The following is a 121,896-nucleotide window of genomic DNA, read 5'->3' as shown; positions in this document are numbered from 1 at the left end:
TGTTGAAGAGCCAATTGGAATTGAATCCAAATGGGAAAAGGAGTTTGACAACAAACTTAATTGGAAAAACCTTTTCTCAAATTTACACGCCTGTACAAATGACACTAAGCTAAAAAATGTTCAATTTAAATTTATTCATCGTATAATTTATACAAATACAATGCTCTTTAAGATGTCAAAGGTCGATTCACCAATGTGTAGTTTTTGCAAGGAAAAGCAGGAAACACTGCTACATATGTTCTTTGAATGTGATCTGGTAAAGAACATTTGGGAAAATGTAAAACAATATATGTATCGAAATATCAACAATAACTTAATTATCACCAAAGAAAGTATATGTTTTGGTTTTGGAAAAACACACAGTGATGCAAACATTTTAATTTTAATTACAAAGTGGTACATATTTAGTTGCAAAATCAAAAAACAATTACTTAATTATAATCATTTATTTCACATTTACCAAAAATACAAGGCAACCATATTATTAGCAAAATGATTATTATTAAGTGTATTTTTGCGATACATTATTTTTTTTTTTCTTTAATTTCATTACTCTCTTATTTTTGAGAGAGTATTATATCGTTTTAATAGTTACGTTGCCTTTATATATTAATTTTGTATTATGTATGTGATGAAATGAAATAAAAAAAAAAAAAAAAAAAAAAAAAAAAAAAGTATTTAATTAGCCTAGGTCACATTGTAGAACTCGTACTTATTCACCACCTACCACTACTACTTCTGTTATTAATTGCTACTACTCTATGAGCCTAGGCCTAGGCATACTTACATTTTTTGTACTGTTTGGATGTATTGTACGTGCGTTGCCTTGAAATTCAATCGTTGCCTACACTTTTCCCTGATATCCATATATTCCAGGGCTTTTATCATGAAAACAACGTAATTCCTTGACTTTTACTGAGCAGACGCAGGGGATAGACGTTGTTTTCCACACACCATACTTTCTGAAGAGTTTATAACTATCCCGCCACCATTCAATGCCAGTGACGTCAACAAAAGTCGACATGTGATTGGCCAGTAGTAAAAGAAATAAGCGATGTCGATTATTAGGCACGCGTTTAAATTCCTATTGTAAATACAAAAGGAATGTATTTATACTCTGGTATTCCACTTTAATTTGTTACAATAAAAATTCATCTACATTCTTGTGTTTTAACAGTAATATAATAATTATTTTATTTTTATTTGTCATACAATGTATGTCAGTTGCAGTCTAATATTATAGTTTATAATGCTCCACTACTTGCTTTTAATGTAGTTCTTCACCACCGATATACAGTTATATCAAGCAATTGAAACATCTGAGTATTGGATATTTAATATCAATATTATTCTACGAATATGCAATCAAATATGTAGAGCTAGATATTTATAAGATTACACTGTATCTAACCAATACAGTAGGTATACTCTCATGTACGTACATTTCTTATATGGTCATACATGATACAATTGTTGCATGCAAGCACACTTAAACCGTGCAAATACCAATTATAGTATAACCTCCTTAAAATGTCCCCTAAACAGGGGTGTCCCAAAGGAGGGGTTTTACAGTATATACTTTCATATGAACAATTTGTCACATTATGTAATATAAAAACAACTTCGAATCCCCAGATAATTTTTATACAACATAATTGAAATGTAATTGAAAGCTATGCTCAATACAATGATGTCATATCTATTAATAATTCCAACAAAAATATCGTTCAAAACAGGAAGTATCTTTGAGCTAATGCCAACCGATTGGCCGGAGGGCAAGTCAAATGCTCTGGTTCTTTTTCTTCCTCATCCCTGGCAACTCGATCTCGAACGTGTACTTTGTACGTGGATGGATTCACTGAAAAATAAAAAATAGAGATGGTATAAAAACTCAGTAATTTTTGTTACGGATGCGGAAACACGGTCTTAAGTTATACTTCTTCAATAAAATGTATATTATATCGTATCATAGTGCACTGATGAAGGGCTAGTGTTGCCCGAAAGCTATGCTAACTTTTCTGGCTGTTTTACTTTATCGTTTTGATTTAGTTTTTCGCTTTTTTTTGTATCTCCATTGAGATCCAGCCACTGATACTCACAGCATTGTCATTTTTCAGTATTTTGCTTTTGGATTTATATCGTATCATATTTACATACCAGTAATTTCTGGAAGATAGTTATTCAGTACCATGTCAAGTTTTGTCAAATGCCGACATCTGTAAAATATAACGTCAATATAATATTAATAGAATTATTGTAAAAACTGAACAGTAAAACTTTCAAATTCTGTACCCCAAACACATATTATATTCCAGCCCTAGGAAGTCCATGCATATCTCCTGATTATTCCACCCCGACCGCTTATCAGCAGTAGCATTACGTATTATTGTATGATCATTGTCTTCTTAAGCTCTGTCTACACTATCAAAATAGTTTGACAAAAAAGTGTGATGTGCTCAAATATGTTAGTGATATTCCCAAATATGGTAGTGCTATGACAATCATCATCATGTCCATATATGGGCACATCACATATTTTTGTCACATAAAGTTTGATAGTGTAGACAGAGATTTAATTGTATTTAATTTCTACTACTGTATAATACTATTGTTATGTTAATTATGCGTTATTATTAAAAATTAATTATTAAAAATGTAAAACAAATCAGTAAAATATACATTTTTTATTGGGGCTGTTTATATTTTAATTTGTTTTTTTACCCTCGAACTGGTTCGGCACGTTTGTTGATTCCATATTTTTCCTTGATTGCACTACCTGCGGCTTGGGATACGAATATCACTGAAGATTCACCGACTGATTTGCCGTAAGCGCCAAACATCTTTCGCATTTTTACTGGTTCTGGAGTCGGAATCGAGGCGTTTGGCATACCTAGGATACAAATAACAATATGTGTACAATATAATTATTAAATGTTCCAATTATAATTGTTTTTTGATCGTATAATTTGTGCTGGATATCAGAAAACGGCTATAGAAGTTTGTGTAGGCCTTCCATATTATGTCCGCGTTCAATGTGCACATCTACTACAGATATGAAGAGGGGCATTCATAATGCATATGCAAATGATAGGAAATTAGGTTCAGTAGCAATTTGAGAACCTAGATCCACTACTGGTGCACACCCCATGTCTGTGGAAGATTCATAAATTCCATAAACTATATCTTACCCATCTGAGCCCAGGCTATCTGTCCACCTTTGATAATCATATCTGGCTTAGCACCAAAAAACGCTGGCTTCCACAGAACCAAATCGGCTAGTTTTTTACACTGAAAAATGTAAAGTAAACAATATTAAATCGCTCTCAGAGCATTAGGATACTGTGGCTGTATTCACACTAGGCTAAGGGAAACACTTAACATTTAAACAGCTAGCTATTAGTGAAAAAAACTGGTAATGACATAAAGACATATCTTACGTAAAGTGTTTATTAAAGATGTATTGTCCTCCTGAAAATTAATTGTTTACTTTTTTTTGTTGAATATGAATTTTAATGTCACTTAATAGTTATCCACTTTGACGAAAAATTGGATCTTTATCCAAATTTATTTATCTAAAAAAAACTGCCCTACGGAAGTGATTCACTTTACTAAAACTACAAAATAACCTATTCAAAGTCTGATTTAATTTTCAGTTTTTCATGTTTTTGGGGGACAATGCATCTTTAAAGGAATATATCACTTTAGTATGTTTGGTGATCACAGGTACAAAATCTTCACATAAAAGACAACATAAAAAGTAAGTATTTATTTAGGCCTACCTCAACTGAACCAATCAGATGGCTCATACCATGTCCAATAGCTGGGTTAATGGTATATTTGGCAATATATCGCTTTACTCTGTAGTTGTCATTATCACCCTACAAAGACAATTGAATAAAGAAATACTTAATTGTATTTTCATATAGACTATTAAAACAAAAGTACATTATTATAACATTTACAGTTAACCCCTAAGGGTACACAACAAAGTTTATCTATAATATGCGGTGTACAGAAAGGAGAGATTCTACTGAACTTACAGTTTCCTCGTTGAGTCTTTTTCGAAATATTTTCATCTTATCTGCAGTTTGCCAAGTTCGCCCGATCACTTCACCAATCCTACCCATTGCCTATATACGATCACCATAAACAACAAAAACAAATCATATTAACACAGATTATATTGCCAAGGAGTGGTTTAAGTTTTCTAACTTTCACAAAGTAGTACGGTTCAGTTTTAAGATCTGTCTACACTTATCAAACTAATTTGACAACAAAAGTGTGATGTGCCCAAATACGGTAGTGATATGCTTAAAATGGTAGTGATATGACATCATCGTGTTCATATTATGGGCACATCACATTTCTTTGTCACACATAAAATTTGATAGTAGACAGAGCTTTAGCACTTAAACTACTGTAGATGACACATAAGAACTCCGTTTGTTTCTTTGTAAAACTTTACCTGCGAATCAGACGAAATCATGCTAATTGCACCCATGTCATGTAGAATGTCTTCAGCTGCGATTGTTTCTGCTCTGATTCTGGACTCAGCAAATGCTACATCCTCCTTTAAATTCCTAATGCGAATTAAACAAAAGTAGCTTGAATGTAATTTCGAAACAATACAATAATACATATTCTACTTACTTATCTAAATGGTATATAATATTATTATTGGTAAAGGGTCGCATCGGCCCCACCTACCTTCTACTTACTTGTCTAGATGATGACATACATTAGCATATCAAGGTGTTCATCTATGTGAAAGGTCAAGTTGGGCCTACTTACTTATCTAAATGATGACACACCATTAGCATATCCAGGTGTTCATCTATAGAATTATTGGTAAAAGGTCGAGATGGACCTACTTACTTATCTAAATGATGAAACATCATTAGCATATCCAGGTGTTTATCTATAGTATTCTTGGTAAAATGTCGAGTTGGCCCTACTTACTTATCTAAATGTTGACACATCATTAGCATATCCAGGTGTTTATCTATAGTATTCTTGGTAAAATGTCGAGTTGGGCCTACTTACTTATCTAAATGATGACACACCATTAGCATATCCAGGTGTTCATCTATAGTATTCTTGGTAAAAGGTCATGTTGGGCCTACTTACTTATCTAAATGATGACACACCATTAGCATATCCAGGTGTTCATCTATAGTATTCTTGGTAAAAGGTCGTGTTGGGCCTACTTACTTATCTAAATGATGACACACCATTAGCATATCCAGGTGTTCATCTATAGTATTCTTGGTAAAAGGTCATGTTGGGCCTACTTACTTATCTAAATGATGACACACCATTAGCATATCCAGATGTTCATCTATAGTATTCTTGGTAAAGGGTCGGGTTGGGTTGGTAGATGATGGCAACACATTCTTTTCACCACACACCTTGATGATATCTGGTGCATGGCCACCACCAGCTCCTTCTGAATGGTATGTGTGAATAGTACGTCCCTGAAGATAGTACATACGTATATTAAATGTTACACTTATGCAAGATAAAAACTCACTCACAAAATCACATGCTTTAATTGTCTGCTCCTAGGCTCGCACTGGCCGATCGCCAAGTCGCCATGGGCGAAAACGTTTCTAGATTGGCGAAAAATAAAACGGCTACTTTAGCCATTTTGGCGATGACATATCATAAAATAGATAATTAAATAATCATTTTGGCGAAAGCATAAAGTCCAACTAAAAGGTCCATTTGTCGATCTCCAAGCATTTATTTTGTTCGTTATCATGTTGTTTACTTCAAGCTCCATTTTTCGTCAACTTGTTTCGTTGTACCAGGCGTCTCTTTGTTATTTCAAAAAGATGGAGATAGCAGAGAGAGAGGTAGACTGCACAGACGTTACACGACACATGGATGATGAAGTCTACCCAAACTATCACGTGTTGTGCGCTGCACAAACGATCGACTACGTAGCCGACGGTCGGCTAATTACCGGGATTGTCTATTTTTCGATAGGGGTGTACTTTTCAGATTAAAAAGAAACATTATAGTATCTTCGATGAATGACGTCTTAATCTTATCGAAATCAAAAATGTATGCGTTATGCATTTTAGAGTCTTCCAATTTAATGTAGTTTCATATTTTACCCTTAATAAACTTCCCTCGTGCGTCAGTGTAAACAAAACAACATGCGGGAAATGGTAGAGTCTAACGGGGATTTAGCTAAACACACACGTGCATCTGAGCGGGGCCGGCCGCCGGCTTCTGTGTTGTTGTGTAAATAAATAATAATCGGATAAATTTCTCGCCCTGACAAAAATGCTTCGGCGCAGCCTTGAGGGATGGAAAGACGTGTACTCTGTGCTTTGGCCTATATTATCTTACGTTTAACAACAATACGAGTGTTCGTTTGCTAGGAATTTTCCTCAATATTTTTAGCATACGATATACCGTTGCGTTGTTGTACATAATTTTGTAGGCCTAGGCCGGCGGTTCTGCACTTTCGCACCTCTTGAGCATACCCAATTTAAGCCGTCACAAGCAAACATGACCAGCCAAGCGTAAAAAACAAAAGTAACATAGCGTTCAGGGGATTTTAGAAAACTGTAAAATGTTTCTTATTAAATTGATAACTGTATAAATGCTGTATGATTAAAAACAGTTTGAACAATTGTTTTGATCATGTAAAAAAAATACAAAAAAAATATTTTTTTTTAATCATACAGTGACAGTGATTTAGGCATGTGGCCGTATTCACCAATCTCACTTAGGCTAAGGGAAATACTTACCCTTAAAATTTAAGAATTCCCTTAACAAAGGGAAACACTTAAGGGGTATTCACAAATGAGTTAAGGGATTCACTTACCTAAGGGAAACACTTAATGTAAGGGTAAAACTTCAGGGTAAAAATAATCATAAATATTCATGAGTTGTCCCATTGTCCAATCACAGAGGATTTAAATTCCCCTATGGTCCAATCACTTTCCTCTCTAAAACTAATTTGCATATTTAAAAAAAGAGTAAGGGGTTGGGGGGACGGGGAGGATGAAGAGAAAAATGTATAGACGATGGCAGTCAAAACAAAAACAAATGAATATTAAACCTAGACTAATTTGTATGAGGATCAAGAAAAATAGGTCTAGCCTAGATGCTACTAACAAACCAACATTCTGTGTAGGCCTAAACCTGTCTGTATTGAGGCATATGCATCCTAGGCTGGTTACTGGGCAGACTAACAGGGGGCCTAGCATCTCTACCTAGCCTACACTAGAATGGGGCTAATTTCTGTTACAACAAAATGGGAAGCCATCTTCCACAAAAATAATGGCAGTCAAAACAAAAAAAATAAATCAATATATAGGCATAGACTAATTTGTATGGGTGGGGATCAGCAAAAAAAGGTCTAGATGCTACTCAAACCAAACATGAATCCTAGGCTGGTTAGTGGGCAGACCAACATGGGGCCTAGCATCTCTACCTAGCCTGGACTGGGGCCATCTACAAGTAGGCATAGTACTCGCACATACAGAATCGTCAGCACAACCAAGGTACTGAATAGTTAAGGGAACTTTTAAGGGACCTCTGAGGTCCCTTAAAAGTTAAGGGTAAAATAGACCAAGTTAAGGGTTTCCCTTAACCTTAAACCCTTTGTGAATACCACTTAAGTGAAACCCTTAATATTTTCTTGATTTAAGGGAAATCCTTAGGATTTAAGGGAAATATCTCACTTAAGTGTGATTGGTGAATACGGCCAATGGTTCTTTATCTCAATGCCTTACGAAAATGTTCAGGGAACAGTGTATAGACCTGTTGACATAGATAAATTGACTAAAATGTTTTTACCACTATATTTCAAAAATTTTAAATTTTGGCTAATGACCGATTCATTTGGCTAAATAAAAAAATTTGACTTTAGCCATTTTGGCTATAGATAAACTGATTTGACTAAAAAAAATATTTCGACTTTCGCCAAATGGCTAAACAAAATGAAATGTTAGTGCTACCCCAGTGCTCTATAAAGCTTGGTTTCCATTGGCGACGCAACGTAAGAAAATGACCTTCCAATAATTGTGTTTGCTCCCGCCTGCATGAAATCAAACCTACGATGTTTGCAGCATTGTTGTGTCGTCGGTTCCCACTTGTAATTACGCAATACTGCGTCAATACATAGTTGCGTTACCTTGCGTCCTAGTGGGAACCACGCTTAAATGAAGAAGTGTATGTAACCACACTACAGATGGTAGTCTCTCCATTCTAAACCCTGTAGATAGTGTTTTTATATTACCTTAAATGCTTCAATAGTATGCTCTACACAGGAGGATTCATTAAGCGTGTCAGTGTGAATCATCACTTGAACGTCCATTTTCTCCGCTACGCGTAGGCACGTATCAATCGCAGCAGGAGTGGATCCCCAGTCTTCATGTAGTTTAAGACTAGAACCAAGAAAGTCCATTTATTTTAATTAATATAAAAAGTTCACAAATGACAGGACGTATGTACACTACTACACCCTTTTAATGACTACGCAGCTATTGAGTCTAATAGCTAGCTTGTCTTGACGTAAGTTAGTGAAACAGTGTGGTGATGTGAGATTCCGTTTTCGGACTTTTTTGTTGTTGTCTTGGTCAATTTATTCGGTTTATTAGGGATTTTCCTGGTTTATTTCACATCAACTTTTTTATTTTTACACTTGTGCTAAACAGCGCATAAATAATATTTGTATTTTGCGCTTTATAAATTTAAAACCATTAAACCATTAGTCATTCTGCGCATGCTCATTATGTATATGAGAATGCACTTTTTGACTCAACAGCTTGTATTCACATGGCAAAAAATGAAAGGTCGTTATGTTCGCGTACAGCACTCCAGTAGACTAACAATAATACTGTATTTACGTGTATCTACTTTATTCTTACCCAATTGCTCCGGCTTCAATTTGTTCCTCCAGTTCAGGGACGGGTCCAGTTGTTCTGCTCGTATTACCTTTACCTATAATGAGTAAGCAATAACATTATAATATTATTAAATGGAAATACATACTGTAATCAATCTGGTTAGTAAAAAACAATCACATAATTATTCTTCATATATGCATCATATTAAAGCGTGGTTCCCACTAGAACGCAACGCAACGATGTACTGACGCAAGATGCTGTATTGCGTAATCACAAGTGAGAACAGACGATGCAATAGTGCTGCAAACATTTGAGGTTTGATTTCACGCAGACGGGGGCAAACACAATTATTAGTAGGGCATTTGCTTAAGCTTGGTTCCCACTAGAACGTAACGCAAGGACGTAAACGCAAGGCAAGCGTTTTAACCAATGACAAGCGAAGTTATAGACAGTTAGCAATCACAAGCGAATAAGCCATCGCTTGTGATTGGTCAATTTACTTGCATTGCGTTACGTCCTAGCGTTGCGTCGCTAGTGGGAACCACGCTTCATGTTGCGTAGATTGCGTTACGTTGCGTATCTAGTGGGCACCACGCTTTACTGCACAGAGGGGTACAGTAAGTATAAGCAATACTTTTAAAGTATAAAGCATAAAACAATAGCATCTTTATTTTAAAGAATCTCACCTGTGAATCCAAAGTTTAATGGTAGAACATCCGTACTTTGAATCATATTTCTGATATGATTCGGTCCTGGTGTGCATGTCGTTGCGCATGTTCCTGTAGCCGGACCTTAAAGAAAATGATATGATGATTTACATAGATTTCAATTCAAAGACCATTGATTCAATGCCATATTTATCATAACACAGCATAACATAACAAAATTTCAAAGGGCAATTTTGTGTGAAGACAGTTATAAATACAAAATAATCAATAATAAGACCAAGAGTATTATTGGTTCCCACTACCAACGAAACGTATTGACGCAACATTGCTGCAAACATCGAATGTTTTATTTTACGCAGACCACGCAGGCGGGGGAAACACAATCATTGGAAGGGCAGTTTGTTACGTTGTGTAGGTTGCGTCTCTAGTGGGAACTACGTTTACCTGTTCCTCCACCAAACATAGTTGTGATGCCAGAAGCTATCGCCTCTCTAGCAAGCTGTGGACAGATGAAATGCACATGGCAATCAATAGCTCCGGCCGTCAGTATCAATCCCTCACCAGCGATGACCTCTGTCCCAACACCTACCACCAAATCAGGGCTTACACCATCCATTGTGTCGGGGTTGCCGGCTTTTCCAATTCCATGAATGAATCCATTCTAAACAAATAATAAAGTCATTATATTTAATACAAGTAACAGAATGTAACAAAACAATCATAATATACAGTAAATCCCATAGGGGACACCGCAGACGGACATTTAATAAATGTCCATTAAATAGAGGTGTCCCTTGAATAGAATCTATTTTCCATTGTTGAGGAAAAGCATCCCCTTAATAGGGATTTCCCCTTAAGGTTGGCTATAGTGCTAAAAACATATTTCCCCTCGTTCGTTTCAATGGAAAGTGTTCCCTGAATGGGGGTACCCTGAATAGGAAATTATTATTATACTAGAAAAATGGACCTAGTATTTGGTATTGATTTAATTTTGACTTCAATATTATTCTTAAAGTGCACACAAATATATTAAACCGGAGTTCCTCTTTAAGATATCTTTACCTTGATACCAACATCAGCTTTTACAATACCAGTGACAGCGTCCACTATCAAAGCATTTGTGATGACCGTATCCAAAGCAACGTCACTAGTCACGTGTGCTGCTTGGCCCATGCCTTCCCGAAAAACCTTAAATGAAAGTGCATCTTAAAATTAGATAAAATTAAGTTGGAAATTGAAAACATTAAAGATCTTTCCATTTTATACGATAATTTAGATTTTAATTAATCTATGGTTTAATAAGTAGTCACCTTGCCACCACCAAATTTGCACTCGTCCCCATACACTGCAAAGTTTTTCTCAACTTCGATGATCAAACTTGTGTCTCCAAGTCGAACCTGATAATATAAAGCAAATAATTACAAATGATATGACAAAATAACACAAATAGGAGATAAAATAATGGCTTTGAATTTATAAAGAGCAACACACAAGTAACGTGCGCAGATTAGGCGGGGCTAAACAGGCTTTAGGCCAACCAGACTAGTGAGACTATGAATTTCATGTGCGCGAGTACCATTTTCGACCATGTAGGGGTGCCATTTACTTAAATTCGATTTGCCACATGTCCCACCTTGGAGGGGGTTGGGCTGTGGCTTAAATACTTTGTGTCTTTCCCCACCCTCTTCATAAAAAAAATGTTGAAAAAGCCTAGAACTCCCCAAGTACTTCAGTGTTGGAGGGCCACTTAAGGGCTTCAGGCCTCTGCATTACGCCACTGAGTCTAATCAAACACATACCTTATCTCCTATAGTCGGACCATACGTCTGCGCATAGATCATCGGGGAAATAAAATTAAACTTTGTTTGAAAGATTTCTTCCTGAATAAAAATTAATAATTCTAATTTAAAATTATTGACAATAATCACCACTTAATTGTGCTGCTTCTAAAATACTACAAAAGTGGTTGTGTTTGATGTTGTGGCTAAAATGTTTCACATTTCTAACATCACCAATTTGTTTAAAGCTTTGTTTCCAATAATATGCATTTAAGATTGTTTTTAATTATTGGTCCATTTAAAATAATAAAAAATAATTAAGACAATAAAACTAAAAAAAATAAAAATACATCAAATTTAAAAAACACTATGTTAAAATACTGTTAAAAACGCAGAATGCAAAAAATGAATGCTTATACATGCATGATAGAAAATAGTCTTACCTGTTTTTTGTGTCCAAACTGTTCTAGTGTCTCCTTTATCGAACTTAGTCTTTCTGGAGTTACAACTCCATCGGCGATTCCGTTTCCTCCACGAATTACTCTGCAGTTAGCAAAATCATATACTACATAAACAGTTTGAAAAAACTTAGCGCTTTTAATGCGTTCCATATTGTTAACTTTTTTTTTTTTTTTTTTTAAATGTTTTTTTTGTGATTGATTGTAAAATTGTTTTTATGTTTACATACGCTATGTAATTATTATGTGTCATGATGAGAAGCAACAGTGACTTATTTGAGTCTTTATGTCGTCTATCGACCAAATCATACTTTGTTGTTTTTTGTTTGTATACATATATGTTGACTCAAGAGACAATAACAATAGACAATCACCAGATTGAGAAAGTTGACAAATACAAATACCTGGGTCAGACTCTGAAAATGGTCAACACCACAGAGGAGGAGATATTAATACGTGTAAAAGCAGGTTGGAGAAGCTTCGGGATGCACAAGCATATCCTGACCAACCAAGACATTCCCATGTCACTAAGAAGCAGGGTGTACAATCAATGTGTTCTAACAACTATAGTTTATGGGGCAGAGACATGGGCAACAACGAAAGAGATGGAACAAAAATTGATAACAACACAAAAAGCGATGGAAAGAAAAATGGTAAATCTATCAATACGAGACAGAGTAAAGCATAGTGAGATACGGAAAAGAACAAAAGTCAAAGACATCATGGTAAAGATCAAAGAACTGAAATGGAGATGGGCAGGACACATAGCCAGAAGAGACGACAACAGATGGACGAAGAGATTGAATGAATGGCAGCCGAGGACAGGGAGAAGAAGAAGAGGACAGCAAAAAAGAAGACGGCATGACGACATAACAACGTACATGGAAACGGCAACATGGGAAAGATCGGCAAGGAACAGAACTAAATGGAAACAGCTGGAGGAGGCCTTCACACAGCAGTGGGTGAAATAGGCTATGAGATGAGAGATGAGATGAGAGATGAGATGTTGATTTTGGTCGAAATAAATGTTGAATTGAATATCTACCATCTTCTTTATCTTTTACAATTTCACATAGGTAACTACTACTTACTTTTAATTATTTTTACATGTAAAGAAGAATGTTGTAAGGTACAAAGGTTTCTATTTACCTATTTCCACCAATCTCAACAAGATAAACATTCTTCGATTCTCCTGGTTCAAATCTTACAGCAGTTCCTGCAGCTATGTTCTGTATAAAAAGGAGTTACCCATAACTTCAGTTAAAATTTAAGAACATTATGAAGTACAATTCACAGGAAGACTCTTTATCTAATCAATTATGCATGCATTACAGTATATATGGAAGAATATTATACAACAATATAGTAGAATTATGGGTTTCATGAAAATTATTTCAAATTTAAAATGCATAAAATATGTACTTACAAGGGACATTCCGTACGCTCTAACCCGATCAAATATAAGATACCTATTGGCTTCCACAAAATGGTAGTGACTGCCGATTTGAATGGGACGATCGCAGGTGTTGACGACTGTTAGCACATCTGAACGACGTCCAAAATTCAATTCTATTAGTTCATTTGAACCTTTGTGTAATAGTTCACCTGGGTGAACGTCTAATAAAGCATCAGCTTGTCCATTTGTCTCCTAAATAATTAAATTATTATCATCAACATATATACAGTACATGTCATGTCCCACGGAATCAACCTCAAGCTGTCATACCACACAATTAAAATCTCAAGCCTTTTCACCAATCTCAATTTTGTATATTGAGTATGTTAATGAATTAGGGATATTTTAGGCCTAGAACGTTTTGGGCAGGGATGTCTCGACCCAGTCGGCTGAGACGTTCTGAAGTTATACCAAAAAAAAACATTTTAAGGGTTGGGGACGAGTCATAATTGGGAAATCTGAAGCCAACAGCAGTTGGTTGAATTTAAAAAGAGCTTACTATTAAACAGGCTTACTTTAATCCCAGGATCTGGGATTTATTCTACATGTTGACCAACCAAACAAGCACCAATGCTTGTAATAAAGCATGACTAATTGGTGACAGTGGCTTAGGCTGCTTTTGTGCTTTCCTGGCAGCTAGTGACTATGATTTTATATTTTCTTCTTACATCGTGTTTGTTTAATTTGTTGATTTGTATTATATTTTGTAAAATGTATCTTTTGCCTGAATAAATAATAATAATAATGACTAGTTTAGTACATTTATCTAAAAAATTAATGTAGAATGTAGTTTTTTGCCGTTGTTTTAATGAATATTCAATGATAAATAAGCATACCGTTTCTTTTGGTAAAAACAGATCTTGCTCAGGGATTGGCAAGAAGCTACCGTATAACGCATTCTGAATGTTACCGAATTCTGTTGCAATAGGATCATGAACAGTAACCAATTTGGTGCCATCTGGAAAGGTAGCTTCAACTTGAACATCCTGGATCATATCAGGCACACCAGGTAACACGTGTCTAAACCCTGATGATAGTTACAAATTACTCAATAATAAGATCATTCAAGTTTCTGTTCAAAAGTTACATACTGACTAAATAGAGATTTTTCATTCTTTGTATTTGTTACATGTCATTTGGAATTAGCCCTATCTCACGAAATGAGTGATATCTAATGGTGATAATGAACGGCTCTAATGCACGTTCAGTTTTTTGTAAACATTTTGAGAATTGTCGCCAGCCGACGTTGTTGACGGATTGCGTTAGAAAATTAAAAAAATCACTGGGGAAAAATCTACTATTCCGGTACAAATAATGAATGTTTTATATTCGTGGAATGGTACAAATAATGTCATTCAGTGAATGATGAAAAGTTATATTTCATCATTCACCTCATGCCATTATTTGTACCATTCCACGAATATAAAACATTCATTATTTGTACCGGTATACAGTATTAGATTTTGCCCCAGTGGTTTTTTAATTGTTAGCATTTATGTGATTTAACACATTTGATTGTCAACTAAAAATAATATATATAGAGTATCACGGTGTGACGTCACAATGATAGAGGGCACTGCATGGTTGCTAGCCAACCCAAAATGCGTTCAACTCTACTATGTTGATAAACTGTAAAGATCTGTATTTCTATCAAATTATGTATCTTAGCTTGATTTTTTTTAACTTAAACTGTAGTTGAAAAATAAATAGATTATTAAAAACATATATTTTGTGATCTTTTGAAATTTTAGTTTGTTTTTATTGAAAATTATTATGTTTTAAAATAACTACTTCAATAAGCCTATTCTAAACTATTGGTGACCTTGGAGTCACTCAGGCAGGTTGAACGCATTTTTGGGAGTGTTGACAAAGTGCGAGGCAGCGAGGCACGCGAGGCATTTGTGGCATGCCAAATATTTGTGCGAGGCATCATTTTATCATTTCCAAAAGTGCGAGGCATGCGAGGCATATAGTTTACAATTTCAAAAAGGTGCGAGGCATATCTTAACGTGCTATTATGCTATATTATAGGCCTAATAATCAATCGATACAAGCGTATCTAAATAGATTCGTGTATACACTCATCATGTTGTTTATTTTTATGTAACGATTGTTTTTTCATTCAAGTCATATCGTGTCAAATTTTACTTTTACAAAAGTGCCCTAGCTACGGTTCAAAAATCTGAACGACAGTCTTCAACTTTCGATAAACAATAATTGTTATAGCGACACACTCATCAAATGACTGCAATGTTTGTTGGCATTTCGAGCGTGTTCACTCACATGTCTCTCGAACATAGCAGAGTGAAAATAATATTTTGTCACACCCCTGCGCCTAGATCCGGTAGACCCGCGAGATGGAAAATCCCTCTTTACTATTTAGCAGGTAGCGGAATGATTCAGCCCTCCGCTCAGAGGATTGTGGTGCATTCCCCCCCCCCCCCCCTATAGCACGTGGTTTCAGCAGCAACGCACAGACTTCTCTCTGAGCGGCGTGCCAAAGACATTTTTGACATTCCAGTCTCTAGGAACAACACGTGTACCTCTCTCGCAAATAAGGTGAACAGCGATTGCCAGGACAAGTTCAATAACTGGCGGTGAATAAAAGGTAACTGATATGCCGATCCAATAACATGCCGCAAAGAAAAAAATTGCGACAGAATTCTGGAGCGCGTGTGAAAAAAGACTTACGTCCGGCAATTGTAATACTAGTCCTAAAATTAAACTTTAGCTAATATGCTTAGCCCTAACCTAGATAAGAGGCCTATGTAGAAAATACTTTAATCAATTTTGATATAATAATAATTGGTGTAATATTTAATAATGATACACTATTCCTGTTTTAGTAAGCTAGGTATATTACGAACGATTTTTATTTATTGTTGTCCATGTACGTACTAATAAACCTGGCGCTAGTTTCCTTCGCTTGTATTTTTACTCCAAATTTGATAACTAACTTTATCGTGTGAATACCACACCTTAGAAGTATACCTCATGAGTACTTTAATGAAAGAATCACATAAAAAGTAACAAATAAATCCTTAAATTAATGATTTTACAGGCGTGTTTCTCGCACACTGTTCGCGAATTTCACTTATTCAATGTTCAATATTTGTTTTTCTGTGGAGCGCCAAAAGAGCAACGATAATAGAGGACTAAAACTCAGTGGAATGCGTCAATTTCTCATGCATTTATTGGTGAAAAACACGTTTTATTTCAATATATTTGTTAATTTGTCAATAAAAATGTTGTAATATGTTACTGCTGATACTGTTCTGTTTTCAAAGAATAATAATCGATCCTAAATCAACATCACTACCTAGTCTAGACCTAGGGCATCCTACTAAGGATATTATGATGAATTTTTCTATTTTATTCTTTAAAAGGTTAACGAAACCGTGTACATCATCAACAGTAACATTTTTCCTTACTGACAGTGACAAAATCTATTGAAATTGTACTTGATTTTCACCAAATAATGCGTTAAATATAAATGGATTCCACAGAGTTTTTAGCCCTCTAATTAATTTTGCTCTTTTGGCGTTCCATAGAAACCAAAATATTGAACATTGAGTGTGCGAAATGCGAGAAAAACAACGTCTGTAAAATCACCAATTTAATGGATTTATTGTTACTTTTATGTGATTTTTCTTCATTAAAGTAGGCCTACTAATTCTAAGCTGTGGTATTCAGGATAAAGTTGGTTAAAATACAAGGCAGGTGCAAAAGGAAACTAGCCTAGCGGGCCTAGGCCTAGGCTACTTCAATTTCGGTGATTTCCTGCTTTGCAATTTTGAGAAATGATAAAATCATGCCTCGCATTTTTTGATGATGGTATAACGATGCCTCGCATAAATTTCTGACTTGCCTCGCATGCCTTCCCTGCCTCGCTGCCTCGCACTTTGTTACTACCCCATTTTTGGTTGCGCTAGCAACCATGCAGCACCACCTACCGTCGTGATGTCAGCACCGTGATACTCTATAGACCCATTCCCTACAATTTTTAACGTTTTGTAAAAAAAAATGCATATATATTACTTTAAAAACATTAAACCAGATCATTCCTTGTCTTTATGGTAAATTATGATAAAAAGAGAGAAACAATGCACTACCTAAATAGCTTAAGTCGAATGTCCTCTCCTGTATGGTCTTTAGGCCTAGCTAGGCTTAGTTTTGTAGGCCTACAGTAGCTGGTAAACATGGTAATGTACAAACATTGTACGCTAGCTATAGGCCTAGTCTGGCATTGTCTAGTGGCTGTATTAATTGTCTTTCTTTTTTTAGCAGATTCGTTAATACAAATTGAGGAAGACCCGGTATTTCCGTTGAAAAGTTACAGTTCTTCCATTTGTTTTGCTTTCGCGATCGATCGAAAGTAGGTGAATCACAGAAGAAAAACAAAAATATCAATCCACATGCAATGCATGTTGGAATTTATAGCAGATTGCTTAAATTGTTAGAATCGACTTATTTTTCACATTTTTAACCGTTTAAATACGAAAAAAGTTAACGCAATAGAACCATATAGTATATTATTTTTACATTAAATGTAGGGAATGGGACTTTAAACATCTGACCCAACATTATGCCCAACATCAATGTATAGGGGAAGGACAACATGAAAAATAATCCCAATGAATCATAAAACAAAATTTGTTGACATGATAGTGAAATCTTTGTGCACAAAGGGCATATTTTTAATTTTATAGTTTGTAAAAAAATCATAAATTTTTACTCAAAATAAATCAGTTTTTCAAAACTGGGACCACTATTGCATAACAGTTCAAATTTGCTCCACAGAAACCATTTATTAAAAAAAGTTTTGGTGATCAAAATCAGCTGTTGTTTCTACAGGAAAGTATGGTTTAAAACTTTAAATGAATACCGTAGTAAAACTACCCCTACCAAGCATTTTACGTCCAAGATCCATGATTTCAGCAACAGAGTGACGTCCATCACGAACAAATTCTTGTATCTAAAATATATATAATGAATTTGTAAATAAAATATACAATTTCAAATTGCGCAAGGATTTCCTTGCGCAATTTATAATTGCTATTTCATCTTTCAATTCAATCCATTAAAGACCCCTTCCCTGCAATTTTGGACGTTTTTTGGAAAATTATACATATATATCACTTTAAAAACATTAAACCATGTCATTTCTTGTCTTAAATGTACGTTTTATGGTAAATTATGATAAAAAGTGAGAAACAATGCACTACCTAAGTAGCTCGCGGCGATCGACCTCTCGTGGACGGTCTTAGGCCTAGCCTAGCTAGGCTTAGTTTTGTAGGCCTAGCTGGTAAACATCGGTAACGTACGAACATCGTACGCGAGCTATATACCTAGCCTGACGTTGTATAGTTGCTGCATTAATTGTCTTTCTATTTTTGCCAGACTCCGTTGATACAAATTGGGGAAAACCCGGTATTTTCGCTGAAAAGTTAGGAGTCTTCCATTTGTTTTGGCCTCACGATCGATCGAAAAGTGGGCGAATTACAGGTGAAAAACAAAAATATCAATCCGCGCGCAATGCATTTTGGGATTTATAGCAGGCCGCTATATAATTATTAAAATCGACTTATTTTTCACATTTTTAACCGTTTAAAGACGAAAAAAGTTATCGCAATAGGACCATATAGTATTATTTTTACATTAAATATAGTTTGTGATCTTAAATTAGATCTAAAAAACGTAGGGAATGGGGCTTTAACAATGGAAGTGTGAGCTGGTACACCAGGGTTATACTCCTCTATCTATCTGTACTGTAGTACTACTGGGCGCTAGTTCCGTTTCGCACCTGTTTTTATTTCGACTTCCTTTTGACTCCAAATTGTTAAGCAACTTATTGTGAATACCACATCTTGAAATTGGGCCTCATAAGTACTTTTATGAAGAAGAATCACATAAAAAGTAACAAATAAATCCTTAAATTGATGATTTTACAAACATGTTTCTCGCATACGCCGTTCGCCGCGAATTTAGCATACTCGAAGTTCAATATTTTTGTTTCTATGGAGCGCCAAAAGAGCAACAACAATAGATGGTTAAAACCTCAGTGGAATGCGTCTTCTTTTAATGCATTTATTATTGAAATACACGTTTAATTTTAATATATTTTGTCAATAAAAATGCTGTAACATTTTACTGCTAATAATTTGCTGTTGTCAAATAGCAACCAACCCTAGGCCTAAGAGTAAGACTATTATTTAGATTAAGGTATACCCCTACAGTACATGTAATATGATGATAAATTTGTCGATTTTCATTCCTAAAAGCTCCTGCAAAAACCATGTACAGTATCAACAGTAATATTTTTGTTGCATTGACATTGACAAAATATGATAAAATTAAACGTAATTTTCACCAATAAATGCATTAAATATACGAAATTTACTGAGTTTTTAGCCCTCTATTAATATTATGATTGCTCTTTTGGCGCTCCATAGAAACAACAACATTGAACATGGAGTATGCGAAATTCACGAACCGATGTGCGAGAAACACGTCTGTAAATTCATCAATTTAAAGGATTTATTTTTTACTTTTTGTGTGATCTCCTTCGTAAAAGTATTTTTGAGGCCTAATTCTAAGGTGTGGTACTCACGATAAAGTTACTTAACCAATTTTGAGTCGAAATAAACGACAGGTGCGAAACGGAACTAGCGCCTACTACTGAACTATGGTTCTACTTTAAAGTGCAAATGTTATGCGCGATTTGAACGATTTGCGCAATTTAAAATTGCGCAAAGAAGCATTTTGTGTATGTGGACCTATTAATATTATGGTTCGATAGTCCTTATCCGCAAAAAGACTCTTCTACAACCAGAAAGAAGTGAGAGTGAGCCTCAAACCCTTGCCAATATTATTGCTATGGAATGGGTTACGGTTCTTGTCTTAATTTAATTGATAACACCTACTTATATACTAGCCTAGTACAGTAGTACAGTAGTAGGCCTAAGGCCTACATATTTCAATATTTAATCAATGTGTTAATTAATATTAAATGTAATAATTGGATTGTGTAATTTTGAATTAGTGAATTGCGACAGGACAGTCAATGCATGATGAGGATCATAATTTACAAGGAAATAATTGCTTAAGATCAATTATTATTACCTGACAAGACAACAAAGCAACTGCCTCTGTGTTATGCGCGATTTGAACGATTTGCGCAATTTGAAATTGCGCAAACAAATCCTTGCGCAATTTGAAATTGCGCAAAGAATTCTTGCGCAATTTTAAATTGCGCAAGGATTTTTTTGCGCAATTTCAAATTGCGCAATCAACTTGCGCAATTTCAAATTGCGCAAGAAAATCTTTGCGCAATTTTAAATTGCGCTGCACAATTTGTAAATTGCGCAAGATAGTTCTTGCGCAATATGACACCTTTGCGCAATTTGAAAACGAACTGTAAATTTTCCCATACATGGCTAGGCTAGGCCTAGGCAGAGGAGTTTAAAATTTAGTTTTTTATTATATAAATAAGACCATTTCAATGAAGATAATGTTTAATACTCACTTTTTAAGTTTTTAATATTAGTTTAAGCTAGGCCATGTAACCTAGTCAGTATCAGTAGTCCAGACCCTAGCTAGGCTAGAGTAGTATAGCCGGCCGCCCGCGCCGCGCCCGCCTGGTGGAACACCACCGCTTCGTTTTCCTTCGTCGGTTCTTCGACGGTATGCTAACTTATAACAATATTTGCACTACTAAAATAAGGAAATGCGATATTTATCTTTAATTTTGAATCATTCTTAGAAATTACTATAAAAATATGGATGTGCATGATTTCACAATCTGTCGAAAAACCTTGCGCAATTTGCAGATTATTGCGCAATTTAATACGTTGCTTGCGCAATTTGAAACATATGTTTCAATTCAAATTGCGCAAGGATTTTTTTTGCGCAATTTCAAATTGCGCAAATCGTTCAAATCGCGCATAACAGCCTCTGGATGGTTGAGTTTTGTTCCACGTGCCAATCGTTTCTGGGCTAAAGCACCAGTCTGATGCACCAGAAGGCTTTCCTGCTCTCTTGGACTCAATTTCATTTCAAAGAACTTGGGCCTAGCCTAGGCCTAGGTCTAGCTAAGGCCTTTTTGTAAGTGTAGAAAGAGCCGAGGTAACCTAGCTATAGTGACGTACGTTAGGCCTAATTTACTGCAATTATAGAGCCAAATAAAAGCAGGCACAGTATTGGTAACTGAAATTAATAATAAGCATAAAACATATACGTGATTAAACCTAACATGATTTTTGTCCAATCCGATTGCCCAATGAAATATCTAGGGACGCGAGGAGCTGAACCCCTGGATGATGCCGCGCCATTGTGCAGTCTATAGCAGCATCAGCGCATGTGAAAGGCACGATCTTTCATCAAATAGGCTTATAAAAACTAGGAACAAAGATGTCGAAAAACAATGTAGAATTTATTAGAGGTAAGTTTATTTACATGGTGGTTTATACTAGCTAGGCTAGCGTCTTTACTTACTTATATTACACTGTTAATTTATGTATTTTAGTAGCTTACTACAGTACCCCCTACCCTATAGTAGAATAGAGGGCTATTCCTACCCCATGCTTAGGCCTATAAAAACTATATAGCCTAGTAGTAGTAGGCCTAGCCTAGTAGAAGTACACTGAATAAGTAGAAGTATCTGTGTGTGTACTAAATGTAGCCTAATCTAAGGCACCTATATACATAATACTACAGTAGTCTATAGTAACCTGTGGTACTATTAGGCATTGTTTGTAGGCCGGATGCATTATTTTTTTTCCTATGAGGTTAAGGCAGAAATCATGAATAATTCATTACCCTAATTATTTTCTATTATAAAGAATTGCAAGATAGCCGATCTACTTCCTAAATATACTAAACCTAGCCATCTCAATAATAATAATAAAATAAAGACCTCGACCGAGGGCTCGTGTGATTGGTTAAATCCTTAACGCTAGACCAAACATTTCGGTTGCCAAACGTTGTTTACACAAATTATTATTATTATATAATCTTTCTGCATCAGAGCCGTATATATAAAGAGTTACGTCATTGAAAATAGTTCTTCACCATCTGTCATAACAACAGAACTTGTGGTCTCAGTCTGAAGCTTTATCATCCTAAACTCAGAGCAAATCTCTTGTGCAGAAATAAATTTTTTTCAATCAGAATAATTAAACATTAGAATGCCCTGCCTGAGTCAGCTATTCAATCCCCCTCAGTCAACACATTTAAGTTGAGACTAAAAACTAGACATCAAAGCAAATAGGCACTAGCCTGAACTAATTCTATCAATCATTAAGTGTAAGTGTACTTATATCCTAGTAATATTTTACTTCAGTTCCCAGCAAATCTGCTCTATAAACAAAAATGACACAAAATTATTAAACAACATTTATTTCTTGATTTCAGCTGGATTGACAAATATCAGTAATGATGATGCACATACCCATAGTCATGAGCATGGTCACACACACGGTCATACTCATGAACATATGGAAAACCCAGGAAGCTTTCTTTCTCGAGATATGCCGTTAAAACGAACAAATTTTCGAGAGGTAAATCATGTCTGTGCTTTGTAAAACATTTTTATTTATATATTTACTGCACTCGAAATAAAATACTTGAATAAAAAGAAAATAATTTTTCAGTGAATGAATTTTAACCACTGAAAAATCATTTTTAATGAACTAAAACATCGTACAAGGTGAACACAGCTATCAAAAATGTAAATTTACAGACACATATACAAATTACCACCACTTGTAATACAAATAATCTGTATGATAATGCTGAGCTGCTCATGCAAGGATTTACCAGTAATATATCTTTTAAAATTGTGGCCAACCATTAGTCAGGGGGAGACCTCTATTACGGTAGGTTATTATTGTTTGGTCTCCTTCATGAAAAACAAAAATTTGATTTCAAAAATATTTTGGGAAGGAGATGAATTTTTTTTTTTGGTCTCAAAGTTGTCCCCTTAGCAGATTTTCTGCTGTATTCTACATTTTTTATACAAATTTTTTATCCAGGCTTGCAGTTAAAGATCTTTTGGTATTTATTTATATTTTTGTAGAGGTCGTTCACTGTTGGTATAGGAGGTCCTGTTGGTTCAGGGAAAACAGCATTGGTTCTTGGTCTGTGTACACATCTACGAGAAAAGAATAGCCTTTGCGTAGTTACCAACGACATCTTTACCAAAGAAGATTGGGAATTCCTGGTACGAAATAAGGCATTACCAGAGGAACGACTGAGGGCGGTCGAGACAGGCGGGTGTCCTCATGCAGCTATACGTGAGGTAGGAGCTAAAGCCTGTTTTCCACTAGAATGAATGAATGTTTTCGCAGAGAAAAAAACAATTCTGCTACCATTTCCACTTACAAGAGCGATATCTGCGATTTCCATTTTTTGTCTGCTGGGTTTTTTGCATGAGTGCTCATGAATGTGTCGCAGAAAGGGATTTGGAAGATGCAAACATGAAGATATGCGTATAAGCTAATGTATTACATTTTGAAATAAATTTGCCGTACACCATGTATGTATTATTAGTTCTGAGAATGTGGAAAATCCAGGAAACTAGGAATACAGTATACCAGGGAAGAGGTAATTTAACTCTTCCCTGAGTATACTAAGTGAAACTTGGTGGGACTTGTGTGAAAGCTACTGAAAAACAATTACAAGGTTCTACAGAAGAGCATTGTTTCTAATAAACAATAACTAATGGAAACTATTAATAGAGAAGATCATTGTTCCCAAAAGGTGTGAACAGCTAAGCTAAAAACAATAGCATTGTCTCAAAGCTGGGTGTAGACTGGCCAAACATTATTTAACCATTTTAAAGCTTTTTTATTTCATTACTTCCAGGATTATTCTGTGAATATGGAAGTGATTAAAGATCTTAGTAAGATTTATTCACCTGAAATTGTTATCGTTGAGTCTGGTGGGGACAACTTAGCTGCAAATTTTAGCCGAGAACTTGCAGATTATATTATATATGTCATTGATGTTGCTGGTTAGTTCTAAAGCCTCATCTACACTATCAAACTAGTTTGACAAAAAAATGTGGTGTGCCAATGGTAATGTCATATCACTACCATATTTAAACATATTCTGGCACATCACACTTTTGGTAATGTCATATCACTACCATATTTAAACATATTCTGGCACATCACACTTTTGGTAATGTCATATCACTACCATATTTAAAGGGTGCAGGTCAACTCGGCCCTAAACCGTCTCGGCCAAAGTCAAGTCGGCCCCACGTCAAGTCGGCCCCAAGTCAAGTCGGCCTCAAGTCAACTCGGCCTCAAGTCAACTCGGCCTCAAGTCAACTCGGCCTAAAGTCAACTCGGCCAAAAACTAATCCGTCAACTCGGCCTTTAAAAAGTATGGAATGCAAAAAGTGCTAATATAGTAGTTCATTTATTACAATTGCAGGATATGTACGGTTAGGCCTATATAATAGACGAAATAAAACGGAAATTTCAATGTAAATTATAACACACTGGCTGATCGTTTTTCGTTTAATTGATAGGTAATTTTTATTTATATTGTTGGTTGGTTTGTCTCAGTAAGAACCCTCAGTAATGTGTTTGTTAGATCTATTTTGAGGATGTTCCCAGAAATAATCGCAAATATTCTTAGAAGGCCTATATATTATATAGATATTATTAGATTAATACAGTAAAATAAAAATGGGTTTTTTTTGTATATATTCTCTCTCAAATTATTAGCAATATGTCACGGTCAAAGTGAATAACTATATGTGACATTAAAATGGTATATTACAGTAACAAAATCTTTTCACACATTTATTGACGATGTCAATCAAACTACCGAAGAGATTATGGAAACAAATTCGGAATGTTCTGTCATGTTAAATTTCTATTGCAATTGTGCGCTATTCAAATTGTTTTTATTACTTTTGTTATTTGATTATAATGGAGAATCCAATGAATACATTTATGGGAAATTAATCTAAAACACACTGAAGAAATCATCATGAATAAATGGTGTATTTTTATTTTGTCAAGCATAAAAACTAATCTAAAACACACTGAAGAAATCATCATGAAAAAATGGCGTATTTTTTTTTTGTCAAGCAAAAACTAAAACATATTGTTTGATTCCAAAACAACGGAATTCCTAAACAACATAATATTGCCTTTGCATTCTCATCTGTTTTTTAACACCCACCGCGCCCTGTATTGTTCAATAAAATTGATCACCTAAAGGGCCATTCCCACCGTCCGTACCTGTTCCGTTTCGCGGACGGCGCCGTTTTTTCAATGTGACGCGCGCCCGTTCAACGTTCCGTTTTAAACATTCACACCTGTTCCGTTTTGTGACGTGACGTTAAAATAGCAGTCGTTTCTGGATGATCATCGGATGATAGTGAGGAAGAAATTATTCTTTTTAGTTTAATTAAAGATGATATTACAAAACGGGACACAAGATTCCCGATGATAGTATAACAACACACACCATGACAAATTCATGAATCCATAATTAAATACAATAAAATCACAATCACTTCCCTATGGACTGTTATGGAAGCAAATTTCTCTCTTCCCATGGTGTACTGTATTAATTATGAATAATTATGAAGTACTAAACGAAATGAAAATAAAAATGTCATACAAAAAAAACCGTAAGGCCTATTTGAAAATAATGCACATTCATGTCTGGGGTGTGTGCATGTAACCTATACCCATAATGCTTATGCAATTTGTTTTCTTGCCTTTTGATTTGTTTTGATTTTAATGTCATTTTATTCTTTTTATATTGATGTATATACAGTTGTAGACCAAAGTATATTGTTTAAATATTATTTTTTTTAATGTCTTCTTCGACAGATTCCTGTATACAAAATGTGAAGAAATATTTGTTTGTTTCAAACAATATAAATAAATACTACCTATCAATTAATATTATATAATCATTTATATTGAATTTTCCGTTGTATTTCGTCTATTATGTAGGCATAACCGTACTATATCCTGCCATTATAATATTAACTACTATATTAGCACTTTTTGCGTTTCATAGTTTTTAGAGGCCGAGTTGACGGATTAGTTTTTGGCCGAGTTGACGTGAGGCCGAGTTGACTTGAGGCCGAGTTGATGTGGGGCCGAGTTAATGTGAGGCCGAGGTGACGTGGGGCCGAGTTGACTTGGAGCCGACTTGACGTGGGGCCGACTTGACTTTGGCCGAGACGGTTTAGGGCCGAGTTGGATCGAAACCATATTTAAACATATTCTGGCACATCACACTTTTTTTGTCAAACTAGTTTGATAGTGTAGACAGAGTTTATACACAGTTTTCATAGCAGACCTAGTTTCAAAACTTTCCTGCAGACTATATTAAGCATGATTTTGCCAGTATACACGCAAACAGTTTTTAAGCAATCACAATTGTGTCAGATATTATCGAACTAGTCAAATACTTGTGTTTTGCACGTACATCCCGTTGCATTCTAGCTGGAAGCTCTGAATATGGGCTATAAATCTATGAAATTAAGATATATTTTATGTTGTGCTTCAATTAATATAAATTTTCCATGTTCGTTTTCAGGGGGAGACAAAGTTCCCAGGAAAGGTGGACCAGGCATAACACAAAGTGACCTTCTGGTGATCAATAAAACTGATTTGGCCGAGGCTGTGGGTGCTGACCTAAAGGTAACATACTGTCTTGTGGGTATAAATATTAAAATTGCACACTATTACAGGTAGCCTGTAGGCCTACTACTGTAAAAACAGAAACATATGTTCATAGTATTTTTGTAAATTGTAACAATCAAATTTGTAACAATTAATTTTGTTTTATTAATATAGCTCAAAATGCAGGGAGCCTGTAAAAGCACTGAACAATCAATCATTTTTTTAAAGAGCAAATGATTAAACCAAATCATTACTGATAAATATAACAAAAATTAAATGCATGACAGATAGCAACAAATTATTGAAAGTATATATTTTGTTACTGTTTTAAGGTGATGGAGAGGGATTCTTGTTTGATGCGGGAGGATGGGCCAACGATATTTGCACAAGCTAAACACATGGTTGGTATACCAGAAATCGCCGATCTTATTGTCAAAGCTTTAAAAAAGACACAGGAATGTGCATGAAAGTTGACCTTTTGTAATTATGAAGTTTATGTTAGTGAAAGGTCAAAAGTCAATTTCCTGTGACCTTATATGTCAAACATATTGGATGTCAGAAATCTATTTTCCCCAAAATTGATATTTTAGAAAATAATTTTTATTTATCTCATACATATTCAACAATCTTGGATAAACAATGATACAAGGGTATGGGATAATATTTGGAGGATTTCCTAAAGTTGTAGTATACCATCAGTCAACGTTTCCAATACCGGACAGATACAGTATTCTGTATGTGTTTTAATGGTAATGACTCTTTGAACATCAAGAAAACTCTGGTTTTGGGAGACAGTTTTTATGAAAAGCACAAATATGTTCTAAGCAAACACATTAAAATATATCTTATTTGCTATATTGCTATACAAAAAAAAGGGGAAAAATATTAAATACTTTAATTTGATCTGATTTCCTTTTAACAAAATAATTACAATACATAGGCTTTAAGCTACAGTCACTCTGTGTCTGGATTTGGTATGCTGGCGGAATGGGTCATGACATGAATCAAACATGGTTAAACACTACACCGGAGTCCAGGCTTAGTGTGAAACAAACTTTACCCTTTTTGAATACGGTCAATCAAATAAAAAACCCATTTCAATATTTGTAATTGATTCTGTTCATACTTTAAAAAAATATTGTGCAAAAGGTAACATTTTGTTTCATTATATACATACTTTTCATAAAGATCTATCCACACTATCAAACTTCATGTGACAAACAATGTGATGTCATATCACTACCATTATTATATTTTTATAATTTTTTTGTCAAATTAGTTTTATAGTGTAGACAGAGCTTAAGGCTTAATGTTATTTTGCAACCTGGTTATAATGCACTTGTCATTTGTATGACCCATTATACAACCTGTTTGACGCACTGTGACCATGTTGTTTATGATATTTTGAGTGGTAAAGTGACGGACATTGACACACCATCGTTCATTGATGTGACGCACCCCTGCGTCAGGAATTATTTGTAAATGACGCAACCATGATGCATCTTTCCCGGGGGTCATACAATTGACAAGTGCATACACCACATTAAAATGAATACATGAGACAACAATAATAATCTAACCATGGATCAAAATATGGTTACAGTTTAGTATTTACTACAGCCTGTATATTCATGAACCAAGGCCTAGCCAGGGTTCTTTGTAAACTTTAAATAAAGGGATATGTGACTTATTTATACACTACATTTCATTAAGAAGTATTCAGCGTTTTGTTGAACCACGCTTCTTTTCGGGCATAGATTGCTTCTGTTTCATTTCTTTCGCGCCCGATAAGTCGTACTGGAACCCTTTCCTAGCGGCTGCCGCCTCCTTCTTCAAAACTCCTTTCATGATCCGTTGTTTTAACTCCATCTGTGTCAAAGGTCGGCTTTCATCTTCACTTAGCTCAGAGCCTTGGTCACTGTCGTAATCTTCACCAGTAGTCGGTGCCATGATAAGTAACTGCTGTGGTGCTGGTACCGGTCCTTTACCAAGTAAACCACCTTTTGGTTGAGGTTCATGATCCAAGTTCTAAGAAAAATAACATTGTTAGAATTGATATCAAGACATGAAATGATAATAACAGTTCGATAAAAATATTGTATATGTTCACATTTAGGCATTCAGGATTTCACATGGTTCTCCTGTAATTTCCGCAAAATATCCAAGATTTCGCCTACACTCTCCTTGATTCCCCCTGGACCCTCTAGATTGCCCTAAAGTTTCCAGGATACTCAGGATTACTATGGACACTGTAGGATTTCGAAAATAATTTTTGGGATTTCCCTTAGACTCTATAGATTACCCTAAAGTCTCCGGGATACTCAGGATTGATACTATAGACACTGTGGGATTTCCCAAAGAATTTCTGGGATTTCCCTTGGACTCTGTAGGTTACCCTAAAGTACTCCAGGATACTCAGGATTGATACTATAGACACTGTGGGATTTGCCAAGGAATTTCCCTTGGACTCTGTAGGTTACCCTAAAGTCTCCAGGATACTCAGGATTACTATGGACACTGTGGGATTTCCCAAGGAATTTCCCTTGGACCCTCTAGCCCTGTTGTATCATATGTTGCTGTATGATCTCCACTTACTCTATTATCCACATAGATGTTAACCGCAAGAAGCTCATTGGTTCTCTGTTCAACCAATCCCAAGTACTGCACTATGGTTTCATCTGAAACACCAGCAGTGTTTCCAAGCATATCATCAATCGAAGAACGATCACAGTTAATTTTAGTGAACAGAGATTCAACACCTACAAAAATAATATTTAATTTTTTGAAATAATACAATACTCTATCATAACATGGATACAAATTTATAAACAGTAAAAAAACACATAAATATATGTATTAAGTGAACTTGTGGATTGGTGGTTAATTTGTCGGCCTACAAATCGAAGGGTCTTAGGTTCAAATCTTGTCAGATGTCAAGATTTTTTTCTCATGACAAGACTCGACTCCCAAAGATTTGTAATAAGACTTTTTACTGTTTATGCAGAGTATCTTGTGTACATATTTGAACAGGGTTGTCATCTTTGAAAAGAATAGAGATTGAAATCACTTGGTTGGCAAAAAAAAAAAAATTGAGAATAACAAATTAAAAAAATAATTTAATAACAAACCTGCTTTGAGTTGATCCAAAATCTTATTTACACCCTTGGTCTTGGAATCAAAATCATCAGCGTCCTTTGCAGAATTTGTTTGTTTTTCTTCCAAACTCTTTAAGATAGTTTTGCGTTGTGTCTCCATCTCTGCACCTTGGCTCTCAAACATTTTAATTTCATCTTTAATCTGTTAGATAATTTGAATTTGAAATAATTACATTACAATAAAAAAACTATGAATAAAATTACTACGTACACAGAAACCACATGAAATTGTTTTCACATAAAATACATTAGCTTTCTGTTTTTGCAGTCAAGAACAGTTTAAAGCTCTGTCTACACTATCAAACATTATGTGATGTGTCCAAATATGGACATGATGATGTGATGTCATATCAATACCATATTTAAGCATATCACTACCATATTTGGGCACATCACACTTTTTTTGTCAAACTAGTTTGATAGTGTAGACAGAGCTTTAAGAACAAACTCCTCTCATAAAGTAACCTTAGGGCAAAGGTTTTAAGACAGGAGCTGGCCGTGAAAGAGGAACATCAAATAAAGAAATCATTAACAATAGATAATAATACTAATTAAATGTACGAACCTCCGCAATTTGATCTTGTAGTTTCTCAACTTCATTATTCTGTTCGTTCAGATAATTGAAAAGAGCAAAGTTTCGATCTTCAACTTCGATAAACTTGTTAACCAACTTGTTTAGATCATCCTCTCCTGTGATTTCTGAAATCTTCTTAAAAGCATCTTCATAGGCTTCGATAGAATCTTCTTGGCGTTCTCGTCGACGCCTTTCGTCTTCCTCAGCCTCTGAAATTATCAAATATGACAGGTCATCAAAATGGTTCCTCTGCTTTTCTTTCTTTTTTGGTTATATTAGGATATTTTAAGGATCATTTTTGTGTGTAAAGTGCTTAGAAACATTGTATTAGGCGCTAAAGACTACCATTATTTGATTTTTTTTTTACTCTTGTCTACCGTACCAAAGTCATTTATTGATGCTAATTCAATATCAACTGTACAATACAATTTACAAAATCAGTAACCATTACTGCAGTACGACATCAAAGAGTATGACTCAATCATTAAAATCAGTAACCATTACTGCAGTACGACATCAAAGAGTATGACTCAATCATTTATTTTTTTAAACATTAAATAGAAATCGCATATTATTTGTTTGTATTTTTTTGTCACATAAAGGTTGATAGTGTAGACAGAGCTTAAGGATTTTTAAGTGGTAAGGTTAACTTTAAAGATCTATAAGTAACATTGGTATCGCTAATAATATATTTTTGAAGCTCTGTTTACACTATCAAACTTTATAAGACAAAAAAATGTGATGTGTCCATATATGGACATGATGATGTCATATCACTACCATATTTGTGGATATCACTACCATTTGGGCACATCACACTTTTGTTGTCAGACTGTACCTCGTTTCTGTCTCAATGCAATCAGCTGTTCATCTTCCTCACCCCTCTCTCTACTCTTTATCATCATAAATTCTTTCAGTTGGCGGTCATGATCGATGATGCGTTGCAGTTCTTTCATCTCCGCCTTGTGTTGCGCACAATCCTTATCGGCTTTTTCTTTCAACAGAATGATCTTTGCCTGGGCTTCGTCTCGCGAGTCGTATGCTTGAGTGGATTGGTCAATGACCTCTCCAATTTGCTGACGGAGGTCAGCACTTTCCTTTATAAGAAGAATAAATGAAATTCAATTAAACAATTGCTACAGAAACTTTTAAAGACAACTTAGAGCAGGTTTAGAAAATACCTTTACAAATAGAGTATCTCATTTATGAAAAATATTGTATTTCACCTTGCAGGACATCTTTTATTTATTATAGACCTTATTTATGGAACTTTTATTTTAAATATAAACAATTATTAATTCATAAATATAAACAATTATTAATTCATAGTTTTATGCATTATAGTTTATATATATATATATAGTAGAACTTATTTATTTGGTTTTTTTTCTGTTCATTTCATATTTATTAGCTCATCATATTTATTGCTTGTTTTATCTGGAGGTTCAGACTTAAAGCCATTATGGCTTATTGAAATGAAATCTCCACACACAATAAAATGTATTATTATTTATCATTACAAATGTATATATAATATGTTATGTGAAATAAACTAAGATGAAGTAAATGTTCCAACTACCAAGTTCATGGTAAAATTGTAGGATAACGTACAGTACTGTATATTATACATATATAAAAGTATTCATAATTACTGTATGTTCTCCACTTGTGATGATCTTACACTATGTCGATATTTTTCATTAACATTATATTGATAAATTTCTGCTCTTACTAATATATTGCCGACACGTATACGTTGATTCACTTACCTTTTCAAGTTTCTTGCGTATGTTCTCAAAACGTGTTCTTTCAACGCGAAGACTGTCAATCTTGTCTCGGAATTCAGCGTTTTCCGTAAGCATACTATTGAACTTTTCATTGGCCTGCAAAGCAGTAATAAATATGAATAACAATAATGGATTCATCCAAAACATTGTGGCAGGGCGTTTATTCAAGGAAATAAACTCCCCACTTTGAATAAACACACTGGGGTCTTTATTTAAATAAATACAGTACTTACTTGGTGCAGTCGGTTCTCCTTCACCCTAATGGCCTTCTGTGTCTTAGTAGTGTGCTGTTGACTCGCATGTACCCCACCCATTCTCTTGTGTTGATTATGTATCTCTCGTTCCTTTTCTCTCGTCATCCCTTCAAGTTCCTTTTGTCGTTTTTTCTCTTCATTTATCATTCTGCGATATTCATCTGCAAAAAAAAAATATATAAAATATAAAACATACTCCGAGCATTGAAATGCATATAAAACCATCATGATTATACTGTAATTCAAAATATTGATAAATCATTCATCCTTAAGCTCTGTCTACACTATCAAACTTTATGTGACAAAAATTGTTACCAATGTTTGTTACTATAGATCCTTTAAAGTTCACCATACCACTTCAAAACTCTTTAGCTCTGTCTACAGTACACTATCGAACCACATTAGCTGTATTGCCAGGGTTCCTATAATCTGAGGATTTTAAGACTCTCTGGGTTCGACAGAGCTCTGTCTACTCTATCAAACTAGTTTGACAAAAAAAAGTTATATGCCCATATATGGACATGATGATGTCATATCACTAACATATTTGGGCATCACTACCATATTTGGTATATATAACACTTTTTTTGACAAACTAGTTCGATAGTGTAGACCGAGCTTTGAATACATGTGTGAAACAGCCTGTGGGATGAGTATACTACGGTCCCAGTTAGTGAACGTGTTAAGCTTGTATTTACCTCTTTCCTCTAGCAGTACCTGCAACCTGCCAATGTTGCTGTCATCACGTGATATATTTGTGTTACTTTCAGAGAGGTGTAAATCTTTCATCAACTCTCCCTTTTCTGCTTCCAGTGTCTTGATCTCCGATCTGAAAAATGTAATTTAAAAAAATTTCATATGCATCCAACAGCGAGCAAAAACTCGCCAATTATTTTATTATTTTTACGTGATAGTATAAACTAAGTCTCATTTAAGTCTTAGGGAGTGGAGTTATAATAATATATGAACAATACACTTACAGTTGTTTGCGTATGAGGTCTTGTGACTCAATGCTGTAGGCATTTCTGTCCCCTTCCATTATCCTATACTGTCTTTGCAGTTTCCCCAATTCATTTTCAGCTGTGGACAAAATTACAACACTTTTCAGACTGTTTGATAAAAAACATGTGATCACTGATATAAGTTGATGGTCGATCTCTTCAGTTAAAAGTCAAAAAGTATAATGTCAATGACAAGACCTATGTTATCTCAGGAAAGGGAGAAAAAAAAATCAATAATGATCTCACAAGTGTAACCTTTTTATAATAATTTTTTTTTAAATATAAATACATTATTATTATTACCAAGTTGTTGATCAGCATCAATGTCACTCGCATCTGATCGACGGCTTGCTGACCTTGGTGCTCCACGAGGCATCTAAAATATAAGTAAAATAAGCAATCAAAAGAACAGTTGAGTAGGCACCAAATAGAGGCTTATTTATTATTAACATACCATTACCAATAAACAAACTTTTTTAATAAGCAACTAACTAGGTCTAGGCTTAGCTATTAGGTATTTACTCTGTGCCTAATTTAAATTAATAGAGTAAAACTAGGCCTAGCTTGTCTAGGGCCTACTCACTAGACTGCAGCAGAGGGCCATTCGTGCATTTCATGGCATTCATGATGACCATGCAATGTCCCGATCATGGCCAGCAGGCGCGGGTCAGTCTAATTACCGAAAACAACCGAAAATAACCGAAAACAACCACAAACAACTGAAAACAAACCGAAAACAAACCGAAAACAAAATAAAAAAATCTAAATACCGAAAACAAATTTGTATAATATTTTTGTTAATGTCGCCCTCTATTGATGGGTGTTTCTAAAGCTAAGACCATACAGAGAGAAAACCGTGCGCGCAAAAGCCAAGGAAGACCCTACGAAATGGTAGTGTGCACAATTAAAATACAACTCAAAATCGTACTTCAATAAAATAAAATACACGCCGAGACTACATTTTACCTAACTTTGCGTTTTCGTCCCCGGTTTTCATCACAAGTTAATACTGAAGTGATTAAGGATAAAAACGTTATTTAATCGACTACGGTAATTTTACTGAATAGATTTTATTGTGAATCCTTTATCGTGAGCTGGTTTTAAGTATACTTATAGTCGCTAATATTATCAATATTCTTAAAAATATCATTTTTGTATTATTATCTTTGAAAATCTATATATCTATAATTAAATTGATCATGATTAACCATAGTCAATTTACTTTCTATACTATGGATTAACGTGATTCACAATTATATTATTGTGAGGAGTAAATGTGTTCGTTTCTGGATCAAAAATCGAAAGACTAAAATTAATATATTTGTATAGATTCTGTAAGTAAATGCGATGTTATCATTGATTGATTGTACGATTTTTAGTTGTATTTTGTGCACACTACCGTTTCGTAGGGTCTTCCTTGGCTTTTCCGCATGCGGTTTTCTCTCTGTTATGGTCTATAGAAACACCCATCAATAGAAGGCGACATTAAAAAAAATGTTATACTAAATTTGTTTTCGGTATTTAGATTATTTTATTTTGTTTTCGGTTGTTGTTTGTTGTTTATGGTTGTTTTCGGTTGTTTTCGGTTATTTTCGGTTGTTTTTGGTAATTAGACTGACCGGCAGGCGCATTTTTGTTTTTCAATTTTATGAACTTTATTTTTTTTTTAACAAACTTCTTCAATCAATCAATTGGATTGGACACTATTAGCGTAGGACTAGGGCCTCTAGGCCTAGGCCTAGGTAGACCATTTAGGAGTATTAATCAATCATTAATTGCCATATTGGATTGGTTTGTTTAGCCTAGCACCTAAAAGCCTACCGTACCTAGGCCTCGTTCAATCACTTAACTGCTACCAGCAGTCCAGTGAGCGGATGCGCTGTTGGCCTGTTAAATAGCCTAGGCCTAGGGCCTAGGTAGGCTAGGCCTAGCTAGGCTTAGCTAGGCCTAGGCCTATATCTATTCTGGCCTAGCTAGCCCTACTAATGGCATATTCCTATCCTAGCCTTACAAAAACGATGGTCTAAACATGGTGTAACAATTTATAAAGATTTAAAATAACGTTTAATACCTTGTAATTGTTTTATTTATTCTACTTCAAACTATAAATTTCCTTTCTGAAGTCGTTTCCACCACTAAAATTGTTGCTAAAAAAAAATACGATGTGATGTTATTTATATTTGCCTGGTTGGTTGCTAAGATACTAAATAACAACCGGCCGGGCGCGCGCGTGTCATTTTTTAACCAGAGAGGGCGCTATTCTATTTCAATCTCACTACTGTACTTCAATTCATTCAGTGTACAGAGTGACTGCAGTATCTCCAGACCAAAGAACCATAATGGCCGAGGTTCAATTCCCTGTTATGTTAGATACTGCATATTTATGGGCTAAACTTCATAGAACGCAACAATCATCGAAATGCCATGCTTGAGGTCAGTGGTGGCGCCAGCGGGGGGCCGGGGGGGCCAGGGCCCCCCGTCGGGGAAAGCTGGCCCCCCCGTCGGGGAGTATTGGTCATATTTGTCGGGGAGAAAAATATGATCATTTCTTTTCTGGTAAAAAATAAAACCATATTAAGTGTACTACTATATATTTTAAGTAACTGCGGCATTCCATTTTTGACGTACGTACGATATACTCTGACAGCGAAGTAAACGGTATGATGTGGTACGCATTTGTCTGGCGGTGTCTCTTTGTACGAATCTTTCATGGCTCACTGCGGTATACGCGTCGACATACATCCAGGGACCAAAATGTGTATTTTTCAGATTCCAGGCGAAAATCGAAAATTCATTTGCAACTACGCATCGACGTACGTTCATACAGGGATAAAGGTACGAGTTATGTTCTCACGGTTCAGTTTACGAATTGTTTCAATTTACCAATAACCCTTGGTGTACCGCGTATATGTCCGCTGTCGGTTGGTTGGCCCGAACCATAAAACAGGGTCTGGTCACGTTTCTTTTCGCGCATAAATCTCGATCTAGGGTAGGTGGGTGAATAGGGTGGCTAGCCACCTCCCTTAATTCTAAAGGGAAAAAAAAGATGCACCAAACCCATGACCGTCGCTAGACGCGGATTCGACGCACTTGACTCTTTTTAAGAAGAGTAGGCTAGAGCTATAGTTGTGTAAATAGGCCTACATAGTGAAATAACTATTTATGAATTCAAGAGTCTAAAAAGAAAACGCAATTTAAAATCTTCGGAAAATACCCACAACTGAGTTATTTTCAAAACACATGCACTGATCCCACTACCAGCATCACGTTTTCTTAGCTCGCTCCTCGTGTGAATGCTGACGTCATCACTCTCCAAAAAATACACCATTTTCCGCCCTGGTCCGTGTGCAAGCGTTAGCGTGGACCTGTATATTTACACCCCTGTACAGAGTAGAGTGTAATATCGTGAACTTTTTTCTCGCGTATGAAGGTTTTTTATATAATGGTATACAGTATAAACGATAAAAAAAAACGATAAACATGATGTTCTTTTATTATTATTTCATAGGTATAACATAAACATGAAATGTCTTGTTCTATGTACACGGCCGAAAAAACGGCATTTTATTGATTTGTGTTATAGACACGGCGATTACGGCAATCATCATTGTATACGGTACTAAATTACATTGAGTTATTCACCCGGCTATAGGGTATATATCTGAGGTTAACAGACCACCAAAGCACAGTCGTACACTAAACACATGCACTATCGAGGCATTTTCGGATCAAAGTTTATTATTAGTTCGTCGAAAAAGATCCGTATTAGAGTATTTAGGAAAGATTTATTTAAATTTACATTATTATGTGACATTGTTATTAAATGTAATGGAAACAGTTGCTCTAGCCTATTAAACAGTGTGTAAGCATCTATTTTTTCAAAATTTTTTGAGGCTCGGGAGGGGGAATACCCCCTCCCAAACCCACCCCCGCTTTCGCGCGTACGGCCCCCGTGGGGGGATTCGGCCCCCCCGGGAAATCCTGGCGCCACCACTGCTTGAGGTATTAAACAAATCAGTAGTGCAACCAAGCTTCTGTCTACACTATCAATGTGACAAATGATGTGCAACATCGTATCATTATCACTACCATATTTGGGCATATGATTACCATATTTGGGCACATCACATATTTTGTTGTCAAACTAGTTTGATAGTGTAGAAAGAGCTTTAGGGGTACATTTTAATATAGGCCTTCACGTTCAAGAACGAACGCAAAGTCAGTGTAAAGAATTGATAAACAAACAACTCATCCTCGATGGTATTAATACTTTTTTTACACATATCATCAATTCTCAGATCAATCACATGACCATGACGTTGTGAATATTCCAATAGATGTTACCCAATCCTATAGTAACGGAGCTATTCTATGGAGACAATGCGAAGGACAATACAAGGATAATGCTATTCTTATTCAAAGCAGAACAGTTCAAACATTGCCAAAATGAGGCTATTACTATTATCGATTCACGCCGACTTGCATGCCTTTACCCCAACTGCGACTGAGGAAAAAAGGTAGACCTCCAATGTGCAGTAATTTTTATGTGGGATTGAATATCCTGGGATGAAAGAGAGTAAGATTTAAAGAGGATTTCTGTACTGGTTAAAACTTTGTTACCAAGTCCCTGAACAATTAAAGTTCTGTTAGAAGACAGAAGGCAGGGTATCCTAACAACTTTTACTACGGTAAGCGATATTATCAATATAATTGCATTCATTATTGAGGAAAATCATTATTTCTATAAAGCCAATACACATTTCTGGCTGTTTTCACTGAAGATGTTCCTGTTATATTTCTATACGTTTCACCTTATAGCTAATTTTAAAAGATTTTCTCGTGCTTTTAGTAAATTTTCACTGGCCGCGGACCTCAACAAAGTTACGATTAAAACTATCTTATAATGATAGACGAGTGCAAGGGAGCTTCTTTTGTTTTACGGTATTCAATTGGATAGATATCATTTTTTTTTAATGAAGATGATAATTATTGATTCGGTCTAACAACATTATCTTTGTAGAAATGAACTTCAAATTGTGTTTGGTCGTCCTACTGATCGCCTGCTTCGATGACGTCATCACAATCCAAATTGATAAAATCACAGTTACAAACATCGAAGTACACAGCGCTCTCATTTCATGGGAAGCTTCCGAAGAAAGTGATACCAATTATGCTACCCTGACATTAACCAGTGCTTCAACTGCAGAAGAAGTGATTTCAGGCCTGGAAGTGTTTCGATACATGCCGACAAAACTTAGGGCTAGCGAAAAGTATACCGTCTGCGTTTCATACAACAGTACGGTACCAACTTGTCAACATTTCACTACAAAGTATTCCCAGTCAAAACTGGCCGCCATTATTGTTGGAGCATTTATCTTGTTCGTGTTTTTATTTCTTGTTTTAATTGACCAACTTTGCCGATGTGATTCAAGTCGACAGCAGAAGCAAATGAACCTGCAGCTTGCTGGTGGCACAGCAAACTTCAGGGCGTCACAGACGAAAGAGAAACTGCTATTTACAGAGATCAACATGGAAGATCCCGGACCATCCAACATAACTTTATATAACAACAATAAATAAAATACTTCGTGTCCTCACGGAAGAATGAAATTAACTCTTCCCCTGGTGTGCTTAGAAAAATGTTTCTTAAGTCGCGGATCCTTTTGTATTTTTAGGACATAATTTTGAGAAAGTATTATACTATTGCATGTCTTCTTTAAGCATTTCTTTTCCGTATTTTGCTATTGTAACGTTTCATAGCTTTGGCTGTGAGATGCTTCATTATACCATGTTTAATATATTGACCTAAATGACTAGAAATTGATTAATATGTTGAATTTAATTTTGAACTTGTTGTATACACACACGAGTTAAAGCTTGGTTCCCACTAGAACGTAACGCAAGGACGTAAACGCAACGCAAGCGTTTTAACCAATGGCAACCGAAGTTAGCAATCACAAGCGAATAAGCCATCGCTTGTGATTGGTCAATTCACTTGCGTTGCGTTACGTCCTTGTGTTGCGTCGCTAGTGGGAACCACGCTTAAGGCCCATTTACACTAGGGCGATAACGATCTACGATAAAAAGATAAATATGCATTTTTCATACCTAGAATTTTAAAAAGTTTTTATCCTAGAAACTATAGGTGAAAATAATATTTCCACGCGTACAATCAAATGACGTCATGATTAGTAACAACAATAATATCGTTACAATACAACGATTTTATTGTTTTTATTGATCATGACGTCATTTGATTGGATTTGAAACAATATTATTTTCATCAAATACAGCATACATGATTATCCTATAGTTGTAGAACGAAAACTGTTCTAATTTATTTCGTTTTATCCAAGAAATTAAAAATGTATGTTTATCTATTTATCGTCGATCGTTATCGCCCTGTGTAAATGGGCCTCAATGCGCAGTGAGTTGGCGCACGCGTACACTAAAGTAGGTACCGTATCAAGGTTAGAACGCGCGCAGCATAGAGAACGGTTATTTGTATGTATATATGTGGAATCTCTATAGTGTGAAACAGTCCTTATCCGTAAGCCTCTGTGTTTCGTACAAACGTACTATCGTTCTGGTTAATTACACACAACCTGAACGGTTCAATGGGTTATTTGAATCACCAACACTGAAGAACTGACTGCCAGCACAAGTGGATTCATTGTCTTGTTGTTGCTTCATAATTCATGCATAGCAAATAAATAATAAAATAGCCTAGAATATTATAAATTCTATATGAACGAGTAATGGACAGACGTCATATTTTGATGTAAACGTTGAAATAAAACAGCATTGCAGTAATCAATTTGGCCCTAAAAAGGTATGATATCCACGCTTTGTTTTTATTTCATGAATATGAAGAACAGTAGCATTTATCTATAATAGGTAGGCCCTACCAAATTTAAGCACAAGCTCTAGTACGAATAGTCCATCGCTTGTGATTATTGGACACAAATATTGCGCTGCGTCGTTAGCATTACGTCATAATGGGACGCCAAGCTTAATGTTTAGTGTACATGTTAGACTACTCCATCATACATTGCTGTAGGCCGTCAACATTCTTATTTTAGAAGCATCTTTCTTTCGTGCCACCAGTAAAGTTGTATGACTAGTGACTCACGACACTCAAATAAGGGGGACTGCTGGCCTGACGAATGCATTTTAAAAAGCAGGAATCGCATAATTTAATATTCATCGCTCTCCGCATAAATGTTCTATGATTGGTCAACAAAATAAATCCAATAACGATATTGTATTGTTTCAGAGACTGAAGATGTTGAGATTTGGACTAGGCTTATTCTTGTTGATGGTGACATCTCAACTGGGACATGGTAACAACGTTATCCAAAATCTACAAATCGGTAACGTGAGAGCAAAAAGAGCCCTCGTTACATGGAATACAACGCAAGAGGTAGTAGTGACAAACGTTTCGCATCCGTTGTTTTGGCTGACGTTGTACACCGATACGGGAGATGAAGTTTTTAACAGACAATTAGACGAGATGAGATATGAGCTAAATGATTTAGACTCTAGCACACGCTATGACGTATGCGTAGCGTTCAGCCTTGATTCCACTACGCGTGATGCCAACACGACTACGTGTCAATCTTTTGAAACAAATGACAGGTTCGTGGCAATATTCGTCGGAGCTTTCATTCTGGTGACGTTTCTCCTTGTTGTGATCTTAGACCTCGTTTGCAAGAAAGACAAAGATAAGGTCATAAAACAGTCACAGGAACAGATATTAGCAGATGGAGAGTTGAACTACAAAAAGGCGAAGACGATTCCTAGAGCCAGCGCTACTCCCGAAGGGTCAGCGGGGATTGACAATCCAGGGTTTCCTAGAGATAATGACACCCCAGAAGGGTCGGAGGGGATGGACAATCTAGGGTTTAGGTCTTTGAGCATGGATGACCCAGGCCCTATGATAATAGAGCATAATCAGCAAATAGGGTAAATGTTGTCTATTACCGACAAATTTTATGAAAACAAAAATTGAATTAAAAAAACATATTTTTATAATTATTTATGAAATTGTAGGCTTTTTAAAAATAATAAATATAATATGTAAGAAACTATAGGTGGCTGGGGTCTCTTTCTAATAGAAAAATAAACGAGCTATACCATCAGAAAATTACCACATTCTCTTCTTCTGGACCAAGTTTTACAGATTAGGAGAGTTGATAACAGACGTCAGTGTACGCCAACTAACTAATTACTTAATCCACACTCATTCTTCTTCTTTCCGAGAAAGCGATATCGACAATTCGACTCAATTACTGTATACCCAAAATTAAAATGTAATTATGAGGTCATAGTAAAGCTGGCCCTGTGTTTAATTTGTAAGATAATACGTTTTTAATAAATCATCTTTAATTATATAGCGTAAATGGTACGACTCTTTGTTTTGACAAATCAATGTTCATCAACCAGCAAATAGGCCTATGAGGAGTCCACACATATATGTCTATACTCTAGCTACCTGTCTGTATAGTTGTTATTAATGTTAGGTGAGACTTATTAAAGTCTATCGTAATCGAATAAAGATAAGTTACGATTAATAAATAAAATTAAATATTGAATTGAAGTCTCTCAAACAACGATAAACAGTCTCAATGTACGGTACCGTATATACTAGACTAGGCCTAGACCAACGCCGCTCCTCCTGTACTCCCTGTTGTGTGTATTCATGACATGGTGCAGGCAGGCCACACCCAACAAGGCTGTGACAAGTAGGTAAGCGCGCCTGGCTAGGCCTAGTATAGGCTAGGGCCTAGAGAAAACTGTACTCACCATTCATTCCATTTTTTGCGGCCTATTTCCTGTCAGATATTTTTTCATTAGCCTATAGTAATTATACAAATTCAGATTAAATTTGTCATATACAAACCAGAAAACTAGTCTACCAGTACGTAGCCGACCAGTCGGGCCTAGCTAGCTAGGTACAGTACGTAGATGATGATATAGCCAGCGCGCTGCATGCATGTGGCCGGCTGTTATCACATGACGTTTTAAAAAATAGCGCAATTTATCTCTCTTTTGTGATTGGCTGGAACTGAATCAGGATATTAAAACAACAAATCGCTTCTAAATAAAGCGCAATTTTTTTTTCGTTATCGCGTTGTTGGTAAAACAAATCATTTATTTTAAAACTAATTTACAGAAGTTACCGTACTAGGCCACTTTTACCGTCAGTTTTAGTTATATCTTGTATCTTACGTTTTTATTGAACTAAAAAAACAGACAAGAAATAATATAGTTCACTTTTTCGTTTATATACATAAAATAAAAATAACAAAGACAAATACAAATAGATAAGAGATTACCTAACCCAAATATTTATGTCACTCACACACACAAAATGAAACCAAACAAAATCAAAATAATATAAGAAAAATGAACATAACAAAATTATTAATGAAAAAAAAGATCAAAAAAAAAACATTGATATCATTGAAAATATCAAATATATAGCTTATCAAAACGATAAAGAAATATGTATTTACGTATAACCGACAAATGATGAATATTTACATTATAACATAAAGCTCTGTCTACATTATCAAACTAGTTTGAAAAAAAAGTGTGATGTGCCCAAATATGGTCACTAGTGATAATGATATCATCATGTCCATATATGGGCACATCACATGTTTTGTCACATAAAGTTTGATAGTGTAGACAGAGCTTTAATGAGGCAACTTTGTATTAAATATCTTATTAAAATTAATTCCCTACTTTTATGTTACACTTTGTTTAAATAAATATTTAGGCCTAGTTAGTCGATGGGCTGGAGGGGATTACCGTGCACCCCCAACACAGTTAAACTTCTTTGGTGTAATTTTCTTCCCACAGGCATATAGAGTGAAAAAAATCAATGTTAACAAGAAAAATATAGGGATGCCTTGTATGTACTTGCTTTATTTGTAATGATCATCAGTGTTTTATCTTCAAAATATTGTTCGAGGTATGGGGTAACATTTATCCTAATAACCCAAGAATCAAACATCTAATTAGTATTAAATTGGTAACATTGTGTAGCATACATTTTTTTAAATCTAAATAAAATTAATCAGACGATTATTAAGGGTCACTGACCTTTTGCAAAAATGCATTTTTTGTCAAAATATAGATCAATTTCTATTTTATTTCATCAAAACCAACAGCAACTAAAGGTATGAAACAGAAAACAATAAATACTCTATATATGAAGCAAACTTAAATAAATAAGTAAATAGTAAAAATTAGTCTATTGAGCACAATTATTTTTAAAAAGAATACAATTTACATTATAGACTCACTTTAATATACAAAGAAGGCAAATTTCAACATCGTATCTACGTACAACTTTCAATATTTTTTTTTTCGTAATTGTGTTTTACTTGTGCTTACTGACATATTGAATAAGAAAATGTAATGTCAACAAGTTAAAAATTGCAGTTTAATATACAAATTGTCATTTTTTATTCTTAATCGATTTGTTCACGATCGTGGGAAGAAAATTATACCAAAGAAGTTTAACTGTGTCGGGGGTGCACGGTAACCCCCTCCAGTCCATGGACTAAATGTAGTTTAAAAAAATACTATATTAATATTTTATTTGTTTATATTATCTTATAATAGTGTTGACTATAAATATTTTATTTATTATTACTTTGTTGAAATTTTAGTTAACTAGTGTTTGTTTGTTGTTTTGTTATTAATTAGGCTAAATTGGAAGGTTGGAGTTATCGTCCAAATCCTCTTCCGTCGTGTCGTTTGAAACAGCAGGTTTTCTTCTTCTTTTTTCTTCTTTCTTTCTTTGTTTCACTACTAGAACTTCTTTTTTCCATTTTTCTTGACTTTTATCTGGATTCCAACATGTGGCGATTACTTTAGCTCCAAGTAAGGATAACACGATAAAACCGGCAATAGCCATAGCGATGATAGCCTTCGTGTTCCAGGTATCATAAACGGTTGAAACTCTTAACGTATCCGAGCCAATTTCCGCATTATCTGAATCGTACGTAGTTAACGTAAACGTATATGCTTTTGCTTGTTCTAAACTCGTGAACATAAAATTATTTAACGTCAGGTCTGTAATGTTCACTGTTTGTACGCGCGCGTTGGATGAGTCATCCACTGTTATTATGTAATAATCTGCTGTTGTGTTGTCGGATGCTACGGTCCACGAGATCGCTAGTGACGTAGTTGTTTTGCTCAACAACGTAAGGTCTGATGCGTAAGTTGCCCCAAATGCGCTTCTTGGCGTCAGAAGTAATATAAACACTACTGCGCATGAGCATGTTGAAACGTACGTCTTCATCATCTGTTCAATAGACCTATTTGAAAGAAGTAAACGAAAATGTGTATTTATTTTTTGTTTCAATCTTACAGATTTATATTTCTTATCTTTTAAGAATACAGATTGATAACTGGGCCTACTCATCGGCGCCACGAAGACAGCGTTTTATACGCGCGCGTCCAAATACTGATGAAACTCGTACGCGCGCGTCAGCTTAGTGGTGCTCACCGACAATTACGTGGCTGAAATTACTTACAATATACTAAAATACGGTAATAATTGTGGGGCCTATTATAACCATCGACGGCACTGAAAAAAAGACATCATTTTACGGGCGCGTTCAAATGCTGATGAAAATTGTAAGAGCACCGCGCGTCAGAATTTGCTTACGACGCTCAATTACGCAATAATAGTATAAATAAACATTGATGTTGTAATACTTTATTAATTGATGAACTGACAAATCAGCATTTGATGATTTTTTTATGTATATTCACTAAATACAGTCGATCATTTTTTTAGTCTAGCCTATAAATGTAAACCTACATAAATATTGGAAATGAATTAAATAGACAAATGAATGACAAATTTAATCACGCAATAATGCATGATGTACCCGGTTATATGTGTGATTTGATGTAGGCCTAGGCTATTATCATTATATTGACAAAAGGCCAAAATTACTCTCAGCTAGTATATACTTCGTATTTGCATACCTTTACAGTACATCATGTCATACTAAATAATAGCATTACACTGAAATATTTCCGATATAAAAATACACCGTATTTCTTTATTATTATTAAGTGTTCTTTAAAACAAAATAACCTTTTTCAGAACTTTATTTATCCTCAATTATAATCCCTGCTTTAATTCTCCACATAGAATTAGGCTAGTATTAGCTAAGGCTTCGTTCGTACTGTATCATATAACGAATCTGAAATCCATGTCCACACTACTATGAAGGAATTTATAAATGTCATGCCGCTGTATATTTTAACAGCTGCATGGGGTAATAATGTACCGTAAATCATACACCCTTACCTGTTTCTATAAGAAATTGAGTCCGACTGTACAAACTGTTTTTCTTTCTCAAATTATAAAAATTACTCTTTTAACTTCCTCAATGTAGGCCCAATGGTTGATTAGACGGCATTGAATTGATTTCAGAAGTCGAGGCCAATAATACCTGTGCACAAAAGAAAAAAAGATTGAGCTAACGTAACGATCTGAGCGGTTAATCCTAACAATGGTGATCATTTGCGTATTACAATATTATATATTACCCTTGGCAACCGTGTATGCTCTCACACGAAGTCTCTTTTTGTCGTATAGGTTTAGTGAGTGACTTGTTTATATAGCCTAGTAAGGGATATACCAGGCCTTAGACTAGGCCTAGGCCTATCTGTTACTAGACCTAGGCCTAGCCTAGGCCCTATGTGTTATAAATATTGTTACACAGATAGGCCTATGCATGTGACTGTTCAGCTACCTTTATGAAATTGATAAAATAAAAAAAAGCATTTTTAATTATTAAAACAAGCCAGCTAGCTAGGCGGCCTATGCTAGAGTTTAGAGGTAATTAGTAATAGCCCTAGCCTACCAAGGCCTAGCCTAGGCCCTAGACTACTGACACTGTAGTGGTCTTTAAGTAGGCCTAGCCTAGCCTAGGCCTAGGGGCCTCTAGGCTAGGCCTAGGCCTAATTAAATGATTACTACTACTAGGCTAGGCCTAGCTAGGCCTACCTAGACCTAGCCTAGCTAGCTAGGAGGAAGCCTAGGCTAGACCTATTACCTAATTGCGTTCTAAACATCATCAACATTTTATTTTTCTTATAATTATTATTTTGTTTTAATTATCATCCAAAACTTACATATATTTTCAATGCACCGCTAGGACATCCGGCCCACCCCCCTCCCCGTTCAACCACTGGAACTGTAATGCAGTTTTTAAAAATCGACGAAAACGTATCACGTTCTTAATTACGCGCTCTGTGTGGTATAAGAAGAACGTTCGCAAGTTACGCGCACGCACAAGTATATGAGTCGAATTTGGGTCTCTCTCTCGGTGGTGGATGGATCGGCCGGGCGAACGGCATTTAAATTGTTGTTGTGACACGTGGCTGCAAAAAAATCAAGCGTAAACAAACAAACCTACTTTTGAAACGTATATAAGTGCTTTGTAAGTTAACCATTGAGATTTTAAACTAACTTTCTTCGGAGATATAACAGTAAACGAAAACACAATATAAAATTTAAAAAAATGTGCAATTTATTTATAACGCATACTAATATAATATTTATACATCACAATACTGATAAGTATTTACCCCCTTATAATAATATAATATGTATACATCACAATACTGATAAGTATTTACCCCCTTATAATAATATAATATTTATACATCACAATACTGATAAGTATTTACTCCCTTATAATAATATAATATTTATACATCAAAATACTGATAAGTATTTACCCCCTTACGTAGGCCTAAAAATACTGTACTGCTTTCTGTTGACCTTGTTCTTGTGGGAATATTAGCACCAAAATGACTGAACCAAAACACTCTTTGATTATAATGAAGAAGATTCCGGGTTTAAAAATCTTTTTCAAATATAGTTCAAATGTTAATAACCATACAATAGGTCATTATTGGACATAATGTGTCATTGGACTCTATAGAAACATGTATGTTCTGAATAATTTGACACTAAAAATAATGTCATATGTACTATATTTTCAAAGTTATGCGATTTTATGTAGTGCAAAGTTCAAAGGTCAATAATGTTAGAATCGGCCATTTTTTGCAAAAACATGCCATTAGACTAAATATAAATATGTAGTTTCTGAACAGTTTGAGCCATATTGTGTGTCTCTCAGATTAGTGGTTGCTAAGATATGAAAAATCAAGGTCAAAGGTCAATAATGTTAGAATCCGCCATTTTTTGCAAAAACATGCCATTAGACTGGATATAAATGTGTAGTTTCTGAACAATTTAAGCTCTAATTTGTATATCTCCGATTAGTGGTTGCTGAGATATGATAAATCAAGGTCAAAGGTCAATAATGTTAGAAATAGCACTTCCATTCATTTTTGGACAAACTTTTTCATTAAAGTGAATATAAAAACATATATTCTAACGATTTTGACACCATAATTAAGTATCTGTGACTAGCGGTTCCCAAGATACAGAGTACGTTATTAAAAATGGCGGCCATTTTTAATTATGCAAATTAGGCTACTTCCTGTTGTCGAAAAATGTCCTAACGTTGATAAATGTGTTCAGTACTGTCTAAAGAACACATTTCATCAAAAAAAACTTTTCTTGCAATTTGTGTGAGAAAAGGGTCATTTTTTTAGCTAAATCCCATGGACTATAATGTGAATTTGAAAGTTTAGTTTTTGATTTGTATGTCTTCTTTCTTGAGAGAGCTGAATAAAAAGTGATTTAGTTAGTTTATAATTTTATACGAGGATGGCATCACTAATGGGTCTTTCACCAAAGATTGTATAGCGCCGCTACGCGGCGCAAGATAGGTAACTGTTGCCAAGCTCCCATCTTATAACACTACGCGTCCAGTAAATTCATGGACGCCATTCGGGCGGACAGGTTATTATTGTGATTTAAATGTAAATGGTTTAAATTTTGCGGTCCGCCTCGAAGTATCTGTGGTTAACCATCTTGATGATTGATTCATGGAAAAGGGAAGAAATTATGTAAACAAAGTAAAATAAAAGTTTCTTTGGAATCTGGACACTTTCCGATTAATTCTGTGTGTTTACGTACATTGATATGTTTGGTTAGACAACTTCATTCTTTAACCGAAACATCGTGGATATTGCCTTGACAACGACTTTATTCCGGTTCAAATTTGTCCGCCGGAATGGCGTCCATGGATTACAAAGGTCTCACCCAGTTACCTATCTTGCGCCGCGTAGCGGCGCTATATAATCTTTGCTTTCACACCTGTTCCGGCACGGTTCCGGTCCGGCGCCGGCAATTCCAATCGAACGTCAATGTTTTGTTTTTACGCGGCTACGCGCATATCGATTGGCGCATAGCCGCGTAGAGCATCGTGAAAACGAAACATTGGCGTTCGATTCGCCGGACCGGAACCGTGCCGGAACAGGTGTGTTTCACCCCTGCTGCACTTGCCGTTACTGTGAATGCAGGGAAGAAATCAGAATTGGTGGTTGGTGGGGTTAATGACAAACAATGGAGATTTTAGTTACACAACTTTGAGTCTAATAGAAATGATTACGATTTACACTAACAATAAGAATTACGCAAGAAAGAAATACCAAAAAAATATTGTTTTTTACTTCTTTTTTTTTAAAGACATCTACAGTATATTATATATCATATCTATATTAAAATAGCGCTAAATTTTGGTTACTAACCCAAAATGTGTTACTATATCTGCTCCTAAACCTCACGACCAAAACCGCATATTTTTCAAAATGGTCTTAGCTCCTGTAGACCTATAATTTTGTTTCATATTTCAATGTAAACTGCATTTTGCAGGGACCTAGAAGCTCTACTTTTCACAATTTTCTTAGCTCCACCCAACCATCTATGGCGGGCTGGTCCTGCAGACTTGTAATTTCGAATCATTTATCAATAGGGGCCTATTTTCCAGGGAGCTAGCAGCTTTATTTTTCACAATTTTCTTCGTTCAGCCGCAACATGGTAGCGTTGGCCCTGGAGACTTGTTTTCCTTTCATACATCAATGTATAATTTAAATTTCCGGGGACCTAGCAGCTCTACTTTTCACAAATTTCCTACAAATCAGCCCAGGGGTGTTGTTTTGCGCATTTTACAGTTCCGCATCTCCAGACAGCAATTAGCCTATACCTCTGCGATTAACAATATACCTCTTGGCCCGTGGGTACGTTTACGTTCGCGTATAGTTTCTATCAACACAGGAAGTATATATGGTGTACCCCTCATAGAGGTGTCAGATGAAGGGGAGTCTGCTGTAATTTTTTGTCTTTTCAATTTCAATTTTTTCTATCTTTTTTGTCGCATTTATATGGTGTTGGTTTTTTTGTAATATCACGAACTTGTCTAAAAACAATCAATATTGATTGAACGAGTTGTACTGCACATCAGTCCTGTGTCTAAATAAGGTTTATATATAATTATATCAATCAATCAATCGTTCGATTTATATACTGTAGCGCAATTCTATGCTACAATTTACCCGATAAAATTGAAAATAGGAACATTGAACTTTAAAGGTCACTTCATTTTTAAAATTGAAAGAATGGATTTTTGCACCATCGCATCGGACCTAGTGCAATGTGTTTTGCACACAGTATTTTATTTATACCATGAAAAATGGAAACAGTCGGCTACCCTAAATCTGGATAAAACGGCATCAAATTACGCTAGAATGCATGCTTCCGGGGGCTTCGCCTTCTTCTGGACCCGGGGTCCTTCGCCTTCTGGCCCTTGACCGCTTCCCTGACCCCAATCTAGTGATGCTCGCATAGCCTCCACGTCGGGGAATTCAGCACCCGCGTCGGGAATAGCCCGGCGCAATCTCTGTCTCTCTGGCCCCCAATCTAGTGATGCTCGCATAGCCCCCTCGTCGGGGAATTCAGCCCCCGCGTCTGGAAGAGCCTGGCGCAATCGCTGTTTCTGTGGCCCCAAATCTAGTGATGTTCGCATAGCCCCCTCGTCGGGGAATTCAGCTTCCTCGTCAGAGAATTCAGCCCCCTCGTCGGGAAGGTGCCACCGCTGCCTCCTTTTCTCCCAATCTAGTGATTCTCGCATAGCCCCCTCGTCGGGGAATTCAGCTCCCTCGTCGGAGTATTCAGACACCTCGTCGGAAAGATCTTGGCGCCACCGCTGGCTCCCTGACCCCCAATCTAGTGATGCTCGCATAGCCCCCTCGTCGGGGAATTCAGCTCCCTTGTCGGAGTATTCAGACACCTCGTCGGAAAGATCTTGGCGCCACCGCTGCCTCCCTTTCCCCCAATCTAGTGATGCTCGCATAGCCCCCTCGTCGGGGAATTCATCCCCCTCGTCGGGGAATTCATCCCCCTCGTCGGGAAGATTCTGGCGCCACTGCAGCCTCTCTGGCCCCCAATCTAGTGATGCTCGCATAGTCCCCTTGTCGGGGAATTCAGCCTCCACGTCGGAGAATTCAGCCCCCTTGTCGGAGAATTCAGCCCCCTCGTTGGGGAATTCAGCCTCCGCGTCGGGAGGATCCTGCCGCCGCCGCTGTGATCTAGATGAAATGGTTGATGCTCTAGATAATGTTTTATTATGCGATGAAATGGTATATGTAATCAGATATTCTGGATAAAACTGGTTGTTATTAAACACTACAAAAATACTTGGATTAGCTACATCATCAACACAAGAGTCATACATCCCCTTTGACTTATCTGCCGGGTCTTTAAACGGTGGCCGGGGCATCTCTTTTGTGCCAACTGTGTAGCTACCAACAAGAACTCTTGCAACAAACATCCTCTTCCTACCAACACTGTCTGTTCCAGCATAATCATTGGAATACTTTGCTGACTTTGCGAAGTAAGCTCCTTGTCCATAAATATTACCAACTCGTGAACCGCTCAAGCGAAAATCCAAATTATCACGACAGATATCTTCAACTCTATCCTGCATTGTTCCATGAAACAGTTGGAGCTCTTCAATCTCTTTGTTAGAGTTTCCTATCATCGTGCATTTTTGCCTTGTGAGATAAAAAAAAATCATGAATTTATTCGAAAAACTAAGGAAAACATCACATTTCGACCCGAAACTCAACTGAAACAAATTAGCTGCATTAGTGCATGCCTCAGAAAAGTTAAAATGAGTCGAAGAGATGACCTGAGAAAATATTTAAAAAATGTAAAGTAAATGAAGGAGGAATCAGTGTCGACATCAAATATACACCAGTATATTAAACTGTTCATATAATAATTATTATAAATATTTACCATGCAAATGCTTTCCGGCATTTCTCATTTTCAACTCGTTCAATTCGAATTATTGCTCCATCTGGAAGAGTTCTTTTAAATAGTGCAGATATTTCTTTGTATTCTTTTCTATCAGTCACTCTTACAAGTTCATGTGTTTTCGTTGTTTTGATGGTTGTATCCCAAGTCCTTGGGAGAGTATAAGTGTGTAACCTATAAAGTATATAACATAACACTGTAAGGTAACAGCAGGAAAGAGTAAAATTACACGCTTCTCCCTGATATGAGCTTCCATGGCAAGAGTAAAATACTGAGCGACAGGTTGAAGTAAATTCATTGTTATTGCACGCATCCATACGGATGGTTATGGGTTGAGAATATTGGATAACATAACCACAATTTGTACTGGGAAGGTTTTAAACTACTAGAGTGCTTTGAGTTAAGGTACCCGTCATGGGTGGGTTGTTATAAATAATAACTGCGTATGATCTACACACGTTAATTATTATGAATACAATATAAAAAAATAATTAAGACAATTAGTTTTTTACCCAGGTTGTTCTTTTTCGTTACTAGGTTGTGACTGAACTTCCTTTGAATCTATTTCTTCAATCTTCTCCTCGTCGGGGAATTCACCCCCCTCGTCGAAGGGGATGACTTCCACCTCGTCGGGGAATTCACCCCCCTCGTCGAGGGAGATGTATCGTTGTGTCCGATTACTTGCACCATATCGTGTTGATTGTTTAGCTGCAGTCATTACTGAAGACTTCATTAGTATATATTGGACATTCTCTTGTTTCTGGTATGGTGCAGGTTGTGTAATCCTTTCTTCTTTGGTACTAGGTAGTGGTTGAACTTGGTATGATTTCCGTTGTATCCGACTACTTGCAGCATATTGTGTTGATGGTTTAGCTGCAGTCATTAGTGAATAAGGCATATCTTGGACTGTAGAAACAAAGAAAATATAAAATACCATTGTTATAAAATACTAAAACTCAGACTGTATTGTAATTTATCAATTTCTAATGTTTTATCTTACTTGGTTTCAAACAAAATAGCATTACCAGCACATGCCAAGTAGACAAACACATGCGTTACTATAGGTTGTTTTGTATGTATATTATTTTGTCTACATGCGTTGATGTGTATCATAAATTTGTGGTAAACAACTTATGACAAGAGGTTGAATATGTGCACAACGCAACATCAAGATGATTTTCTAATATATTTGGAATCTATACTATTTGTAAATGTTATTGCTGTTAGGCTAATGCGATATTCGACTGAACCTTTATAGCCTACACATGTGTTGAAAAATAACTCGTAAAATTCTTTATTATAACATGCCTGTAAAATATATTTGTTCATTCGATTGAAGCATTGCAAATTTGTCTCACCTTCTTCTTCAAGCATACAAAGTGCTTGTTTGTATTTGTTTTTGTCAATTTCTGTTGTCCATTCCACTTGAAATGTCTCCTGATGCTCCTTTGACGCTATAAGTATCTCTGATAGCTTTGTAAGAAGCTCTCCCGTTTGATACATATTCCATAGATTAGCCAGAGCAATGGGGTCCAGTACAGAAAAAGTAAAAACTATACATTTGCGTTCCAGCTTGCTTAATTCACATCCATATCCTTGGCAGAAAGAAATCAGGAGTTGAACTATCCTAAATAATATCTGTTCATCATCTTGAGTCATAGTGTTTAGTTCCCCTATGTATTTACAAAATGTTGGTGTGAAATTTGACAAACATTGTTTCCTTTTTTTAAGAAAATTTCGTAATGATTGCAGTTTTTTATAAATACGTCTTTCCACGGGCCTGTTTTCAATATTAGGAGTCCTTTGTAATGATTGTAGATTTTCATTAATAGTGTTTTGTAAAGACTTCAGATTTTGAACGATAGTTCCAAGTACAGATGGTGTATTATCAGAAAGACTAGGTGGTAAGGATTGTAGATTTTCATAAATATCGTTTAGTAACGATGGCCTAATTTCAGATAGAGTATATTGTAAAGATCGCAGAATTTCATCAATAATGCTTTGAAAACATTCCAGTTTTCCATTAAGATTTCTTTGTGTAGATACAGCGGGAACACGGGTTCTTTTTGGAGCTTGATGATCTTCATGGTCAGACTTACGTTTCATAGTAACGGATATTTGAACACCTGTAATGATATTTAAAATATTTTGATGATTAATAAGAACCATTTTCATACATGATTTACAATTGTTTGAAATTATATATAGACGGTTTTAAATTATTTAAGTAATATTTTAAAAACTATGTAAACAGCAAAAATATTGCATTCAAATAACTGTCTATAATGTAAGCATGTTCCAATAAATTCATCACATTGTACCTTTAGTAAGAGCTGCTACAGCGCGAGATAATCCAAGATCACCTAAGGTCTTAATAAATCCATCCATTTTTTCCTCTTCTTCTTCACAAATAATTTGTTTATGCTGTAAATCCAAAAGGAGATTCCATCCATCTTGGTGATTCTTTGGAGGATTATTGAACATATTGTCAATTTTTGTCACTTCTTCCTGTATTAGTTCATTTCCTAAATTCATAATGTTTTGTTGATGATGACTGAACTTGGAAATAATGATTTCTTCTCTTACATTAGGAAAAGATGGAATGTGAACTCGAAGTTTTTGAATAATACCAAACTGTTTAGTGGCCTTTATTGTGTCACAAAGAATAGTGTAATCTGTTGAACTGAGATCTCCAGAATCAGTTAACTGATTCAGCAAGTCCATCGTCGTTGAGGCATTGTGTAAGTCCGTTTCTGCAATTTTACCTTGATACAATACTTTTAGTTTCGTTATAAGCGAACGTTCGTCATACCAAGTTGAAAAGGTTATTAAAACTCGTTTAAAAGATGGGTTAAGTCCTTCTATATAGCGAAAACAGATTAAATGTTATAAACGGTTTGATAATTAAGACAAATAATATATTTTTATAAATGATTTTAAAATAGAAGTACTAAATAGAAAAGAACATTTTACAATGGCAAAATAAATATTTGTTTAAATATTTTAATAAGTTCACTAATATGTTATTTCTTTGAATGGATGTATGCTGAAATTCAAGATTTGTGAAATTTGAGATCTTAAATTGGAGAACTATCGTACCTGATGCAGCCATGTTGTAAAATAATAAAGTACTTATTTCATAATTTTCTTCTGAAATTTCTGAAAATTGGAATGTATACAAATATTTGTTAGCATACTAATCTACGCCAGGTAGGGTTTATAATGTAGAATATAAAATGTTAAAAGTACATGCTAAAATCATGTTTAATGTTATATTTTTTTTAATTGTTTGGTTTATACAATTTGTAAGGAAACAAATTGGCGAATAGTGATTTGAATACATAAATATAAAAGTTTGCGTCACGTATACCGAGCGAACGTTGAACGTTCTATGACAAAAAAGTATAAAAATAGTTAAGTCTTTGGTAGAAAAAAGTTAATATAAATTAAAGATAACATTAATGCAGCTGATAACATTTTAAAACTATACTAGATGGTATTGGTCGTACCGAACAATGGCAATGAAGGAGACAAGGCCGGCAGGCAGGCAGGCAATTACATATTATTTATATTATCGGTAATAGGATACTAAAATATTTATATTTGTATTATTCAGTGATTTCGGGTCTATATATTTACATTACCATTTGTAATGGCCGCGTGTGGCTTCCCTGGACAATTTGAGAAAGAGCTGTTTCAAAAACCTACCTCAGTAGAATTTACCCCTCAGAGAACACCTAAACCATCGCCGATTAACCACAAGATAAGTAAAATAAGTAATAAAGGATCAAGTCGACATAATATGTTGAAAAAGATGCATGAAATATGACCTTGCTGGGTAAATTTTGTTTGAGTTAATGTGTAGGCCTACATTTTGTATCAGAACGGTTGCTGGTAGTGACCAAAGGTCTAATTTAGGTCACGAGTTTAAAGTCCGAAATGATACTGGAGAAGAATTTCACTATTTATTTGTTTGCGCCCTACACTAACCAAAAATATATTCAGAACTATTTACACCCGACATGATAAAATAAGATCAATTGTCGAATCTTCAATGCTTATGAAATGGATGTTATTTGTTAAGTGGGTACAGCTATATCAATGCGTTTGGGTTTTATTGTGAAATGTGACTCATGTTGTTCACCGATCATACAGTATTTATGTTTTTAACTTTCAAAAAGCTTTTACACCCCAAAAAGAATCGGGAAAAAAAAAACAAATTGTCATAAAGAGCAATCCAAATGTTTCTTTATTATAGAATAATAATTGTATTCGTATTTGTAACTTTATTGTTATGACGTTATATTTATATTTAAGTGCATTTTTTTTTAGCTTATGGGTAATAAGTAATTTCTTCTTGTAAGATCCTCTATTAATGGTAATATTACAATTTTTTATTATTGTACTATTAAAAGAAATTAACAAATGTTGAATTAACTTAACTACTATAAAGTAAATTGATATATATTCTTAGTCATTCACACAAAACCATAAATATTACAATCATACACTTAAATAATATTAATCGATTGTTAATTTTAAGTTTAGCTTTGTATTTATTCTTCCTTAAAAGAGATAAATTTAAAAAAAATTAGTTAGTGTATTTAACTGACTAAAAAAATGCTTTAGTTTTGAAAATTTATAAAAATAGCTGTGATGACGATGGTACTAACCCTTGTCTGCACCTGCCGTTGCTGTGGATGCAGGGAAGAAATCAGGATTGGTGGTTGGTGGGGTTGGTGATAATAATGGAGATTTTAGATACACAACTTTGAATCTATTAATAATTATTTACATATTACAATAAACAAAAAATTTCACAAGAAATGAATACAAACATATCATTGAGAAGACATTTATAATATATATTATATTTATATTATAATAGCACTAACCAGAAATTTGTTACTCTGTCTATTCTCGCGCAGTTTGAGATCGGGCACCTTTAGCCTTTGGGCTATCTTGGGATTTTACAATCGGGTTTCACTATTTACTGTAGATGGTTCCCATTCATTAGACGGAAAATTACATGCAAATGCATTTATTATTATCTGCTTTGCTGTCCCTCCTTGGCGAACTACTTGGACTATTGTAAGATGGTTGGTTTGAACTTGAAGAACGACTGGTAGGTGGGTTATACCAGTTTGCTGAATTCATTGCTACAGTTCTTGCTGACTGGTAGGAGGTCGCACTACCAGATGGTTGAATGTTTGATGCCCTAGATAATGTTGTACTATGCGATGAAATGGTTTATGTAATCAGATATTCTGGATAAACCTGATGGTTATCAAACACCACAAAAATACTTGGATTAGCGACATCATCAACACAAGAGTCATACATCCCCTTTGACTTATCTGCCGGGTCTTTAAACGGTGGCCGGTGCATCTCTTTTGTGCCAACTGTGTAGCTACCAACAAGAATTCTTGCAACAAACATCCTCTTCCTACCAACACTGTCTTTTTCAGCGTAATCATTGGAATACTTTGCTGACTTTGCGAAGTAAGCTCCTTGTCCATAAACATGCCCAACTCGTGTCCCGCTCAAGCGAAAGTCAAAATTATCACGACAGATATCATCAACTTTATCCTGCATTGTTCCATGAAACAGTTGGAGCTCTTCAACTTTTCTACGAGAGTTTTTCTTCATCATGGTTTCTCTTTGCCTTGTGAGACAAAAATAAATTGATGAAAAAGAGTTTAGGGTCAATAGACACAATATTTAAAGTAGTCATATAATATATATAATATACAATTTCAATATTTACCGTGCAAATGCTTCCCAGCAGATCTCATTCTGGACTCGTTCAAGTCGAGTTATTGCTCCATCTGGAAGAGTTCTTTTAAATAATTTGGAGATTTCTCTGTATTCTTCGTTATTTGCTTCCTTAGTCACTTTTACAAGTCGATGTGTTTTTGTTTTGATGGTTGTATCCCAAGTCCTTGGGAAAGTATGAGTGTGTAACCTAAGTATATAATATAACAAAAAAGGTAACAGCAGGAAAGAGTGAAATGAACTTTCCTGGCAAGAGTAAACTACTTGGCTACAGGTTGAGTACTTGGAAAGTAAATGTTTGTTATTGTGTACAATAACAAGTTTATGGGTTGGGTGGGAGTACTGGATCAAAATAACCAGAATTTGTACTGGGAAGATTTTAAACTACTGCAGTGGGGTGTGATGAGGGAGAGTACTCGCTATGGAGTGGAAAATAGCAGTATGTGGTAGTAAATATATGATCTAGGAGAAATAATGAATTCTGACTTCAGAAATATGAATAAAAATAATTCATTTTAGTCTTTTTACCAAGGTTTTTCTTTTCTGTACTTCTCAACATCCTTTGGTTTTATCTGTCTGACTGGCCTTCGACAGACGGGTTTTCTGGTATGGTATCTATCATTGGTTTGGCTCATGGCAGAGAAGTCCAAAGTGTAGTTTTGATTACCAGCCTTGAATTTAACGCTGAAACTTCCATTTTCATTTTTATATGCTTTAAACAAACTTTCAAAATCTGAACTTTCTTTGTCTGATCGTGCACTCTGCTTGGTATTCTAATTAAAAATGGAAATTAATCTTGTTTTAATCATGTTCTAATATATAAAATACTGTACTGCATGCTGGAGCATGAATAGCAATCCTTCTCTGCTCCTGCTCTATTCTTCCCTGTACTACACTGTAGCTACTTGCCTATTGCTCTCTTTTTGTTGGTTGAGGAGTGTTGAGAAGATGGAATATTTAAACAAGCCTACCTGTTCACTATATTCAATCCACTTTCCACATTCATCCTGCCAATACCAAGACCACGGAGATACCAGATAGGCATCTGAAACATCTTCATCACCTTTGACTTCCAGTCGCTCAACTAAAATAAGGTCCAACCCATCAGATGCAAGCATGCTATCAAAACACACATCCCTTGTTTAAAAAGAAGAGTAAGAGCCATTAATTCATTTCAAAATTCAGATTCAAATACAAAAAATACAACTGCATATAATTCTTATAACTAAAGTAGATCAAACAGGATGAACTTAGTGATTGTAGTCAGCAAGCAATAAATTTGTTATGGAATGTATTTTGCAGATATAAAAACAAAACTTGAACTACACTTTTCTTTGCAATACCAGCTGCTTCGATTGTACAATCTCATAATTTAAACTTCCAAAACTCTGTCTACACTATCAAACTTTATGTGACAAAAAAATGTTTGGGCATATCACTACCATATTTGGGTACATCACACTTTTTTTGTCAACTAGTTTGATAAAGTGTAAGGCTTAAGCAATAAAGAGTCCAAAACTTGGTAGTGGTGGTATTGACAGGAAACTGAGGACAATCAGTGATTTCTCCACAAAATCCTTCTTCCACTTTCAGATTTGATCTATCATCAAAGTCAACCCACCTATCATTAATGGACATTTGCCATTGATAAGGAAGATCACAATGCATTTTATGACACATACTGCCACTACTGCAGTTTCCTTTCAGGTAGTCCTTGCAAATTTCTCTCATTTTCACTTGTATTGGACTTTTTGTGAATCTGGCAATACCCATTTCTTTTTTTTTTTACTAGGTAGTGACTGAACTTGCTTTGCAGAATCTACCTTCATTTCTAAAACATTAGTTGCAATATGTGATATTGATGGTTTAGCTGCAGCCATAACTGACAAATTTGTTGGCATTTCTTGGAAATTAAGGTTTGATGAAGGACTTTTTGGACTTAGATTGTATGTGTATGTGTATGTGTTTCTTTCTTCGTTGCTTCTACTACTAGATAGTGGTTGAACTTGACTTGTAGAAACGAATGCAGACTGGATATCTGAATTTTCTTCTAACAGATTAGTTTCAATGTCATATTGCAATGGTTTAACTGCAGTCATTACCGAAGACATCTTTGGTATATCTTGGAAATTGTCCTGTTTTTGGTATGGTGCATGTTGTGTAATTCTTTCTCCTTTGGTACTAGGTAGTGGTTGAACTTGGTATGACTTCTGTTGTATCTCATTATTTGCAACATATTGTGTTGATTGCTTAGCTGCAATCATTACCGAAGAACTCTTAGGCATATCTTGGACGTTTGATTTAAATGGAGCAAAATTATGTTTTGAACTTGTTTGTCTAACCATTTGTTCCGATTTATGAATAAAAGTATCTCTTCTTGAGTATTCTTGAGAAACGAAATCCCTATGAGTAATTAATATAGGAGAGATAGGTGGACTGATTTCTGGACTTTCTTCATCGATGCACTCTTCCTGACTACATTGATTATCTTCTCCGTCACTCTGCAAGACCTCAACATCAGGTCGATAGATTCCCTGATGGCGCTCTCTTTGATCAAGCGGATGGTATCATCCGAGCTATAGCTAATTTGAAACTTATTCAGTAATTCCACATTAGACTCTATTTGATAGATGTCATGGGCAAACTTGCATCTTTTTCCATAGCTGCAAGTTTCCATCACAACACTTCTGGAAACAGAATTTGTTATTATGCAGTTTTATGATTCTTATTCTCATAACTAGCACTTGAAGATTGACCATGATGCTTGAAAGTTCAATGCAAATGAAATATTTGTTTTGTTATAATTACTTTATTACCTCATTTACCTCATTTGTGTGTGTGTGATAATGTCAAAAACTAAAAGACGGATCTTTACCAAATTTAGAGGCAACTGGAGGCAATCCGGCCCAGGAACCTGAACCACTTTTTATTATTTTACTAATTTTATCATAAAATAAATAATTTTTACTTTACAGAGGTTGCAACTATTATACATGTGAAATATTCTTACCTGCATATATGTAGAAACCTACAGTGTTCCTTGCCACAGCCCATGTTTCTTCTGTATTGTCCACATAATTCTGGTACTGTAAACTGTGGACACTTCCATCGAAGTAGAGTTTTCAACTGATTATGTCTCAGAAAGGCAATGCCAAAGTTTTTTAAAACCTGGTTGTTGTAATCCGATCGAAAATCATGACTTTTTCTACAGCTTTGCCGTCCAAACCAGCAGTAAGAACCTTATAATAACAATACATTTACAAAAATAACAAACAATTTACAACAAAGTTAAATAATAAATAATTATTAATTATCATTCATAATTATCATGTTTCACATGTATTGCCTTATATTATAGACCATATAACCTAACCATTAACCTAACCTTACATGATACAGGCATATGATACATATGAGACACTGTATTACCGAATATTCATATGATACTGGGAAAAAAATTGCTCTGAAAATTGAGTGGTCTCTCCTTGAGTATTACTGTATTATATTGAAATAGCAAAGGATTAAAATATTTCAGTAATACTTTCTGTGTAAAGTTTCCAAAGATACACAAACTTCAGATTGCAGATGAGAAGAACAAGGGTTTTGGAGTCTTTCTCCAGAAAAATTCTATTGAAGCTATAGATGGGGTTTTACCCCTCTACATAGAGGGTACTTCTGATACTGCATTTAATAGGTGGGTTAAAGCAGACTACCAATCAAACAAACAATGAAGGAAACTAACAGGATCGAAAGTAAAACGACCCATAGGAAGACCAAGAAATAACTGGATGAATCAAATAAAGAAAGACTTACAAGGACTAGTAGACACTAACACAATAACAAACCATCCTGCCATAAACAGAAAAAAATGGAAACAAATTGTGGAAAGCGTAATGTCGGAAGACGGAAAACGTTAGCAACAACAGCAACTTAAAGCAGACTACCGTACCTGTAGCAAAGTAACCACACAGGTGTAAATCTGTGCAGTCATCTGTGCATTCATTCTTTTGATATGTTTGACAGATATTAACTTGGGTGTACACTGTAACATCAACATTATCATCTTCATAGTCTATGAACTTAAAATGGTAATTCTCATGATCGAGGTCTGATATGATGTTTTCCAAACTTCCTAGATCGGGTGAAACCTTTCCAACTTTCTCTTTAAGGTCTTGCGCTGAAATACTACCACCATTTTGACAGACTACTTGCAGTGATCTCTCAGCCACAGAAGATTTACTTGTCAGACTTTCTTCTTTTTTTCTTCGATTATAATCACGTCGACGACCGCGATGGCGATGTCTGTGCCTTTGTCTAGTGTTGGAAGCTAATTAGAAATAAAATTAAAATTTAATGATTTATCTATTCAAAAAACAGGATTTTTATATTACCATAGAGGACGCAATATTTTAAAGAAAAATACAACTACCAATAGATGGTGCTATTTTAAATTTCTAGCATCAGCATCTACAGTAAGCCAGGCACTCCAAGCATGACATATGATGACGTACATTGTGATGGCAACGCATTTTTTTTATTTGTAGAGCCTAAATGATAAATTTATGAATTTCAGGATGTTCTTTTTGTACTAAAACAATCAGGAGAATTTGGTGGGAAATGACAAGAAATCTCTCGAAATTTTGGGAATCATTTGTAATTAACAAGGGAGATATCTTTGTATGATTATTTGATTATCTGCACTTCATTAATCATTTTTTTCTCTCAAATTAGCTGTTTTGTTTGTAAATTTAGAGTATACTTAACTTACCTGCTCTCTGATATAACTCATAAGTAGAACTAGATACAATGCTTTCTCTATCGTCATCGCTGCCCTCTTCTGGACTGTATTGGCTTTCTTCCTCACCGCTGCGTTCCCCAAAACTATATTCGCTCTCAGTTTTTGCATATTCACCCTGAAGCACCTTAACATCAGGACAATAGAATCCTTCATGGCGCTCTTTAATCAGGCGGATTATATCATCAGAACTGTTACCCAGTCTAATTCCAAAATGCTTCAATAATTGGGTGTTAGATCCATCATGGTAAATTTCATGGTCAAACTTACATCGTGCTCCAAATTTGCAAGTTTCCATAACATGATTTCTGAAATGCAAAGAGGGCATGAGAAAAGTTGCTGTACAACTTAATTGTTGTAAATTGGTCAATATCTGTTTCGGTAAAAGAACGTAGTGTTAAGGTTCTAACACTATGTAGCTGGCCCCACAGACAGACAAGAAGCACAATCCAAGCAATCGCTGGGTGGTTTAAAGTTTCTTTATTTCAGCTTTTAAAGAATTTATAAAAATCAGTTATTCTTACTTGCAAAGATGTAGAAATCTGCAATTATGCTTGCCACAACCTGTATTACTGCGGTATTTTCCACAGAAATCTGGAACAGTAAAATGTGGCCAGGCCCATCGAAATAGCACACTTGCCTGTTCTTGGGGCAAGAAGGCAATTTTAAAGTTTCTTAACACCTGCTTGTTGTGATCTGATCGGTAATGATGAGTTTTGCTACAAGTTCTTCCAAACCAGCAGAAAGAACCTTTAATAAAATAACTTATTTAGTTGCTCTTTCCTTACCAAGAACGTGGTTCTGGCCCATTGCCACAGAATACCAGAAATGTTCAGTTTAGACATGTTGTTTTGCATTTTTTAAAGTCTCAAACTTCAAAGTTTTGATTACAGATCATATTAATAGGCCTTTAATTAGTTAATAGTTTTGAATACACAATTACTGGGGAAGTTTCTTTGAATGTCCACATTTTTGCTTTGTTAACACATTTTTAAAAACTGTTATCATACTTATTTTTAAATAACAAATTAAAAAAAATAATAACAAAACAATAGACTGCCAATTATAAACCGTACCTGTAGCAAAGTAACCACACAGGTGTAAATCTGTGCAAGTATCACTTTTCCTGCATTCACCATTTTTTTTGGTAGGATGGGCAGATCTTAACTTGAGTAAACACTTGAACATCAGTACTACCATCTTCATGGTCTATCAAGGTAAAATGGTAATACTCATGATCAAGATGTGATATCATGTATTCAAAACTTTCTAGATCAGGTGAAATCTTTCCAACTTTTACTTCAAGATCTTCAAAAGAAATACTACCACCATTTTCACAGACTGTCTTCAAAGCTTTCTCTATCACATGCGATTTGCTTGTTAAACAATTTTGTTTATTTGTTTGACCACTCCGCCCACGGCCACCACGATAACGTTGTCTTTTTCTGTTGTCTGTCATTGCTATAGAGTAACAAAGAAAAAATAAAATCATAATATACTCGGACCAATTTATTTTATAATTGCTCAAATTGCAATATCCCAAAAAAATGTGTATAAAGCATAATTCTTGTTAAGTCTGTGTACCACTCAACATCAAGATGATTTTCTAATATATTTGGAATCTATACTATTTGTAAATGTTATTGCTGTTAGGTTAATGCGATATTCGACTGAACCTTTATAGCCTACACATGTGTTCATTGAAAAATCACTTGGTTCAAAATAATCCTTATTATAACATGCCTGTAAAAAATTGTTCATTCGATTGAAGCATTGAACAGTTTTCTCTTCCTTCTCGTTCAAGCATACAAAGTGCTTCCTTATATTTGTTTTTGTCAATTTCTGTTGTCCATTCCACTTGAAATGTCTTCTGATGCTCCTTTGACACTTTTATAAGAAGCTCTCCCGTTTGACACATATTCCACAGATTAACCAGAGCAATGGGGTCCAGTACAGAAAAAGTAAAAACTATACATTTGCGTTCCAGCTTGCTTAATTCACATCCATATCTTTGGCAGAAAGAAATCAGGAGTTGTACTGTCCTAAATAATCTCTGCTCATCATCTTGTGTCATAGTGTTTAGTTCCCCTATGTATTTACAAAATGTTGGTGTGAAATTTGACAAACATTGTTTCCTTTTTTTAAGAAAGGTTTTTAATGATTGCAGTTTTTTATAAATACGTCTTTCCACAGGCCTATTTTCAATATTAAGAGTACATTGTAATGTTTGTAGATTATCATTAATAGTTTTTTTGTAAAGACTTCAGATTTTGAAGGATAGTTGCGAGTACAGATGGTGTATTATCAGAAAGATTAGGTGGTAAAGATTGTAGATTGTCATCAATATCTTTTAGTGATGATGGCCTAATTTTAGATAGAGTATGTAAAGATCGCAGAATTTCATCAATAATGCTTTGAAAACATTCTAGTTTTCCATTAAGATTTCTTTGTGTAGATACAGCGGGAAGACAGGTTCTCTTTAGAGCTTGATTGTCTTCATGGTCAGACTTACGTTTCATAGTAACGGATATTGGAACATCTGTAATGATATTTAAAATATTTTGATGATTTCTGATTAATAAGAACCAATTTCATACATGATTTACAATTGTTTGATTATATATAGAAAGTTTTAAATTATTTAAGTAATATTTTTAAAACTATGTAGAAAGCAAAAAAATTGCTTTCAAATAACTTTCTCTTAAGCTCTGTTTACACTATCAAACTAGTTTGACAAAAAAAGTGTGATATGCCTAAATATGGTAGTGATATGCCTAAATATGGTAGTGATATGCCTAAATATGGTAGTGATATGCCTAAATATGGTAGGGATATGCTTAACTATGGTAGTGATATGCCTAAATATGGTAGTGATATGCCTAAATATGGTAGTGATATGCCTAAATATGGTAGTGATATGCCTAAATATGGTAGTGATATGCCTAAATATGGTAGTGATATGCCTAAATATGGTAGTGATATGCCTAAATATGGTAGTGATATGCCTAAATATGGTAGTGATATGCCTAAATATGGTAGTGATATGCCTAAATATGGTAGTGATATGCCTAAATATGGTAGTGATATGCCAAAATATGGTAGTGATATGCCTAAATATGGCAGTGATATGCCTAAATATGGTAGTGATATGCCTAAATATGGTAGTGATATGCCTAAATATGGTAGTAATATGCCTAAATATGGTAGTGATATGCCTAAATATGGTAGTGATATGCCAAAATATGGTAGTTATATGCCTAAATATGGTAGTGATATGCCTAAATATGGTAGTGATATGCCAAAATATGGTAGTGATATGCCAAAATATGGTAGTGATATGCCAAAATATGGTAGTGATATGCCTAAATATGGTAGTGATATGCCAAAATATGGTAGTGATATGCCTAAATATGGTAGTGATATGCCTAAATATGGTAGTGATATGCCAAAATATGGTAGTGATATGCCAAAATATGGTAGTGATATGCCAAAATATGGTAGTGATATGCCAAATTTTGGTAGTGATATGCCAAAATATGGTAGTGATATGCCAAAATATGGTAGTGATATGCCAAAATATGGTAGTGATATGCCAAAATATGGTAGTGATATGCCAAAATATGGTAGTGATATGCTTAAATATGGTAGTGATATGACGTCATCATATTTATACTGTATGGGCACATCACATTTTTTGATATAAGTTTGATAGTGTAGACAGAGCTTAATGTAAGCATGTTCCAATAAACTCATCACATTGTACCTTGAGTAAGAGCTGCTACAGCGCGAGATAATCCAAGATTATCTAAGGTCTTAATAAATGTATCCATTTTTTTCTCTTCTTCACAAATAATTTGTTTGTGCTGTAAATCCAAAAGGAGATTCCATCCATCTTTATGATTCTTTGGAGGTTTATTGAACATAATGTCAATTTTTTTCACTTCTTCCTGTATTAGTTCATTTCCTAAATTCATAATGTTTTGTTGATAATGACTGAACTTGGAAATAATGATTTCTTCTCTTACATTCGGGAAAGATGGAATGTGAACTCGAAGTTCTTCAATAATACCAAACTGTTTAGTGGCCTTTATTGTATCACAAAGAATAGTGTAATCTGTTGAACTGTGATCCCCAGAATCAGATAAATGATTCAGCAAGTCCATCGTCGTTGAGGCATTGTATAAATCCGTTTCTGCAATTTTACCTTGGTACAACACTTTTAGTTTTGTTATGTACGAACGTTCGTCATACCAAGTTGAAAAAGTTATTAAACCTTGTTTAAAAGATGAGTCAAGTCTTTCTATATAGCGAAAACAGATTAAATGTTATAAACGGTTTGATATAATTAAGACAAATAATATATTTTTATAAATAATTTTAAAATAGAAGTACTAAATAGAAAAGAACATTTTACAATGGCAAAATAAATATTTGTTTAAATATTTTAATAAGTTCACTAATATGTTATTTCTTTGAATGGATGTATGCTGAAATTCAGGATTTGTGAAATTTGAGATCTTAAATTGGAGAACTATCGTACCTGATGCAGCCATGTGTAAAATAATACTTAGTACTTATTTCATAATTTTCTTCTGAAAATTGGAATGTATACAGATAGTTATTAGCATACAAATCTACGCCAGGTAGGGTTTATAATGTAGAATGTAAAATGTTAAAATTACATGCTAAAATCATGTTTAATGTGTTTTGGTTATTTAATTGTTTGTTTTATGCAATTTGTAAGGAAACAAACTGCCAAATAGTGATTTGAATACATAAATATACAAGTTTGCGTCACGTATACCGAGCGCTGGATTGAGCCTGTTGTTGAAGGTTCTATGACAAAAAAACAATAGTTCAGGTTTTGGTAGAAAATAGTTAATATAAATTAAATTTAACATTAAGGTAGATGATAAGATTTTATATATGGTAAAACCCTACTAGATGGCATTGGTCGTACCGGGCAATGACATTTTTATTACTCGACGGAGAAGAAATGACCGACAGGCAGGCAGGTAATTACATATTATTTATATTATCGGTATATTAGGATAGGAAAATATTTATCTTTGTATTATTCAGTGATTTCGGGTCTATATATTTACATTACCATTTGTAATGGCCGCGTGCGGCTTCCCTGGACAATTTGAGAAAGCTGTTTCCAAAACCTACCTCAGTAGAATTTACCATCGCCGATTAACCACAAGATGGTATAAAAGTTATAATAATAATGAGAACATGCATTGAAGTTTAGTTTTAGTTTAAGTTTTAGTTTAAGTTTAGTTTAAGTTGTTTGTTTAAATGTGCCGTAGGGCCCCTCGGAAGAGCAGTTATTTTATTACTGAGAGGGCTACCCTACTGAAAGAAAACGAAATAAATAAATAAATAAATAAATAAGTAAAATAAGTAACAAAGGATCAAGTCGACCAATGTTGAAAAAGATGCATAAAATATGACCTTTCTGGGTAGATTTTGTTGGGTTAATGTGTAGGCCCACATTTTTGGATCCGAACGGTTTGTCTGGTAGTTCCAAAGGTCTAATTTAAGTCGCGTGTAATTGAGTTTAAAGTCCAAACACTGTGGAATAGAAATGATACTGAAGAGGAATTTCACTATTTATTTGTTTGATCTACACTAACCAACAATATATTCAAAACCCGACATGACAAAATAAGATCAATTGTCGAATCTTCAATTTTCATTGAATGAATGTTATTTGTTTAGTGGGTACAGCTGTATCATTGCGTTTGGTTTTTATTGTGACTCATGTTGTTCACCGATCATACAGTATATCTTTGTTACTTTCAAAAAGCTTTTACACCACAAAAAGAATCAAATTGTCATAAAGAACAATCCAAATGTAATATTCATGTTAATTTATTATAGAATAAAAATTGTTTAATACATTCGTATAATCATACAACACTACTGTACTACCACATTTCTACAGATCATAAATAAATAATAAAATAATGTATGTACTGTTTGTTGAAACATTCTGAAAGAAAATAAATTAAGCTCTGTCTACACTCTCAAACTTTATGTGACAAAAAGTGTGATGTGCCCATATATGGTAATGATATGCACAAATATGGAAGTGATATAACATCATCATGTCCCTATATAGGCCTATCACATTTTTTGTCACATAATATACAGTATTATATGCTGTAGTTTAAAATTTAATTTGTTTCATTCTGAAAGAAAATAAATTAAGCTCTGTCTACACTCTCAAACTTTATGTGACAAAAAGTGTGATGTGCCCATATATGGTAATGATATGCACAAATATGGAAGTGATATGACATCATCATGTCCCTATATAGGCCTATCACATTTTTTGTCACATAAAATTTGATAGTGTAGACAGAGCTTTACATCTGAAGCCAAATTTCGAAATAATGATGTGGATACTAAACAGTGGCTAATAATCTTATTTGAGATGCAAAATAAAATTAAGCAAAAGCAAATTAAATTGATCTTTTAAACGTACTTATATATTTTGTAGGCAGAATCGATTAATACAATGTAAGTCAAGCCAAAACTATCCATACATCTGAAGAAGATATTTATAATCATTTCATTAATTTAATATTTTTTTTTCAAAAATTGGCACTTCACTTTAAAATTCTATGCCAGACTTCAATTAATCCTAAATCATATCTTCCTGATTCCCTTCTCCTTTCATTTTTTTAAAACATGAAGTGATGATAATTATAAATGGTCTTGATCCAAATAGGTAGTGGCATAATAGAATTACATCATACGTCATTAAGTTGGTTTCTCTACTCATTATTAATCACCTTACGTTCTGTATTAATTCACCTTTTTCTTCTTGTGCTGCTGACTATTTTCTCATATTGATAAATCAGATAAGTTGATTAATAAGCGTGATATTAGAAATACATATTACTTTTTCGAGTCTCTTATTTTATGAATTACCAATCTCCCATGATGAATTTATCCATATCAGAGAAGTACCGTCATAAGTTTCAGTAAACTATTCCGTTTGTTTGTAAGGAGACAGATTTGAATTTCTTCTATGAGTAAAGTGTTTTTACTTTTCTGCTTGTTTTTGTATTTTTATGAATGTTTTTTTTTTATATTTGGTAAGAGGATTCACAGGCTCTTGTCTTGTTTGTGTTTCCTGCCTCTTACTTTGTAGTTGTTTGTTTTATTTGTTGTTGATTGGCAATAAAGAATAAGAATAATTTATTTCCATTTATTTTAATATGGAATCAATAAAATAACTCTTCTTCTCTTTAAACATTTCGTAACACACTTAAAATCACCTGTCATCATTGTATTCAAATTAGACCTTTAAATTTTTATTGTTATGACCTTATTATATTTATATTGAAGTGAATATTTTTCGTTTATGGGTCTTGAGTGACAAGTTATTTCTTCTTGTAAGATTATCTATTAATGGTAATATTACGATTTTGTTTATTGTACTATTGATAGAAATGACCAAATGTTGAATTAACTTAACTACTGTAAAGTAAATTGATATAATATATATATATATATTCTTTATAGTAAAGCACACAAATAATATTAAAGTTTACAATCATACACTTAAACAATATTAATCGATTGTTAATTTTAAGTTTGTATTTATACTCCCTTGAAAGAGATGAATAAAAAAAACCTGATTTAGTTAGTGTATTTAACTGACACTATAAAAAATGCTTTTGTTTTGACAATTTATAACAATAGCTGTGATGGCGATGGTACTAACCCTTGTCTGCACCTGCCGTTGCTATGGATGCAGGGAAGAAATCAGGATTGGTGGTGGATGGGTTGATGACAATAATGGAGATTTTAGTTACACAACTTTGAATCTATTAACCACAATAAACAAAGAAATACACAACAAAGGAATACAAACCAAACGTTTTTGGAAGACATCTAAATTATATATTATATTATATCTATATTATAATAGCACTAACCCCATATTTGTTACTATATCTCCTCCTAAACCTTTTAATTCCCCTGTAGCCTTTGGGCTATCTTAGGATTTTACAATCAGGTCGTACAGAGGTTATCATAATTTCACTTATTTACTGTAGATGGTGCCCAATCATAAAACGAGAAACTGCTAGCAGCAACTTTCATTACATACAAATACATTTATTATTATCTGCTTTGCTGTCCCTCCTTGGCAAACTACTTGGACTACTGTAAGATGGTTGGTTTGAACTTGAAGATCGAATGGTAGGTGGGCTATACCTGCTTGCTGAGTATGGGTTGTTAGTGTAAGATGGTTGGTTTGAACTTGAAGATCGGACAGTAGGTGGGCTATACCTGCTTGCTGAGTATGGGTTGTTAGTGTAAGATGGTTGGTTTGAACTTGAAGATCGGACAGTAGGTGGGCTATACCTGCTTGATGAATATGGGTTACTGTACCCTGAATGGCTGGCACTTGCTGCAGTTCTTGATGATGGGTAGGAGGTCGCAATAGATGGTTGAATGTTTGATGCTCTAGATAATGTTGTATTAGGCGATGAAATGGTATATGTAATCAGATATTCTGGATAAACCTGATGGTTATCAAACACCACAAAAATACTTGGATTAGCTGCATCATCAACACAAGAGTCATACATCCCCTTTGACTTATCTGCCGGGTCTTTAAACGGTGGCCGGCGCATCTCTTTTGTGCCAACTGTGTAGCTACCAACAAGAATTCTTGCAACAAACATCCTCTTCCTACCAGCACTGTCTTTTTCAGCGTAATCATTGGAATACTTTGCTGACTTTGCGAAGTAAGCTCCTTGTCCATAAACATGACCAACTCGTGTACCACTCAAGCGAAAGTCAAAATTATCACGACAGATATCATCAACTTTATCCTGCATTGTTCCATGAAACAGTTGGAGCTCTTCAATTTTTCTACGAGAGTTTTTCTTCATCATGGTTTCCCTTTGCCTTGTGAGACAAAAATAAATTGTTAAAAAATCAATGAAAAAAGAGTTCAGGGTCAATAGACACAATATTTAAAGTAGTCAGGCAAATGAAGCTATCAACATTTGGCTGCAGTGGGGAACCAATGGTCTGGTTCGAGGCTAAAGGCCTTCTTTAGGCTTTATTTAAAAATTCCATAACCTTCATGTCATAAGCTCTTATAATATGGCCCAAAACTTTTTAATAAAAATTAAGAAAAGTAGTAAGTGCATTAACTATAGCATTGCTATTATAAATTAGTATGTATCTTTCATACCATAACATCACTACTGTCAAACAGTGTAAACAATTTATCATATAATTTTAAAATTTACCGTGCAAAGGCTTCCCAGCAGATCTCATTCTGGACTCGTTCAAGTCGAGTTATTGCTCCATCTGGAAGAGTTCTTTTAAATAGTTTGGATATTTCTTTGTATTCTTCGTTATTTGCTTCCTTAGTCACTCTTACAAGACGATGTGTTTTTGTTTTGATGGTTGTATCCCAAGTCCTTGGGAAAGTATGAGTGTGTAACCTAAGTATATAATATAACAAAAAAGGTAACAGCAGGAAAGAGTGAAATGAACTTCCCTGGTAAAAGTAAACTAGGGCTACAGGTTGAGTACTTGTTTGTTATTGCAAACTTCCATACACAAGGTTAGGGGTTGAGAGTACTAGATTAACATAACCAGAATTTGTACTGGGAATATTTTAAACTACTGGGGTGGTGTGTGATGAGGGAGAGTACCCGCTATAGAATGGAACATAGTAGTATGTGGTAGTAAATACCTTCGTATGATCTAGGAGAAATAATTAATTCTGACTTCAGAAATACGAATAAGAATAATTTAACAATTATTATTTTTTACCAAGGTTTTTCTTTTCTGTACTTCTCAACATCCTTTGGTTTTATCTGTCTGACTGGTCTTCGACAAACAGGTCTTCTGGTATGGTATCTATCATTGGTTTGGCTCATGGCAGAGAAGTCCAAAGTGTAGTTTTGATTGCCAGCCTTGAATTTAACGCTGGAACTTCCATTTTCATTTTTATAAGCTTTAAACAAACTTTCAAAATCTGAACTTTCTTTGTCTGATCGTGCACTCTGCTTGGTATTCTAATTAAAAATGGAAATTAATCTTGTTTTAATCATGTTCTAATAATACAAAATACTGTACTGTATGCTGGAGCATGAATAGCAATATTTCTCTGCTCCTGCACTATTCTTCCCTGCACTATTTACTGTAGTTACTTGCTTACTGCTCTCTTTTTGTTGGTTGAGGAGTGTTGAGAAGATAAAATATTTAAACAAGCCTACCTGTTCGCTGTATTCAATCCACTTTCCACATTCATCCTGCCAATACCAAGACCACGGAGATACCAGATAGGCATCAGAAACATCTTCATCACCTTTGACTTCCAGTCGCTCAACTGAAAAGAGGTCTAACCCATCAGATGCAAGCATGCTATCAAAACACACATCCCTTTTTTAAAAAGAAGAAGAGTAATAGCCATTAATTCATTTCAAAATTCAGATTTTTTAATACAAAAAATACAACTGCATATAATTCTTATAACTAAAGTAGAATAAACAGGATGAACTTAGTGATTGTAGTCAGCAAGCAATAAATTGGTTATGGAATGTATTTTGCAGATATAAAAACAAAACTTGAACTACAATTTTCTTTGCAATACCAGCTGCTTATTTTGTGCTTCAATTTCATCAACACTATCATAAAGTACAATCTTTACTTAAACTTCCAAAACTCTGTCTACACAGAGACATGATGATGTCATATCACTAAAATATTTGGGCATATCACAACCATAGTTGGGTACATCACACTTTTATTGTCAACTACAGTAGTTTGATAAAATGTAGACAGGGCTTAAGCAATAAAGAGTCCAAAACTTACATGGTAGTATTTACAGGAAACTGAGGACAATCAGTGATTTCTCCACAAAATCCTTCTTCCACTTTCAGATTTGATCTATCATCAAAATCAACCCACCTACCATTAATGGACATTTGCCATTGATAAGGAAGATCACAATGCATTCTCTGACACATACTGCCACTACTGCAGTTTCCTTTCAGGTAGTCCTTGCAAATTTCTCTCATTTTCACTTGTATTGGACTTTTTGTGAATCTGGCAATACCCATTTCTTTTTTTTTACTAGGTAGTGACTGAACTTGCTTTGCAGAATCTACCTTCATTTCTAAAACATTAGTTGCAATATGTGATATTGATGGTTTAGCTGCAGCCATAACTGACAAATTTGTTGGAATTTCTTGGAAATTAAGGTTTGATGAAGGACTTTTTGGACTTAGATTGTATGTGTATGTGTATGTGTTCCTTTCTTCGTTGCTTCTACAACTAGATAGTGGTTGAACTTGACTTGTAGAAACGAATGCAGACTGGATATCTGACTTTTCTTCTAACAGATTAGTTTCAATGTCATATTGCAATGGTTTAACTGCAGTCATTACCGAAGACATCTTTGGTATATCTTGGAAATTGTCCTGTTTCTGGTATGGTGCATGTTGTGTAATCCTTTCTCCTTTGGTACTAGGTAGTGGTTGAACTTGGTATGACTTCTGTTGTATCTCATTATTTGCAACATATTGTGTTGATTGCTTAGCTGCAATCATTACCGAAGAACTCTTAGGCATATCTTGGACGTTTGATTTAAATGGAGCAAAATTATGTTTTGAACTTGTTTGTCTAACCATTTGTTCCGATTTATGAGTAAAAGTATCTCTTCTTGAGTATTCTTGAGAAACGAAATCCCTATGAGTAATTAATATAGGAGAGATAGGTGGACTGATTTCTGGACTTTCTTCATCGATGCACTCTTCCTGACTACATTGATTATCTTCTCCGTCACTCTGCAAGACCTCAACATCAGGTCGATAGATTCCCTGATGGCGCTCTTTGATCAAGCGGATGGTATCATCCGAGCTATAGCTAATTTGAAACTTATTCAGTAATTCCACATTGGACTCTATTTGATAGATGTCATGGGCAAACTTGCATCTTTTTCCATAGCTGCAAGTTTCCATCACAACACTTCTGGAAACAGAATTTTTTATTATGCAGTTTTATGATTCTTATTCTCATAACTAGCACTTGAAGATTGACCATGATGCTTGAAGGTTCAATGCAAATGAAATATTTGTTTTGTTATAATTACTTTATTACCTCATTTACCTCATTTGTGTGTGTGTGATAATGCTGGAGGCAATCCGGCCCAGGAACCTGAACCACTTTTTATTATTTTACTAATTTTATCATAAAATAAATAATTTTTACTTTACAGAGGTTGCAACTATTATACATGTGAAATATTCTTACCTGCATATATGTAGAAACCTACAGTGTTCCTTGCCACAGCCCATGTTTCTTCTGTATTGTCCACATAATTCTGGTACTGTAAACTGTGGACACTTCCATCGAAGTAGAGTTTTCAACTGATTATGTCTCAGAAAGGCAATGCCAAAGTTTTTTAAAACCTGGTTGTTGTAATCCGATCGAAAATCATGACTTTTTCTACAGCTTTGCCGTCCAAACCAGCAGTAAGAACCTTATAATAACAATACATTTACAAAAATAACAAACAATTTACAACAAAGTTAAATAATAAATAATTATTAATTATCATTCATAATTATCATGTTTCACATGTATTGCCTTATATTATAGACCATATAACCTAACCATTAACCTAACCTTACATGATACAGGCATATGATACATATGAGATACTGTATTACCGAATATTCATATGATACTGGGAAAAAAATTGCTCTGAAAATTGAGTGGTCTCTCCTTGAGTATTACTGTATTATATTGAAATAGCAAAGGATTAAAATATTTCAGTAATACTTTCTGTGTAAAGTTTCCAAAGATACACAAACTTCAGATTGCAGATGAGAAGAACAAGGGTTTTGGAGTCTTTCTCCAGAAAAATTCTATTGAAGCTATAGATGGGGTTTTACCCCTCTACATAGAGGGTACTTCTGATACTGCATTTAATAGGTGGGTTAAAGCAGACTACCAATCAAACAAACAATGAAGGAAACTAACAGGATCGAAAGTAAAACTACCCATAGGAAGACCAAGAAATAACTGGATGAATCAAATAAAGAAAGACTTACAAGGACTAGTAGACACTAACACAATAACAAACCATCCTGCCATAAACAGAAAAAAATGGAAACAAATTGTGGAAAGCGTAATGTCGGAAGACGGAAAACGTTAGCAACAACAGCAACTTAAAGCAGACTACCGTACCTGTAGCAAAGTAACCACACAGGTGTAAATCTGTGCAGTCATCTGTGCATTCATTCTTTTGATATGTTTGACAGATATTAACTTGGGTGTACACTGTAACATCAACATTATCATCTTCATAGTCTATGAACTTAAAATGGTAATTCTCATGATCGAGGTCTGATATGATGTTTTCCAAACTTCCTAGATCGGGTGAAACCTTTCCAACTTTCTCTTTAAGGTCTTGCGCTGAAATACTACCACCATTTTGACAGACTACTTGCAGTGATCTCTCAGCCACAGAAGATTTACTTGTCAGACTTTCTTCTTTTTTTCTTCGATTATAATCACGTCGACGACCGCGATGGCGATGTCTGTGCCTTTGTCTAGTGTTGGAAGCTAATTAGAAATAAAATTAAAATTTAATGATTTATCTATTCAAAAAACAGGATTTTTATATTACCATAGAGGACGCAATATTTTAAAGAAAAATACAACTACCAATAGATGGTGCTATTTTAAATTTCTAGCATCAGCATCTACAGTAAGCCAGGCACTCCAAGCATGACATATGATGACGTACATTGTGATGGCAACGCATTTTTTTTATTTGTAGAGCCTAAATGATAAATTTATGAATTTCAGGATGTTCTTTTTGTACTAAAACAATCAGGAGAATTTGGTGGGAAATGACAAGAAATCTCTCGAAATTTTGGGAATCATTTGTAATTAACAAGGGAGATATCTTTGTATGATTATTTGATTATCTGCACTTCATTAATCATTTTTTTCTCTCAAATTAGCTGTTTTGTTTGTAAATTTAGAGTATACTTAACTTACCTGCTCTCTGATATAACTCATAAGTAGAACTAGATACAATGCTTTCTCTATCGTCATCGCTGCCCTCTTCTGGACTGTATTGGCTTTCTTCCTCACCGCTGCGTTCCCCAAAACTATATTCGCTCTCAGTTTTTGCATATTCACCCTGAAGCACCTCAACATCAGGACAATAGAATCCTTCATGGCGCTCTTTAATCAGGCGGATTATATCATCAGAACTGTTACCCAGTCTAATTCCAAAATGCTTCAATAATTGGGTGTTAGATCCATCATGGTAAATTTCATGGTCAAACTTACATCGTGCTCCAAATTTGCAAGTTTCCATAACATGATTTCTGAAATGCAAAGAGGGCATGAGAAAAGTTGCTGTACAACTTAATTGTTGTAAATTGGTCAATATCTGTTTCGGTAAAAGAACCTAGTGTTAAGGTTCTAACACTATGTAGTTGGCCCCACAGACAGACAAGAAGCACAATCCAAGCAATCGCTGGATGGTTTAAAGTTTCTTTATTTCAGCTTTTAAAGAATTTATAAAAATCAGTTATTCTTACTTGCAAAGATGTAGAAATCTGCAATTATGCTTGCCACAACCTGTATTACTGCGGTATTTTCCACAGAAATCTGGAACAGTAAAATGTGGCCAGGCCCATCGAAATAGCACACTTGCCTGTTCTTGGGGCAAGAAGGCAATTTTAAAGTTTCTTAACACCTGCTTGTTGTGATCTGATCGGTAATGATGAGTTTTGCTACAAGTTCTTCCAAACCAGCAGAAAGAACCTTTAATAAAATAACTTATTTAGTTGCTCTTTCCTTACCAAGAACGTGGTTCTGGCCCATTGCCACAGAATACCAGAAATGTTCAGTTTAGACATGTTGTTTTGCATTTTTTAAAGTCTCAAACTTCAAAGTTTTGATTACAGATCATATTAATAGGCCTTTAATTAGTTAATAGTTTTGAATACACAATTACTGGGGAAGTTTCGTTGAATGTCCACATTTTTGCTTTGTTAACACATTTTTTAAAACTGTTATCATACTTATTTTTAAATAACAAATTAAAAAAAATAATAACAAAACAATAGACTGCCAATTATAAACCGTACCTGTAGCAAAGTAACCACACAGGTGTAAATCTGTGCAAGTATCACTTTTCCTGCATTCACCATTTTTTTTGGTAGGACGGGCAGATCTTAACTTGAGTAAACACTTGAACATCAGTATTACCATCTTCATGGTCTATCAAGGTAAAATGGTAATACTCATGATCAAGATGTGATATCATGTATTCAAAACTTTCTAGATCAGGTGAAATCTTTCCAACTTTTACTTCAAGATCTTCAAAAGAAATACTACCACCATTTTCACAGACTGTCTTCAAAGCTTTCTCTATCACATGCGATTTGCTTGTTAAACAATTTTGTTTATTTGTTTGACCACTCCGCCCACGGCCACCACGATAACGTTGTCTTTTTCTGTTGTCTGTCATTGCTATAGAGTAACAAAGAAAAAATAAAATCATAATATACTCGGACCAATTTATTTTATAATTGCTCAAATTGCAATATCCCAAAAAAATGTGTATAAAGCATAATTCTTGTTAAGTCTGTGTACCACTCAACATCAAGATGATTTTCTAATATATTTGGAATCTATACTATTTGTAAATGTTATTGCTGTTAGGTTAATGCGATATTCGACTGAACCTTTATAGCCTACACATGTGTTCATTGAAAAATCACTTGGTTAAAAATAATCCTTATTATAACATGCCTGTAAAAAATTGTTCATTCGATTGAAGCATTGAACAGTTTTCTCTTCCTTCTCGTTCAAGCATACAAAGTGCTTCCTTATATTTGTTTTTGTCAATTTCTGTTGTCCATTCCACTTGAAATGTCTTCTGATGCTCCTTTGACACTTTTATAAGAAGCTCTCCCGTTTGACACATATTCCACAGATTAGCCAGAGCAATGGGGTCCAGTACAGAAAAAGTAAAAACTATACATTTGCGTTCCAGCTTGCTTAATTCACATCCATATCTTTGGCAGAAAGAAATCAGGAGTTGTACTGTCCTAAATAATCTCTGCTCATCATCTTGTGTCATAGTGTTTAGTTCCCCTATGTATTTACAAAATGTTGGTGTGAAATTTGACAAACATTGTTTCCTTTTTTTAAGAAAGGTTTTTAATGATTGCAGTTTTTTATAAATACGTCTTTCCACAGGCCTATTTTCAATATTAAGAGTACATTGTAATGTTTGTAGATTATCATTAATAGTTTTTTTGTAAAGACTTCAGATTTTGAAGGATAGTTGCGAGTACAGATGGTGTATTATCAGAAAGATTAGGTGGTAAAGATGTAGATTGTCATCAATATCTTTTAGTGATGATGGCCTAATTTTAGATAGAGTATGTAAAGATCGCAGAATTTCATCAATAATGCTTTGAAAACATTCTAGTTTTCCATTAAGATTTCTTTGTGTAGATACAGCGGGAAGACAGGTTCTCTTTAGAGCTTGATTGTCTTCATGGTCAGACTTACGTTTCATAGTAACGGATATTGGAACATCTGTAATGATATTTAAAATATTTTGATGATTTCTGATTAATAAGAACCAATTTCATACATGATTTACAATTGTTTGAAATTATATATAGAAAGTTTTAAATTATTTAAGTAATATTTTTAAAACTATGTAGAAAGCAAAAAAATTGCTTTCAAATAACTTTCTCTTAAGCTCTGTTTACACTATCAAACTAGTTTGACAAAAAAAGTGTGATACGCCTAAATATGGTAGTGATATGCCTAAATATGGTAGTGATATGCCTAAATATGGTAGTGATATGCCTAAATATGGTAGGGATATGCTTAACTATGGTAGTGATATGCCTAAATATGGTAGTGATATGCCTAAATATGGTAGTGATATGCCTAAATATGGTAGTGATATGCCTAAATATGGTAGTGATATGCCTAAATATGGTAGTGATATGCCTAAATATGGTAGTGATATGCCTAAATATGGTAGTGATATGCCTAAATATGGTAGTGATATGCCTAAATATGGTAGTGATATGCCTAAATATGGTAGTGATATGCCAAAATATGGTAGTGATATGCCTAAATATGGCAGTGATATGCCTAAATATGGTAGTGATATGCCTAAATATGGTAGTGATATGCCTAAATATGGTAGTGATATGCCTAAATATGGTAGTGATATGCCAAAATATGGTAGTGATATGCCAAAATATGGTAGTGATATGCTTAAATATGGTAGTGATATGACATCATCATATTTATACTGTATGGGCACATCACATTTTTTTGATATAAGTTTGATAGTGTAGACAGAGCTTAATGTAAGCATGTTCCAATAAACTCATCACATTGTACCTTGAGTAAGAGTTGCTACAGCGCGAGGTAATCCAAGATTATCTAAGGTCTTAATAAATGTATCCATTTTTTTCTCTTCTTCACAAATAATTTGTTTGTGCTGTAAATCCAAAAGGAGATTCCATCCATCTTTATGATTCTTTGGAGGTTTATTGAACATAATGTCAATTTTTTTCACTTCTTCCTGTATTAGTTCATTTCCTAAATTCATAATGTTTTGTTGATGATGACTGAACTTGGAAATAATGATTTCTTCTCTTACATTCGGGAAAGATGGAATGTGAACTCGAAGTTCTTCAATAATACCAAACTGTTTAGTGGCCTTTATTGTATCACAAAGAATAGTGTAATCTGTTGAACTGTGATCCCCAGAATCAGATAAATGATTCAGCAAGTCCATCGTCGTTGAGGCATTGTATAAATCCGTTTCTGCAATTTTACCTTGGTACAACACTTTTAGTTTTGTTATGTACGAACGTTCGTCATACCAAGTTGAAAAAGTTATTAAACCTTGTTTAAAAGATGAGTCAAGTCTTTCTATATAGCGAAAACAGATTAAATGTTATAAACGGTTTGATATAATTAAGACAAATAATATATTTTTATAAATAATTTTAAAATAGAAGTACTAAATAGAAAAGAACATTTTACAATGGCAAAATAAATATTTGTTGAAATATTTTAATAAGTTCACTAATATGTTATTTCTTTGAATGGATGTATGCTGAAATTCAGGATTTGTGAAATTTGAGATCTTAAATTGGAGAACTATCGTACCTGATGCAGCCATGTGTAAAATAATACTTAGTACTTATTTCATAATTTTCTTCTGAAATTTCTGAAAATTGGAATGTATACAGATAGTTATTAGCATACAAATCTACGCCAGGTATGGTTTATAATGTAGAATGTAAAATGTTAAAATTACATGCTAAAATCATGTTTAATGTTTTTTGGTTATTTAATTGTTTGTTTTATGCAATTTGTAAGGAAACAAACTGCCAAATAGTGATTTGAATACATAAATATACAAGTTTGCGTCACGTATACCGAGCGCTGGATTGAGCCTGTTGTTGAAGGTTCTATGACAAAAAAACAATAGTTCAGGTTTTGGTAGAAAATAGTTAATATAAATTAAATTTAACATTAAGGTAGATGATAAGATTTTATATATGGTAAAACCCTACTAGATGGCATTGGTCGTACCGGGCAATGACATTTTTATTACTCGACGGAGAAGAAATGACCGACAGGCAGGCAGGTAATTACATATTATTTATATTATCGGTATATTAGGATAGGAAAATATTTATCTTTGTATTATTCAGTGATTTCGGGTCTATATATTTACATTACCATTTGTAATGGCCGCGTGCGGCTTCCCTGGACAATTTGAGAAAGCTGTTTCCAAAACCTACCTCAGTAGAATTTACCATCGCCGATTAACCACAAGATAAGTAAAATAAGTAATAAAGGATCAAGTCGACCAATGTTGAAAAAGATGCATAAAATATGACCTTTCTGGGTAGATTTTGTTGGGTTAATGTGTAGGCCCACATTTTTGGATCCGAACGGTTTGTCTGGTAGTTCCAAAGGTCTAATTTAAGTCGCGTGTAATTGAGTTTAAAGTCCAAACACTGTGGAATAGAAATGATACTGAAGAGGAATTTCACTATTTATTTGTTTGATCTACACTAACCAAAAATATATTCAAAACCCGACATGACAAAATAAGATCAATTGTCGAATCTTCAATTTTCATTGAATGAATGTTATTTGTTTAGTGGGTACAGCTGTATCATTGCGTTTGGTTTTTATTGTGACTCATGTTGTTCACCGATCATACAGTATATCTTTGTTACTTTCAAAAAGCTTTTACACCACAAAAAGAATCAAATTGTCATAAAGAACAATCCAAATGTAATATTCATGTTAATTTATTATAGAATAACAATTGTTTAATACATTCGTATAATCATACAACACTACTGTACTACCACATTTCTACAGATCATAAATAAATAAATAATAAAATAATGTATGTACTGTTTGTTGAAACTTGTATTTATACAGTATTATATGCTGTAGTTTGAAATTTAATTTGTTTCATTCTGAAAGAAATAAATTAAGCTCTGTCTACACTCTCAAACTTTATGTGACAAAAAGTGTGATGTGCCCATATATGGTAATGATATGCACAAATATGGTAGTGATATGACATCATCATGTCCCTATATAGGCCTATCACATTTTTTGTCACATAAAATTTGATAGTGTAGACAGAGCTTTACATCTGAAGCCAAATTTCGAAATAATGATGTGGATACTAAACAGTGGCTAATAATCTTATTTGAGATGCAAAATAAAATTAAGCAAAATCAAATTAAATTGATCTTTTAAACGTACTTATATATTTTGTAGGCAGAATCGATTAATACAATGTAAGTCAAGCCAAAACTATCCATACATCTGAAGAAGATATTTATAATCATTTCATTAATTTAATTTTTTTTTTTCAAAAATTGGCACTTCACTTTAAAATTCTATGCCAGACTTCAATTAATCCTAAATCATATCTTCATGAAATGATGATAATTATAAATGGTCTTGATCCAAATAGGTAGTGGCATGATAGAATTACATCATACGTCATTAAGTTGGTTTCTCTACTCATTATTAATCACCTTACGTTCTGTATTAATTCATCTTTTTCTTCTTGTGCTGCTGACTATTTTCTCATATTGATAAATCAGATAAGTTGATTAATAAGCGTGATATTAGAAATACATATTACTTTTTCGAGTCTCTTATTTTATGAATTACCAATCTCCCATGATGAATTTATCCATATCAGAGAAGTACCGTCATAAGTTTCAGTAAACTATTCCGTTTGTTTGTAAGGAGACAGATTTGAATTTCTTCTATGAGTAAAGTGTTTTTACTTTTCTGCTTGTTTTTGTATTTTTATGAATGTTTTTTTTTTATATTTGGTAAGAGGATTCACAGGCTCTTGTCTTGTTTGTGTTTCCTGCCTCTTACTTTGTAGTTGTTTGTTTTATTTGTTGTTGATTGGCAATAAAGAATAAGAATAATTTATTTCCATTTATTTTAATATGGAATCAATAAAATAACTCTTCTTCTCTTTAAACATTTCGTAACACACTTAAAATCACCTGTCATCATTGTATTCAAATTAGACCTTTAAATTTTTATTGTTATGACCTTATTATATTTATATTGAAGTGAATATTTTTCGTTTATGGGTCTTGAGTGACAAGTTATTTCTTCTTGTAAGATTATCTATTAATGGTAATATTACGATTTTGTTTATTGTACTATTGATAGAAATTACCAAATGTTGAATTAACTTAACTACTGTAAAGTAAATTGATATAATATATATATATATATTCTTTATAGTAAAGCACACAAATAATATTAAAGTTTACAATCATACACTTAAACAATATTAATCGATTGTTAATTTTAAGTTTGTATTTATACTCCCTTGAAAGAGATGAATAAAAAAAACCTGATTTAGTTAGTGTATTTAACTGACACTATAAAAAATGCTTTTGTTTTGACAATTTATAAAAATAGCTGTGATGGCGATGGTACTAACCCTTGTCTGCACCTGCCGTTGCTATGGATGCAGGGAAGAAATCAGGATTGGTGGTGGATGGGTTGATGACAATAATGGAGATTTTAGTTACACAACTTTGAATCTATTAACCACAATAAACAAAGAAATACACAACAAAGGAATACAAACCAAACGTTTTTGGAAGACATCTAAATTATATATTATATTATATCTATATTATAATAGCACTAACCCCATATTTGTTACTATATCTCCTCCTAAACCTTTTAATTCCCCTGTAGCCTTTGGGCTATCTTAGGATTTTACAATCAGGTCGTACAGAGGTTATCATAATTTCACTTATTTACTGTAGATGGTGCCCAATCATAAAACGAGAAACTGCTAGCAGCAACTTTCATTACATACAAATACATTTATTATTATCTGCTTTGCTGTCCCTCCTTGGCAAACTACTTTGACTACTGTAAGATGGTTGGATTGAACTTGAAGATCGAATGGTAGGTGGGCTATACCTGCTTGCTGAGTATGGGTTGTTAGTGTAAGATGGTTGGTTTGAACTTGAAGATCGGACAGTAGGTGGGCTATACCTGCTTGCTGAGTATGGGTTGTTAGTGTAAGATGGTTGGTTTGAACTTGAAGATCGGACAGTAGGTGGGCTATACCTGCTTGATGAATATGGGTTACTGTACCCTGAATGGCTGGCACTTGCTGCAGTTCTTGATGATGGGTAGGAGGTCGCAATAGATGGTTGAATGTTTGATGCTCTAGATAATGTTGTATTAGGCGATGAAATGGTATATGTAATCAGATATTCTGGATAAACCTGATGGTTATCAAACACCACAAAAATACTTGGATTAGCTACATCATCAACACAAGAGTCATACATCCCCTTTGACTTATCTGCCGGGTCTTTAAACGGTGGCCGGCGCATCTCTTTTGTGCCAACTGTGTAGCTACCAACAAGAATTCTTGCAACAAACATCCTCTTCCTACCAGCACTGTCTTTTTCAGCGTAATCATTGGAATACTTTGCTGACTTTGCGAAGTAAGCTCCTTGTCCATAAACATGACCAACTCGTGTACCACTCAAGCGAAAGTCAAAATTATCACGACAGATATCATCAACTTTATCCTGCATTGTTCCATGAAACAGTTGGAGCTCTTCAATTTTTCTACGAGAGTTTTTCTTCATCATGGTTTCCCTTTGCCTTGTGAGACAAAAATAAATTGTTAAAAAATCAATGAAAAAAGAGTTCAGGGTCAATAGACACAATATTTAAAGTAGACAGGCAAATGAAGCTATCAACATTTGGCTGCAGTGGGGAACCAATGGTCTGGTTCGAGGCTAAAGGCCTTCTTTAGGCTTTATTTAAAAATTCCATAACCTTCATGTCATAAGCTCTTATAATATGGCCCAAAACTTTTTAATAAAAATTAAGAAAAGTAGTAAGTGCATTAACTATAGCATTGCTATTATAAATTAGTATGTATCTTTCATACCATAACATCACTACTGTCAAACAGTGTAAACAATTTATCATATCATTTTAAAATTTACCGTGCAAATGCTTCCCAGCAGATCTCATTCTGGACTCGTTCAAGTCGAGTTATTGCTCCATCTGGAAGAGTTCTTTTAAATAGTTTGGATATTTCTTTGTATTCTTCGTTATTTGCTTCCTTAGTCACTCTTACAAGACAATGTGTTTTTGTTTTGATGGTTGTATCCCAAGTCCTTGGGAAAGTATGAGTGTGTAACCTAAGTATATAATATAACAAAAAAGGTAACAGCAGGAAAGAGTGAAATGAACTTCCCTGGTAAAAGTAAACTAGGGCTACAGGTTGAGTACTTGTTTGTTATTGCAAACTTCCATACACAAGGTTAGGGGTTGAGAGTACTAGATCAACATAACCAGAATTTGTACTGGGAATATTTTAAACTACTGGGGTGGTTGGTGTGTGATGAGGGAGAGTACCCGCTATAGAATGGAACATAGTAGTATGTGGTAGTAAATACCTTCGTATGATCTAGGAGAAATAATTAATTCTGAATTCAGAAATACGAATAAGAATAATTTAACAATTATTATTTTTTACCAAGGTTTTTCTTTTCTGTACTTCTCAACATCCTTTGGTTTTATCTGTCTGACTGGTCTTCGACAAACAGGTCTTTTGGTATGGTATCTATCATTGGTTTGGCTCATGGCAGAGAAGTCCAAAGTGTAGTTTTGATTGCCAGCCTTGAATTTAACGCTGGAACTTCCATTTTCATTTTTATAAGCTTTAAACAAACTTTCAAAATCTGAACTTTCTTTGTCTGATCGTGCACTCTGCTTGGTATTCTAATTAAAAATGGAAATTAATCTTGTTTTAATCATGTTCTAATAATACAAAATACTGTACTGTATGCTGGAGCATGAATAGCAATATTTCTCTGCTCCTGCACTATTCTTCCCTGCACTATTTACTGTAGTTACTTGCTTACTGCTCTCTTTTTGTTGGTTGAGGAGTGTTGAGAAGATAAAATATTTAAACAAGCCTACCTGTTCGCTGTATTCAATCCACTTTCCACATTCATCCTGCCAATACCAAGACCACGGAGATACCAGATAGGCATCAGAAACATCTTCATCACCTTTGACTTCCAGTCGCTCAACTGAAATGAGGTCTAACCCATCGGATGCAAGCATGCTATCAAAACACACATCCCTTTTTTAAAAAGAAGAAGAGTAATAGCCATTAATTCATTTCAAAATTCAGATTTTTTAATACAAAAAATACAACTGCATATAATTCTTATAACTAAAGTAGAATAAACAGGATGAACTTAGTGATTGTAGTCAGCAAGCAATAAATTGGTTATGGAATGTATTTTGCAGATATAAAAACAAAACTTGAACTACAATTTTCTTTGCAATACCAGCTGCTTATTTTGTGCTTCAATTTCATCAACACTATCATAAAGTACAATCTTAACTTAAACTTCCAAAACTCTGTCTACACAGAGACATGATGATGTCATATCACTAAAATATTTGGGCATATCAAAACCATATTTGGGTACATCACACTTTTTTTGTCAACTACAGTAGTTTGATAAAGTGTAGACAGGGCTTAAGCAATAAAGAGTCCAAAACTTACATGGTAGTATTTACAGGAAACTGAGGACAATCAGTGATTTCTCCAGAAAATCCTTCTTCCACTTTCAGATTTGATCTATCATCAAAGTCAACCCACCTATCATTAATGGACATTTGCCATTGATAAGGAAGATCACAATGCATTCTCTGACACATACTGCCACTACTGCAGTTTCCTTTCAGGTTGTCCTTGCAAATTTCTCTCATTTTCACTTGTATTGGACTTTTTGTGAATCTGGCAATACCCATTTCTTTTTTTTTACTAGGTAGTGACTGAACTTGCTTTGCAGAATCTACCTTCATTTCTAAAACATTAGTTGCAATATGTGATATTGATGGTTTAGCTGCAGCCATAACTGACAAATTTGTTGGCATTTCTTGGAAATTAAGGTTTGATGAAGGACTTTTTGGACTTAGATTGTATGTGTATGTGTATGTGTTTCTTTCTTCGTTGCTTCTACTACTAGATAGTGGTTGAACTTGACTTGTAGAAACGAATGCAGACTGGATATCTGACTTTTCTTCTAACAGATTAGTTGCAATGTTATATTGCAATGGTTTAACTGCAGTCATTACCGAAGACATCTTTGGTATATCTTGGAAATTGTCCTGTTTCTGGTATGGTGCATGTTGTGTAATCCTTTCTCCTTTGGTACTAGGTAGAGGTTGAACTTGATGTGACTTCTGTTGTATCTCATTATTTGGAACATATTGTGTTGATGGTTTAGCTGATGTCACTACTGCAGAACTCTTAAGCAAATCTTGGACGTTTGATTTAAATGGAGCAAAATTGTGTTTTGAGCTTGTTTGTCTAACCATTTGTTCTGGTTTATGAGTAAAAGTATCTCTTCTTGAGTACTCTTGAGAAACGAAATCCCTATGAGTAATTAATATAGGAGAGATAGGTGGACTGATTTCTGGACTTTCTTCTTCATCAATGCACTCTTCCTGACTACATTGATTATCTTCTCCATCACTCTGCAAGACCTCAAGATCAGGTCGATAGATTTCCTGATGGCGCTCTTTGATCAAGCGGATGACATCATCCGAGCTATAGGCAAGACTAATTTGAAACCTATACAGTAATTCCTTATTAGACTCTATTTGATAGATGTCATGGGCAAACTTGCATCTTTTTCCATAGCTGCAAGTTTCCATCACAAAATTTCTGAAAAGCAGAATTATTATTTTGTAACTTACATGATTCTAATTATCATGAGAAAGGAAACCAAGTGTTGTCATTGTCATTCAATCTGTCTTTTATTTCAATCACTTTTGGAAAATCTGCTAAAAGAGCTAATATCTACTATATAAATACAACCATATTAACATTACAAATTGTGGGAAATGTTGGAATAACTCCTTAGATATACAGTTTACCATCATCAAGTCATACATAGATATTACTAACATAATAGGCCGTGCTTCTACAATTCAGTAATAAAAAGCTTAAAAACTCCAGTATACTTCACCACATTCAAATGATATTATTTGTTTAGTTATCATCACTTAACTATTGGTCAGTGCTGGATTTTACTGTGAAATACTCTTACCTGCATATATGTAGAAACCTGCAGCGTTCTTTGCCACAGCCCATGTTTCTTCTGTATTGTCCACAGAATTCTGGAACTGTAAACTGTGGACATTTCCATCGAAGCAAAGTTTTCAACTCGTCATGTATTAGAAAGGCAATGCCAAAGTTTTTTAAAACTTGGTTGTTGTAATCCGATCGAAAATCATGACTTTTTCTACAGCTTTGCCGTCCAAACCAGCAGCAAGAGCCTTTTAATGAGAAGAATAAAATTACAAACAATTTAAAAAAAAAGAAATGACAAACAATGACACTAACCATAACTTAAGTCAATACCTTCCCTAACATGATACAGGCATCACATGTGATACACATGTGGTGCTATACACTACCGAATATTCCCATGATACTGGGATCAAAATCTGGTATATTGTGCAGGAAGGTATAAAATAACAAGGCCATATAGATGGCTGCAGTCGCCTGCTTAGTGTTTACCGACCGACCGACCAACCTACCAACTGACCAAAATTACTGAACATGTTTAAAAATGTTGAAATGTTTAAAAACAGTTTTTACATATTTTTTTAATTTACACGTGCGTAGCCTGTCACTTTTGACGTGCTCGTATAACGTAATTTCGAGTTGAAAAGTAAGTCAAGAAAACAGAAATCGGGCAAAAAGAGTGCGCAATAACATTTAACGTGCAGTGCGCGCGCAAAAATCTGCGTACTCATGGCAATTTTGTAAACGCTTAAAATTGCCTGAAACGTACTCTTATTTCATCGAAAATAAATTTTGAAAATTTTAAGCGCGCGTACGCATGCGTTACATGCGCTACGCACGTAATTGTATTGCCATATGATGATTTATGCCCTGAAATTTATGAGTACCAAATTTTATTTAATTGTGATTCATGGTTGTGAAGATATGATTACAAACGTGATTTTGTTAAATCGTGCGTAGACCGCGTAATTTTTTATTGCACACCGTGAAAACATAACCACATCGATTCCTGGCCATAAGGAATATACTGTGAAAAATTGACTTAGCTAGATTAAACTGATATCAAGATAAGGTCAGAAAGCGATAAAACGTATAGTGATACCGGACCGACAGACAGACCGACAGACCGACCGACATAGTGAACTATAGAGTCGCTTCCACGCGACTAAAAATATTGTTATACCTCTCTGCACTGAGAGTGATCTTGAATATTACATACTTTATGTACTGTATATATTGAAAAATACCAAATGGTTAGAGTAATATACTTTCTGTGTCAAGTTTCAAAAGTTACACAAACTTTAGAATTGCATGTGAGAGGAACAGGGGTTTCGTGGTCTTCCTCCAGTAAAACAAACTATATTAAAGTCTGGAGGGAACTAGATTGGGCTTTACCTCTTCTGCATAGAAGCACTTCTGATTTTGCATTAATGTAAAACATGTTTTGGGGTGAGGAACATGTTTAGGTGGGTTAATACAGACTACCATACCTGTAGCAAAGTAGCCACACAGGTGTAAATCAGTGCAGTCATCGGTGCATTCATTCTTTTGATATGTTTGACAGATATTAACTTGAGTGTACACTTCAACATCAACATTACCATCTTCATAGTCTATGAACTTAAAATGGTAATTCTCATGATCAAGGTCTGATATGATGTTTTCCAAACTTCCTAGATCGGGTGAAATCTTTCCAACTTTCTCTTTAAGATCTTGCGCTGAAATACTACCACCATTTTGACAGACTACTTGCAGTGATCTCTCAGCGACAGAAGATTTACTTGTGAGACTTTCTTCTTTCTTTCTTCGATTATAATTACGGCGGCGACCACGATGGCGATGTCTGTACCTTTGTCTAGCGTTGGAAGCTAATTAGAAATAAAATTAAATTTTAATAATAATAATATCTATTGGTATAAGTGAGTCAAATGGCTGAGCAGTTAAGGTAGGGGCGCTGTTTACTGTACCTAAAGAGCCAACAATATCGACATGTGTTCACGGCCAAACTGCTCCGAGTTCTGGTGGTGGAACAAGTCTTCATGAATAGGACTATAAAAAAAACGTAGGTCCAGTGTACACGGTGCACCCAGTTGGCCACATGTGCTTAAATACATAAAATTAAAAAAATTAAAATAAAACAATATTTAAATTTTGCTGCCGGTGTGTATATCATTTTGTTTAAAAGAAAGAAAAATTTTAAAACGGGATATATTATATTACCATAGAGGACGATATATTTTAAAAGCAAAATACAACCACCAATAGATGGCGCTATTTTAAAAATATCTAGCATCAGCATCTACAGTAAGCAGGCACTTCAAGCTTGGCATTATTATGATGACATGCATTGTGATGGCAATGCATTTTTATATTAGTAGAGCCTAAATGATAAATTTATGCATTTCAGGATGTCTTTTTTGTACCAAAACAATTAGGAGAATTTGGTGGGAAATGACAAGAAATCTCTCAAAATGTTGGGAATCATTTGTAATTATCGGAAACTTGGGAGATATCTTTGTATGATTATTTGATCATCTGCACTTTTTCTCTCCAATTAGCTGTTTTGTTGGTAAAATGATAGTATACTTAACATACCTGCTCCCTGATATAATTCATTAGTAGAACTAGATACAATGCTTTCTCTATCGTCATCGCTGCCGTCTTCTTGGCTGTATTGGCTTTCTTCCTCACAGCTGCGTTCCCCAAAACTGTATTCACTCTCAGTTTTTTCACATTCACCCTGAAGCACCTCAACATCAGGACGATAGAATCCTTCATGGCGCTCCTTAATAAGGCGGATTATATCATCAGAACTGCTGCCAAGTCTAATCCCAAACTGCTTTAGTAATTGAGTATTAAATCTATCGTGGTAAATATCATGGGCAAACTTACACCGTGCGCCAAATTTGCAAGTTTCCATAACATGATTTCTGAAATGCACATAATGAACACAAAGGGAGTTTAAAGACAGTGTTTCAACGTGGTAAAGCCGTATAAATGTATACATTTTGTAAAAGCAATGCATATACAGGTATTGCTGAATTAATTATCTTTTTTTTTTGGTAAAATCCATAGCATTCTCACTAAAATGTTGATGGTTCTTCCATTTTGTAAAGAATATAGTAAATTTTGGTATGTAACAGTGCAAACTACGCAGCGGGCACATGGTGCATAACATACCCCAAATCAAATTGCGGGGTGGTTTTACAGATTGTTTCTTACTTGCAAATGTGTAGAAATCTGCAATTATGCTTGCCACAACCGGTCTTGCTGCGGTATTTCCCACAGAAATCGGGAACAGTAAACTGTGGCCAGGACCATCGAAATAGCACACTTGCCAGTCCCTGGGACAAGAAGGCAATTTTGAAATTCCTTAACACCTGCTTGTTGTGATCTGATCGATAATGATGAGTTTGTCTACAGTTTATCTTAAACTTGCAGAAAGAACCTTTAATGAAAGAAATAAAAAAGTACAAATTAAGAGTAATTAATTTAATTTAGATGAAAGGGACCTTCAAGAAACTCCAATACAAACAGTTTTTGATAGGAGGCCCACTAAATATAGACAAGTTGCATTAAGATACAAAAATGAATTTTATACTTTTATAACATAAAAAATTGAAAAACAAAATTAGCAATACAATGGCTGCCAATTATAAACCGTACCTGTAGCAAAGTAACCACACAGGTGTAAATCTGAGCAAGTATCACCTTTCCTGCATTCGCCATTCTTTTGGTAGGACGGGCAGATCTTAACTTGAGTGAACACTTGAACATCAGTACTACCATCTTCATGGTCTACCAAGGTAAAATGGTAATACTCATGATCAAGATGTGATATCATGTATTCAAAACTTTCTAGATCAGGTGAAATCTTTCCAACTTTCGCTTCAAGATCTTCAAAAGAAATACTACCACCATTTTCGCAGACTGTCTTCAAAGCTTTCTCTATTACGTTCGATTTGCTTGTTAAACATTTTTGTTTATTTTTTTTACCACCCCGCCCACGACTGCCACGATAACGTTGTCTTTTTCTGTTGTCTTCCATTGCTATAGAGTAACAAAGAAAATTATAAAATCATAATATACTCAGACCAATTTATTTTAATAAGCTCAAATTGCAATATCCAGCTCCGGCTCCAGTTTAGGTTTGCGCTAGTTGTCCATGCCTATTTTATTACAGTCAGGGGAAAAATGGCAAACTTTTTCCTACTTTCTAGGATTTTTATCAGATATCTATATTGTTTTGACTACTCTTGTAACATGACCACAGTGCTGATTTTGCCATTTATTCTCTAACTGATTACGCGTTAGCGACATTCATATTAAGTGAAATGGCGCATATATAGCTGAGTGGAGGGGAAATCCAGGGGAGGGGAGATCCAGGGGATGGGAGGGAGTGTTGGTAGCTCTTGAGTTATTACCCAATCCACTGTTCTTTCTATTGTGGCATTCCTACAAAAACAAATAGTCACACAGTGATCTATTAATCATGGGAAGGTAACTGTTCCGATTCCTTGTGTCTCTGATAGCCTAGGTCGTGTAAAACGAATGTGCAACATTAATGAACATGACCTAGCCTAGCATATGATAAAAAAAAATAGCATTTACAAGGGCCAAGGCCATCATTTTATTATAATAATTATAGGCCTAGGCCTTTTGTGTAGTACGTACGGACGGAGAGAGAAAGAGTCCGTTAGTTTTGTACTCTAAATAACCAAATTATATTCAACCTACCTTTTTTTCACATTAACTAAAAACTAAGAAGCAACCAAGGCCAGTCAATGTGATCGCGTAGGCCTACTATCTACATCTGGCTGGGCCAACTAACACAGCCTCGCTCACATCAGGTCTAATCTAATTGGTTGTTTGCGCCTGCAACAACAACGACGACCTGGAAAAGAGTGTGTGACGTAACAAGGGAATTTCCAAAATCAATCACCTTACGCAACATTTTGATGATATGAATTTTATGACGCGATATTAGACTTGCTCCAAGTCTGTATTATCTTTTTTTCAAATTTATTTGTTTTTATTTCGACCGCGATTTTTGTCTGAAAATATCCAAAATCAAGTAGTATACGTATGAAACGCCATATGTGCCAAAATATTTATCTTTTAACTAATATTAAGACAAAACTCCGTCTGGAACCCAGACTAGACGCGATATGTGAATGAAATGCATCGATATGAATTGAATGGCGCGATATATGAATGAAATGTTTTGAATTGAATGCTTTGAATTGAATGTTTTGAATGAAATGTTTTGAATGAAATGTTTTGAATGAAATGTTTTGATTTGAATGTTTTGAATAAAATGTTTTGAATGAAATGTTTTGAACGAAATGTTTTGAATGAAATGTTTGAATTGAATTGAAAAGTCAAACTATTGGCGGCGTATGTCATTCCCGCTCGCTATTTTGTTTTAACCTCTTAGGCCTCCTAAGCTGGGTACCCTCATCTCCTTTCCACGCTGTCATCAATATGGATCCTTTACAGAGAATCCTAACAGACCTGAAACATTGGAATACATATTTCCGAACCCAGGTCTGTTAGGATTCTCTGTAATTAGGCAGCGTGGAAAGGAGATGAGGGTACCCACGCTTAGGCCTAAGAGGTTGAGAAAAAAATCGCGAGCGGGAATGACATCCACGCCACCAATAGTTTGACTTTTCAATTCAATTCAAACATTTCATTCAAAACATTTCATTTAAAATATTTAATTCAAAACATTTCATTCAAAACATTTCATTCAAAACATTTCATTAAAAACATTGCATTCAAAACAATTTATTCAAAATAAAACATTTCATTCAAAACCTTTCATTCAAAACATTCAATTCAAAGCATTCAATTCAAAACATTTCATTCATATATCGCGCCATTCAATTCATATCGATGCATTTCATTCACATATCGCGTCATAAAATTCATATCATTGAAATGTTGCGTAAACGGCGTTCCATAACTATGTGAATGTGACGCACACACACTCTGTATATTTAATTTATCTACATTATGATAATAAACATAGTCATTGAATACGTTATGCTTCATCTGGCAGCAAATCGTAGAAATCTATATAGCTCAAGAGTGTTGTTGTAGTTACGGTCACTATGAATCATTCTCCATATATATCATGTGACTAAAATGGAAATTCCAGTTTCGAGTTCTGTAAATAAATGTATTTTATAGCTACTATAACAAAATATTTCACTCTTAAGATAATTACTTCAGTGGAAATTCCAATTTCTCACATCGTGCAGCAAAAAATTGTTCATGTTGTTCGGACTAGGCCTACTATTCTCATATACGATAGGCCTGTAAGCCCTGCAGCTACTTGATGTGAAAATTCCACAATCTGGTCTGACTCTGAGGTTTTATATCTAGACTTAACAGGTAGCAATAGCTAAATATTACGTCAGTGGAAATTTTACGTTCTCGCGATAGGCTGAATATGTTTAAACTCAGATCACCTGATCTATACGGGATATATCAAACGGTATTTGACTGTTATTTCTAGAGCTTGAACAGAATAATTATATTAACATTTTCACCAGAGAGCGGCACATCAGATGGAAGGATTTGGACAACCTGTTCTGCTTCTCATGAAGCAAGGGGTCCATAGAATATTTCTGTACACCGACAGGCATGACGAACTGGCCATGGCCGAATGCATGCAGGAACTTGTCAACTGTTATAAACCCTCATCGCTTTATCAAGGTGACGGAGATGTAGATTTTGACGATCCTGCGTACCAAGCCTGTTATGTGTTTCTCTATTTTCCCGCCTTATGCTATGGTATCTTCGACAGTCTACAACAATTCTACTTTGACATGCATTTAAACATGCTATTAGAAAGAGTTTCCCTTCGTCGCTGTCTTAATGTCTGCGCTTTGGGTGGAGGACCCGGAACAGACTTGTTTGGTGTCAGGATGTTTCTCAACAGTAGAGGTTGTAAAGATATTCAAATTACTGCGACTGTTCTTGATAGACATTCCAGCTGGGATGTTGCTTTTGAATGCTTATTAGCAAGCCTAGATCAGCAACCACAATTATCAGCTGGTTATCTTCATTTTGAAGCCAGTAGTAGACATGTTGCATCTGAAAATCTTAAAGCCATAGCTAAGGCAGATCTGATCACATGTAGTAAGTTTATATCTGCTATAAAGGCACTACCAAATTCACGACATGCACTCAAAGAATTACTAAGCCATGCTAAACCAGGTGCCTACATATTCTATTTGGAAAATTCAAAAGGTGGAAACACAGAGTTTTTTAGTTCTGTTGCTAGGCAGGCAAACTTTGTTGAGGTTGCTACCATTGATCGAGGTGAGGAGAATCCGTATCAGCTGCCCAGGGCAGAACAATCTTGGCAGATAAAAGAGTTGTCCCAATTGTTTAATTTCAGTTCACAGCGTAACCTACGAGTAAAATGTATGTTATGGCGAAAGACTGGTCAGATACCCGCTGTTTCACCATGCAGTGATGGGAGAAGCTATACAAGATTTGGACATGATTCAGCAAGGCAAACATCTGACCATCATGCCATTACAATTCCTTCAGCAAACTATCAAGCTCAAAGAAAAGCCAGATTAGAAGCGTTAAGACAACAACAACTGCAAGCACATAGACAATTATCTAACGAGTATATTACAGGTTATCCAGAAACTCAAAGAAACCAACGTCCAGAAGAGCGAGGTCGCCAAGAAGCAGAATCACGACAGCGGCGAAGAACAGAAGTTCAACAGTCGCGTTCCGCAACAACATGCCCATGTATTTTGCTGTAACTTGATTTATTTTAATGAATGCAGTGGTACTGTAACGTCCTCCGGATCGACTCTCAGCAATGCAAATTTGTACTAATAATAGTGCCAGTTTGAAATGTTTAAAAAATATGATTGTGAATTTTATTATGTAACTATGCAGCACACCGTATGCATAAGCTAGAGCCAGTGGAGCAGTAGCCTTTAACAATGAAGTTTGCTCATATTTGGACGAAGAAGTAGAATATTTGATCAATCAAGCTATATATATTGAAAACTATGTTGATTTTATATTGTCTGATAAATTTTGTTTTAATGAAACTATTTAATGCATACAGAAGATGTATTTAATTTGTAATGGTATGTTATATATACATGTATTATGAAATTATTACTTATTATATAACACCTATATAAATTCCTGTCATTTGATTGGACGAATGTGGGTCACATGGCGTGCAATAGTACGCACTATTCAACGATCGTTAAATAGTACTTTTTGAAACATTTTTGTGTACGAAAAAAAAACGTCTAGATGTTATATAAAACAAATAATGAATGTTTTGTATTCGTGTAATGGTACAAATAATGGCACTTGGTGAATGATGAAAGGTTATATCAACTCGGCTTTGCCTCGTTGATATAACCTTTCATCATTCACCTCGTGCCATTATTTGTACCATTGCACTCATAAACATTCATTATTTGTATATTATTTTATGTAATTTATAAACATCCATGTGAAACAATAAACTAAAAAACCTAAAATATGTGCCAGCGGTTTTATTCTTTTTTTTAAATATTAGGCCTAATTGAAAGAAAAATCTAAGGATATTAAGTAAATATTTGAATAAGCTTAATTCAGATAAACAACGTTAGATTATTTGGATTACATGCATCATTCATCAAAGAATTTGTGTAGCCGATATTATAAATTACTCTACAAAAAGGGGTTGGGAGGCAGCCCTAAATGTCGATTGTGCTCCCCTTCAGTTAAAATTATATTTACCAATTTAATTATTATATAATTATATATATATAATTTTCATATATAAATTTATTACGAAATTGTACCATTTTACCTTTTTTGTGTAATTTACTAGTGTGGAAAAAAACTAAAACTGAGATTTTGAACTTTGAGTGTTTTAATATTAAGCGTACAGTATTATAGTGAAAGAACGTAATATACTTAATAATAATATATTAAGTAAATATTTAGATTGCATGATTCAGATAAGAATCGGTAGATTAGGCCTATACATTAAAAGTAAATGTACAGGAATTACAAACCGCCCGGTGATAGGCCTATACTGAAAATAAATTAGTGAAAAGGTAAAGATAGGAAATCTGTGAAAATGAGATAAAGCCGCCCAACCGAGATTCAAACCCGGAACCTTCTATTTGATTGTGATGATCATAGTGCGACTCCATTGACAGCGATAAAGAAATAAAACTATAATAAGCCTAATCACACACTGTATATGATTCAAAAGATCACTTTAGAACTGGGCAATGTTTATTCTAAACGATGAAAAGGTATAACACCCCCTCGGCTTCACGAGAAGGGTAGCTTTGAATAGTCGGCCTTTTATGTATTCTATGCTGATTTAATATTAAGCGTACAGTATTACAGTGAAAGAACAAATATACTTAATAATAATATATTAAGTAAATATTTAGATATGCACGATTCAGATAAGAATCGGTAGATTAGGCCTAGGATTATAAGTAAATGTACAGGCATTACAAACCGCCCGGTGATATACTGAAAATTAATTAGTGAAAAGGTAAAGACGAGAGGAAATCTGTGAAAATGAGATAAAGCCGCCCAACCGAGATTCAAACCCGGAACCTTCTATTTGATTTTGATGATCATAATCCTGACTCCATTGACAAGCAGAAAACTACATTTTCATCGTGTTAATAGATTTTTAGAAGAATTCCCCTAAAAGTTTTCAATTACAGTATTCAAATCATAAAATAATAGTAATGACAATAATAACTATAGTAATTATAACCACAATTTTATATGTAAATATGTATTATGTTTGTATGATGTAGTTAAGCGGTATTAGCCCTTGATGGAATTTGCAGCAATAAAGAAATTGAATTGAATTGAAAAGAAAACTATAATAGGCCTAACCACACACTGTATGGTTCAAAAGATCACTTTAGAAGGGCGATGTTTATTCTACACGATGAAAAGGTACACCCCCTCGGCCGGCTTCAAGTGAAGGGTAGCCTTGAATAGTCGGCCTTTTATGTATTCTATGCTGATTTATAAGTAGTCCTATTTGAATTCAAATCAATATCTTGTCTAGCCAGTCCATACTACGTCATGTATTCCTCGCTCCCCCACCTCTACACAGTTTTGATTTCTATGGTCAAGCAGGGAAGAGTTAAATTACACATTTCACACTGGTCCAGGCAAGGCTATTTGATAGCCTTCCATGGCCCAGGTAGTCTGTAGCTATCATACACTGTGTGTGTATTGTTTTCCTTATAATAGAGATCAACCAATCATAATCACTTTATTAAATCATGGATTAAAGAATCCATGATTAAATACATACTGTACCTACATTTTGAAAAGGACAGTCACATGACCAATATATTCTAAGAACTAACACATATTGTCAATTACAATTCTTTTTAACTTGTTATAATGATTAAGCTTAAATTCTGAATGTTTACTGCCGATTTTTCTGTCGGTATCGATCGCGTTATATAAGTAGGTATATTGTAATGAATTGAACATTGTTATGATCGCATGCATGGCTAACTTGTCATGACTTCTAAAAATAGTAATGACTAAAGTTTGGAAATTTCTAAACATTTTAGTTATCATCATATTATACATCTTATACTACTACTGCATACGCAACCCATAGGCCTAGCACTGAAAAATGGATAATTACCAGACTTGGCCTCTAGGCAAACCTGTTCTGATTCTTATAAAGTATGGAGTACATGAAATTTTAAAGTATTCCAACAAAGGTCGTGATAAACTGGCTAATTGCATTGAACAACTGTGTAACGCTTATAAAGGCTCATCGCTGAAAGATGGTGGCGGAGATGTAGATTTTGACGATCCTGCGTACCAAGCCTGTTATGTGTTTCTATATTTTCCCGTATTATGTTATGGTATTTCCGACAGTCTACAACAATGTTTTGATCACGGTCATTTAAACACTCTATTGGACATTATTTCACGTCGTGGCTGTCTAAATGTCTGCGCTTTGGGTGGAGGCCCGGGAACGGACTTGTTTGGTGTTAAGATGTTTCTCAACAGTAACGGTTATACAGAAGTAATGATTCGTGCGACGGTTTTGGATCGACATCTCAATTGGAAAATTGCATTTAATTGTTTATTATCAAGTCTAAGTGGAAAATCAAGCGTATCAGTTGACTATCTTCATTTTGAAGTCGGTATTAGAGGATATATTTCACATGATCATGTAAAAGCCATAGCTAGTGCAGATCTGATTACATGTAGTAAGTTTATATCGGCTATAAAGGCACTACCGAATTCACAACAGACACTACGAAGACTTCTAAACCAAGCTAAACCAGGTGCCTTTATTTTGTATTTGGAAAATTCAAAAGGAGGTAATACGGATTTTTTTAGTTCTGTTGCTCGACAGGCACAATTTATTGAGGTTTACAGCATTGATCGAGATGAAGAACATTCATACCGGTTACCCAAAACAGAAAAATCCTGGTATATAAATGACATGTCCCAACATTTTAACTTTCGATCACAGCGTAATCTACGAGTAAAATGTATGTTATGGCGAAAGACTGGTCAAATACCTGCTGTTTCACCATCCAGTGAAGGGAGACATTTCAGCTATACAAGTCCGATATATCCTGCTTTATATTATTCACGCAATTTGCTGGGTGCAAAACAAATAATACCACCTAACCAAACCCAGAACATTCCTCAGAAGACAAATGTGGTCACATCACCTACACTATCACATCCTCCTAGAGATTGGAGAAATTCTATCCACACAGGATATATCTACTTTGACAACTTAGACAAGGCAATTGATAACAAAGCTCTGAATGATATATTTTCAGAGTTTGGTAACATGTTATCTTGTAAGATTCAGTGTGATGAAAACAATGAGTCTAATAGCTATGGGTTTATCCAATTTGAGAAAGAAGAGGCTGCCTCAAAGGCTATACGTAAAGTCAATGGCATGTTGCACAATGGAAAAGAAGTATATCTCGGTTGGATTCCTCGCAAAACAACGCATCATGTAACCACGTCAACTGGTAATAGCAAAGATATCATGGGGTCCAAACGTAATTCAAGTTTACCTGGCATGATGAGAGACGTCTTTATTGCAAATCTGGACAAGGCAATTGATAACAAAGCTCTGTATGACGCATTTTCAGTGTTTGGTAAAATTTTGTCTTGTAAGATTCTATGTGATGAAAACAATGAGTCTAAAGGCTATGGGTTTATCCAATTTAAGAGTGAAGATGCTGCCTCAAAGGCTATAAGTAAAGTCAACGGCATGTTGCACAATGGAAAACAAGTATATCTAAGTCATATGATTCGTCGTAAAGCCAGAGCTGCCGAGAAGGTTGATAAAATGAAGAGTTACATAAACGTTTATGTCAAGAACTTGAACCTTGATATTACAGATGATCAACTGGTTGAAAAGTTTAGTAAATATGGAAAAATCGTCAGTGCGAAAGTGATGCGTGATGAAAATTCAAAAAGCAGAGGCTTCGGTTTTGTAAGCTTTGAAAACCATGACGCTGCATCGAAGGCTATTCAAGATATGAAAAATATTGATACAAAATGTTATATTGTTCGCGCTCAGAAGCAACCTAAAATTAAACTAAATGATTAACCAATATGTTATCATTTGTATAAAGTTACTACACAACTTTCCATCCAGTAACCACGTCGAACAGAGTACTTGAGTAGCATCACTCAATGTATGCGACATCATCAAAGTATTCGACATACGCCATGTGCACAAAGACCAGAAATACTAAAACGACTAAGCAAAGCATTGCTGGGTAAAATGTTGCGCTATGTTGAAAACATGTTTTGCATTTACTCAGGAAGTTACATGGGAGAAAATTTTACTTGGAAAATATGATATCAAAATTAATGAAATATTTTCCATTTTAACTTTCTGTGTTTATAAAAATAAAGTCAAACACAGGACTAGGACTTGTTAAAAAATGTCCATGGTTAATGTTCACTGCGGAGTTAGAAGATATAATCAATTGTGAGTTTTTAATAAATAAAGAAAAGGCAAAAAAAAATGTGGTCAGATATGGACCGTAACAATTTAGCAAGGTATAAAATTAACGTTTATAAAATTGATATTTAGGTAAAGTAAAATATAACTTTTTTTTTTTTTTTTTTTTTTTTTTTTTTTTTCATTGCCTGAAAGAGATAAAAAGAGTTATAAAATTAAGAATTCTGTGGTAAATTATACGTACATTGTTAAGGATTGAAAAACGTGTAAAGAGTGTATAACATAGAGGAATTTTTTTTTCTTTCCTTATACTATTATATATAAAATGCAATGGTAGGAGTGAGATATCAGTTGTACTGAAAGTTAGTTAATGTCAATTATATTGTATTTAGACTAGGCTATGAATGAGGTAGGTGCCACCCGGAGAGGTAGAAATTCTCATATAACTTTTCTAGACCAGTTTTTTTCTGGGGAATCCAAATATATTGGGTAAACGGGCTGTAACCTGAGAACTTTTGCGTGAGGGCGCTTTTTTCAAAATGGCTGCCAGTTACAGTAGACTATGATATCTTGGCAACCACTGGTCATAGAGAGTTGATTTTGGTGTCAAATTGTTTGGAATGTACATGTTCCTATTTGATGTAATAGAACATTTTGTCAGAAAATGGCCGGAAATACCTCTATTGACCTTTGACCCAATATCTAACAGATATCATATCTCCGTAACTACTCGACACAGAAAGTTGTAATTGGTGTCAAACTCTCCAAAATATAGATGTTTATATTCAAACTAATAGAACATTATCTGTAAAAATGACCGGAAATAACGTTACTGACCTTTGACCCAAAATGCAAGACATTTCTCCTATCTGATCACGTTAATCCTGTCAATTAATTCATTTTGTGCCAATTAGAGGTTGACATTCTCATATTATTTTCTGGACCAGTTTTTCATGTGCAATCCGAATATATGAGATAAATAAGCCATAACAAGGCCAAGAATTTAATTCTTTTACTACATACATGCTTCCCTTTAGTGTTTCAGTCTGTATGTCGTGTATTAATCTTCAAGATCGCTCACATCACTGCAATCTGAAAAGTCTTCATATTCATTATGTGTAAACAGTTCCTGGACATCAGTGAGAATCACTGTCTCAATCCATTTAGGCTCCATTTGTTCGTTCCATCCATTGTGTGTACTGTTGTTGACAAAATCATTGACGTCTGCTGATTGCCATTCTTTAGTAATGAAGTTTGCTCTAAGTATATGAAACTCAAAGGTCTGCTGACATAGTGGCAGTAATGATATATCTGTAATCTTGTTGTGTCTGGAAAACTTTCTGTTGAAGATATCATATCTTGCTTGATTTACACTTTTCCCCTTCACTCCATACAATGGTGAAACATACTCTTCAAGTTCCTCATACAACTCTTTTGATGGAACATCTGACACTCCAAGGTTGCAGAATGTGTCAACAAATGTTGCTTTTGATTCCAGAAGCTTCCAGCAGGTACGTTTTCCTTTCCGAACGAAAGCGGAGTTATACTCGTTACCTGTGAAAGCATGGAATCCAATAAGGGATGATTTCTGCGCTTTTTTTAAATCAATGTCACTCAATTTCAGTACATTTCGGTATTTCCCAGTGTTTGTATCAATAATTACCCTCTGCCCATCATCTATGAAATGAGATAGTGAAATGACTGGAATGTCAATGTCTCCAGAATGGGAACGAATTATTGCTACGCCTTGATTGTTATTTGTTAAAGCATGCTTTGCATGCAGGATGACTTTCGTGTCGGCTTCTTCTTGGCTACTATTAAGCTCCGGAACCAATACAACATCTCAGTTTAGTATTACGTAGATGCATTCTTTGTACGATGAAAAGTAAATAACATCACTCCTCATATCTGTTAGAATGCTTTCTTTCTTTGACACTAGTACACAGCGAATAAGCTCAATCAATCTGGTCTTGTTCTCGCCGTTGGCAAGGAAATTGTTGAAATCACGGGGCAACTTTGATATTTTTGAGCTTACAATTACTTTTGGTGCAATACCGCGTCTGTTTCTCGCAGTGCTCGACCAGGATCCATAACATCATCTCACTTTATTTTCGAATAGTGGGAAGAAACTAGAAATCCAGGCAAATGGGAAAGTAAAAGTAATATAAGCTAATCGGGATGTTTTAGGAAAGCTTCTTGCCACCTCAACAAAGCATGGTAGAATAATTGACTTTAAGAAAGCCTTTGAGTATCCACTTACCCCTGTCCCGCTAAGCCTTGCTAATGCAGATGGGACAAGACGAACAACTCAGAAAAGTGTCCTAATGGAAATTCTCATCGAAAGTTCAACAGATGTTATAGATCCTGGTCGGGCACTGCCAGCAAAGGCTACTGTCATTGCCTATGTTGTTGACTTGATGGCACTAATCAGAACATTTACATCTTACCCTGATACGTACGAGGATCTTGTAGCAAAGGTTTTCAACAGCATCCCTAAAGGATACAAGCGTGTTGATATTGTTACCGATGCATACCTGCCAAAAAGCATTAAGTCTGTTGAGAGAAACATACGCGGTATTGCACCAAAAGTAATTGTAAGCTCAACAATATTAAAGTTGGCCGTGATTTCAACAATTTCCTTGCCAACGGCGAGAACAAGACCAGATTGATTGAGCTTATTCGCTGTGTACTAGTATCAAAGAAAGAAAGCATTCCAACAGATATGAGGATTGATGTTACCTACTTTTCATCGTACAAAGAATGCATCTACGTTACTAACTGAGATGTTGTATTGGTTCCGGAGCTTAATAGTAGCCGGAAGAAGAAGCCTACACGAAAGTCATCCTGCATGCAAAGCATGCTTTAACAAATAACAATCAAGGCGTAGCAATAATTCGTTCCCATTCTGGAGACATTGATATTCCAGTCATTGCACTATCTCATTTCATAGATGATGGGCAGAGGGTAATTATTGATACAAACACTGGGAAATACCGAAAGGTACTGAAATTGAGTGACATTGATTTAACAAAAGCGCAGAAATCATCCCTTATTGGATTCCATGCTTTCACAGGTAACGATTATAACTCCGCTTTCTTTCGGAAAGGAAAACGTACCTGCTGGAAGCTTCTGGAATCAAAAGCAAAATTTGTTGACGCATTCTGCAACCTTGGAGTGTCAGATGTTCCATCAAAAGAGTTGTATGAGGAACTTGAAGAGTATGTTTCACTATTGTATGGAGTGAAGGGGGAAAGTGTAAATCAAGCAAGATATGATACCTTCAACAGAAAGTTTTCCAGACGTGACACAACAAGATTACAGATATATCATTACTGCCACTATGTCAGCAGACCCTTGAGTTTCATATACTTAGAGCAAACTTCATTACTAAAGAATGGCAATCAGCAGACGTCAATGATTTTGTCAACAACAGTACACACAATGGATGGAACGAACAAATGGAGCCTAAATGGATTGAGACAGTGATGCCCACTGATGTCCAGGAACTGTTTACACATAATGAATATGAAGACTTTTCAGATTGCAGTGATGTGAGCGATCTTGAAGATTAATACACGACATACAGTCTGAAACACTAAAGGGAAGCATGTATGTAGTAAAAGAGAATTAAATTCTTGGCCTTGTTATGGCTTATTTATCTCATATATTCGGATTGCACATGAAAAACTGGTCCAGAAAATAATATGAGAATGTCAACCTCCAATTGGCACAAAATGAATTAATTGACAAGATTAACGAGATCAGATGGGAGAAATGTCTTGCATTTTGGGTCAAAGGTCAGTAACGTTATTTCCGGTCATTTTTACAGATAATGTTCTATTAGTTTGAATATAAACATCTATATTCTGGAGAGTTTGACACCAATTACAACTTTCTGTGTCGAGTAGTTATGAAGATATGATATCTGTTAGATATTGGGTCAAAGGTCAATAGAGGTATTTCCGGCCATTTTCTGACAAAATGTTCTATTACATCAAATAGGAACATGTACATTCCGAACAATTTGACACCAAAATCAACTCTCTATGACCAGTGGTTGCCAAGATATCATAGTCTACGGTAACTGGCAGCCATTTTGAAAAAAGCGCCCTCACGCGAAAGTTCTCAGGTTACAGCCCGTTTACCCAATATATTTGGATTCCCCAGAAAAAACTGGTCTAGAAAAGTCATATGAGAATTTCTACCTCTCCGGGTGGCACCTACCTCATTCATAGCCTAGTCTAATTGTATCATTACATTACTCATGTGCTCAATGTACTCATTGTAAACGAACATTTTATTGATGAAGAAATAAAAGTGGGTCGATCCTACATAAGACAAAAAAAAAAGTTACTACACAACTTTCCATCCAGTAACAACGTCGAACAGAGTACTTGAGTAGCATCACTCAATGTATGCGACATCTTTAAAGTATTCGACATACGCCATGTGCACAAAGACCAGAAATACTAAAACGACTAAGCAAAGCAAAACAAAACAAAGCATCATCAGGTCGTCTAATAGCAAAGGTACTGCCATCACCAACAAGTTCCTCAAGTCCACTACACTAGGTCAGGTATTGGAGCAAAAATACAAAAAATGATGAAACCACAATTTTAAAACAACTTACCATTCTGCTACATGACATTAACAACAGGTTCCTCTCTGTATTCTATTTAGGTCATAGTAGTCCGGTGGCAGGAGGGGGGAATCACCACCCGAAAGGGGACAAATTGCCATCCAACTTTTCTAGACCAGAATTTTCCGTAGATTACGAATATGGAAGGTAATCGATCAGGATAGGAAGCGTTTTCGAGATATAAGGGGTCAAAGTTCAAAAATGACCAATTACAACAATGTATTATGTAGGCTATATGTATTATAACAAATTTATTGAAGCACAATTTGGTCTTTTATTACATTTTTATGATTATAAGTGTCTATTCAATCACCTTATGAAAACAAAAATCCTTTGTAATTAAGGGTCAAATGTCAATATTGACCAATCATAGAACGTACCTATAAAACCAAATAAAAACTTATATTTAATAAAAATTGGATGTTTTCTCATCCTGTTAATCAATCATACGCAATGTAAAAGAGCGAATACATCATTTCATCAGTTGACATAAGGTCAATTTCATCAGTGGACATAAGGTCAAAGGTCAACATTTTAATACACGTATTAGTTAACAAATAAATGCAAAGTTGTCCAAACTATGATATTGATGGTTTTACAAGTAATAAAATTATTTGATTAGTAAAGTTATGTTATTTCATTATAATTTTGATTAATATAATTATAATATTTAATCGAATCAGACTTTGATCAGGATAGGAAGCGAATAGGAAGAGATAAGGGTCAAAGTTAAAAATTGACCAATTATAACAATGTATTATATACATATGTATTATAACCAATTTATTGAAGTTCAATTTGGTCTTTTAATGCATTTGTATGGTTATAGGTATCTATTCAGTCGCCTTATAAAACAAATACTTTTCAATTAAAGGTCAAATGTCAATATTGACCAATCACACAATTTGCATATAAACCCAAATAAAAACTAACATTTAAGACAAAATGTTATGTTTTATCATTCTGTTAAGACATCTATCATTCATACACAATCAAAAGAGCACATTTATCATTACACAAGTTGACATAGGTCAAAGGTCAAAAGTTATGGTATTTTTATATTTTTTCTAGTGCGCAATATTTTAAATGTATTCATATAATACTGTAAAATAAATAATAAAATTATTAATATTATTAATATTATGACGGTTAAAATGTTATGATGTTAAAATGTAACGCTGACCTTCAATGATTTGCCACTATACAGTTGTTGCATTTATTAGGGCTACAATATTCGTTTTTTGGAAAATAAATTATTATATATTATATGAGTGAGTGGCCGAGCGGTTAAGACAGTGGAACCGTAATCACGTAGCCATAACATCGGCAGGGGTTCGAGGCTCACTCACTCCATGGTTCTGGTGGTAGAACGAGTCTTCTTGGATAAGGACTATAAACCGTAGGTCCAGTGTACACAACTTGCTCGTGTGCACTTTAAAGAACCTAGTACATCTTTCGAGACGAGTAGGGGGTTACCCCGGTGGCGATTTTTTTTTTCGTACATAAGTTGGGGACCCCCTCATGAAACGTCACAAAATAAACATGAATAATTCATCAGTTAAATTTTCTTGTTCCGTGTGCACCCAAGCGTATAGCAACAAGAAGTGATTACACAAGTGCGGTACGATTCTAGGCCTATCTCCGCTGTTGAAGAATAGCGGCGTTTTGTGTGGATTGTCGAAATAATCGGCCTTTAGTTTATGGTGTTTTTTAATATAATTTATTACTAAAGAATTACCTGTTAAAATTATAGTTTCTATTGATACTATTAGGCCTAATTATTAGTCTCTAAACCCATGTCTATTCTAGTAGTAGCTGTGTGGATGTGTGTGACGTGTGTGTGTGTGTGTTAGGTATGACCAAAGATAGTTACACTATCTTTGGTATGACACAATCCGAGTAATAAGTCAGCAAAATTAAACAATAAACATTACACAAAAATACATTTTTTTATTCTCGTGGGTCAAATCTTCCCATCTCATGTGTTCATATACGCGCATTTTTAAAGTTCCTTTGAGTACATTGCATATTGTTTGATAATTGATAGCAGAATTTAAAAAATACAGTACACAAATTATACACATTCTTTATTCTTGTGGGTCTAAGCTTTCTTTGGGCTATGTCCAAGAACGCTTGGGTGCACACGGAACAACAACTGCGATACGATTCTTTCTACAATAATAGGACTAGTATAGGATTCTAGGTCAATTCACGTGATTGCCTTCGCGCACTCTTCTTCACACACACGTCCACTATGCAAAATGTGTCGAGGCTAATCGACAGCTAGGCAAAACATTAAACTAAGTAGTAATTGGACATAGCCCAAAGACACAAGTCACACACACCCACACAGCTACTACTAGAATATACAGGGGTTTAGAGACACACAAAACTCCGCTATTCTATTATGAAATCAGCGGAGATAGGCCTAGAATCGTACCGCACTTGTGTAATCACTTCTTGTTGCTATACGCTTGGGTGCACACGGAACAAGAAAATTTAACTGATGAATTATTCATGTTTATTTTGTGACGTTTCACGATGGGGTCCCCAACTTATGTACGAAAAAAAAAATCGCACCCCGGTGTACTAGTACATCACAGCCACTGATCACCAACTGGGCCCTCTGGGAGATCAGTCTTTGACTGAAGAGGTCACCCAGTATAAAGATAAAACAAACAAACAAACAAACTACTATTCATCAGAACCAGAGAATACCAATTCGTACAGGATAGGGCATAGGCAGATCCAGGTGGCCAAACTCAATCCACAAATCATTACACAGACAGACCACAATTTTTATATAGCCACAGATAGTTTGGCCCATACAGGAAAGAGTTTCCTGTACATAAAAGATTCTAAAATAACCCATATGGATTTGCCCGAATGAACCCTCTAAGGACCCTTTTCGGATCTCTATGTGGTGTGCTACATAAGGCCCTGTATTAGAAATTAATATGGGGTGAATAGTTCATAGATGAACTATGGAATAAAACTAAAATGTTCACCCTCAATCTTTAAATAACATTTATGGATTTGCCCAAATGAACCCAAGGGCCGGTCCTTCATGGACCTTTCGGGGTTCTCTATGTGGGTATACAAAAGACCCTATATTGGAAATACTGTATGTGGGGTGAAAATGTGGGTTCATAGAGATATAATAAATATCCCTGTGCACCCTCGATCATCCATAAGGAACATTTTATGGATTTGCCCAAATTAACCCAAGGGCCGGTCGTTCTCCATGGATGGACATTAAGCCCCATAATGGATAAGGAGTGACAATGTGGGTTTATATAGACAGGCACATGGAATAAAGCTGCCTATGCACTCTCGATCCTTAAGGAACCCATTTGGATTTTGCCTAAAATGAAACAACAGCAGGTCATCTATTTAGACCCTTCTCTACTGTATGTTCAGTTCTACATTTGGCCCCTGTATCGGATCAATGCATTTCGCTACATAAGTTACTGTGTTAGAAATATATCGGGTAACTAAAACTGTAGGTTCCAATATTAAGCCATAGGAAAAGCCTGTCTGTGCACCCTCAATCCTTTTAAAAGGAACCCATATGGATTTGCCAAAAATGAACCATGGGTAACTTCTCTATGAACCGTAAATTCCGTTTATTGGAGATACATGTATACCTGATTGAAATTGCTTAAATGTTTCTGAAAGACATTGTACTGTATATTAGTAGTATTCCCCTTCCACACCTCGCATTAAATCCGCCCGATAGGCTCTTATGTACAGGATTTCAAAGCAATAATCATACTTGTATTTTTCAAGCAGTATAATCTATTAGATTGAATAAAAATATCTATTATAAACAATTTGCCGTTAGAAATCTCTATGCCATGTCGTTATTTAGATGAGAAAAACAGGTCAAAGGTTAAAATTACAGAAAAATAGTGTCTCAGTCAGTTTTTGAAAAAAAATATTGCATTATGGCAAGTATAAACATATATATTGTGAACAATTTGATACCAAAATTGACTCCTTACGACAAATATTTATTAATTTATGTTTTTATAACCTTATTCAATTATGTCAAAGGTTAATAACCACACTTCCGGTCATTTTCAAGCAATATCATCTGTTACACTGAATATAAATGCATATCTTGGGAACAATTTGCTCCTATTTTTAATTCTCTCCGACCTGCCGTTACTTAGATATAGCAAAAAGAAGTCAAAGGTCAAAATTGCTAAAAATGGGGTTTCCGGTCAATTTTACAAAGAAAGTTCTGTTAGAGCTAATATAAACATATACATTGTGAACAATTTGACACCAAAATTATCTCACTAGGTCCAGAATTTCCAGAGATATAGCATGTTTTTATATTGATCAATTTTGAAATTTGACCCCTTATATCTCGAAAACGCTTCCTATCCTGATCGATTACCTTCCATATTCGTAATCTACGGAAAATTCTGGTCTAGAAAAGTTGGATGGCAATTTGTCCCCTTTCGGGTGGTGATATCCCACTTCCTGCCACCGGACTATAGTATTGACACCCATCATAGTCAATTCAATTCAATTCAAGAAACATTTATTGACCAAAAATATTATATCATAACATTAACAATGGTTGGCATATAATATATATATAGTCGAAAGACTACAAAAGGCCCGATGTAGTCCCTCTTTACATTATACAAATAATAATAATACTTAGGCTAGTCTTAATTAAGCGGTACATTATATATATATATAAAAAAGAATATAGTATCTTAATTAATTAGATTACTATCTGAGGTATAATTTAATAAAAGATATTCTTTAATGGACCTTTTTAAACTTTTGCCATGCTTATGCACCATGCTTGGAATTTGATTACAGAAATAATTCCAAAGTTTAGGTCTATTTATATGAATAAAGTGTTCGCCGCAAGTTAGTCTTGAGAAAGGTACATTCATTGCATATTTGTGTCTAAGATTGTGATAATTGTTGCAGTCCTGCAGTGATACCAATATATTCCAATATGTTAGGTATATCTGAATTTAGTAAGGTAACCACACCACATGGTTCTGTTTGGTAGGAACGGAGACCAAACTACAGTATTACAGCGGTACCAACAATATATTCCAATCACCAGAATGTTGAGCAATGAATACAGTTAATTAACTTGAACGTTTTGAATGTTTTTACATAATAGATACTCATTTGGACATTGTTCTCATTCCCATGTATATGTATACTTCATATTTAATATTGATATTTAGATTTAACCACACGTTGAAGTAGCAGTCATACTGTATAGGTAAGAGTTATCACAGTCGACCACCCAGTTTGGGTTTCGGTAACAGTTTAAAATGTTTATAACTTAGTATTTTATCAATCAAACTTCATTCTTGAAGGTATCAACGCATTCTTCCTAAAATGAAAAAAAAGAGCAACAGATTGATTGAAACAATGACAACTTAAAGATGAGAATATTAATTATTTATCATTATTGTGATGTTACATTTCATTCGATGCTGTGTATTGTCTTGAAATAAATGTCCAAAGTTAAGTCAAAGATCATATACAATATGCTCATAGTCAAGTCAAAGTTGTGCGACGCAAAACATTACAACACCAATCACGACCATCGTCTATCAACATCAACAAAAGGTGATGTATGCTACAATTAATTATTGTCATCAATTAGTAATCAATTAAACTAAATTTCAATCAACCACCATACCATCACCACTACAGCCACGACGTGACGCACACAAATGTGCCTCTCGTGCTCTATGGATTACTACCTTTGTCTAATAATAATAACATACGATAGTCATTGAATACGTTATGCTTCATCTGGCAGCAAATCGTAGAAAATCTATAGTTTAGTGTTGTTTGTAGTTAAAACGGTCACCATATGTGTGAATTATGGAAATTCCAAGTTCTCGCGTCCTGTAGCAAAACATAGTTAATGATCGAAATTGTATAGACGCTAGGCCTTCTACTTGAGGAAATTTGTTCTCAGTTCCCGCAATCTGTTCGAAATTATCTTAGATTTTTATAGATAGACCTACAGCTACTAAAGTTACTTCGGTCGAAAGGTCTCGTGTAGGCTGCAGGGTTATTTGGACTTACCAGATCTACTACTATATTTACTGTTATTTCATTTTACTCATATTAACACTTTCACCCGGAGCACATCAGATGGAAAGATTTGGACAACCTGTTCTGCTTCTCATGAAGCAAGGGGTCCATAGAATATTACTGTACACCGACAGGCATGACGAACTGACCGAATGCATGCAGGAACTTGTCGACTGTTATAAACCCTCATCGCTTTATCAAGGTGACGGAGATGTAGATTTTGACGATCCTGCGTACCAAGCCTGTTATGTGTTTCTCTATTTTCCCGCCTTATGCTATGGTATCTTCGACAGTCTACAGCAATTCTACGTTGACATGCATTTAAACATGCTATTAGAAAGAGTTTCAATCCGCGGCTGTCTTAATATCTGCGCTTTGGGCGGAGGACCCGGTACAGACTTGTTTGGTGTCAGGATGTTTCTCAACAGTAGAGGTTATGAAGATATTCGGATTACTGCGACTGTTCTTGATAGACATTCCAGCTGGGATGTTGCTTTTGAATGCTTACTAGCAAGCCTAGATCAGCAACCACAGTTATCAGCTGATTATCTTCATTTTGAAGCCATTAGTAGACGTGTTGCATCTGAACATCTTAAAGCCATAGCCAAAGCAGATCTGATCACATGTAGCAAGTTTATATCAGCTATACGAGTACTACGAAATGCACGACATACACTTAAAGATTTACTAAGCCATGCTAAATCAGGTGCCTACTTATTCTATTTGGAAAATTCAAAAGGTGGTAATACAGAGTTTTTTAGTTCTGTTGCTAGGCAGGCAAACTTTGTTGAGGTTGCTACTATTGATCGAGGTGAGGATAATCCGTATCAGCTGCCCATGGCAGAACAATCTTGGCAGATAAAAGAGTTGTCCCAATTGTTTGACTTCAGTTCACAGCGTAATCTACGAATAAAATGTATGTTATGGCGAAAGATTGGACAGATGCCTACTGCAAACTATTCATCACGCAGTGATGCGAGAAATTTAAACTATACAGGACATGGACATGAGTCATCGATATCAAAATCTAGAAGGCAAACATCTGACCATCATGTTGTTACAATAACAGAAAACAGTGGTCGATTCTATGATAGTGTACCGATTGCTTCAACAAACTATGAAGCGCAAAGAGAAACCAGATTGAAAGCGCAAAGACAACAACAGTTACAAGCACAGAGAGAAAAACTGCAATCGCAAAGACAACAAAAACTACAAGCTCAAAGACAACAACAACTGCAAGCTCAAAGACAACAACAATTGCAAGCTCAAAGACAACAACAACTGCAAGCTCAAAGACAACAACAATTGCAAGCTCAAAGACAACAACAGCTGCAAGCTCAAAGACAACAACAAATGCAAGCTCAAAGACAACAACAACTGCAAAAACAAAGACAACAACAACTGCAAGCGCAAAGACAACAACAACTGCAAGCGCAAAGACAACAACAACTGCAAGCTCAAAGCCAACAACAACTGCAAGCTCAAATACAACAACTGCAAGAGCAAAGACAATTACCTAACCATTATGTGACATGTTATCTAGATTCAGATTCAGATCAGAGTCAAGAAGATCGAAGTCACCAAAGAGCAGAATCACAAAGAAGTCAAAGAACAGAATCTCAACACCGTTCCACCACATGCCCATGTATTTTGCTGTAACTTGATTTATTTTAAATAATGCGGCATCATTCATCAAAGAAATTGCGTAGCAGATATTAAAAATGACTGTACACGAAAATGGGATGGGAGGCACCCCGAAATGTCAGCTGTGCTCCTCTTTAGTTAAAATTTGTATTTGTACCAAGTTAATTATTATATTATATATATAAATGTATCACGAAATTGTACAATTTTACTTTTCTATGTAATTTACTAGTGTATGAAAAATCATATAGGTTTTGAACTTTGAGTGTTTTAATATTAAATGTACAGTATAAGTGAAAGAACAAATATATTTAATAATATTATGTTAAGTAAATATTTAAATATGCATGATTCAGATAAGAATCGGTAGATTAGGCCTATACATTATAAGTAAAAATGTACAGGCATTACAAACATACACAAATATACTGAAAATTAATTAGTGAAAAGGTAAAGACGAGGAAATCTGTGAAAATGAGATAAAGCCATCCAACCGAGATTCGAACACGGAACCCTCTCTTTGATTGAGATGATTATAGTGCGACTCCATTGACAGTGATGAAGAAGAAAACTCATCGTGTTAATAGATTTTGTAGAAGAATTCCCCTAAAAGTTTTCAATTGCAGTATTCAAATCATAAAAGAAAACTATAATAGGCCTAACCACACACTGTATATGGTTCAAAAGATTGCTTTAGAACTGGGCGATGTTTATTCTAAACGTTGAAAGGGTACACCCCTCGGCTTCAAGTGAAGCGTAGCCTTGAATAGTCGGCCTTTTATTTATTCTATGCTGATTTATAAGTAGGCCTATTTGAGTTCAAATCAATATCTTGTCTAGCCATTCCATACTACGTCATGTATTCACTGTGTGCACGGCGGATATAGCGAGGTGTTTCCTCGCTCCCCACCTCTGCACAGTTTTGATGGTTTCTATAGGTCCAGACAGGGAAGAGTGTAATTACACATTTCACAATTCCCTGGTCCAGGCAAGGCTATTTAATAGTCGTCCCTGGTCCAGGCAAGGCTATTTGATAACCTTCTCTGGTCCAGGCAATGCTATTTGATAGCCTTAGTCCGGATGACGACAGACGACATCAATCGATTTGTCATTGGGCGCGTTTATACAACACGCTATTACACGCATATTCTACACGCCTACGAGAAGTGTGTTGTATAAAAACAAAGAGATTCCGTGTAATGAGATTTTAATTGCAAAAAAGGCTACTTGGCTGAATCCTAAAATTTGGTGGATTCCCGGTCGCCGTTACCGTGTTGGAAGTGTCCTCAGGGTATATTTTGACCTCTCGTTAAAACAGGTCGTAATATCAATCATGTCATGCGACGTCTAACAAGATTGGGCCCATTTATTGCTGCTTCGCTGCCAGCAATCATCCTCCTACTATGGAACGCCGTTTACGCAACATTTCGATGATATGAATTTTATGAAGCGATATGTGAATGAAATGCATCGATATGAATTAAATGGTGCGATATATGAATGAAATGTTTTGAATTGAATGCTTTGAATTGAATATTTTGAATGAAATGTTTTGAATGAAATGTTTTGAATGAAATGTTTTGAATGAAATGTTTTGAATGAAATGTTTTGAATGAAATGTTTTAAATGAAATGTTTTGAATGAAATGTTTTGAATGAAATGTTTGAATTGAATTGAAAAGTCAAACTATTGGTGGCGTATGTCATTCTCGCTCGCGATTATTTTCTCAACCTCTTAGGCCTAAGCCTGGGTACCCTCATCTCCTTTCTTCCACGCTGCCTTTACAGAGAATCCTAACAGACCTGGGTTCGGAAATATGTATTCCAATGTTTCAGGTCTGTTAGGGAGTCTCTGTAAAGGATTCATATTGATGACAGCGTTGAAAGGAGATGAGGGTACCCATGCTTAGGCCTATTAAGAGGTTGAAAAAAAATCGCGAGCGGGAATGACATACGCCGCCAATAGTTTGACTTTTCAATTCAATTCAAACATTTCATTCAAAACATTTCATTCAAAACATTTCATTCAAAACATTTCATTCAAAACATTTCATTCAAAACATTTTATTCAAAACATTCAATTCAAAACATTTCATTCAAAACATTTCATTCAAAACATTCAATTCAAAGCATTCAATTCAAAACATTTCATTCATATATCACGCCATTCAATTCATATCGATGCATTTCATTCACATATCGCGTCATAAAATTCATATCATCGAAATGTTGCGTAAACGGCGTTCCATATCCTACCACGTCTTACGCCTAGCCTGGTAGGGCCAACTCGTAGTGGTAGTAGGCCTCTATAGACTATCGTTTCCCACTCCAAACAGAATAAAAAATAACATCGCAAAAATGGCATCTTCTTCCATAGTGTATAGATGAAACAATGAAACCCTTAAAATAACTTTTATTAATTTAAATGAACCGACAACAAAATAAACAACAATGCAAACGTGAACGAATACAATAATGAAAATGGTAAAAACCGCGCGAATACATCGGACAGCGAGGAGGCGACGATGATTTGTTGACAACAACCCAGCCAACAATTCAATTCAAGCGATCAACGATTTGACCTTTTATACTAGCATGCACTGCGTGTTGATGAAACTTCCGGTACAACACGGTATCGTGATTTCTAGTATAACAGCAAACGTTAAGGTGGGTTGACCTCGGTCCGAACAACACGCTAAAAATTTAAGCCGTGTTCAAATTTAGGGTGTTGTATAAACACGACCATTGAAATCGAAGCTTCTATACTCTTTGGTCTGTAGCTATATAATCATACATTGTGTGTATTTATTGTTTCGTTTTATGGAGATCAACCAATCAGAATCATACCTACCTTTTGAAAAGGACAGTCACATGATCAATATAATATAATTCTAAGAACTAACCCATTTTGTCATTTACAATTCTTTTTACTTGTAATGTTTTTTTTAAGCAGCCTTTAAATTCTAAATGTTTACTGCCGATTTGTCTGCTAGTATCGATCGCGTCATATGGATCATTTTAGTGAATAATTGTTTAGTTTTTTAGTGAATCATTTTTAATGATCACATGAATGGCTAACTTGTTGCTAAGACTTCCAAAAATCAATACCAAAATCAATATGACGAATGTTTGGAAATTCCAGATTTGATATTATTAAATAAAATTTGGAAATTCCGAATATTGAAAAATAATATGTTTTTCTAAACGTTAGTTATTCATCATATTATTACACATCTTTCATGAACCAGTACCAAGCTTATTACATAATAGGCCTACCACTTAAAGAATGGATAATTACCAGACTTGGCCTCTAGGCAAACCTGTTCTGCTTCTCACGAACGATGGAGTACGCGATATTTTAAGGTATACCAACAAAAGTCGTGATCAACTGGCTAGTTGCATTGTACAACTTTATAACTCATACACAGGATCGTCTCTCAAATATGGTCGTGGAGATGTTGATTTTGACGATCCTGCTTACCAAGCATGTTACGTTTTCCTCTATTTCCCCGTGTTATGTCATGGTATTACCAACAGCCTACAACAATTCTATCACAAGGGATACTTGGACACACTATTGGGGCCTACTTCACTTCGTAGCTGTCTTAATGTCTGCGCTTTGGGTGGAGGACCTGGAACAGACTTGTTTGGTGTTAAGATGTTTCTCAATAGTAACGGTTATACAGAAGTTATGATTTGTGCAACTGTTTTTGATCGACATCCCAATTGGAAAATTGCATTTAATTGTTTATTATCAAGTCTAGGTGGAAAATCTAGCATATCAGTTGGCTATCTTCACTTTGAAGTCGGTATTACAGGATATATTTCCAATGAACATGTAAAAGCCATAGCTAGTGCAGATCTGATTACATGTAGTAAGTTTATATCTGCTATAAAGGCACTACCGAATTCACAACAGACACTCCTAAGACTTCTAAACCAAGCTAAACCAGGTGCCTTTATTTTCTATTTAGAAAATTCAAAAGGAGGTAATACGGAATTTTTTAGTTCTGTTGCTCGACAGGCACAATTTGTTAACGTTTACAGCATTGATCGAGGTGAAGAAAATTCATACCGGTTGCCCAACACAGAACAGTCATGGCATACAGAAGAGTTATCCAAATATTTTAAATTTAGTTCACAGCGTAATCTACGAGTAAAATGTATGTTATGGCGAAAGACTCATCAGATACCTCCTGTTTCACCATGCAGTGATGGGAGAAATTTCAGCTATACAAATCAGTATTCTGCTTTATATTATTCAGGCAATTTTCTGGGTGCAAAACAAGCGATACTACCTAACCAAACCCAGAACTACATTCCTCAGAAGACAAATGTGCTCACATCACCTACACTATCGCAGCCTCCTAGAGATTGGAGAATTCCCATCCACAAAAGTCAGCAATATAATATTTCTGCAAGGCAACCATTCAGTAGTTATGTGATCCCTTCTGAAAGCAATGATCGTTATGATAGGGTTTCACTTGAATCAAAAGAAAATTCCAGAACATATAAGTTGAACACAGTAGGCCTACAGCAGCCAGGTGGACAAAAAGACCGTCCTCTAGCCATGTTGACTGCTAATTGGAAAAGAACACTGGCATCACCAACAAGTTCCTCTGTGTATTCCATTGAAAAAAAACCAACAATACTAAAAACACAAAGAAAAGCCGCTTCCCATCCTGTAACCACGTCGACTGTTAATATCAAAGAGTATGACATGGAGAGAGTACTGGCATCACCGTTGAGCTCTACAAAGTATTCTGTTGGGCCACGTATTGAAGCAGAAAAACGAAAAACAGCTTCCCATCCTGTAACCACGTCGACTGCTAACATCAAAGGTTATAATCTGGACAGAGTATTGGCATCACCAACAAGTTCCTCAATGTATTCCACTAGATCAGATATTCAAAAGCAAAAACCTGAAACGGTAAAACCACAAAACAAAATGATAGATGCGCAAGCAGTGTCCAACTACTCTATTGCCTCTTTATATGTTGGAGATTTGAATCCTGAAGTTACAGAAGCTATGCTTTTTGAAAAATTCTCAACAGCTGGACCAATTTTATCCGTACGCGTTTGTCGTGATGCCATCACCAGACGTTCGCTTGGCTACGCACATGTCAATTTTCAAAAAGTCGCAGATGCAGAAAGAGCCCTAAACACAATGAAATTTGATACTATCGAAAGGCGCCCAATCCGTATTACGTGGTCTCAACGTACTGGCATGGAATACGTCTTCATTATGAACTTGGACAAGTCAATTGATAACAAAGCTCTGTATGATACATTTTCAGCATTTGGCAACATTTTGTCTTGTAAGATTCTATGTGATGAAAACAATGAATCAAAAAGCTATGGGTTTATCCGATTTGAGAAAGACGATGATGCCTCAAAGGCTATACGTATAGTCAACGGCATGTTGCTCAGTGGCAAACAAGTGTATGTAGGTCATTTGATTCCTCGTAAAGCCAGAGATGCCATCATAGCTGATAAGATAAAGAGTTCCACAACGTCCTCGGCGTATTCTATTCAATCAGGTATTGAAAAGCAAAAATCAGAAAAAACAGAAGGTAAAACAACTTATTATCCTGTAACCACGTCGAATACTAATAGCAAAAGTTATACAACATCATCAACAAGTTCCTCGATGTCCTCCGTTGGGTCAGTTTTGAAAACACAAAAACCAAAAATAAAAATACAAAACAAAACAACGCATCTTGTAACCACGTCGAGTACTAATAGCAAAGGCTATATGACATCACCAACACGTTTCTCAATGTCCTCCGTTGGGTCAGTTGTTAAAGCACAAAAACCAGAAATAAAACCACAAAGCAAACCAACACATCCTGTAACTTTGTCGGCTACTAATAGAACAAGTTATAACATGGACAGAGTACTGGCATCACCAACAAGTTTCTCACTGTATTCCACTATGTCAGATATTCCAAAGCAAAAACCAGAAATAAAACCACAAATCAAACCAACGCATCCTGTAACTTTGTCGACTACTAATAGAACAAGTTATAACATGGACAGAGTACTGGCATCACCAACAAGTTCCTCACTGTATTCCACTATGTCAAATATTCCAAAGCAAAAAACACAAATAAAACCACAAATCAAAACAACGCATCCAGTAACTTTGTCGACTACTAGAACAAGTTATAACATGGACAGAGTACTGGCATCACCAACGAGTTCCTCACTGTATTCCACTATGTCAGATACTCCAAAGCAAAAACTAGAAATAAAACCACAAGGCAAACCAACGCATCCTGTAACTTTGTCGACTACTAATAGAACAAGTTATAACATGGACAGAGTACTGGCATCACCAACAAGTTCCTCACTGTATTCCACTATGTCAGATATTCCAAAGCAAAAACCAGAAATAAAACCACAAATCAAACCAACGCATCCTGTAACTTTGTCGACTACTAATAGAACAAGTTATAACATGGACAGAATACTGGCATCACCAACAAGTTCCTCACTGTATTCCACTAGATCAGATATTCAAAAGCCAAAACCAGAAATAAAACAAAAAATCAAACGAACGCATCCTTTAACTTTGTCGACTACTAATAGAACAAGTTATAACATGGACAGAGTACTGGCATCACCAACAAGTTCCTCACTGTATTCCACTATGTCAGATATTCCAAAGCAAAAACCAGAAATAAAACCACAAATCAAACCAATGCATCCTGTAACTTTGTCGACTACTAATAGAACAAGTTATAACATGGACAGAGTACTGGCACCACCAACAAGTTCCTCACTGCATTCCACTATGTCAGATATTCAAAAGCCAAAACCAGAAATAAAACCACAAATCAAACCAACGCATCCTGTAACTTTGTCGACTACTAATAGAACAGGTTATAACATGGACAGAGTACTGGCATCACCAACAAGTTCCTCACTGTATTCCACTATGTCAGATATTCAAAAGCCAAAACCAGAAATAAAACCACAAATCAAACTAACGCATTCTGTAACTTTGTCGACTACTAATAGAACAAGTTATAACATGGACAGAGTACTGGCATCACCAACAAGTTCCTCACTGTATTCCACTATGTCAGATATTCCAAAGCAAAAACCAGAAATAAAACCACAAATCAAACCAACGCATCCTGTAACTTTGTCGACTACTAATAGAACAAGTTATAACATGGACAGAGTACTGGCATCACCAACAAGTTCCTCACTGTATTCCACTATGTCAGATATTCCAAAGCAAAAACCAGAAATAAAACCACAAATCAAACCAACGCATCCTGTAACTTTGTCGACTACTAATAGAACAAGTTATAACATGGACAGAGTACTGGCATCACCAACAAGTTCCTCACTGTATTCCACTATGTCAAATATTCCAAAACAAAAAACACAAATAAAACCACAAATCAAAACAACGCATCCTGTAACTTTGTCGACTACTAATAGAACAAGTTATAACATGGACAGAGTACTGGCATCACCAACAAGTTCCTCACTGTATTCCACTATGTCAGATATTCGAAAGCAAAAACTAGAAATAAAACCACAAAGCAAACCAACGCATCCTGTAACTTTGTCGACTACTAATAGAACAAGTTATAACATGGACAGAGTACTGGCATCACCAACAAGTTCCTCACTGTATTCCAATATGTCAGATATTCCAAAGCAAAAACCAGAAATAAAACCACAAATCAAACCAACGCATCCTGTAACTGTTTCGACTACTAATAGAACAAGTTATAACACGGACAGAATACTGGCATCACCAACAAGTTCCTCACTGTATTCCACTAGATCAGATATCCAAAAGCCAAAACCAGAAATAAAACAACAAATCAAACCAACGCATCCTGTAACTTTGTCGACTACTAATAGAACAATTTATAACATGGACAGAGTACTGGCACCACCAACAAGTTCCTCACTGTATTCCACTATGTCAGATATTCCAAAGCAAAAACCAGAAATAAAACCACAAATCAAACCAACGCATCCTGTAACTTTGTCGACTACTAATAGAACAAGTTATAACATGGACAGAGTACTGGCACCACCAACAAGTTCCTCACTGTCTTCCACTAGATCAGATATTCAAAAGCCAAAACCAGAAATTAAACCACAAATCAAACCAACGCATCCTGTAACTTTGTCGACTACTAATAGAACAAGTTATAACATGGACAGAGTACTGGCATCACCAACAAGTTCCTCACTATATTCCACTATGTCAGATATTCAAAAGCCAAAACCAGAAATAAAACCACAAATCAAACTAACGCATCCTGT

General features: G+C 35.0%; 9 protein-coding genes across 12 annotated transcripts; 4 read left to right on the top strand and 5 right to left on the bottom strand.

Annotated features, from left to right (window-relative positions):
- Positions 1-1,028: 1,028 nt before the first annotated feature.
- LOC140045259 (urease subunit alpha-like) lies at positions 1,029-21,495 on the bottom strand. 3 transcript variants are annotated; one of them, XM_072090090.1, is made up of 22 exons: positions 21,375-21,428; positions 20,753-20,940; positions 18,133-18,202; positions 14,064-14,254; positions 13,198-13,419; positions 12,921-13,000; positions 11,757-11,856; positions 11,335-11,415; positions 10,846-10,932; positions 10,598-10,723; positions 9,980-10,196; positions 9,554-9,658; positions 8,889-8,961; positions 8,258-8,405; positions 5,296-5,474; positions 4,466-4,580; positions 4,041-4,130; positions 3,780-3,878; positions 3,189-3,288; positions 2,722-2,890; positions 2,158-2,216; positions 1,029-1,858 (listed from the first exon to the last, which is right to left on the bottom strand). In XM_072090090.1, exons 3-22 carry the CDS (start codon positions 18,155-18,157, stop codon positions 1,728-1,730), a joined length of 2,397 nt encoding a protein of 798 aa, XP_071946191.1. In that variant the 5' UTR covers positions 18,158-18,202; positions 20,753-20,940; positions 21,375-21,428; the 3' UTR covers positions 1,029-1,727. The 3 variants fall into 3 exon arrangements, with proteins under 3 accessions (XP_071946191.1, XP_071946193.1, XP_071946192.1); XM_072090092.1 differs by lacking the exons at positions 20,753-20,940; positions 21,375-21,428 and adding exons at positions 20,350-20,373; positions 21,179-21,280; XM_072090091.1 differs by lacking the exon at positions 20,753-20,940 and having other exon boundaries at positions 21,375-21,495.
- LOC140045261 (urease accessory protein UreG-like) lies at positions 21,300-28,035 on the top strand. The gene is made up of 7 exons (XM_072090095.1): positions 21,300-21,351; positions 21,519-21,667; positions 22,639-22,784; positions 23,303-23,524; positions 24,091-24,238; positions 26,803-26,906; positions 27,221-28,035. Exons 2-7 carry the CDS (start codon positions 21,637-21,639, stop codon positions 27,353-27,355), a joined length of 786 nt encoding a protein of 261 aa, XP_071946196.1. The 5' UTR covers positions 21,300-21,351; positions 21,519-21,636; the 3' UTR covers positions 27,356-28,035.
- Positions 27,067-42,600, bottom strand: LOC140045260 (coiled-coil domain-containing protein 63-like). 2 transcript variants are annotated; one of them, XM_072090094.1, is made up of 12 exons: positions 42,562-42,600; positions 35,731-35,806; positions 33,963-34,035; positions 33,639-33,738; positions 33,357-33,487; positions 32,638-32,819; positions 32,387-32,500; positions 31,456-31,714; positions 30,609-30,826; positions 30,017-30,185; positions 29,484-29,647; positions 27,067-28,916 (listed from the first exon to the last, which is right to left on the bottom strand). In XM_072090094.1, the coding sequence occupies exons 3-12, from the start codon at positions 34,033-34,035 to the stop codon at positions 28,608-28,610; spliced, it is 1,719 nt and encodes a 572-aa protein (XP_071946195.1). In that variant the 5' UTR covers positions 35,731-35,806; positions 42,562-42,600; the 3' UTR covers positions 27,067-28,607. The 2 variants fall into 2 exon arrangements, with proteins under 2 accessions (XP_071946195.1, XP_071946194.1); XM_072090093.1 differs by having other exon boundaries at positions 42,465-42,590.
- LOC140043878 (uncharacterized) lies at positions 39,876-42,192 on the top strand. The gene is made up of 2 exons (XM_072088356.1): positions 39,876-40,491; positions 40,936-42,192. The coding sequence occupies exon 2, from the start codon at positions 40,945-40,947 to the stop codon at positions 41,626-41,628; it is 684 nt and encodes a 227-aa protein (XP_071944457.1). The 5' UTR covers positions 39,876-40,491; positions 40,936-40,944; the 3' UTR covers positions 41,629-42,192.
- Positions 42,601-42,925: 325 nt separating the features above from the next.
- Positions 42,926-46,886, bottom strand: LOC140045258 (uncharacterized). The gene is made up of 3 exons (XM_072090088.1): positions 46,830-46,886; positions 46,000-46,144; positions 42,926-44,992 (listed from the first exon to the last, which is right to left on the bottom strand). The coding sequence occupies exon 3, from the start codon at positions 44,977-44,979 to the stop codon at positions 44,380-44,382; it is 600 nt and encodes a 199-aa protein (XP_071946189.1). The 5' UTR covers positions 44,980-44,992; positions 46,000-46,144; positions 46,830-46,886; the 3' UTR covers positions 42,926-44,379.
- Positions 46,887-57,180: 10,294 nt separating this feature from the next.
- On the bottom strand, positions 57,181-58,823 carry LOC140044316 (protein mono-ADP-ribosyltransferase PARP12-like). The gene is made up of 4 exons (XM_072088794.1): positions 58,677-58,823; positions 58,234-58,478; positions 57,698-57,895; positions 57,181-57,595 (listed from the first exon to the last, which is right to left on the bottom strand). Exons 1-4 carry the CDS (start codon positions 58,821-58,823, stop codon positions 57,181-57,183), a joined length of 1,005 nt encoding a protein of 334 aa, XP_071944895.1.
- A 23,723-nt stretch (positions 58,824-82,546) lies between these two features.
- LOC140045254 (zinc finger CCCH-type antiviral protein 1-like) lies at positions 82,547-93,047 on the bottom strand. Its single transcript, XM_072090085.1, has 11 exons — positions 92,967-93,047; positions 91,896-92,279; positions 91,452-91,677; positions 90,825-91,159; positions 89,720-90,097; positions 88,249-88,477; positions 86,697-87,863; positions 86,099-86,264; positions 85,653-85,897; positions 85,117-85,314; positions 82,547-84,766 (listed from the first exon to the last, which is right to left on the bottom strand). Exons 2-11 carry the CDS (start codon positions 92,275-92,277, stop codon positions 83,953-83,955), a joined length of 4,140 nt encoding a protein of 1,379 aa, XP_071946186.1. The 5' UTR covers positions 92,278-92,279; positions 92,967-93,047; the 3' UTR covers positions 82,547-83,952.
- Positions 93,048-98,856: 5,809 nt separating this feature from the next.
- Positions 98,857-102,352, top strand: LOC140045256 (uncharacterized). Its single transcript, XM_072090086.1, has one exon. The coding sequence runs from the start codon at positions 98,902-98,904 to the stop codon at positions 100,861-100,863; it is 1,962 nt and encodes a 653-aa protein (XP_071946187.1). The 5' UTR covers positions 98,857-98,901; the 3' UTR covers positions 100,864-102,352.
- A 10,519-nt stretch (positions 102,353-112,871) lies between these two features.
- LOC140045257 (uncharacterized) lies at positions 112,872-113,730 on the top strand. The gene has a single exon (XM_072090087.1). It carries the CDS (start codon positions 112,874-112,876, stop codon positions 113,612-113,614), a length of 741 nt encoding a protein of 246 aa, XP_071946188.1. The 5' UTR covers positions 112,872-112,873; the 3' UTR covers positions 113,615-113,730.
- The last annotated feature ends 8,166 nt before the right edge of the window (positions 113,731-121,896 follow it).

This window comes from Antedon mediterranea, chromosome 3, assembly GCF_964355755.1.
Source record: "Antedon mediterranea chromosome 3, ecAntMedi1.1, whole genome shotgun sequence".
NCBI classification, from domain to species: domain Eukaryota; kingdom Metazoa; phylum Echinodermata; class Crinoidea; order Comatulida; family Antedonidae; genus Antedon; species Antedon mediterranea.
Note: the sequence above shows the minus strand (reverse complement) of the source record. Positions and strands in the feature narration are given on the sequence as shown.

Excerpts from the sequence above, each read along its gene's own strand:
- LOC140045259 (XM_072090092.1), bottom strand. The coding sequence starts at position 21,280 with ATGAAATTGAGTCCAAGAGAGCAGGAAAGCCTTCTGGTGCATCAGACT. Across the intron at positions 14,255-18,132 it reads TCTTGGACGTAAAATGCTTG|GGTTTAGACACGTGTTACCT; the intron begins GTAGGGGTAGTT and ends AACTATCATCAG. Across the intron at positions 8,406-8,888 it reads ATTGAAGCCGGAGCAATTGG|TCTTAAACTACATGAAGACT; the intron begins GTAAGAATAAAG and ends TCTTGGTTCTAG.
- LOC140045261 (XM_072090095.1), top strand. The coding sequence starts at position 21,637 with ATGTCGAAAAACAATGTAGAATTTATTAGAG. Across the intron at positions 21,668-22,638 it reads CAATGTAGAATTTATTAGAG|CTGGATTGACAAATATCAGT; the intron begins GTAAGTTTATTT and ends TCTTGATTTCAG. Across the intron at positions 22,785-23,302 it reads AACGAACAAATTTTCGAGAG|AGGTCGTTCACTGTTGGTAT; the intron begins GTAAATCATGTC and ends ATATTTTTGTAG.
- LOC140045260 (XM_072090094.1), bottom strand. The coding sequence starts at position 34,035 with ATGCCTCGTGGAGCACCAAGGTCAGCAAGCCGTCGATCAGATGCGAGT. Across the intron at positions 30,827-31,455 it reads TGCATTGAGACAGAAACGAG|AGGCTGAGGAAGACGAAAGG; the intron begins GTACAGTCTGAC and ends TGATAATTTCAG. Across the intron at positions 28,917-29,483 it reads ACATCTATGTGGATAATAGA|AACTTGGATCATGAACCTCA; the intron begins GTAAGTGGAGAT and ends TATTTTTCTTAG.
- LOC140043878 (XM_072088356.1), top strand. The coding sequence starts at position 40,945 with ATGTTGAGATTTGGACTAGGCTTATTCTTGTTGATGGTGACATCTCAA.
- LOC140045258 (XM_072090088.1), bottom strand. The coding sequence starts at position 44,979 with ATGATGAAGACGTACGTTTCAACATGCTCATGCGCAGTAGTGTTTATA.
- LOC140044316 (XM_072088794.1), bottom strand. The coding sequence starts at position 58,823 with ATGCTTGCATCTGATGGGTTGGACCTTATTTTAGTTGAGCGACTGGAA. Across the intron at positions 58,479-58,676 it reads GGATTGAATATAGTGAACAG|AATACCAAGCAGAGTGCACG; the intron begins GTAGGCTTGTTT and ends ATTTTTAATTAG. Across the intron at positions 57,896-58,233 it reads TACAGAAAAGAAAAACCTTG|GTTACACACTCATACTTTCC; the intron begins GTAAAAAGACTA and ends TTATATACTTAG.
- LOC140045254 (XM_072090085.1), bottom strand. The coding sequence starts at position 92,277 with ATGGAAGACAACAGAAAAAGACAACGTTATCGTGGCAGTCGTGGGCGG. Across the intron at positions 87,864-88,248 it reads AGGTTTCTACATATATGCAG|AAATTTTGTGATGGAAACTT; the intron begins GTAAGAGTATTT and ends TCTGCTTTTCAG. Across the intron at positions 86,265-86,696 it reads TTTCCTGTAAATACTACCAT|GGATGTGTGTTTTGATAGCA; the intron begins GTAAGTTTTGGA and ends TTTTTAAAAAAG.
- LOC140045256 (XM_072090086.1), top strand. The coding sequence starts at position 98,902 with ATGGATAATTACCAGACTTGGCCTCTAGGCAAACCTGTTCTGATTCTT.
- LOC140045257 (XM_072090087.1), top strand. The coding sequence starts at position 112,874 with ATGTTATGGCGAAAGATTGGACAGATGCCTACTGCAAACTATTCATCA.